A 138594-nucleotide genomic window follows, 5' to 3' on the forward strand; every position below is an offset into this window, starting at 1 on the left:
TGTCCTATACAGGGGACAGTGAGAGGACATTGTGAAGAGGGGGCCCAGTATGGAAAGGAGAGGGCAGTGTGGGGAGCATGTACCATAAGAGGCACAGTGTGTGGGTCATATTTTGTGCAGAGAATATAGTGAGGGGCAATTATTTATTCAGGGGCTCAGCATAGGACAGATATTTTTATTCAGGAGCTATATAATAAGGGCATTGTGTATGTGCTGCAGAAGACCTGAGAAGATGGAAGGCTGCCGAGACGAGCTGTGGATGAGAAAAGTCATCATGGCGTCTCGACAAAATTAAGAAGAAAAGGAAGAGGATGACTCCAGAGACGTCATCTATTAAGTACCTGGATGTAAAAGCTTTTTGTGACACCACGGCCACGTCCCCCATTTGATGCTCTCATTTTTTGGAACTGGTTTTTCTAAACACTACTCGTAAAGAGATGGCAGAAGAATAGATTTATTTGCAACACTACGAGAAAGCACACAGTGGTCCTGAAAAATTATTTCTATGGCCTATAAATGGCAACGAGCTGGCTAATGCCAATTATGTATTTCCCAGACAACTAGAAAACACACACACACAGACTTCAAAAAATTATTTATTTGGCCTTTGAATGATGAGATGGCTGATGCCAATTATTTATTTCCAAGACTACTAGAAAACACACAGCGGTCCTGAGAAATTATTTCTTGGGCCTAGAAATGGCAACAAGACAGCTGATGCCAATTGTTTATTTCCAAGACTGCTAGAAAACACAGTGACTTAAAAAGGCACAGTACTCTCACAGACGGGGGTGGGGGGGCAGAGTATACATGGCGGCTTAAAGGCACAGTACACACAGTGGCTAGTTTGCAGAGTGCACAGTCAGAATCTGTCCATCACTCCAGCTGCATCCTATCCCTACACTAATGAGGGCATAATTGCGACACTCGTAATGAGGCCATTATACAGGCCGGGTCACGTGCTGCGCTGGCCAATCACAGCCATGCTAATACTTTCAACAAGCTTTATTAGACTGGCGAACCCGAACAGGAAACTGGACGTATAGTAAAATGTCAGTGTTTGGGGCTCGGTACGGACCCCGAACTTTACCTTTCGGGTTCACTCATTCCAAATTGCGAGGTCACTTTTACTGTAAAATTAATATGGTAATAAACTCCAAAACAATTGTGGAATTGCACTTTTTTTGCAATTTCAACGCACTTGGAATTTTTTTCCCACTGCAATACCTCAGAACGTGACACTGATCACATTTAAAAAATGAGGCCAGGCCATTAACCTACAAAGTGGCTCGGTCCTTAAGGGGTTAATCTAGTGGACTCAATAGTTTTTCCCCTTTATTTATCCGGCACCGTTATAAACCTTCATCACAAACTTACTGTTTTAGAAAACTACATAACATTTTCGCCACTTTAACCATTTCAAATCTGTTGTCCCATCAGCCAAAATTGCACAAAAAATATGGCATCTTGTAGAGTATTAGTTACAGAAGAAATAAGTCTACATACCCCTGTTAAAATGCCTGGGCTTTGTCATGAAAAAAAAATTATACCAAGAAGAAATAATTAATTTCAGAACTTTTTCCAACTTTAATGTTGCCCATAATGTGCACAAATTCATTCAGAAACAAACTGAAATAATATTGAGGGCGAAATAAAACTAAATTAATGTGGTTGTATAAGTGTGAACACCCTCTTACAACTCGGGATGTGATTGTGTTAAAAATTAGCAAATCACATTTAAACTCATGTTAAATAGTAGTCCGTACATGGCTGACTATGTTTAGTCATTCTGATTAACCGCATATAATCTAGTAGGATTTTCCTGACATTTTCTTACTTGCATTTAACAGAAAAGGCCATGGTCTGTAAACCGCTTGCAAGACAGCAAAGGGATCTCATTGTTGAAAGTTACCAGTCAGAAGGTGGGTATAAAAATAAATAAATTCCAAGATATTAGAACCTTGATGAAGACAGTAATCAAGATGTGGCTTAAATTGTCACAACAGTTACATTACCTAGAACTGAACGTGCCTCAAATATTAATAAAAATACTAGAAGAAAATTGGTCTGGAACGCTGTCAAGAGGAGAACTGCAACATTAAAGGAGCTGCAAGAAATTTTGGAAAATACTGGTTGTCTACTGAATTATGACAACAATCTCCAGTATTCTTCATATGTCTGGCCTGTGGGAAAGGGTGGCAAGATGGAATCCTTTTCTTAGAAAGAAAAATCATTAAAGCCCAACTTGTTTTTCCAAAACCGATGCGCGGTTATGCTGTGATCAGTCAGTCAGATTGACTGACCGATCACAGCACCCTGAGTCCGGGAGCTGATGGCATAGGTCCCCGCACCTCTTCCCGTGCCACCCAGCCATCAGTGACAGCTGTCGGCACTGAACTGTCACTGCGTTTTTACATGCAGTGACTGTTTAAAGTCATGACGGACATAGCATGTCATGGTGCCAGAAGTGACACCCGCTCATGACGTGCTATGTCCATCATTAGGTGTAAAGGGCTTAAAGGGGTTGTCCAGTACTTTATTATTAGTGATCTATCCTTAGGATAGGTCATCAATATCAGATTGACCTGACACCTATCGATCAGTTTTGTGTGTCGGTGGCTGGAAGGGAATAGTTGCGAAGCAGAACAGCAGAGCTCCGCCAACCAAATAGTGATTGACTGCGACCGGATACTTCACATCCGCTGCTATTCAAATAAATAGAAGAAGGTTGGCAGCATCCCACTGTGTATGAAATGCAATGTTTCACTCCACACAATTATCACCTGTGGGGACAAGATGTAAACAGTTAATTGGTGGGGTGTCAAGCCCCTACCTATTTTATATTGATGACTTACCTATTGGATATTGGAGCTATTGGATATGTCATCAATATAAAGTTACCAGACAGTTCCTTTAAGAAAATAGTTTTCAGTTACTCAAAGAGCAATGTCAATTTATATAGACAAGAAAAGCACCAGTTGACTATTGTTCTTATTTTATTAAAATAGCATATTCAACCACCATAAACTGATAATACTTTATTTTCTTTATCCAAGAATACACTTAACAACACAATAGTGACTCAAAATATTCTTATTTATCAGAGCTGCTTTCAAATTGAAATGTACAGCTTTGTGAACATTGATGAGAACAAAGATAAGGTTTAAGTAACAAAAAAAGACAAAGCTTTCCCACATGTTTTCCCACTCTTCAGGAGTATATCTAAATTGGCAGTATGAAAGAGTGGACCCTTACAAGACTGCCCCAATGTAATGCATAGAGTACATACCATATTAATGGACCTACCATATTCTTTAAACATATATAAATAAATTGGCATTTTTATTTCCATGTCTGCTTCAGCTTCAAAAAGAAACTAGTAATTTAAACCCGTTGTATTCGGCAGAGTCTGAAAGGACTAAATGGTGATTCTTAGCTGGCCCCACCACCAGCAATAGGGCTGACCTGTCCTCAGACAGTTGTCAAAAACAGTCACGGCAAGATATATAAAATGTGGAGATTTCCATGTATTTCCTACTCTACTGTACATAGAAAGACATCTTTAAAAAGTGCAAGGCAATGTTTGCAGTTCTCAAACGTTATTAGGCACATCCATTCCTTTAAAGCAAGCTTCATAGGGAAATTCCAGTTTTATTCTTCATGATAGCCCCTCAGAAGTCTCTATTTTCTTGTAAAAGAAACAAGGGGAAAGGGAGAACAAAAATTACATCCTGTAAACCATCAAGATAGCCCCTCTTCTTCACGGAGTGTTCAGTTATGTCGCATTCTACCTTTTTTTATTCTCTCCGGTTTTGGCTTGGGTATATATTGGTTATTTGCTTGATATTCAAGTTCTTTACTAAAGTAGTGAATTGTTTTATTCAAGCCTTCCTCTAGTGGAACCTGAGAAGAGAGAATAGCAAGAAAAACCATGTTACCGTAGCTTTCTGAACTTACACCAAAGTCAACAAGAACAATCTAAAAAAAAAAAATAGATTAATAGTATATATGTGAAATGATATAATATATAACACATATATATATATTTTTACCTCTACTGAGGCAATGATGCTATGATTAAACTCCAGTATACATACCACAGGTTCCCATCCAAGTAGAAGCTTGGCTTTCCTGATATCTGGTTTTCGCCTTTGTGGATCATCTTGAGCTTCTGAAAGAAACTGTATTTCTCCACCACTCCCGATAATGGAAGAACATATGCTTAATAGTGGTTTGTGTTTTTTTTTCTTCTTTGAACCATTAAAAAAAAAAGCAAAAAAGATTGACTTTGGCGCTCCATGGCACCTTAACCAGCGCAGCACGATCTTCCTCGGCTGACACTCGAATGCCGGCATCTTGCGATTAGTGGACCCCAGCAATGTCATGAAGAGCATTTTACCATTATATGGCAGGGTCTATGTAATCGCAAGAAGTGCCCATTATGTTGGCATTCAAGTGATGGCCCAGGAAGTTTCCTCTTCCTTGGGATGGCAGCCGCAAAGTACAAAAAGTACACTGGACCAAGGTAGTGAAAATCTTTTTGCTCATCTTTATAAGTCATACAATGTTAAGTGCAGTATCGTAGTGTCCAATGTTTGCCATGGGTAAAAAATAAAAATATGCCTGGCCTATGATGTTCTCCTACCAAAGCCTCATTAAGACGCCAATTTAAAACACGAAAAACACTGATAGAACTTGTACATATTTTATAGTCTATGGCGCAGTTCACATGTTTGGGTAATTCTGCTGTACCTGGCTGGACACAAATATAGTGCGAAGCCCCACGTCAATTTTTTTAAAATTATTTCATGAATTTCATGAAATAATTTAAAAAAAAAATACGTGGGGCTTCGCCCTATTTTTGTGTCCAGCCAGGTACAACTAGGCAGTTGGGGGCTGGAATCTGCAGCGCAGGGAGGCCCAAGCTTTCTGGGCCCCACCCGCTGCAAATTGCAGTCCGCAGCCACCCCGGAAAATGGTGCGTTCATAGAAGCGCCGTCTTCTGGCGCTGTACCCAACTCATCCAGGGCCCTGGTGCGGTGGCTCACTGGGTAATAAAGGGGTTAAGGCCAGCTTGGCATTATCAGCTGGCCCTAAGCCCGAAATTCATGGGGTCACGTCAATATTATACATGACTGCCATGAATTTCTAGTGAAGTATTTAAAAAAAACCACAACACCCAGAATAAAGTCCTTTAATTGAAATAAAGACACAATTCTTTATTGTTCTAAATTAAACCATACTTACCATCACACCCATTCCAGCTGAAGCCAACGATCTCCTGCAATAAAAGTAAAATAATAAAGCAACATCATCCTTACCTTTCGATGGTTCCTAGGACAGCTCCAGCTCTGCTTCATCGAGATGACAGCCTGGATCGCAGCAGAAAGCTGCCATCCAGCCTGTCATCCCGCAGACACTGAGAAGCGCAGGCATGCTTGCGCTCCTCAGTGTCAGGCTGTGACGGCATCCCGATAAGCCGAGTCTCTCACGCTCACCGCATGCGCAGGAGAATTCTCCCACGCTGTCAGTGACGTGCATGAGGTGAGCTGAGTTCATTGTCGGCTCATCTGGATGTCGTCACAGCCAGACACTGAGCAGCGCAAGCATGCCTGCGCTTCTCAGTGTCCGCGGGATGACAGGCTGGATGGCAGCTTTCGGCTGCGATCCAGCCTGTTATCTCGATGTAGCAGAGCTGGAGCTGTCCTGGGAACCATCGAAAGATAAGGATGATGTTGCGTTATTATTTTTCTTTTATTGCAGGAGATCATTGGCTTCAGCTGGAATGGGCGTGATGGTAAGTATGGTTTAATTTAGAACAATAAAGAATTGTGTCTTTATTTCAATTAAAGGACTTTATTCTGGGTGTTTGTGTTTTTTTTTTAACTTTGACTATGGGGTTAGTAATGGGGGTGTCTTATAGACGCCTCTCCATTACTAACCTGGGCTTGATGTCAGCTGGCATTATAAGCTAACATCAACCCCAGCCCTATTACCTCACTGCCACCGCTACAGGGCAGTGGGAAGAGCGAGGCTAAGTGCCAGAATTGGCACATCCTATGGATGCGCCATTTCTGGGGCGGCTGACGGCTGGTGTTTCTAGCCAGGGAGGGGGCCAATATTCATGGCACCCTTCCTGGGCTATTAATATCAGCCCCCAGCTGTTTGCCTAGCCTTTGCTAGCTATTAAAATAGGGGGGACCCCACGTCATTTTTTGGGGGGGGGGTCCCCCATTTTAATAGCTAGTAAAGGCTAGGTATTCAGCTGGGGGCTGATATTAGTAGCCTGGGAAGCTCCATGGATATTACCCTCTTCCCAGGCTTCAAACATCTGCCCCAGCTGTCTGCTTAACCTCCGCTAGAGACTAAAATTACGGGGAACCCCACGCCAATTTTTTTTTTAATAAATCCTTTATTTTAACACTGACAAGTACAGTAACCAACACTGTCACTGTACTTCATATATATATGTGACTGACATGTTTCTATTTATCTAATCTATGTGTGATGCTCTATTCTTTCTGTTATAAATTGTCGGGTACCGCTGATGAATTGCCGGCCGGCTTTTTTAAAGAGACGGTGCATGAAAACACTAATATTTTTTTAAATAAATCCTTTACACTAAATGACAAGTACAGTAAGCAACACTGTCACTGTACTTCTTATATATGTGACTGACATGTTTCTATGTATCTAATCTATGTGTGATGCTCTATCTTTCTGTTCTAAATTATCGGGTGCTGCTGCTGAATTGCCGGCCGGCTTTTTTAAATAGACAGTGCTTGAAAACACTGTTATTTTTTTAAATAAATCCTTTACACTAAATGACAAGTACAGTAAGCAACACTGTCACTGTACTTCATATATATGTGACTGACATGTTTCTATCTATCTAATCTATGTGTGAAGCTCTATTCTTTCTGTTATAAATTGTCGGGTACCGGTGTATGCCGCTGCTGAATTGCCGGCTTTTCATGTTTCACTGTGAGCACTGTTCCCATCGATTTGGGCAACCACCTCCCCCAATACATTCTACATTATTGTTAGTTGTTTTCCTTCCTGTAGAATTAACCTACAAGGAAAGAAAGGGTTTATTTTCATTCTGATATTTGTGCCCCATTGACTTGCATTGGTTTCCTGTATCGGAATCGGCGATATCCGATACTTTTTGGGTTTCGGTCCGATCCAATCCGATCTGATATTTCCTGATATCGGAAGGTATCGCATCGCTCAACACTAGCAATAACACATGTAAGTATAATGCATGAGAAGGACAAGTCACAAATGAGGTCCAGCAGCAGCGTGGTCACAGTGAGGGCACCTGCTCTATTTTCCAGAGGCCAAATGGATATGGAAGAGCAGTTTCCATTTAAATATCAAGAATGGAGACTACTTTTTTTTACTTATTTATTTTTTACTGGAGAGACTATTTTTGCTGTAAAAGTTCGGAGTTGCAGCATAATCACAATATTTTTGTAAAAAAAAATACTCTGTTCATTATCAAAATTGTGTGATAAAAAGAGAAAAGAAAATACAGTGGTCCAGTGGGTGGAGTAACTCATTCATTGCCAGTATGTCTTGAATAATTAGACCGTGAAGGCCGTCAATCACGGATAAGACCAGCCCCCGTCCCTCTAATCCAAGAACAAGCAAGAATTTAAAGGGGTTTTCCCAAGAGCAAGTGTTCATTTTAATCATCTTGGAATAACAATTCAATGTATTAAAATAAAATGTTCCTGTGCGGAGATAATCTTATAAATTGTCCCTTGCTGTGTCTGACCTTGCAGGAGCATGGTCTGATCATACCGCAGCACCTGGCTGGGGGAAAAAAAAAGTATGTGGACATTACAACACGAGATTGCAAATGATTCTCTGAAGTAAAACATTGTTTAAAAACAGGCAGTGAAATGTTTTACCTCAGAGAAAGAGTCATCTGTGATCCCGTGCTGTAATGTCTGTATAATCTTGTGCTTCCTCCCCTGCCCAGGAGCCATTACACAGTACACAGCAGGGGCACATTTATAAGATCATCTCCACACAGGAACATTTTATTTAAATACATCCAATTGTGGAAATTATTATTCCAAAAACTCTTGATTAAAATGAACTTTTGTTCGAGGGAAAACCCCAATGGATTTACTTTATACTGTATCAAATGTCCAGTATACAGCAATCTGCTCAGATGTTCCTTGACCATAAGGCTGTGTGCCCACGTAGCGTTTTTCAAGCGTATATGCTGCGGAATTTCCGCAGCGTAAACGCTTGAAAAACGCATGTAGATCCGCACCCCATGGTCCCCAATGGCATTCCGCAATGTCAATGCCCATGCTGCGGATTTTTCCGCAGCGTATATGCTGCGGTCAAAAATCCGCAGCATGTTCATTAATTTTGCGGAAGCGCAGCGGAATCAATGTGCGGATGGTACCCAAGTCTGGATGAGAGGAGACTCTCATCCAGACCTGGGTACCAAAGAACCTGTAAAAAAAAGAATAAAATAAAGTTTATACTTATCTTCTGATGTTTTCCCTCCGTCGCGCTGTTGTCTGAAGGACCTGCCACGTCATTGAGTCATGTGACCCACCACATGACTCAATGACGTCACCGCAGGTCCTGCACACAACAGCGTGAGCCGCTCAAGCCTCCGGACGGGGCAGAGAATGCATCAGAAGGTGAGTATAAAGTTTATTTTTTTATTTTTTACCATTCTGAACAAGTTGTCAAGCACTTTTCCAAGTGATGCTTGGAGAAGTGCTTGATAACCCGCATGCGGAAATGCATGCAAAGATGCCTCACAAACGCTTCTACCTGGCGGGAAAACCGCATGTAATATCCGCATGCGATTTTCCCGCCAGGGAGAAGCGTAAAAAATATGCTTCAGGTCCGCAACGTGGGCACATAGCCTAACACAATGCCAATAGATTTCAGAGCATTTTCATGGGGACAGGTTCCCTTTCAATAGGAAGATACGAGCTGCAAGGACAAATAGTGACAATTGGAAGAATACATTTTCATTTAGACAGTGATGTAGCAGAACATGCCTAAAAAAATACCATTTACATGTTATGTCATTAGACATTTATAGACTGGGATAAGGCAATTTTACAAGCCAACATTAGTGCATGCCATTGGGTTAAGATATAAAATCAATAAAAAAAAAATTGGTATCAATACTAATCACAGACCTTTATCAGCAATTCACGCACAGTACACAATTATCCACCTTGTGATTACACATCTAATAAACTATTGGCAGGATTTCTCAGGGGGGCGAGAACTCACCAACAAGTTGCTTAATTAATCTGGCAAATTCCAGGATGGTGTGCTCTTCTGGGTTTCCAGAAGCATACAGTCTAGATCACGTGAAGTCATTATCGGTCTTTACTCCTCTTTGGTCAGACCTCATCTGGAATACTGTGTACAGTTTTGGGCACCACATTTTAAAAAAGACATAGACAAACTGGAGCAAGTTCAGAGAAGAGCAACCAGAATGGTGACTGGTCTGCAAACCATGTCCTATGAGGAACGGTTGCAGGATTTGGGAATGTTTAGCTTGCAAAAAAGAAGACTGAGAGGAGACTTAATAGCTGTCTACAAATATGTCAAGGGCTGTCACATTGTAGAAGGATCATCTTTATTCTCATTTGCACAAGGAAAGACTAGAAGCAATGGGATGAAACTAAATGGGAGGAGACACAGATTAGATATTAGAAAAAATTTTTTGACAGTTAGGGTGATTAATGAGTGGAACAGGCGGCCACGAGAGGTGGTGAGTTCCCCTTCAATGGACGTCTTCAAACAGAGGCTGGACAGACATCTGTCTGAGATGATCTAGTGAATCCTGCTTTGAGCAGGGGGTTGGACCAGATGACCCAGGAGGTCCCTTCCAACTCTACCATTCTATGATTCTATGATTCCCTGTGGAGAAGACAACAGCAGATTACAGCTTTAATTGCAAATTGTAATTAATAACCTCAATGCGGAGATGAATTTAGGATTGGCTTACGGTTCTTTAAACTCCAATTACTCATGTACAAAATAATGATATTGTAGAATAGTTTTACCCTTCAGCAAGTCACGTGCCATTCAATTCAATGTGTTGCCTCCCTATCATACCAATGTGGTTCCATGCTGCCCTGGCTTTAGGCTATGTTCACACTGTGCGTTTTTGCAGTGTTTTTCCCACTCAGAAATGGGCCAAAACGCTAGTGAATTCTTCTGCCAGCTAATGCAATGACAATCCTGAAGTGCTGTGAACATGATCAGGAATTTTCCTGTCAGGATTTGCATTGCACTTAAATCTGCAGCATTTCAATTATTTGTGGGTTTTTGCCGCTTTTTTCACCCATTGAGTTGAATTGAGTCAGTCAAATCTGCAGCAAAAATGCAGGTATAAAAATATTTGCGGATTTGCTGTGTATTTGATTGACTCCATTTAAGTCAATGGGTCAAAAAGATGGCTAAAGCACACAAAGAATTGACCGCGAGTCACATGCGTCAGCTGATGAGAGACTACTCCTCCCATCAGCCTACAAGAGAGCAGGCGCCACTGATGGGAGAAGTGGTCTCATCAGCAGACGCCTGTGCTCACAGTAAAAACAAAAAAAAAAAGATAAAATAAAATGGATATTAAAATAACATTATACTCACCTATTCGCCGTAATCTCGAGTGTCCCACGGCGATCGGATCACCCGGCAGCACTCTATACACTGACAGGAGCGTAATCGCTCCCGGCAGTGTTTAGCGCTGATCTGCCAGGACAGAGGTCACATGAGTTCATCAGCTGATGAGCTCCAGTGACCTTACTTACCGCACAGAATTTTCTCACACAGCAGTGGTGCAGTAAGTAAGATCACCGGAGCTCATCAGCTGATGAACTCATGTGACCTCTGTCCCGGCAGCTCAGCGCTATACACGAACACAGGAGTGATTACACTCCTGTATCAGTGTATAGCCTGCTGTCCTTTAGAACATTTGCATCAGTGATTGCCGATGTGACTGCTCTAGAACTGACCCAGACCTTCATGGGACACTCTGGATTATGTCATCACATCGGACAGGTGAGAGATATGATTGTAAAAAAAACAAAAATGAAAAACAGATGACAATGGCTTCAGCAGATTAGGCGTTAGGCGAGTATACTGTGTTTTTTATTCTTAAATAAATGATTAAAACAGTGTGGACTTTTATTTCAAATAAAGGATTTTTTTCAGGCCGTGTGTGTTTATTTAAAAACTTTTACTATGGGGTTAGTAATGGGGGTGTCTTTTAGACACCTCTCCATTACTAACCTTGGCTTCATGTCATGTTTTTTGTGTGACTTCCGCATATATACTTTGAGTGATGAAGTATTACAGCAGAATGTAAATATAAACCCAGAAAAGGAAACTTACCAGATTCACCGGACTGCTGACATTGCTGTTCATTAAACCCACAAGCCCATTAACCAGGTCACTAGTAGAGAGAAGAACCAGTACATTGTTAAGGTGTCTTAAAATCTGCCATTAGCTACTACGCTTTGGAACTAAGGTCTGTTGGTTTTGTCTTTCGTTAAGTGGTTGTCCGGTCTTCTCATGAAAGTCGGCAGTCCTCTATGTGACCTCAGACCAGACCTCTGAATCTTATCGGTGAGTGTATCACACGCTGTCAAGATTCTACTGCTGTGGTCAGTGACAGCAGGCAGTAATGTGACCGTAAGTAAGCGATTTGCATACTTCCGGCCACATTCTGACAAGACGTGCTCGGCCTCGCTCAATTAACATGTATTGGGGCCGAGCAGCTTTTACTAGCATATGACTGCATGTATGCAAAACTTATACTTTTAGTTATGTGACTGCCCGCTCTCGCCAGCGACACCAGAGAATCGAGATTGCAGACTTCTGAAATCTTACAGCGTGCGCTATCACATAGAATGACTGCAGCCTTTCATCAGAGGAGCAGACAAGTCCTATAACTAATACAAGTATATTGTATTGTCATAATGTGGCCTAGGCTGGTTATATTCAGCACTGCAGGCTGTGCACAAGGCATGACGGAGTCCGCCTCTGTCATCAATTTTATTACAAGTCTGCAGTAAGGGTGAGATCAGACAAAAGTGTGGACAAAACTCTTCCCAACAGCAGTGACCAATGGCTACAGGATTTGTTAAACTAAATTTTGTGGCCTTTGGCCGCTGAAGGTGTGTTTGGGTCGCACCGTATGCCAATTAATCGGTCCAAGAGGGAGATCAGAGATAAGCTGCCTAATTAACCCTTAGAAGGCAGTGAGACGACCGTATAAATCAGACTGCAATGCATGGAGTGGCCAGCTGGTCTCCCATATATTTCTATGAAGCGGTCACGCCTGGGTCAGGAGATCCTCCGGCCAGTCCATGCATTTCTGTCTGATCTTGGTCTGATTTATACAGTAGTCTGAATGCAGCCTTCAGGAAAGAAAGACCAAACACAGCAAGGTCTCACAAGTAAAGCAGACGGCAGGAAAGAAGAGTTTTGGTCATTCATTATTTAGGCTACATTCAGACAAAGAAAGATCAATAAATGGGTCCAACAGGTGTCACCTCAAAAAACATGAACGGGACCCTCTACATATCCCACAAAAGGAGAGCAGAAGGAACCAAGTGACAACTGAATGAATCATACAAGAAATAAACGTGACATTCAGACAAAGTGGATTTGTTACAGATTCAGTGGGTACAATAACTCACATGTAACAAACTAAAATTTAGCAGCATAAAATTACCTGGAGATTTCTGGCAAGATTGGTCTTAACTAATCCCTGGGGCGTGTTTATATAATCTTCCTGGCGATTTTGGATCAGAAAACGTCGGAAAAATAGTTTCTCAAAAATAGGAAAAGAAAAAAAAAAACACAAAACTATGTCACTCACCCCGTGACTAAAAAGTTATTACTTTATTACATCCGGGCGGAGGAGACAGAAAATAGAGCGACGTCCGTATCACAATGCCAAGCACTTCATGCAGGCTGAATTTAGCGCATGGAGCGTGAAACAGCCGCCGCTCTTTCCTGTCTCCTCCGCCCGGATGGAATCTAGGAATCATTTTGAAGCCATGGGGTGAGGGCCACAGTTCTTCAATCTTCCTATTTTTGATGTTGCCGGTCTCCTGTTCAGCACCACATGTGGCTATGTTATGACTGACTCAGGAATTAAAAAACGGTTACACTTTATACCAAGAATCAATAGTACACGTAAGAATAAGCATCTTTGTAATATTTCTTATCAGAGAGATTTGCTTCTTGCTCCGCCAAAATTGTTAAGTCTACCAAAATTCTGAATGTAGAAAGGAGGAGCTAGAGATAGAAGGAGAGGAGGAAGGAGGAGCTGTATTTCCATAGAAGCTTAGCAGCAGCACCTGCCATCTTCTCTCAGGAATGGAACACTCGCCCTCACTCAAGACACATTTTACCTCAGAATTGAGAATTTTGATAAGGACTGATCAATTTTGGCAGAGAAAGAAGCAGATTTCTCTGATAATACTTATTACAAAGTTGTTTATTTTCATGTGCACTATTGATTTATGAAACAAAATTAAAATGTCAGTTACGCTTTAACCCCTTCATGGCACTGGCCGTACATATACGGCGCTGCAGGAGGTGCGTTCCGACAAAGCGCAGTGTACGGCAGGACGATTGCATGGGCTCATACCGATGGCCGGCGCGGTCAAACGCGGGCGTCAGCTCTGTATGAGAGCCTACACCCTGCGGCAACGCCCACGATTGGTGCTAGCACCGATCAAGGGCGTTTAACCCCTCTAATGCTGCTTTCAATAGTGACAGCGACATCGATCGGCAAAGCAGAGAGCTCCCTCTGCTCAGATCTGCACAATGCCGCTGAACAAAACGCAATCAAAAAGTCGAACGTAAATAAAAATTCATCTTGTCCCGCAAAACACAAGCCGCCATACAGCTCCAGCAACGCAAAAATAAAAAAGCTATAGCTTTCAGAATACAGAGATGCAAAAAACAATTCTTTCTATAAAATAGTTTGTGTAAACACTGGAAAAAAAAAAGAAAAAGAAAATGTTGTATCGCTGTAATCGTACAGACCCGAAGAATAAAGTTATCTGATCACTCACCACACCGTGAATGGCAAAAAAAAAAATCCCAAGAAACAAATTTCTGTAATGCTGGTTTTTGTTTATTCTGCCTCCCAAAAATTGGAATAGAAAAACGATCAAAAAATGTTGTACCAAAAATGGTTTTAATGAAAACGTCAACTCGTCCCGCAAAAAACAAGCCCTCACATGACTGTCGGCCGAAATATGGAAAAATTATAGCTTTCAAAATATGGTGATGCAAAAACTTTTTTTTTTTTGCTAAAACTAAAGTCTTTTAGAGTGAGACGGCACCCAAACAAAACAAAAATATATAAATCTGGTATCGCTGTAATTGCACCGACCAGAAGAATAAAGTCGTCTAATCAATTATATCACACGAGGAATGGCATAAAAAATAGATACAACCAATTCTTCACCTGCTGTTGATTTGTTCATTTTGCCTCCCAAAGATCGCAGTAAGGCTCAGGTCACATTTATCCTTCACACTGCACTGAGCACTTACACCGGGATTTCTGTGTGAATATCTGAAATATGTGATTTAGGTGAAAACCCCCACAGAAGATTCCCTATAGTGAGGCAGATGGAGGCACTCTGGCCTATGATCCAGCAGTGCCAGTCTTTTTAAGCGCATACACATAAGCGTGGCCAACCACACAGTTTTGTGCACTTCTGAAAAGGACACCGCTGAACAGAGGCCAGACGGAGTACAGAGTAACTCTGCTGCCTCTTTATAGTGAACGGATCAGTCGGGGATTTCATCAGAATCACGTCATTCGGAGATTTAAATGGAGACCCCGATGCAAGTGCACAGAATAAATGTGATCCCAAATATTGTGTAAAATGTTCCCAACAAAAGCTTCAACTCAATCCACAAAAAAGCAAGTCTCCACTCAGGTAGTCATCTGTTAATGGAAACATAGGGAGCTTTCACGTTACTAGTAGCACAAACGCTCTGGAAAAGTGTTATGGCTCTCTCCACCCTTCAAAAGAAATCCAGCAAAATCTGTACTCCCAAATCCACATGCTGCCCCCTCCTTTCTCAGCCCCATAGTGTGCCTAAACTGTAGTTAGCATTCACATTTGGCATTTCTGTAGCGATGGGAGCCCGCCTAATTTACAGGGTACATGTCTCCAGAAGCCTGAGCTGGGCACAATGTGTGGGTACTGCAACGTACTGGGCACTACAACGGCAAATTTCACTCAGCAACATACACTGCTGCTCGTTTCTGGCAAACATTCATGGAGTCAAATTCGTGACTTCACCTGTAGATAAATTCCCAGAGGGGTGTAATTTCCACAATGGGGTCATTTGAGGGGGATTCTGCTCTTCTGGCACATAGGGACTTCTGTATATGGAGTCTGCAAACTATTATACAATATTTTGTTCTCCAAGAGTCAAATAGCGCTCCTTCCCTCCAGCGTCTCGTCATATGGCTAAGCCACATATGGGGCATTGCCCAAATTCAGCAGAAATTGTGTGACAAATTTTGGTGCCATTTTTACCAATTTCCCCATGTGAAAATGTAAAATCTGGAGCTAAAACAAAATTTTTGTGGTAAAAAAGTAATTATATTTTCTTTACTGCCCAATGGTATAAGGTTCTGTGACACACCTGTGGTGTCAATATGATTGATGCATGCCTAGATGAATTAATTGAGAGGTATAGCTTGTAAAATGAGGTCTATTATGGGGGTAGGGGGGTTTGTGGTTCTGGCACCTTGGGGGCTCTGCCAATGTGACATGGCACCCTCAAACCATTCCAGCTAAATGTTCACTACAATATGGTGCTCCTTCCCTTCTGAGCCTTGCACTGTGCCTCAAAAGTAGTTTTCGACCACATATGAGGTATTACCATACTCAGGAGAAATTACGCAACATTTAGTCGACCATTTTCTCCTATTATCCCTTGTGAAAATTGACTCATGCGATTCACAGAATCGTATAACATTGGACTGAGGGTTAGAAATGCTTACTACACCACTAGATGAATTCCTCAAGAGGGGTAGTTTCCAAAATGGAGTCATTTGTGGGGGGTTTCTGCTGTTTTGGCATGTCAAGGGGTCGTCAAATGTGACATGGCATTTGCAATCTGTTCCAGCCAAAAAAACAGAATTCAATTAGGGCTCCTTCCCTTCCCAAACAGTAGTTTTCCACCACATTTGGGGTTTTGGTGTACTCAGGACAAGATTTCACAACAGACTGAACTGTCCATTTTCTCCTGTTACCCTTGTGAAAATTAAAAATTTGGGGCTGAAGGAACATTTTTGTGGGAAAAATGTATATTTTCATTTTCATGGCTCAACGTTATAAAATTTGGTGAAGTACCAACGGGATTAAGGTGCTCACTACACATCTAGATAAAATCCTTGAGGGGTGTAGTTACCAACTTGGGGTCACTTATGGGGGGTTTCCACTGTTTAGACACATCAGCAGCTATGCAAATGCGACATGGCGTCCGCCATCTATTCCAGCCAATTTTGCGTTCCAAAAGTCAAATTGGCGCTCCTTCCTAACCAAGCCCCGCTCCCAAAACAGTTTTCACCACAAAATTTGGGGCTAAATTAACATTTTTGTGGGAAAATGTAAATTTTTTTCCTTCCACATTTCTTTAATTCTTGTGAAGCACCTAAAGGTTAATAAACTTCTTGAATGAGGTATTGAACACCTTGAGGGGTGCAGTTTTTAAAATGGAGTCACTTGTGTATTTTCTATCATATATGCCTCCCAAAGTCACTTCAAATATGATGTGGTCCCTGAAAAAACAAAACAACCCTCCCCCCCAAATGTTTCAATAATCATGCTGATTTAAAGTAAAGTAGACATGTGAAAAATGTTCCATATTAACAATTGTGTGTTTAAGGGCATAAAAATTAAAAGTTTGGAAATTGGGCAAAAAATGGGAAAATTTTGCAATTTCCGATATTTTCACAAATAGCGAACAAATTTTACCACCATCATGAAATACAAGGTCACGAAAAAACAAAACAAAAAACAATCTCACAATAACTGAGACCCGTTGAAGCGTTTTAGAGTTATTACCACATAAAGTGCCACTGGTCAGAATTGTAAAAACTGGCCTGGTCATGAAGGTGAAAACAGGCTGGGGAGGGGAGGGGTGTGAAGGGGTTAAAGGCTTAGTGCCCACGATGCAGAAATGAAGCAGAAATTTTCCTGACTATTTCTGCATCTCCTTGGCAGAAAAACGCATGCGTTTTTTACATGCATTTTTGACGCGCATTTGATGCGTATTTGACATGCGTTTTTCCAATGCATTGTATAGGAAAATCTGCATGCAGAAACGCACAAGAATTGGTCATGTCCATATTTTTTCTGCGAGTAAAATCTGCACAGAAAAAATACGTACCATGTGCACAGAACTTGCAGAATGTCATAGGAAGTCATGGGATAAGGTATGCAATGCATTTCTGGAGCGTTTACGCGCTGCAAATACGCACCAAAATACGCACCAAAAACGCATCGTGGGCACACAGCCAAACAATTATATTTATCTCCATGTGTTACTCCATTAATTTGATTACAATTACTAGAAAAGAGGATAGTTTGGCATTACATTAGTTTCTCAAAAATGCTCAAAAGAATAGAATTTTTATTTCATTTCTATATGTTAACCACTTCGCACCAGAGCCTGTTTTTGCCTTCGTGACCGGGCCAATTTTTTCAATTCTGACCACTGTCACTTTATGAGGTAATTACTCTGAAACGTTTCAACGGATCCCCCTGATTCTGAGATTGTTTTTTCGTGACATATTGTACTTCATGATAGTGGTAAAATTTCTTCGATATCACTTGCGTTTATTTGTGAAAAAATCGGAAATTTGGCGAAAATTTTGAAAATTTTGCAATTTTCAAACTTTGAATTTTCATGTCCATAAATCAGAGAGATATATCACACAAAATAGTTAATAAATAACATTTCCCACATGTCTACTTTACATCAGCACAATTTTGGAACCAACATTTTTTTTTGTTAGGGAGCTATAAGGGTTAAAAGTTGACCAGCGATTTCTCATTTTTCCAGCAAAATTTACAAAAACATTTTTTTAGGGACCACATCATATTTGAAGTCACTTTGAGGGGTCTTTATGACAGAAAATACCAAAAAGTGACACCATTCTAAAAACTGCACCCCTCAAGGTGCTCAAAACCACATTCAAGAACTTTATTAACCCTTCAGGTGCTTCACAAGAATTTTTGGAATGTGGAAGAAAAAAATTAACATTTAACTTTTTTCACAAAAATGTTATTTTAGACCCATTTTCACAGGGGTAACAGGAAAAAATGGACCCCAAATTTTTTGTGCAATTTCTCTTGAGCGCGCTGATACCCCATATGTGAGGGAAAACCACTGTTTGGGCGCACTGCAGGGATCGGAAGGGAAGGAGCGCCATTTAGACTTTTTGAATGTAAAATTTGTCTGAATAATTAGCAGACGCCATGTTGCGTTTGGAGAGCCCCTGATGTTCCTAAACAGTGGAAACCCCGCACAAGTGACACCATTTTGGAAACTAGACCCCTTAGGGAACTTATCTAGATGTGTGGTGAGCACTTTGCACCCCCAGGTGCTTCACAGAAGTTTATAATAATGAGCTGTAAAAATAAAATTTTCACATTTTTCCCACAAAAACGTTTTTCATCCCTTAATTTTGCATTATCATAAGGGTAATAGGATAAATTGCACCATGAAATTAGTTGTGCAGTTTCTCCTGAACACGCCGATACCCTATATGTGGAGGCAAACCACTGTTTGGGCGCACGGCAGGGTTTGAAAGGGAAGGAGCGCCATTTGACTTTTTGAATGTAAAATTTGTTTGAATAATTAGCGGACGCCATGTCGCATTTGGGGAGCCCCTGATGTGCCTAAACAGTGGAAACCCCCCACAAGTGACACCATTTTGGAAACTAGACCCCTTAGGGAACTTATCTAGATGTGTGGTGAGCACCTCGAACCCCAAGATGCTTCACAGAAGTTTATAATAATGAGCTGTAAAAATAAAATTTTCACATTTTTCCCACAAAAAATGTTTTTCATTCCCTAATTTTGCATTATCATAAGGGTAACAGGATAAATTGCACCATTAAATTTGTTGTGCAATTTCTCCTGAGTACGCCGATACCCCATATGTGGGGGGAAACCACTGCTTTGGTGTACGGCAGGGTTCGGAAGAGAAAGGAGCGCTATGTTGGCTGGGATAGGTTGCAGACACCATGTCACATTTGAAGAGTCGCTGACATGCCGAAACAGCAGAAACCCCCACAAGTGACCCCATTTTGTAAACTACACCTCTCAAGGAATTCATCTAGGGAAGTAGTGAGTATTTTTTAATTTATACCATTGGGCAGTGAAAAAAGCATAATTATATTTTTACCACAAAAAAATGTTTTACCCTCAGATTTTACATTTTCACACAGCGCAATGGGTAAAAATGGTACCGAAATGTGTCACACAATTTCTTCTAAAAGTGGCAATACCCCATATGTGGCTGTATCGTACCGCTCAGCCATACGGCGAAATCTGGGGGGGACGGAGCGCTATTTGACAATTGGAGAACAAATTATTGTAGAATAGGCATTTGGATTTGGGAGCACAAAATTTTCTGAATTTCTTTTGGGGGGCAAGGGCCATTTCGCTTTTCCAGAGACTTTCTGCTACCAGTAACTTGGAAGTCCCTTATATTTTTAACAGATGACAGACCTGAGTGGGGACGAGCTTTTTTTGAGGACTGAGTTGAAGCTTTTATTGGGAACATTTTACGTAACATTTATCCGGCGCTCTAGGCTGAGCACTTACATCGGGGTTTCCATCTAAATTTCCAAGTGATGTAATTCAGATGAAACCCCTGCGGGATCCATTCACTGTAATGAGGCAGCAGAGTTACTCTGGACTCCGTCTGGCCTCTGTTTAGCGGTGTCCTTTTTTTCAGAAGTGCACAAAACTGTGGCCAACCGCACTTTTATGCACGCCTAAAACAAATGACACCGTGGGATCACAGGCCAGACGGCATCCACAGTGGCCTATATCTGCCTCACTACAGGGATTCTTACGTCATGGGTTCCGGCTGAATCACATATTTCAGAGATTTACACGGAAACTCTGGTGTAAGCGCTCAGCGCAGAGCGCAGGATAAATGTGAGCAGAGCCTTACTGCGATCTTTGGGAGACATAATAAACAAATCAGTAGCAGGTGAAGAATTATTTTTTACGCCGTTCCTCATGTGATATAACTGATTAGATTACTTTATTCTTCGGGTCGGTGCGATTACAGAGATACCAGATTTATATCGGGTTTTTATGACTCACAGCTGTCACACACTAAGAGACGCTTTTTTTTGCAAAATCTAGTTTTGCATCGCCATATTTTCAGAGCTATAATTTTTCCATATTTCGGCCGACAGAGTCATGTGACAGCTTGTTTTTTGCGGGACGAGTTGACATTTTTATTGGTACCATTTTTGGGTACGTGACATTTTTTGATCGCTTTCTATTCCGTTTTTTGAGAGGTAAAATTAACAAAAACCAACAATTCAGGAATTGTTTTTTGTGGTTTTTTTTTTATGTCGTTCTGCGTGTGGTAAAAGTGATCAGGCAGCATTATTCTTCGGGTCAGTACGTTTACAGCGATACTACACTTACTGTATTTTTTTTATGTTTTGGCGCTTTTACACAATAAAACAATTTTATAGAAAAAATATTTTTTTTGCATTCTTTTATTCTGAGCGCTATAACTTTTTTATTTTTCGGCTGATGGAGCTGTATGGTGGCTTTTTTTTTGTGGAACAAGATGACGTTTTCAGCGGTACCATTTTTATTTCCATTTTGCTTTTTGATCCCATTTTTTTCCACTTTTTGTTTGGCGATATGATGAAAAGCATATTTTTTTGCTTCGTTTTTTATTTATTTTTGTTACGGTGGGCACAGAAGGAGTTAATTAGTGTGACAGTTTTATAGATCGGGTTGTTTCGGATGCGGCGATACCAAATATGTGTACTTTTTTTGGTTTTGCATAAATATACGGATTTATTGGTTTAATATTTTATTTATTTATTTTTATTTATTTTGTGATTTTTTTTAACAGTTTAAAAACATTTTTTTTACTTTTTTTTTACATTTTTACTTAGTCCCTGTATGGGACATTAATTTTTATTTTTCTGATCACTGATCTCATGTAATGTAATAGACATGTATTACATTACATGAGATCTTCGCTGACTGTTTCACAGTCAGAGTCTCCTGCCAGGCTTCAGCTGCAGGCTGAGCCAGGCAGGACACCATATATGGCAGATCTGGAGGCGGTCATGTGACCTCCAGCTGCCATAGCAACGCCAGGTCCTGGAAGGTATCAGGGGTCGTCGGAGAGGTAAGTAAGACGACCCCCTCTCCTCTGTCTATCTTCTATATGCCGCGATCACTATAGATCGCGGCATATAGAACATAGCAAAGAGTTAACATCACTGGGACCTGATCCAATCAGGTCCCGATGATGTCCCCTGTCAGAGCTAACGCTCTGCACCGGAATCGCAGTGCTTGCAGGACCCTGGGGGTCCTGAGCGCTGCGAGGCCACCCACCGTTTTTAAACGTCGGCGCTGCACAGAGCCCAGCAAGCGCCGACGTTTATCTACAGTGGGCAGTCGCGAACCGGTTAAGGCTTTTGAGGTTCTTAAAAATGCTCAATCTTTCAAAAACCGCTAGCAATTAGAAGTAGTAATATGTACATTCTTCTGGCATTTTCCACCAGAAAGACGCTGCATACTGTGGCGCACTGCTACGCATTGGTGCCACAGAACCCAGAAGGGTGCATGGATGGACTTCTCCACAAGAGGACCCCACACATTCACACACCTCCACCCTACCACCTCAGACCAGCAGAGGGAGCCCCTTAGGGATATATAAAGGGAGGGTGGAGCCAGGCAGCTCAGTTAGTGTGCAGTGAGTATTCAGAGACAGAGAGGAACACAGCTCAGAGTTGAGCAGAGAGCGTGCTGACGCTCAGACAGGAGCACGCTGGCTGCTATGCTTAGGCGAGCCAAGGCTTACAGCACGTGTGAAAGCCTAGTGAGGGCGTTGGGTCAGCCTAAGGCGAGAGGAGAAGGAAGAAGTAGTGAGGGGGCACAGGAGCATACCAGGCTCACCCCAATATATATACCGGACACCGCGTCCGCGCCTACAGCGACATTTATACTCACTAGGAACCACCGGAACCCCTGGAGGACTACAGGTCCCAGGATCACCAAATGCTGACTACAGTACCAGGGCTAGGAGTCACGGAGGCCCCAGCGTCCAGGGAGAGTGATCTCCAAAGCGAAGGCCCTACCACCAGGTCAGCAGGTGCAGAGAGAGACAGTAACCAAGCTAGGCCTAGCTCCAGGCAGGTCGGAAGCTTAGAGAGTAAAGCAACGGATCAGGAGGCCCTATACCCGCTCACTGGGGAGAGTCCAAAAGTGTGCGCTTCACCTGGAGTACCCTGGACCGTGCCTGCAGCATCACCAGTAAAGGTACTTAAGCTTACCCCCGTGTGAGTGTCTGTCTTTCCTCCGGGACCGTCCTGCCGTCTCTCCCTTGCACCAACTTCCATTACACCCCACGCTGCCCTGAGGCCCGCTCCACCTGTGGGGCGCCATTCCATCACAAGCTGCCCTACCATCTGCCTCAGAGGACTGCTCCGCAGGGGCGGCTCCCTCTAGCCGCAATCCACAGGTGGCGCCACGAACTTTCCAAATCCCCTATATATTCCACCTTTTACTGACCGCCCTGGGTCACGGACCGGGCCAGCCACCGTGATATCCCCCAGCTACCGGAGGCCCGGCTGCCGAGTATCCCACGGCCCCGGGGGTGCATCAATACCTTGCAATGCAAGTCGATCAGAAGGCTAAAAAGATGTCCGGGCAGAAGATCTGACAATTACCTGGTGCGGTGCTGGGAAAGGTTGACTGGTGGAGGTGTTTGACCAGTCACACACAGTCATCTAATCGCAATTGTAAAGCCAGGCTCAGATTCATGAGGTGTACAAAAACAAAAAACAAACCCGACGAACTTTATTTTTTTTAATCATTTCAGGGAACGTGAACCTACGATCGTTTGATTGCTTATATTATATACTACAATACTGTGGTAGCTCAGTCTCCATAGCAGACCATGAAATTCACTAATTACCAAAATACTGTGATATTGCAGAAATTAGTGAATATCATGGTCTCTCAAGGAGACAGAGCTTCATAGGAGTCCATATAACTCGGACGAGTATGTGTCTGTGAAAAGCATCAGACAGCACTCAGATGCCATCAGAGTGCGGTCAGATTTTCACAGACCAACTGAATGGAAGAGGTGGAGAAACTTTTTTTCTTCACCTCTGAGAAAATTGGATCACACTCTGATCAGAGTTTGATCAGCGGGCGATCAGAGTGTGAATAGCATAATTGAACAGATTTTCTCGGATGAGATAAAAACTGTCATGTGACCCTTGCCTTAGAATGCAGCACTAGTGGGCATGCTCAACTGCCACTTTATGCATTCCCCACCAGTCAGCCAGAGAAAGCAGAGTACAGTCCTCTAGGGAATGAATGGAGTGGCAGTGACTCGCCCCCTGGGCCGTGGGGTACCCGGAACCGGGCCTTCTAGTGTACGGTGCTGATGGGGGTAGTAGTGGCAACCCGGTCCTGTGGCTCAGGGTGGTCAGACCAATGCTGTGGCAGTCTATTTATAGATGTTTTGAATGTCTGACTACGCCACCCGTGGATTGCGGTCAGGGATAACCGCCGCTGCAAGCAGGTCGGCTCCAGGTTTTTGTGGGCCCCGGGCGAAAGAGTCTCAGTGGGCCCCTTTAGCACATACCACGATTCATGATGCACAGATACAGCGGAGAAATATAGGTATTCATCACAGGGCCCAGCCTGCCACCTCATCCTTCACATATGCAGACGTGCACACACACACAGTACGCAGACATGCACGTACACACAGTACGCAGACATGCACGTACACACAGTACGCAGACATGCACACACAGTACGAAGACATGCAAGCACACAGTACGCAGACACGCACACACACAATACGCAGACACGCACACACACAGTACGCACACACACACACAATACGCAGACACGCACACACACTACGCAGACACGCACACACACAGTACGCACGCACACACACAATATGCAGACACGCACACACACTACGCAGACACGCACACACACACACAATAAGCAGACACGCGCACACACACTACGCAGACACGCACACACACTACGCAGACACGCACACACACTACGCAGACACGCACACACAATACGCAGACACGCACACACACAATACGCAGACATGCAGACACACAATACGCAGACATGCAGACACACAATACGCAGACACACACACACAATACGCAGACACAATATACGCAGACACACACACACAATACGCAGACACGCGCACACACACCCACACAATACGCAGACACCCACACAATACTCAGACACCCACACAATACTCAGACACCCACACAATACTCAGACACCCACACAATACGCAGACACGCACACAATACGCAGACACGCACACACAGTGCACAGACATGCGCATGCACATGGTACGCAGGCATGCACACACATACACACGTGAACATGGTACACAGATGTACACACAATACGCAGACACGCACAGATACATACACATACATATTTGAACACATTCTTAAAAACACATATAAAACAGACATAAATATATATACACAGTCATACACACTATCATACACAGACATTCACATCATACATGCACGCACACATAAGAAATATTTTTTATATGGGGATTGGGGAAGCTCGCTCACCTACCCCCTGGCCTGTGTCCCGTCCAGCTCCTCAGTCATGTGGCAGTGCAGGGCCTCAGGCATGTCATCTGGCCCTGGACCATCAGGGGGGCCCACTTTCCGTCAGGGCCCGGGCCGCTTCCCTGGCATCTGTGCAGGACCGCCGGTGCTGTTCAAGTCCTGCTCTGTTACATGCGCTTTGCGGCTGTGTCTGTTAGTAATGACTCGGCAGTTGCGACACACAAGCACAATTAAAGGCGCAGTGTCGCCCCTGCGTGTCATTACTACCAGACACAGCCACACTGTGCACAGCGCGCGGCCATGTCTTGAAAGTGACAGCACTGGGCCTGATTGGTGGAGCAGCAGCACACTGACCGCACACTGCTGCTGCTGCATGAAGCAGAGCAGGGCTTGAACAGCACCGGCGGCCCTGCACAGATGCCGGGGAAGCGGCCCGGGCCCCGATAACGAGTGGGCCCCCCTGATGGTCCAGGGTACTTGCCCGGGTACGCCGGGTGCTGACGCCGGCCCTGGCTGCAAGGCAGACCGCTGAGGCTGGTGTTGGTGTGCAGCACAGGGATAGGATAACTCCCCACGGGAAAAGTGTAGCCTCAGGGCAATGTAGGTGGATGCTGGGGGTGATGGTGCAGGCGCAGCATAAATCACACAGAGTCCAATGGTGCAGTCCAGGGTCTTTTACTCACAGTTGATATCCAAGTCACTTCTGTCAGCAATGACTGCCCAAGCCGTGCTGCGTCCACCAGGTGAGGGGCTCGGTCAACCCCCAGGCAATTCAGGAGTATGGCACAGGACCCCCTTCTGTCCTTTCTCTGGCCTCTCGTGCCCCACCAGTGACCAAACTTCTGTCCAGCTACTGCGGACCGTGTTGGGTAAGCGTTGGCCTACACTTCCCGCTATCCTATATGGTGCCTTCCTAGCAGGTTTGGCGGGGGGTCGCACCAATAAATGATCACGACCTCCGGTTCTTGGCTGAGGAATGATTTACCTCCACCAACTTGGGAATCCGGTACCCTTCCACAGCCTGACCCTTAGTGCTCCGGTTGCTGTCCGTTCTGCTCTCCTAGGGTCCTTTCTGCCTTCTTGTTTCTGGAGCCCTTCCACTCCTCTGTCTCTTCTCCTTCCTTCCTTCTCCTTCACCTCTCTGGCCCCGGCCTTCTCTCTAGGCCTGCCTCGTGGAGCTGAGCTCAAGCTGAGCCACAGCTCCCTGCCAGCTCTCTCTGGCTGAACTACCTCTCTCTTTCTCCACTCCACTACTCAACTTCTACTCCTCACTTAAGATGGCTCCCACCTTTTATCTACTTCTCTGTGTCTGAGCTCAGGTGACTTGCACCCAATGAGCTCCTTCCTATGCTCCAGAAACCGTCCCCTTCTGCTCCTACACCACTGGGTTCTCTCCCCACTCCAGCCAGGGACATGGTCAGTTGTGCCTGCAATAAAATGGGAGCACCGTCGAGCTGTCCCCCGGAAATGGGGAGTGTGTATGTGTATATGCAGCTAACTGAGCCCTGGTCCACACTCCATCCTTACCTGGAAGTGGAATATCACACCTCTGGTTGAGGTGCAATACCCCTGTAGCAACCGTACCCTCGGGGCGCTACAGCAGTCACATGTGTACTCCATTCTAGGGAGGGTAAAAGTGCCCCGTTCTGATGATCAATGCCGGGATCAAACAGTTAGACCCCCAGTAAACTGTGGGTAGGTGACAAAAACCTCTTTAAAAAGGTCACGTTCAGTATTTAATTCATATTTTACCTCAGTGTTTGTAAGCCAAAACCAGGAGTGTGTGATAAATGCAGAAGTGGTGACGTGTTTCTATTATACTTTTCCTCTGATTGTTCCACTCCTGATTTTGGCTTACAAATACGGATATAAAATACTGACCAAATACTGAACGTGTCAGCATTTTTTGTTTTTATTCACCGCTGTAGTGGAGCTTTAAACGCAAGTCCTCCGGTCATGTATTCACCCTCCGGCTTCTTCACTGTTTTTTTTTTGGAAATTAAATACACACATACTTTTTTCCCACAAAAGTCTTGTAGCCCCATATTTTCTCATTTTCACAAGGATATCAGGAGAAAATGGCACCAAAATTTGTTGTGCAATTTCTCCTGAGTACACAGATTCCCCATATGTGGTTGAAAATGACTTTTGAGGCACAGTGCAATGCTCAGGAGGGAAGAAGCGCCATACTGGAGTTAAAATTTTGCTGGAATGGTTTGAGGGTGCCATGTCACATTGGCAGAGCCCCTGAGGTGCCAGAACAGCAGAAACCTCCCATAAGTAACGTCATTTTATAAAACTAGATCCCTCAATGAATTCATCTAGGGGTGCAGTGAGGATGTTGACACCACATGTGCCACAAAGAATTTTATACCAATGGGCGGTGAAGATTAATCGCTTTTTTTGCCACTAAAATGCTGTTTTAGTTCCAAATTTTTAATTTGTCTAAGGGCTAAAGGGAAAAAATGGATCTTTGTTTTTTGGGCAGATTTCACTGTTATGATTTGAAGGTGCCATGACCCACTGGGAGAGCCACTGAGGTGCCAGAACAGCAGAACCCCCACAAGTGACCCCATATTACAAAATTACACCTCTCAATGAATTAATCTAGGGGTGCGGTGATCATATTGACACCACAAGTGTGTCAGAATTTTACACCATTGGGCAGTGATGAAAAAAAATTAATTACATTTGTTTACCACAAATATTTTGCTTTTGCCCCAGATTTTACATTTTTATACAGGGAAAAGGGTAAAAATGGCACCAAAATTTGTCACAGTTTCTGCTGAATGTAAAAATATCCCATATGTGGCTGTACAGTACTGCATAGTGTACGGTGAGATTCGGGAGGTAAGGAACGCTATTTGCCTCCTGGAGCACAGATTTTCCTAGAATAGTTTGCAGACTCCAGATACAGAGCCCCTACGTGCTAGACGAGCAGAATACCCCCTCAAGTGACCCCATTTTGGAAATTATACCCCTCTGGGAATTTATCTGCAGGTGTAGTAACGATTTTGACTCCATTGGTGTTTTACATTAACAAGCAGCAGTGGATGTTGGAGTGAAACTTGCAAATCTACTAATGAAGTGCCCGGCACGTTCTACTGGAGACACGTACCCGTAAATTAAATGGGCTCTCATCGCTACAGAAATGCCAAACATGTGGACGTTAAATGTGGCTCAAGCACACTGTGGGGCTCAGAAGGGGGATCATCTGTATTTGGGAGTTCAGATTCGCTGAGTTTCTGTTTTTGGGGGGGGGGTGGCGAGGAGCCATAGTACTTTTCCAGAGCCTTTGTACTGCCAGTAACATGGAAGCCCCCCATATTTCGAATGAAGTAATGCAGATGACACAGCTGACTGGTCCACTCACTATAATGAGGCATAAGAGTTACTCTGAACTCAGTCTAGCCTCTGTTCAGCAGTGTCCTTTTCAGAAGTGTACAAACCTGTGGTCGACTGTGCTTTCATGCAAGCCTAAAAAGACGGACACCACCGGATCATAGGCCAGACGGCGTCCACAGTGTCTCCATCTGTCTCACTATATGTAATCTTCCCTCTAGGTTTCCGTCTGAGTCACGTATTTCAAAGATTTACATGGAAACCCCGGTGTAAGCGCTCAGCGTAGAGCACAGGATAAATGTGCGCTGAGCCTTACTGCGATCTTTGGGTGACAGAATGAACAAATCAACAGCTGGTGAAGATTTAGATTTATTTTTTACGCTGTTCCTTGAGCGGTATAAGTGATTAGACGACTATTCTTCAGGTTGGTGCGATTACAGCGATCACTGTATTCTGAGAGTTATAAATTATTTTGGCATTGATGGAGCTGTATGGTGGCTTGTTTTTTTGGGGGGGGGGTGCAAGATGATGTTTTCAGTGATACAATTTTTTATTTACATTCATATTTCTGATCGCGTTTTAGTCCACTTTTTGTTTGGTGGTACGATGAAAAAGTATTGTTTTTTGCCTCCTTTTGTATTAATTTTTTAAAGCTGTTCACTGAACGGGTTAATTAGTTTGACAGTTTTATAGGTCAGGTCATTCCGGACGCGACAATACCAAATGGGTGTACTTTTATTGTTGATTTTTTAAACAAATACTTCTTTATGGTTAATATATATTGTAATTACACTTTTATTTACTTAGTCCCTATATGGGACGTTCACCTTCAGTAGTCTGATCGCTGGTATAAAGCAATCAAATTTACCAGCACTACAATGCTTTACAACTGTTAGTGCTGCACTGACACAAGCCCCTTACACCATGCTCTGTGCACCCCTTAAACTCTAAGGGGATTGCCGTAACTTGGTGATCCAGATGTAGTCATGACAACCTCAGGTCACCATGGCAAAGATCGAGCTCTTATAATGACATCGCGGGGGCACCGATCGTAGGGGAGAGGGAGCTCCCTCCCTACCTTTTAAATGCTGCGATCAATTGAAGCATTTAGGGGGTTAAACTGCCGGGAGTGGTGAGGGCACCATTTCTGGCAGTGAGTCGGGCGTCAACTATGATGTTTGCTGAACACCCGGTGGCGATCGCGCACACACCACACACACACCACACACACACACACACACACACACACAGACACACACAGACACACACAGACACACACAGACACACACACCACACACACCACACACACATATACACACACACACACAGACACACACAGACACACACACACACACACACATACACACACACACACACACACATACATACACACACACACACACACACACACACACACACACATATACACACACACACACACACACACACACACACACACACATATACACACACACACACACACACACACACACACACACACACCGCTCCTGTGTGCGCGCGATCGCCTTGACGAATCTATACTCCATTGGTCGGGAAGTCTTTCCCTTCCATGAAGAGTATATACTGCAAATGTCGTGAAGGGGTTAAGCACCACTCCAGAGATTAAATGAAAAAAAATGCTGGAGTAGTGCTTTATCAGGTAAGAATGTGAAACTTGAATGAAATAATTAGAAAACCATGCATCATTCCCTTTATACGTCACAAATACTTGAAACTTTGTATTTTACGTGATATACTAAACACATTTAAGCTTGTGTGTAATATGAAGAAATGTGGAAAGTTCACGGGGCATACTTATACTTATTCAAAGGGCACTATATGGAAATATTATCTACACACACACACGATCAGTGAGTGAGCATGGAAGTCACACCATTGTGATGTCACCAGAATCCAAAGACAAGATGACAGGGAGAGTCAGAGGTGACATCACAAGTCAGAGGATTCTCAGCCAGGCAGCATGTGAGCAGTAGAGCAGCTCAGGCTACAGAAGGATTTGAGAATCCAGGTATTTAGTAAAGTTTCATCTATGGCAGTTCACTCACATGAGAGGAACATGTACAGTAGTGCCCAACCCCTTTAGGTTTTACTCTGGGTGCACAGACAGCTCTGGGGTCCATTTTAGGTCATCAGAGCGGAATGTACTAGTCTCCTGAAATCTGGTGACATCATGGAAAAAAGGGACCCTCCCTACAGTAATACAATGCAGTAAAGTTTTTTAAAAGGTCATAAATTATTATTTTTTTTTTCATCCAAAAAGTAAGGGCAGAGACAGTCGGCCATATAACTCGTGCGAGGATTGCATCATAAACCTTGTACTGGTTGTCTGCTCTCCTGACCTGAGCTTGACAACTGCACAGAAATCCATCAGGCTGTCATGCTCAGGTCAGGAGAGGCGCCAGGCCAGCCGGGCACTGTGATGTGATCATCGCACCAGTTATATGGCAGTTTGTCTCTGCCCTTACAAGAACTCTCAGACAGAAATGGGGCTTTTTACAGAATGTATAACACCCCACTCACTAGCACAGTACTATGATATATTGTCAAGTTTCTTTGCTCAAATCTGCAACAAGTAATACGCAAAAATGTGGTAAAATGGAACAAATTTTTTTTTTCTTAAAAGCCTGGTCAACCTATTTAGAGGATCAATTTTTTCCCCACCGATCCAGAGAGCTACAGAATTCCCTATACCAGAGATCCCCAACCTGTGACTCGCAGGCCCATGATGTGTGGATCGTGGTTGTCTGCCAGCTTGATGCATTAGCACCAGGTCCAGTAAAAAGCTATAAAGAGCAGGTCTCCAGACCTGTGACTAGCCCTGCACCGTAGCGCAAATCTGTAGGCACATATACCAGCCTTGTGGTTTTAGAGATTAATATATTTAATTTATCTGGAGGTAGGAACATCCTGCCAGTCACAGGAGATTCTTTCAGCTGGATGTGATAGTGTGGTGGGAGTGCTTGATGCGAGCATACTGAATCGGGGTAAGGTGACAACCACTGGATGCAAGCATACGGCCTCCGTTTAATTTCTATGGGAAAGTTTGGCTGCCATTATAATAGTAATTGGGGATTTGGGTGACGCTACTTTGGGGGAGAGCAGGAGCAGATGTCACTACCCCAAGGTGCATCTGGATGTGGCTCTCCAGATAAGAAAGGTTGAGGACCACTGCCCTATACAGTGTCTATAGCACTGCCATCTCCAGGAGTCCCAAAACAATAACTGGAGTAGTAGTATTCCCAGCGGTCGAACCCCAAAAGAGGAGAGCCGGATCACTTAGCAAGTTATCTATTCACAGGATAAGATGGAACCAAGTACCTAATTCTTACTGCTGCAGTTTATAAACTTTTACAAAAGGGGACAGTATGTACTTATTAAATGCAAGACTATTAATTCTGGGGGAAAAAAAAGAGACTTCAGGCTTTGTTACGCGATTACAATATGGACAAATTGTAGTTACTAAGATATTGTATATAAATACATAGATTGGTCACTAGAGGGCAATAAAACCTATATTTATACCCACACTTCACGCCATCCAGTATGAATGGACCCATAGATACATCATTTATAAGGCAGCAGTGATTGAACATTACGCTCTGCCACAACTCCCAAGGAATGCCACGCGGAGTGAAACTGAACAGCATGTATTATCTATAGATGACTTGGCACATTAATTTCCCACTTTACTAAATATCTTTCCAGCAATTTTCTCATTCATTCGTTGAAAACCTCCTTTACATGGAATCTGTCACCAGGTTTTTGCATCTGAATGCAGCATGACGTCATTTTGATAGAATCCCTGTTTTATCTGCTGCAGATCTACAGATTCTCAGAATGCAGAGCTCTACATAATCCCGCCCACACCAGTGTGCATAGGCAGAAAGCTGCCAATCAGTGATGGTGGTGAGAGCATCTACAGAGCGCATGAATATGGACGACTACATGACAGCAGTTTTACTACTTCCCCAAGGGTAATTTCATGCGCATAAAACATTCTGTCCTTAAATGGCAGGTCACCTGCCTCCTAATTTAAATATCGCACCTGCGCAGTCAGTATAGTGGTCTTTAAAAAAAATAAACAAAACAAAATGGCAATGGCGCTTTGCAGCCTGCAGTGGGGCGCAGACTGGCTTCCTAATGCGGCGGTTCGAGGAGTCTCCTTCGGCGGTTGCATTTTTGCCACTCTCCCCCGAATTGGGAGTCTGTTCTTCTCTGAGCCAGCTGTCAAGCTGACAGCCAGCTCACTGAAGGTGCAGCGCCGGCTCCCTGTGTTCAATTGTACGGGGGCAGTGAAACAGGATTTAAAGACAGTTTGCAGCCCAAATATTACATCTGCCCCCACCCCTAAACTGGGTCCTTAAATCCTTTTACATCTGCTCCGACCCCCAAAAGTTTGGATGGGGGAAGATGTAATAGGATTAAAGGACACAGTTTGGGGAACGAGGGATGGGTGCGGACACAATATGGGGAGGGGGAAACAGGAGAAATTTGAGGGGGCATGGATGCAGACTCAGTATGGGGATGTGTGCGGAGGCAGTATAAAGATATATTTTGTGCAGGGAATATAGTAAGGGGCAATTATTTATTCAGGGGCTCAGCTTAGAGCCGATATTTTTTATTCAGGAGCATTATAATGACACTGCTATTTTTAAGGGCATCGTGTGGAGTCTGGACAAGATGAAGAAAATAAAGAGAACGACTCCCAGAGACAACATCATCTTTCCGGTACCTGGATATAAATGTTTTTTTGTAATACTGACTAATTCTCATATTTTTATTTATGTTAGGAACATTAAAGGGGTTGTCCAAGTTTGTAATGAGTCTGCAGTCATTCTATGTGACGGCAGACTTCAGAATTCTCACAACGCGCACTGCACACTGTCAGGATTCTCTCATGCCAGCGATTTGCATACATGCAGTCACATGCCGACTAGACGTGTGGCCTTACTCGATGAAAATGAATTGAGCGAGGCCAGACACGTCTAGTCGGAATATGGCCAGAAGTATACAAATCACATACTTGCACTTACATGACCGTCCACTCTTGCCACCGGCAAGGGAGAATTTTAAAAAAGTGTGCAGTGCATGCGCTGTGATATTTCAGAAGCCTGAAGTCACAGAGTGACTGCAGACTTTCATCACAAACCGGACGAGTCCTTTAATTATAAACTGAAGCCCTGTGGCATGCCAGTCCAATCCAAATAGCATTTAATATACCGTCAGGATTCAGCTCTGCTCGCTGGCAGGTTTCATCAGTCATCTCATGGCCACTTCACTCATGTGATTTTCATACTTACGGTCATGCAACAACTAGTCTGTTTTTCACTGAGCTTTGAGAGAAATGGGGAGAGCAGCTAGTCAGCATGCGACTAAGTGCAAATCGCATATGTGCTAAAGAGGGGGGATCTAGAACGAACCAGACTGTAAATAACATGGTAAAGGCAGTTAGTGAAGATGTCGATAGGCGATACATTCATTGGTAGATACAGTGGGTATGTAAAGTATTCAGACCCCTTTAAAATTTTTGACTCTGTTTCATTGCAGACATTTGGTAAATTCTAAAAAGTTCATTTTTTTCTCATTAAAGTACACTCTGCACCCCATCTTGGCTGAAAAAAACAAAATGTAGAAATTTTTGCAAATTAAAAAAGAAAAACTGAAATATCACATGATCATAAGTATTCAGACCCTTTGCTCAGTATTGAGTAGCAGCACCCAAGTTTTTCACACCTGGATTTGGGGATCCTCTGCCATTCTTCCTTGCAGATCCTTCCCAGTTCCGTCAGGTTGGATGGTGAAAATTGGTGAACAGCCATTTTCCGGTCTCTCCAGAGATGCTCAATTGGGTTTAGTTCAGGGCTCTGGCTGGGCCAGTCAAGAATGGTCACAGAGTTGTTCTGAAGCCACTCCTTTGTTATTTTAGCTGTGTGCTTAGGGTCATTGTCTTGTTGGAAGGTGAACCTTTCCCCAAGTCTGAGGTCCAGAGCCCTCTGGAAGAGGTTTTCATCCAGGATATCTCTGTACTTGGCCGCATTCAGGTTTCCTTCAATTGCAACCAGTTGTCCTGTCCCTGCAGCTGAAAAACACCCCCATAGCATGATGCTGCCACCACCAGGTTTCACTATTGGGCAGAGGATGAGCAGTGTCTGGTTTTCTCCACACATACCGCTTAGAATTATCACCAAAAAGTTCTATCTTAGTCTCATCAGACCAGAGAATCTTATTTCTCATAGTCTGGGAGTGTGTTTTTGAGCAAATTCTATGCAGGTTTTCATATGTCTTGCATTAAGGCGATATAGTGGATTGAATAAAAAGCGGTCTATGGAGCGCTAAAATGATTAACACTGGAGATGACAGATTGGGGCTAAAAAATAAAATTTAATGAGCCCTTTCCACAACGCGTTTCGATAGCAAACTATCTTCCTCTGGTGCATTGAGGAGAGGCTTCGGTCGGTACACTCTGCCATAAAGGCCCAACTGGTGGAGGGCTGCAGTGATAGTTGACTTTTTGGAACTTTCTCCCATCTCCCTACTGCATCTCTGGAGGTCCGCCACAGTGATCTTGGGGTTCTTCTTTACCTCTCTCATCAAGGCTCTTCTCCCACGATTGCTCAGTTTGGCTGGACGGCCAGGTCTAGGAAGACTTTTGGTGGTCCCAAACTTGTTCCATTTAAGGATTATGGAAGCCACTGTGCTCTTAGGAACCTTGTGTAATGTAGAAATTCTTTTGTAACCTTGGCCAGATCTGTGTCTTGCGACAATTCTGTCTCTGAGCTCCTTGGGCAGTTCCTTTGAGCTCATGATTCTCATTTGGTCTGACAGACAGGTGTGTGCCTTTCCAAATCAAGTCCTATTAATTAAACACAGCTGGACTCCAATGAAGGAGTAGAACCATCCCAAGGAGGATCACAAGGAAATAGGAAATGGACAGCATGTGACTTAAATATGAGTGTCTGAGCAAAGGGTCTGAATACTTATGACCAGTTGATATTTCAGTTTTTCTTTAAAAAATCTCTATATTTCTGGATTTTTTCAGTCAAGATGGGGTGCAGCATGTACCTTAATGAGAAAAGAAAAAGAACTTTAGAATTTACCAAATGGCTGCAATGAAAGAGTGAAAAATTTAAAGGGGTCTGAATACTTTCCGTACCCACTGTATATTGATCAATACATTTTCTAGCCATACATTTATTGGATGGATAGATCAACCTAGTGAATATCTAACGATATATCAACCAATGTATCGCCTATCAAGCTTTTCATCATCATCAACCTCTAGAAAGATTTGCTATTTAATAAATAGATGCCTAGCTATATATCCTCACCAACTGCCTTTACCATGCTGTTTACAGTCTGATAAGTTCTGTATCACTATGTATATATATGCTCTATCCCACTAGGTAGGGAGACAGAAAATTTATATTTATATTTTATTTTGATACATTGGTGGCACCGTGGGGTTGAATTTATTTTAATACTAGTAATACCAAATATGTTGGGAGCAATCCTGTGTGCGCTGCGCTCCTATGTGCAGTGGTGATGACTGCCTCTTGTGCACGCTCCCGCATTGGTCCTCGGTACACAGTGGACGGCATTTTGTTGGTTTCATTTTTGAAGACCACTATATTGAATGCGCCGGCGCGATATTTAAAATCAAGAACCACAAAATTTAATTCTTCACTGCAAGTATCATTTTAATCTGTAACAGCGCCAACATGACAATGCCTGTAAAACCTGTCAGCAGAATTTTGCTAATTCTTTACTAAGTGAAATGACCCAACTATGGTGGCAGAAATGAAATTTTGTATAATAGAGATGTATGTATTCTCTCTCTCTCTCAGATTATATATATATACACACACACACACACTATTACACACTAACCTGACATATTGAAACGCCCTAGTCTGTGATCCTGATCCATATACCTACAGAATGAAAAACAAAAACCTTATTTACGGTAAAATGTAAGAAAAATGGCTTAATAGATGATAAAACTTTGTGATGCAGTTTGAACAACTCTTGCCTGTAAAAATGAACAACTCCAAAAACATTCAGAAGTTCATTAAATTACACATACTTTCAGAAAGAATTTCGCTAACACCTTGAAGGTGCAGAAATTTTTCCCTCCTTGCCTTTAAAGATCCACAATTTTATTAATTATTTTTCCAGTAACATAGCTATATGATGGTTTATTGCAGTTTTGAATGACAATTTCCGTTATCAAATAAAGTACACTGCATAACGAAAAAAATTCAGAGTTTGATAAAACAAAAACACACACAGTGGGGAAAATAAGTATTTGAAACACTGCCGATTTTTCAAGTTTTACCACCTACAAAGAATGGAGGGGTCTGTAATTGTTATCGTAGATACACCTCAGACACAGAATCTCAGAAAAAAAAAAAGCAAACAATCATATCGTATGATTTTTATATATTTCATGTAATAAAAATGCAAATTAAGTATTTGATACAACTTAAAACTTAAATATTTGGTACAGAAACCTTTGTTTACAATTACAGAGGTCAAACGTTTCCTGAAGGTCTTGACCAGGTTTGAAGACACTGCAGCAGGGATTTTAGCCCACTAATCCATACAGATCTCCAGATCTTTCAGGTTTCGGGGCAGTTGTTGGGCAACATTGAGTTTCAGCTCTCTCCAAAGATTTTCTATTGGGTTAAGATCTGGAGACTGGCTAGGCCACTCCAGGACTTTGAAATGCTTCTTAACCTTAGTTGCCCTGACTGTGTGTTTCAGATCATTGTCAAGCTGGAAGACCCAGCTACGACCCATCTTCAATGCTCTTACTGACAGAAGGAGGTTATTGGCCAAAATCTCGCGATACATTACTCCACATCCATTCTCCCTTTAATACGGTGCAGTCATCCTGTCCCCTTTGCAGAAAAGCACTCCCAAAGTATGCTTCCCCCACCATGCTTCACGGGTGGGACTGTGTTCTTGGGGGTTGTACTCAACATTCTTCTTCCTCCAAATATGGCTGTGGATACCAAAAAGATCTATTTCGGACTCCTCTAACCACATGACCTTCTCTGGATCATCCAGTTGGACATTCGTGAACTTCAAACGGACTTGGACATGTCCTGGCATGAGCAGGTGGACCTTGCGTGCTCTGCAGGATTTTAATCCATGACAGTGTAGTGTTACAAATGGTAATGTTTGAGACTGTAGTCCCAGCTCTCTTAAGGTAATTGACCAGGTCCTCCCGTATAGTTCTGGGCCAATTCCTGACCTTTCTCAGAATTATCCTTACCCCACGAGGCGAGATCTTGCATGGAGCCCCAGACCAAGGAAGATTGCCAGCCATTTTGCTTCTTCCATTCTCTGATAACTGTGCCAACAGTTGTTGCCTTCTCACGAAGCTGCTTGCCTATTGCCCTGTAGCCAATCCCAGCCTTATGCAGGTCTACAATTTTGTCCCAATTTTGGACCATGGTGCAGAAGCTGGAGTGTTAATAATGGAGTATGTGGACAGGTGTCTTTTATACAAGTAACGAGTATAAACAGAAACAATTAATACAGAAACTAAGGGCTGAGTAGGAGGGCTTCTAAAGAAAAATCTAACAGGGCTGTGAGCCAGAATTCTTGATGGTTGATAGATGATCAATTACTTTAACATCATACAACGTGATTTCCATTTATTTCCTTAACTATTCTGTCGCTCACAGTTGAAGTGTTGTAACAATAAAAAATTACAGACCTCTATTCTTTGTAGGTAGGAAAACATGCAAAATCGGCAGTGTATCAAATACTTATTTTACCCATTGTACAAACAGAGAAGACGCGGGCCAAAAGGGAAGGAGGACGTGGGCCAAAAGGACGAGGTATGAAGGACGCGGGCCAGAAAAGGACGCGGGCCAAAAAGGACCAGGTATGGAGGACGCGGGCCAGAGGACGAGGATGCGGGCCAAAGGACGAGGTATGGAGGACGCAGGCAAAAAGGACGAGTTATGGAGGACGCGGGACAGGGGACCAGGTATGGAGGACGCGGGCCAAATAACGAGGTAAGGAAGACGCGGGCCAGAGGACGAGGTTGCGGGCCAGAGAACGAGGTATGGAGGACGCGGGCCAAAAGGACGCGGGCTAGGGGACCAGGTATGGAGGACGCGGGCCAGGGGACCAGGTATGGAGGACGTGGGCCAAAAGAACGAGGTAAGGAGGACGCGGGCCAGAGGACGAGGACGCGGGCCAGAGGACCAGATATGGAGGACGCGGGCCAAAAGGACCAGGTATGGGGGACGTGGGCTAAAAGGACCTGGTATGGAGGACACGGGCCAAAGGACCAGGTATGGAGAACGTGGGCCAAAGTACCAGGATGCGGGCCAGAGGATGAGGTCGAGGGCCACAAAGGACGAGGTATGAAGGACTCGGGCCAGAAAAGGACTCGGGCCAGAAAAGGACGCGGGCCAAAAAGGATCTGGTATGGAGGACGCGGGCCAAAAAGGACGAGGTATGGAAGACGCGGGCCAGAGGACGAGGAATGGAGGACGCGGGCCAAAAGGACGAGGTATGAAGGACGCGGGACAGGGGACTAGGTATGGAGGACACGGGCCAAAAAGGACCAGGTATGGAGGACGCGGGCCAAAACAACGAGGTAAGGAGGATGCGGGCCAGAGGACTAGGTATGGAGGACGCGGGACAAAAGCGACGAGGTATGGAGGACGCGGGCCAAGGTACGAGGACGTGGGCAAGAGGACGAGTACGAGGGCCACAAAGGACGAGGTATGAAGGACGCGGGCTAGAAAGGACGCGGGCCAGAAAAGGACGAGGGCCAAAAAGTAACAGGTATGGAGGACGCGGGCCAAAATGACCAGGTATGGAGGACGCGGGCCAGAGGACGAGGAATGGAGGACGCGGGCCAAAAGGACGAGGGATGAAGGACGCGGGACAGGGGACTTGGTATGGAGGATACGGTCCAAAAAGGACCAGGTATGGAGGACGCGGGCCGAAAAGGACCAGGTAAGGAGGACGCGGGCCAAAAAGGACCAGGTATGGAGGACGCGGGCCAAAAAGGACGAGGTATGGAGGACGCGGGCCAAAAAGGACGAGGTATGGAGGACATGGGCCAAAAAGGACGAGGTATGGAGGACTCGGGCCAAAAAGGACCAGGTATGGAGGACGCGGGCCAAAAAGGACCAGGTATAGAGGACGCGGGCCAAAAAAAAACAGCTATGGAGGACGCGGGCCAAAAATGACCAGGTATGGAGGACGCGGGTCGAAAAGGACCAGGTAAGGAGGACGCGGGCCAAAAAGGACCAGGTATGGAGGACGCGGGCCAAAAAGGACAAGGTATGGAGGACGCGGGCCAAAAAGGACGAGGTATGGAGGACGTGGGCCAAAAAGGACGAGGTATGGAGGACTCGGGCCAAAAAGGACCAGGTATGGAGGACGCGGGCCAAAAAGGACCAGGTATGGAGGACGCGGGCCAAAAAAAAACAGCTATGGAGGACGCGGGCCAAAAATGACCAGATATGGAGGACTAGGGCCAAAAAGGACCAGGTATGGAGGACGCGGGCCAAAAAGGACCAGGTATGGAGGACGTGGGCCAAAAATGACCAGGTATGGAGGACTCGTGCCACAAAGGACCAGGTATGGAGGACGCGGGCCAGAGGACAAGGACGCGGGTCAGAGTACGAGGACGCGGGCCAGAGGACGAGGTACGGAGGACTCGGGCCAAAAGGAAGAGGTATGGAGGACGTGGGCCAGGTCTGGAAGACACGGGCTAAAAGAACGAGGTAAGGAGGACGCGAGCCAGAGGACAAGGACACGGGCCAGAGGACGAGGTATGGAGGACGCGGGCCAGAGGACGAGGACGCGGGCCAAAAGGGACGAGGTGTGGAGGACACGGGCCAAAAGGACGAGGTGTAGAGGATGCAGGCCAAAATGACCAGGTATGGAGGACACAGGCCAAAATGACCAGGTATGGAGGACACAGGCCAGAGGACCAGGTATGGAGGACGCGGGCCAAAAGGACCAGGTATGGAGGACGCGGGCCAAAAGGACCAGGTATGGAGGACGCGGGCCAAAAGGACCAGGTATGGAGGACGCGGGCCAAAAGGACCAGGTATGGGGGACGTGGGCTAAAAGGACCAGGCATGGAGGACGCGGGCCAAAGTATGAGGACGCGGGCCAGAGGACGAGGTCGCGGGCCACAAAGGACAAGGTATGAAGGACGAGGGCCAGAAAAGGACGAGGGCCAGAAAAGGACGCGCGCCAAAAAGGAACAGGTATGGAGGATGCGGGCCAAAAAGGACGAGGTATGGAAGACGCGGGCCAGAGGACAAGCAATGGAGGACGCGAGCTAAAAGGACGAGGTATGAAGGACGCGGGATAGGGGACTAGGTATGGAGGATGCGGGCCAAAAAGGACCAGGTATGGAAGACGAGAGCCAAAAGAACGAGGTAAGGAGGATGCGGGCCAGAGGACGAGGACGCGGGCCAGAGGACGAGGTATGAAGGACGCGGGCCAAAAGCGACGAGGTATGGAGGACGCGGGCCAAAAGGACGAGGACGCAGGCCAGAGGACGAGGTATGGAGGACGCGGGCCAAAAGGACGAGGACGCAGTCCAGAGGACGAGGTATGGAGGACGCGGCCTAAGGACGAGGACCAAAAGGGACAAGGTGTGGAGGATGCTGGCCAAAAGGACAAGGTGTGGAGGACGCGGCCAAAAGGTCAAGGTATGGAGGACGTGGGCCAAACGACCAGGTATGGAGGACGCGGGCCAAAAGGACCAGGTATGGAGGACGCGGGCCAAAAGTACCAGGTATGGAGGACGCGGGCCAAAAGGACCAGGTATGGGGGACTTGGGCTAAAAGGATCAGGTATGGGGGACACGGGCCAAAGGACCAGGTATGGAGGACGCGGGCCAAAGTATGAGGACGCGGGCCAGAGGACGAGGTCGCGGGCCACAAAGGACGAGGTATGAAGGACTCGGGCCAGAAAAGGACCAGGTATGGGGGACGTGGGCTAAAAGGACCAGGTATGGGGGACACGGGCCAAAGGACCAGGTATGGAGGACGCGGGACAAAGTATGAGGACGCGGGCCACAGGACGAGGTCGCGGGCCACAAAGGACGAGGTATGAAGGACTCGGGCCAGAAAAGGACCAGGTATGGGGGACGTGGGCTAAAAGGACCAGGTATGGGGGACACGGGCCAAAGGACCAGGTATGGAGGACGCGGGACAAAGTATGAGGACGCGGGCCACAGGACGAGGTCGCGGGCCACAAAGGACGAGGTATGAAGGACTTGGGCCAGAAAAGGACTCGGGCCAGAAAAGGACGCGGGCCAGAAAGGATCAGGTATGGAGGATGCGGGCCAAAAAGGACGAGGTATGGAAGACGCGGGCCAGAGGACGAGCAATGGAGGACGCGGGCCAAAAGGACGAGGTATGAAGGACGCGGGATAGGGGACTAAGTATGGAGGACGTGGGCCAAAAAGGACCAGGTATGGAGGATGCGGGCCAAAAGAACGAAGTATGGAGGACGCGGGCCAAAAGGACGAGGACGCAGGCCAGAGGATGAGGTATGGAGGATGCGGGCCAAAAGGACGAGGACGCAGTCAAGAGGACGAGGTATGGAGGATGCGGGCCAGAGGACGAGGACCAAAAGGGACGAGGTGTGGAGGACGCGGGCCAAAAGGACAAGGTGTGGAGGACGCGGGCCAAAAGGTCCAGGTATGGAGGACGTGGGCCAAACGAGCAGGTATGGAGGACGCGGGCCATAAGGACCAGGTATAGAGGACGCGGGCCAAAAGGACCAGGTATGGGGGACGCGGGCCAAAAGGACCAGGTATGGAGGACGCGGGCCAAAGGACCAGGTATGAAGGACGCGGGCCAGAAAAGGACATGGGCCAAAAAGGACCAGGTATGGAGGACGCGGGCCAAAAAGGACCAGGTATGGAGGACGCAGGCCAGAGGACGAGGAATGGAGGACGCGGGCCAAAAGGACCCAGGTATGGAGGACGCGGGCCGAAAAGGACCAGGTAAGGAGGACGCGGGCCAAGACGCGGGCCAAAAAGCACCAGGCATCGAGGACGCGGGGCAAAAATGGCCAGGTATGGAGGACGACGCGGGGCAAAACGGATGAGGTATGGAGGACGCGGGCCAAAAAGGACGAGGTATGGAGGACTCGGGCCAAAAAGGACCAGGTATGGAGGACGCGGGTCAAAAGGGACAAGGTATGGAGGACGCGGGCCAAAAAAAAAATAGGTATGGAGGACGAGGGCCAAAAAGAACCAGGTATGGAGGACGCAGACCAAAAAAGGACCAGGTATGGAGGACGCGGGCCAAAAAGGACCAGGTATGGAGGACGCGGGCCAAAAATGACCAGGTATGGAGGACTCGGGCCAAAAATGACCAAGTATGGAGGACGCGGGCCAAAAAGGACCAGGTATGGAGGACACGGGCCAAAAAGGACCAGGTATGGAGAACGCGGGTCAGAGTACAAGGACGCGGGCCAGAGGACAAGGACGCGGGCCAGAGGACGAGGTATGGAGGATGCGGGCCAGAGGACGAGGACGCGGGCCAAAAGGGACGAGGTGTGGGGGACGCAGCCCAAAAGGACCAGGTATGGAGGACGCGGGCCAGAGGACCAGGTATGGAGGACGCGGGCCAAAAGGACCAGGTATGGAGGACGCGGGCCAAAAAGGACCAGGTATGGAGGACGCGGGCCAAAAGGACCAGGTATGGGGGACGCGGGCCAAAAGGACCAGGTATGGAGGACGCGGGCCAAAGGACCAGGTATGAAGGACGCGGGCCAGAAAAGGTCATGGGCCAAAAAGGACCAGGTATGGAGGACGCGGGCCAAAAAGGACCAGGTATGGAGGACGCAGGCCAGAGGACGAGGAATGGAGGACGCGGGCCAAAAGGACCAGGTATGGAGGACGCGGGCCGAAAAGGACCAGGTAAGGAGGACGCGTGCCAAAAAGCACCAGGCATCGAGGACGCGGGGCAAAAATGGCCAGGTATGGAGGACGCGGGGCAAAACGGACGAGGTATAGAGGACGCGGGCCAAAAAGGACGAGGTATGGAGGACTCGGGCCAAAAAGGACCAGGTATGGAGGACGCGGGTCAAAAGGGACAAGGTATGGAGGACGCGGGCCAAAAAAAAAATAGGTATGGAGGACGCGGGCCAAAAAGAACCAGGTATGGAGGACGCAGACCAAAAAAGGACCAGGTATGGAGGACGCGGGCCAAAAAGGACCAGGTATGGAGGACGCGGGCCAAAAATGACCAGGTATGGAGGACTCGGGCCAAAAATGACCAAGTATGGAGGACGCGGGCCAAAAAGGACCAGGTATGGAGGACGCGGGCCAAAAAGGACCAGGTATGGAGGACGCGGGTCAGAGTACAAGGACGCGGGCCAGAGGACGAGGACGCGGGCCAGAGGACGAGGTATGGAGGATGCGGGCCAGAGGACGAGGACGCGGGCCAAAAGGGACGAGGTGTGGGGGAGGCAGCCCAAAAGGACCAGGTATGGAGGACGCGGGCCAGAGGACCAGGTATGGAGGACGCGGGCCAAAAGGACCAGGTATGGAGGACGCGGGCCAAAAAGGACCAGGTATGGAGGACGCGGGCCAAAAATAACCAGGTATGGAGGACGAGGGCCAGAGGTCAAGGATGCGGGCCAGAGGACGAGGTATGGAGGACGCGGGCCAAAAGGACGAGGTATGAAGGACGCGGGACAGGGGACTAGGTATGGAGGACACGGGCCAAAAAGGACCAGGTATGGAGGACGCGGGCCAAAAGAACGAGGTAAGGAGGACGCGGGCCAGAGGACGCGGGCCAGAGAACGAGGTATGGAGGACGCGGGACAAAAGCGACGAGGTATGGAGGACGCGGGCCAAGGTACGAGGACGCGGGCAAGAGGACGAGTACGAGGGCCACAAAGGACGAGGTATGAAGGACGCGGGCCAGAAAGGACGCGGGCCAGAAAAGGACGAGGGCCAAAAAGTAACAGGTATGGAGGACGCGGGCCAAAATGACCAGGTATGGAGGACGCGGGCCAGAGGACGAGGAATGGAGGACGCGGGCCAAAAGGACGAGGGATGAAGGACGCGGGACAGGGGACTTGGTATGGAGGATACGGTCCAAAAAAGGACCAGGTATAGAGGACGCAGGCCGAAAAGGACCAGGTAAGGAGGACGCGGGCCAAAAAGGACCAGGTATGGAGGACGCGGGCCAAAAAGGACGAGAAATGAAGGACGCGGGCCAAAAAGGACGAGGTATGGAGGACGTGGGCCAAAAAGGACGAGGTATGGAGGACTCGGGCCAAAAAGGACCAAGTATGGAGGACGCGGGCCAAAAAGGACCAGGTATGGAGGACGCGGCCCAAAAAAAACCAGCTATGGAGGACGCGGGCCAAAAATGACCAGGTATGGAGGACGCGGGCCGAAAAGGACCAGGTAAGGAGGACGCGGGCCAAAAAGGACCAGGTATGGAGGACGCGGGCCAAAAAAAACCAGCTATGGAGGACGCGGGCCAAAAATGACCAAATATGGAGGACTCGGGCCAAAAAGGACCAGGTATGGAGGACGCGGGCCAAAAAGGACCAGGTATGGAGGACGCGGGCCAAAAATGACCAGGTATGGAGGACGCGGGCCAGAGGACAAGGACGCGGGTCAGAGTACGAGGACGCGGGCCAGAGGACGAGGTACGGAGGACTCGGGCCAAAAGGAAGAAGTATGGAGGACGTGGGCCAGGGGACCAGGTCTGGAAGACACGGGCTAAAAGAACGAGGTAAGGAGGACGCGAGCCAGAGGACAAGGACACGGGCCAGAGGACGAGGTATGGAGGACGCGGGCCAGAGGACGAGGACGCGGGCCAAAAGGGACGAGGTGTGGAGGACACGGGCCAAAAGGACGAGGTGTGGAGGACGCAGGCCAAAATGACCAGGTATGGAGGACACAGGCCAAAATGACCAGGTATGGAGGACACAGGCCAGAGGACCAGGTATGGAGGACGCGGGCCAAAAGGACCAGGTATGGAGGACGCGGGTCAAAAGGACCAGGTATGGAGGACGCGGGCCAAAAGGACCAGGTATGGGGGACGTGGGCTAAAAGGACCAGGTATGGAGGACACGGGCCAAAGGACCAGGCATGGAGGACGCGGGCCAAAGTATGAGGACGCGGGCCAGAGGACGAAGGCCACAAAGGACAAGGTATGAAGGACGAGGGCCAGAAAAGGACGAGGGCCAGAAAAGGACGCGCGCCAAAAAGGAACAGGTATGGAGGATGCGGGCCAAAAAGGACGAGGTATGGAAGACGCGGGCCAGAGGACGAGCAATGGAGGACGCGGGCTAAAAGGACGAGGTATGAAGGACGCGGGATAGGGGACTAGGTATGGAGGACGCGGGCCAAAAAGGACCAGGTATGGAGGACGCGGGCCAAAAGAACGAGGTAAGGAGGACGCGGGCCAGAGGACGAGGACGCGGGCCAGAGGACGAGGTATGAAGGACGCGGGCCAAAAGCGACGAGATATGGAGGACGCGGGCCAAAAGGACGAGGACGCAGGCCAGAGGACGAGGTATGGAGGACGCGGGCCAAAAGGACGAGGACGCAGTCCAGAGGACGAGGTATGGAGGACGCGGGCCAGAGGACGAGGACCAAAAGGGACGAGGTGTGGAGGATGCGGGCCAAACGACCAGGTATGGAGGACGCGGGCCAAAAGGACCAGGTATGGAGGACGCGGGCCAAAAGGTCAAGGTATGGAGGATGTGGGCCAAACGACCAGGTATGGAGGACGCGGGCCAAAAGGACCAGATATGGAGGACGCGGGCCAAAAGTACCAGGTATGGAGGACGCGGGCCAAAAGGACCAGGTATGGGGGACGTGGGCTAAAAGGACCAGGTATGGAGGACACGGGCCAAAGGACCAGGTATGGAGGACGCGGGCCAAAGTATGAGGACGCGGGCCAGAGGACGAGGTCGCGGGCCACAAAGGACGAGGTATGAAGGACTCGGGCCAGAAAAGGACGCGGGCCAGAAAGGATCAGGTATGGAGGATGCGGGCCAAAAAGGACGAGGTATGGAAGACGCGGGCCAGAGGACGAGCAATGGAGGACGCGGGCCAAAAGGACGAGGTATGAAGGACGCGGGATAGGGGACAAAGTATGGAGGACGCGGGCCAAAAAGGACCAGGTATGGAGGATGCGGGCCAAAAGAACGAAGTATGGAGGACGCGGGCCAAAAGGACGAGGACGCAGGCCAGAGGATGAGGTATGGAGGACGCGGGCCAAAAGGACGAGGACGCAGTCCAGAGGACGAGGTATGGAGGATGCGGGCCAGAGGACAAGGACCAAAAGGGACGAGGTGTGGAGGACGCGGGCCAAAAGGACAAGGTGTGGAGCACGCGGGCCAAACGGTCCAGGTATGGAGGACGTGGGCCAAACGACCAGGTATGGAGGACGCGGGCCAAAAGGACCAGGTATAGAGGACGCGGGCCAAAAGGACCAGGTATGGGGGACGCGGGCCAAAAGGACCAGGTATGGAGGACGCGGGCCAAAGGACCAGGTATGAAGGACGCGGGCCAGAAAAGGACATGGGCCAAAAAGGACCAGGTATGGAGGACGCGGGCCAAAAAGGACCAGGTATGGAGGACGCAGGCCACAGGACGAGGAATGGAGGACGCGGGCCAAAAGGACCAGGTATGGAGGACGCGGGCCGAAAAGGACCAGGTAAGGAGGACGCGGGCCAAAAAGGACCAGGCATCGAGGACGCGGGGCAAAAATGGCCAGGTATGGAGGACGCGGGGCAAAACGGATGAGGTATGGAGGACGCGGGCCAAAAAGGACGAGGTATGGAGGACTCGGGCCAAAAAGGACCAGGTATGGATGACGCGGGTCAAAAGGGACAAGGTATGGAGGACGCGGGCCAAAAAAAAAATAGGTATGGAGGACGCGGGCCAAAAAGAACCAGGTATGGAGGACGCAGGCCAAAAAAGGACCAGGTATGGAGGACGCGGGCCAAAAAGGACCAGGTATGGAGGACACGGGACAAAAATGACCAGGTATGGAGAACTCGGGCCAAAAATAACCAAGTATGGAGGACGCGGGCCAAAAAGGACCAGGTATGGAGGACGCGGGCCAAAAAGGACCAGGTATGGAGGACGCGGGCCAAAAAGGACCAGGTATGGAGGACGCGGGCCAAAAAGGACCAGGTATGGAGGACGCAGGTCAGAGTACAAGGACGCGGGCCAGAGGACGAGGACGCGGGCCAGAGGACGAGGTATGGAGGATGCGGGCCAGAGGACGAGGACGCGGGCCAAAAGGGACGAGGTGTGGGGGACGCAGCCCAAAAGGACCAGGTATGGAGGACGCGGGCCAGAGGACCAGGTATGGAGGACGCGGGCCAAAAGGACCAGGTATGGAGGACGCGGGCCAAAAAGGACCAGGTATGGAGGACGCGGGCCAAAAATAACCAGGTATGGAGGACGAGGGCCAGAGGTCGAGGATGCGGGCCAGAGGACGAGGTATGGAGGACGCAGGCCAAAAAGACGAGGTATGGAGGACGCAGGCCAAAGGACCAGGTATGGAGGACGCGGGCCAAAAGGACGAGGTATGGAGGACGCGGGCCAGAGGACCAGGTATGGAAGACGCGGGCCAGAAGACAAGGTATGGAGGATGCTGGCCAGAGGACCAGGTATGGAGGACGTGGGCCAAAAAGGACCAGGTATGGAGGACGTGGGCCAAAAAGGACTAGGTATGGAGGACGTGGGCCAAAAAGGACTAGGTATGGAGGACGCGGACCAAAAAAAGACCAGGTATGGAGGACGCGGGACAGAGGACGAGGACGCGGGCCAGATGATGAGGTATGGAGGATGCGGGCCAAAAGGACGAGGTATGGAGGACGCGGGCCAAGGGACCAGGTATGGAGGACGCGGGCCTAAAAGGACCAGGTATGAAGGACGCGGGCCAAAAATGACCAGGTATGGAGGACTCGGGCCAAAAAGGACCACGTATGGAGGACGCGGGCCAAAAAGGACCAGGTATGGAGGACGCGGGCCAAAAAGGACCAGGTATGGAGGACGCGGGCCAAAAAGGACCAGGTATGGAGGACGCGGGCCAGAGGACGAGGATGCGGGTCAGAGGACGAGGACGCGGGCCAGAGGACCAGGTATGGAGGACGCGGGCCAGAGGACGAGGACGTGGGCCAAAAGGGACGAGGTGTGGAGGACGCAGGCCAAAAGGACCAGGTATGGAGGACGCGGGCCAGAGGACCAGGTATGGAGGACACGGGCCAAAAGGACCAGGTATGGAGGAAGCGGGCCAAAAGGACCAGGTATGGAGGACGCGGGCCAAAAAGGACCAGGTATGGAGGACGCTGGCCAAAAAGGACCAGGTATGGAGGACGCGGGCCAGAGGACAAGGTATGGAGGACGCGGGCCAAAGGACGCGGGTTAGGGGACCAGATATGGAGGACGCGGGCCAGGGGACCAGGTATGGAGAACGCGGGCCAAAAAGGACCAGGTATGGAGGACGTGGGCCAAAAAGGACCAGGTATGGAGGACGCGGCCCAAAAGAACGAGGACGCGGGCCAGAGGACGAGAACGCGGGCCAAAAGGACGAGGTATGGAGGACGCGGGCCAGAGGACAAGGTATGGAGCACGCAGGCCAGAGGACCAGGTATGGAGGACGCTGGCCAGAGGACCAGGTATGGAGGACACGGGCCAGTGGACGAGGACGCGGGCCAGAGGACGAGGACGCGGGCCAGAGGACGAGGACGCAGGCCAGAAGACCAGGTATGGAGGATGCTGGCCAGAGGAACAGGTATGGAGGACACGGGCCAGAGGACGCGGGCTAGGGGACCAGGTATGGAGGACGCGGGCCAGGGGACCAGGTATGGAGAACGCGGGCCAAAAAGGACCAGGTATGGAGGACGTGGGCCAAAAAGGCCCAGGTATGGAGGACGCGGCCCAAAAGAACGAGGACGCGGGCCAGAGGACGAGGACGCGGGCCAAAAGGACGAGGTATGGAGGACGCGGGCCAGAGGACAAGGTATGGAGGACGCGGGCCAGAAGACCAGGTATGGAGGATGCTGGCCAGAGGAACAGCTATGGAGGACACGGGCCAGAGGACGAGGACGCAGGCCAGAGGACGAGGACGCGGGCCAGAAGACGAGGATGCGGGCCAGAGGACCAGGTATGGAGGACGCCGGCCAAAAGGACCAGGTATGGAGGACATGGGCCAAAAGGACCAGGTATGGAGAATGCGGACCAAAAGGACCAGGTATTGAGGACGCGGGCCAAAAAGGACCAGGTATGGAGGAGGTGGGTCAAAAAGGACTAGGTATGGAGGATGCGGACCAAAAAGGACCATGTACGGAGGACGCGGGCCAGAGAACGAGGACGCGGGCCAGAGGATGAGGTATGGAGGATGCGGGCCAAAAGGACGAGGTATGGAGGACGCGGGCCAGGGGACCAGGTATGGAGGACGCGGACCAAAAGAGGAGGAAGCGGGCTAGAGGACGAGGACACGGGCCAGAGGACGATAACGCGGACCCAAAAGGACGAGGTATGGAGGACGTGGGCCAGAGGACAAGGACCCAAAAGGACGAGGTATGGAGGACGAGGGCCCAAAAGGACGAGGTATGGAGAACGCGGGCCCAAAAGGACGAGGTATGGAGGACGCGGGCCAAAAAGGACGAAGTATGCAGGACGCGGGCCAAAAAGGACGAGGTATGGAGGACGCGGGCCAAAAAGGACGAGGTATGGAGGACGCGGGCCAAAAAGGACGAGGTATGGAGGACGCGGGCCAAAAAGAACTAGGTATGGAGGACGCGGGCCAAAAAGTACCAGATATGGAGGACGCGGGCCAAAAAGGACCAGGTATGGAGGACGTGGGCCAAAAAGGACGAGGTATGGAGTACGCGGGCCAAAAAGGACCAGGTATGGAGGACGCGGACCGAAAAGGACCAGGTATGGAGGACGCGGGCCAAAAAGGACCAGGTATGTAGGACGCGGGCCAAAAAGCACCAGGTATGGAGGACGCGGGCCAGAAAGGACCATGTAAGGAAGACTCGGGCCAAAAAGGACCAGGTATGGAGGACGCGACCGAAAAGGACCAGGTATGGAGGACGCGGGCCAAAAAGGACCAGGTATGGAAGACGCGGGCCAAAAAGCTCCAGGTATGGAGGACGCGGGCCAAAAAGGACCATGTAAGGAGGACTCGGGCCAAAAAGGACCAGGTATGGAGGACGAGGCCCAAAAAGGACCAGGTATGGAGGACGCGGGCCAAAAAGGATAAAGTATGGAGGACGCGGGCCAAAAATGACGAGTTATGGAGGACTCGGGCCAAAAAGGACGAGGTATCGAGGACGCGGTCCAAAAAGGACCAGATACGGAGAACGCGGACCAGATGACGAGGCCGCGGGCCAAAGGACGAGGTATGGAGGAAGTGCGCAAAAAGGACGAGGTATGGAGGACGCGGGACAGGGGACCAGGTATGGAGGACGCGGGCCAAAAGAACGAGGTAAAGAGGACGCGGGCCAGAGGACGAGGACGCATGCCAGAGGAAGAGGTATGGAGGATGCGCGCCAAAAGGGACGAGGTATGGATGACGCGGGTCAAAAGGACGAGGACGCAGGCCAGAGGACGAGGTATGGAGGACGCGGGCCAGAGGACGAGGACCAAAAGGGACGAGGTGTGGAGGACGCGGGCCAAAAGGACAAGGTGTGGAGGACGCAGGCCAAAAGGACCAGGTATGGAGGACGCGGGCCAAAGGACCAGGTATGGAGGACGCAGGCCAAAAGACCAGGTATGGAGGACGCGGGCCAAAAGGACCAGGTATGGGGGACGCGGGCCAAAAGGACCAGGTATGGAGGACACGGACCAAAGGACCAGGTATGGAGGACGCGGGCCAAAGTACGAGGACGCGGGCCAGAGGACGAGGTATAGAGGAAGCGGGCCGAAAACACGAGGTATGGAGGAAGCGGGCCGAAAGCACGAGGTATGTAGGACGCGGGCCAGGGGACCAGGTATGGAGGACGCGGGCCAAAAGAACGAGGTAAGGAGGACGCGGGCCAGAGGACGAGGACACCGGTCAGAGAACGAGGTATTGAGGACGCGGGACAAAAGCACGCGGGCCAGGGGACCAGGTATGGAGGACGCGGGCCAGGAGACCAGGTATGGAGAACGCGGGCCAAAAAGGACGAGGTATGGAGGATGCGGGCCAAAAACGACCAGGTATGGAGGACGCGGGCCAAAAAGTACCAGGTAAGGAGGACGCGGGCCAAAAAGGACCAGGTATGGAGGACGCGGGCCAAAAAGGACTAGGTATGGAGGACGCGGGCCAAAAGGATCAGGTATGGAGGACGCGAGCCAGAAAACCAGGTATGGAGGATGCGGACCAAAGAACGAGGACGCGGGTCAGATGACGAGGACGCGGGCCCAAAAGGACGAGGTATGAAGGGCGCGGGCCAGAAAAGGACGCGGGCCAAAAAAGACCAGGTATGGAGGACGCGGGCCAAAAAGGACCAGGTATGGAGGACGCGGTCCAGAGGACGAGGAATGGAGGACGCGGGCCAAAAGGACGAGGTATGAAGGACGCGGGATAGGGGACTAGGTCTGGAGGACGCGGGCCAAAAAGGACAAGGTATGGAGGACGAGGGCCAAAAAGGACGAGGTATGGAGCACGCGGGCCAAAAAGGACGAGGTATGGAGGACTCGGGCATAAAAGGACCAGGTATGGAGGACGTGGGCCAAAAAAGGACCAGGTATGGAGGACGTGGGCCAGAAAACCAGGTATGGGGGACGCGGGCCAAAGCAAGAGGACTCGGGCCAGAGGACGAGGACGCGGGCCCAAAAGGACGAGGTATGAAGGACGTGGGCCAGAAAAGGACGCGAGCCAGAAAAGGACGCTGGCCAAAAAGGACCAGGTATGGAGGACGCAGGCCAAAAAGGACCAGGTATGGAGGATGCAGGCCAGAGGACGAGGACGCTGGCCAGAGGACGAGGACGCGGGCCAAAGGACGAGGTATGGAGGACATGGGACAGGGGACCAGGTATGGAGGACGCGGGGCAAAAGAATGAGGTAAGGAGGAAGCGGGCCAGAGGACGAGGTTGCGAACCAGAGAAAGAGGTATGGAGGACGTGTGCCAAAAGGACGTGGGCTATGGGACCAGGTATGGAGGACGCGGGCCAGAGGACGAGGACGCGGGCCAGAGGACGAGGTTGCGGGCCAGAGAACGAGCTATGGAGGACGCGAGCCAAAAGGACGCGGGCTAGGGGACCAGGTATGGAGGACGCGGGCAAGGGGACCAGGTATGGAGGACACGGGCCAAAAGAACGAGGTAAGGAGGACGAAGGCCAGAGGACAAGGACGCGGGCCAGAGGACGAGGACGCGAGCCAGAGGACGAGGTATGGAGGACGCGGGCCAAAAGGTACGAGGTATGGAGGACGCAGGCCAAAAGAACGAGGACGCGGGCCAGAGGACGAGGACCAAAAGGGACCAGGTATGGAGGACGCTGGCCAAAAAGGACCAGGTATGAAGGAAACGGGCCAAAAAGGTCCAGGTGTGGAGGACGCGGGCCAAAAAGGACCAGGTATGGAGGACGCTGGCCAAAAAGGACCAGGTATGGAGGACGCTGGCCAAAAAGGACCAGGTATGGAGGACGCTGGCCAAAAAGGACCAGGTATGGAGGACGCTGGCCAAAAAGGACCAGGTATGGAGGACGCTGGCCAAAAAGGACCAGGTATGGAGGACGCGGGCCAAAAAGGACCAGGTATGGAGGACGAGGGCCAAAAAGGACCAGGTATGGAGGACGCGGGCCAAAAAGGATGAAGTATGGAGGACGCGGGCCAAAAAGGACGAGTTATGGAGGACTCGGGCCAAAAAGGACGAGGTATGGAGGACGCGGGCCAAAAAGGACCAGATACGGAGAACGCGGACCAGATGACGAGGCCGCGGGCCAAAGGACGAGGTATGGAGGACGAGCGCAAAAAGGACAAGGTATGGAGGACGCGGGACAGGGGACCAGGTATGGAGGACGCGGGCCAAAAGAACGAGGTAAAGACGCGGGCCAGAGGACGAGGACGCATGCCAGAGGAAGAGGTATGGAGGATGCGAGCCAAAAGGGACGAGGTATGGATGACGTGGGTCAAAAGGACGAGGACGCAGGCCAGAGGACGAGGTATGGAGGACGCCGGCCAGAGGACGAGGACCAAAAGGGACGAGGTATGGAGGACGCGGGCCGAAAGGACAAGGTGTGGAGGACGCGGGCCAAAAGGACCAGGTATGGAGTACGCGGGCCAAAGGACCAGGTATGGAGGACGCGGGCCAAAAGACCAGGTATGGAGGACGCGGGCCAAAAGTGACCAGGTATGGAGGACGCGGGCCAAAAAGGACCAGGTATGGAGGACGCGGGCCAAAAAAAAAAACAGGTATGGAGGACGCGGGCCAAAAAGGACCAGGTATGGAGGACGCGGGCCAAAAAAGGACCAGGTATGGAGGACGTGGGCCAAAAAGGACAAGGTATGGAAGACGCGGGCCAGAGGGTGAGTACGTGGGCCAGAGGATGAGGACGTGGGCCAAAGGACGAGGTATGGAGGACGCGGGCAAAACAGACGAGGTATGGAGGACGCGGGACAGGGGACCAGGTATGGAGGACGTGGGCCAAAAAGGACCAGGTATGAAGGACGCGGGCCAAAAAGGACCAGGTATGGAGGACGCGGGCCAAAAGGACCAGGTATGGAGGACGCGGACCTAAAGGACCAGGTATGGAGGACGAGGGCTAGAAAACCAGGTATGGAGGACGCGGGCCAAAGAACGAGGACGCGGACCAGAAAGACGAGGTATGATGGACGCGGGCCAGAAAAGGACCAGGTATGGAAGACGCGGTCCAAAAAGGACAAGGTATGGAGGACGCAGGCCAGAGGATGAGTACGCGGGCCAGAGGACGAGGACGCGGGCCAAAGGACGAGGTATGGAGGACGCGGGCAAAACGGACGAGGTATGGAGGACGCGGGACAGGGGACCAAGTATGGAGGACGCGGGCCAAAAGAACTAGGTAAGGAGGACGCTGGCCAGAGGACGAGGTTGCGGGCCAGAGAACGAGGTATGGAGGACACAGGCCAAAAGGATTCGGGCTAGGGGACCAGGTATGGAGGACGCGGGCCAGGGGACCAGGTATGGAGGACGCGGGCCAAAAGAACAAGGTAAGGAGGACGCAGGCCAGAGGACGCGGGCCAGAGGTCGAGGTATGGAGGACGCGGGCCAAAAGGGACGAGGTATGGAGGACGCGGGCCAAAAGGGACGAGGTATGGAGGACGCGGGCCAAAAAGGACCAGGTATGGAGGACGCGGGCCAAAAAAAAAACAGGTATGGAGGACACGGGCCAAGAAGGACCAGGTATGGAGGACGCGGGCCAAAAAAGGACCAGGTATGGAGGACGCGGGCCAAAAAGGAGCAGGTATGGAGGACGCGGACCAAAAAGGACCAGGTATGGAGGACGTGGGCCAAAAAGGACCAGGTATGAAGGACGCGGGCCGAAAAGGACCAGGTATGGAGGACACGGGCCAAAAGGACCAGTTATGGAGGACACGGACCTAAAGGACCAGGTATGGAGGACGAGGGCTAGAAAACTAGGTATGGAGGACGCGGACCAAAGAACGAGGACGCGGACCAGAGGACGAGGACACGGGCCCAAAAGGACGAGGTATGATGGACGCGGGCCAGAAAAGGACGCGGGCCATAAAGGACCAGGTATGGAGGACGCGGGCCAAAAAGGACCAGGTATGGAGGACGTGGGCCACAAAGGACGAGGTATGGAGTACGCGGGCCAAAGAGGACCAGGTATGGAGGGCGTGGACCGAAAAGGACCTGGTATGGAGAACGCGGGCCAAAAAGGACCAGGTATGGAGGACGCAGGCCAAAAAGGACCAGGTATGTAGGACGCGGGCCAAAAAGGACCATGTAAGGAGGACTCGGGCTAAAAAGGACCAGGTATGGAGGACGTGGGCCAAAAAGGATCAGGTATGGAGGACGCGGGCCAAAAAGGACCAGGTATGGAGGAAGAGGGCCAAAAAGGACCAGGTATGGAGGACGCGGGCCAAAAAGGACCAGGTATGGAGGACGCGGTCCAGAAAGGACGAGGTATGGAGGACTCAGGCTAAAAAGGACGAGGTATGGAGGACGCGGGCCAAAAAGGACGAGGTATGGAGAACGCAGGCCAAAAAGGACGAGGTATGGAGGACGCGGGCCAAAAAGGACCAGGTATGGAGGACGCGGGCCAAAAAGGAACAGATATGGAGAATGCGGACCAGAGGACGAGGCCGCGGGTCAAAGGACGAGGTATGGAGGACGCGCGCAAAAATGACGAGGTATGGAGGACGCGCGACAGGGGACCAGGTATGAAGGACGCGGGCCAAAAGAACGAGGTAAAGAGGACGCGGGCCAGAGGACGAGGACGTGGGCCTGAGGACGACGTATGGAGGACGCGCGCCAAAACGGACGAGGTATGGATGACGCAGGTCAAAAGGACGAGGACGCAGGCCAGAGGACGAGGTATGGAGGACGCGGGCCAGAGGACGAGGACCAAAAGGGACGAGGTGTGGAGGACGCGGGCCTAAAGGGATGAGGTGTGGAGGACGCGGGCCAAAAGGACAAGGTGTGGAGGACGCGGGCCAAAAGGACCAGGTATGGAGGACGCGGGCCAAAGGACCAGGTATGGAGGACGCGGGCCAAAAGGACCAGGTATGGAGGACGCGGGCCAAAGGAGCAGGTATGGGGGACACGGGCCAAAAAGGAGCAGGTATGGAGGACGTAGGCCAAAAAGGACCAGGTATGGAGGATGCTGGCCAAAATGGACCAGGTATGGAGGACGCGGGCCAAAATGGACCAGGTATGGAGGACGCGGGCCAAAGAGGAACATGTAAGGAGGACTCGGGCCAAAAAGGCCCAGATATGTAGGACGTGGGCCAAAAACTACCAGGTATGGAGGACGCGGGCCAAAAAGGACCAGGTATGGAGGACGCGGGCCAAAAAAGACCAGGTATGGAGGACGTGGGCCAAAAAGGACGAGGTATGGAGTACACGGGCCAAAAAGGACCAGGTATGGAGGACGCGGGCCAAAAAGGACCATGTAAGGAGGACTCGGGCCAAAAAGGACCAGGTATGGAGGACGCGGACCGAAAAGGGCCAGGTATGGAGGACGCGGGCCGAAAAGGACCAGGTATGTAGGACGCGGGCCAAAAAGCACCAGGTATGGAGGACGCGGGCCAAAGAGGACCATGTAAGGAGGACTCGGGCCAAAAAGCACCAGGTATGGAGGACGCGGGCCAAAAAGGACCATGTAAGGAGGACTCGGGCCACAAAGGACCAGGTATTGAGGACGAGGGCCAAAAAGGACCAGGTATGGAGGACGCGGGCCAAAAAGGACCAGGTATGGAGGACGAGGGCCAAAAAGGACCAGGTATGGAGGACGCGGGCCAAAAAGGATGAGGTATGGAGGACGCGGGCCAAAAAGGACGAGGTATGGAGGACACGGGCCAAAAAGGACCAGGTATGGAGGACACGGGCCAAAAAGGACCAGATATGGAGAACGCGGACCAGAGGACGAGGCCACGGGCCAAAGGACGAGGTATGGAGGATGCGGGACAGGGGACCAGGTAAGGAGGACGCGGGCCAAAAGAACGAGGTTAAGAGGACACGGGCCAGAGGACGAGGACGTAGGCCAGAAGACGAGGACGCAGGCCAGAGGACGAGGTATGGAGGACGTGGGTCAAAAAGGACCAGGTATTGAGGACGCGGGCCAAAAAGGACCAGGTATGGAGGACGCGGGCCAAAAAAAAAACAGGTATGCAGGACGCGGGCCAAAAAGGACCAGGTATGGAGGACGCGGGCCAAAAAAGGACCAGGTATGGAGGACGCGGGCCAAAAAGGACCAGGTATGGAGGGCGCGGGCCAAAAGGACCAGGTATGGACGACGCGGACCTAAAGGACCAGGTATGGAGGACGCGGGCTAGAAAACCAGGTATGGAGGACGCCGGCCAAAGTACGAGGACGCGGACCAGAGGACGAGGACGCGGGCCCAAAAGGATGAGGTATGATGGACGCGGGCCAGAAAAGGACGCGGGCCATAAAGGACCAGGTATGGAGGACGCGGGCCAAAAAGGACCAGGTATGGACGACGCGGGCCAGAGGATGAGGAAGCGGGCCAGAGGACGAGGACGCGGGCCAGAGGTCGAGGTATGGAGGACGCGGGCCAAAAGGGACGAGGTATGGACGACGCGGGCCAAAAGGACGAGGACGCAGGCCAGAGGACGAGGTATGGAGGACGCGGGCCATAAAGGATCAGGTATGGAGGATGCGGGCCAAAAAGGACCAGGTATGGAGGACGCGGGCCAGAGCATGAGGACGCGGGTCAGAGGACGAGGACGCGGGCCAAAGGACGAGGTATGGAGGACGCGGGCAAAAAGGACGAGGTATGGAGTATGCGAGACAGGGGACCTGGTATGGAGGACGCGGGCCAAAAGAACGAGGTAAGAAGGACGCGGGCCAGAGGACGAGGTTGCGGGCCAGAGAACGAGGTATGGAGGACGCGGGCCAGAGTACGAGGTTGCGGGCCAGAGAACGAGGTATGGAGGACACGGGCCAAAAGGACGCGGGCTAGGGGACCAGATATGGAGGACGCGGACCAGGGGACCAGGTATGGAGGACGGAGGCCAAAAGAACGAGGTAAGGAGGACGCGGGCCAGAGGACGAGGACGCGGGCCAGAGGTCGAGGTATGGAGGACGAGGGCCAAAAGGGACGAGGTATGGAGGAAGCGAGCCAAAAGGACGAGGACGCAGGCCAGAGGATGAGGTATGGAGGACGCAGGCCAAAAAGGACCAGGTATGGAGGACGAGGGCCAAAAAGGACCAGGTATGGAGGACGCGGGCCAAAAAAGGACCAGTTATGGAGGACGCGGGCCAAAGAACGAGGACGCGGACCAGAGGACGAGGAGGCGGGCCTAAAAGGACGAGGTATGATGGACGCGGGCCAGAAAAGGACGTGGGCCATAAAGGACCAGGTATGGAGGACTTGGGCCAAAAAGGACCAGGTATGGAGGACGCGGGCCAGAGGATGAGGACGCGGGCCAAAGGACGAGGTATGGAGGACGCCGGCAAAAAGGACGAGGTATGGAGGACGCAAGACAGGGGACCAGGTATGGAGGACGCGGGCCAAAAGAACGAGGTAAGGAGCACGCGGGCCAGAGGATGAGGTTGCGGGACAGAGAACAAGGTATGGAGGACGCGGGCCAGAGAACGAGGTATGGAGGACACGGGCCAAAAGGACGCGGGCTAGGGGACCAGGTATGGAGGACGTGGGCCAGGGGTCCAGGTATGGAGGACGCGGGCCAAAAGGACGAGGACGCAGACCAGAGGACGAGGTATGGTGGACACGGGCTAAAAAGGACGAGGTATGGAGGACTCGTTTCAAAAAGGACCAGGTATGGAGGACGCGGGCCAAAAAGGACCAGGTATGGAGGACGCGGGCCAAAAAAAAACAGGTATGGAGGACGCAGGCCAAAAAGGACCAGGTATGGAGGACGCAGGCCAAAAAAGGACCAGGTATGGAGGACGCGGGCCAAAGAACGAGGACGCGGACCAGAGGACGAGGAGGCGGGCCTAAAAGGACGAGGTATGATGGACGCGGGCCAGAAAAGGATGTGGGCCATAAAGGACCAGGTATGGAGGACGTGGGCCAAAAAGGACCAGGTATGGAGGACGTGGGCCAAAAAGGACCAGGTATGGAGGACGCGGTCCAGAGGATGAGGACGCGGGCCAGAGGACGAGGACGCGGGCCAAAGGACGAGGTATGGAGGACGCGGGCCAAAAGAACGAGGTAAGAAGGACGCGGGCTAGAGGACGAGGTTGCGGGCCAGAGAACGAGGTATGGAGAACGCAGGCCAGAGTAAGAGGTTGCGGGCCAGAGAACGAGGTATGGAGGACAAGGGCCAAAAGGGACGAGGTATGGAGGACGCGGGCCAAAAGGACGAGGACGTAGGCCAGAGGACGAGGTATGGAAGACGCGGGCTAAAAAGGACGAGGTATGGAGGACTCGTTTCAAAAAGGACCAGGTATGGAGGACGCGGGCCAAAAAGGACCAGGTATGGAGGACGCGGGCCAAAAAAAAACAGGTATGGAGGAAGCGGGCCAAAAAGGACCAGGTATGGAGGAAGCGGGCCAAAAAAGGACCAGGTATGGAGGACGCGGGCCAAAGAACGAGGACGCGGACCAGAGGACGAGGAGGCGGGCCTAAAAGGACGAGGTATGATGGACGCGGGCCAGAAAAGGACGTGGGCCATAAAGGACCAGGTATGGAGGACGTGGGCCAAAAAGGACCAGGTATGGAGGACGCGGGCCAGAGGATGAGGATGCGGGCCAGAGGACGAGGACGCGGGCCAAAGGACGAGGTATGAAGGACGCGGGCAAAAAGGACGAGGTATGGAGGACGCGAGAAAGGGGACCAGGTATGGAGGACGCGGGCCAAAAGAACGAGGTAAGGAGGACGCGGGCGAGAGGACGAGGTTGCGGGCCAGAGAACGAGGTATGGAGGACGCGGGCCAGAGTACGAGGTTGCGTGCCAGAGAACGAGGTATGGAGGACACGGGCCAAAAGGACGCGGGCTAGGGGACCAGGTATGGAGGACGTGGGCCAGGGGACCAGGTATGGAGGACGCGGGCCAAAAGAAAGAGGTAAGGAGGACGCGGGCCAGAAGACGAGGTATGGAGGACACGGGCCAAAGGGACGAGGTATGGAGGACGCGGGCCAAAAGAACGAGGTAAGGAGGACGCGGGCGAGAGGACGAGGTTGCGGGCCAGAGAACGAGGTATGGAGGACGCGGCCCAGAGTACGAGGTTGCGTGCCAGAGAACGAGGTATGGAGGACACGGGCCAAAAGGACGCGGGCTAGGGGACCAGGTATGGAGGACGTGGGCCAGGGGACCAGGTATGGAGGACGCGGGCCAAAAGAAAGAGGTAAGGAGGACGCGGGCCAGAAGACGAGGTATGGAGGACGCGGGCCAAAAGGACGAGGACGCAGGCCAGAGGACGAGGTATGGAGGACGCGGGCCAAAAAGGAGGAGGTATGGAGGACTCGTTTCAAAAAGGACCAGGTATGGAGGACGCGGGCCAAAAAGGACCAGGTATGGAGGACGCGGCCAAAAAAAAAACAGGTATGGAGGACGCGGGCCAAAATGGACCAGGTATGGAGGACGCGGGCCAAAAAAAAAAACAGGTATGGAGGACGCGGGCCAAAGAAAAAAACAGGTATGGAGGACGCGGGCCAAAAAGGACCAGGCATGGAGGAGGCGGGCCAAAAAGGACCAGGTATGAAGGACACGGGCCAAAAAGGACCAGGTATGGGGGACGCGGGCCAAAAGGACCAGGTATGGAGGACGCGGACCTAAAGGACCAGGTATGGAGGATGCGGGCTAGAAAACCAGGTATGGAGGACGCGGACCAGAGGACGAGGATGCGGGCCCAAAAGGACGAGGTATGATGGACGCGGGCCAGAAAAGGACGCGGGCCATATAGGACCAGGAATGGAGGACGCGGGCCAAAAAGGACCAGGTATGGAGGACGCGGGCCAGAGGATGAGGACGCGGGCCAGAGGACGAGGACGCGGGCCAAAGGACGAGGTATGGAGGACACGGGCCGAAAAGGACCAGGTAAGGAGGACGCAGTCCAAAAAGGACCAGGTATGGAGGACGCGGGCCAAAAAGAACCAGGTATGGAGGACGTGGGCCTAAAAGGACGAGGTATGGAGGACACGGGCCAAAAAGGACGAGGTATGGAGGACTCGGGCCAAAAAGGAACAGGTATGGAAGACGCTGGCCAAAAAAAAACAGGTATGGAGGACGCGGTCCAAAAAGGACCAGGTATGGAGGACGTGGGCCAAAAAAGGACCAGGTATGGGGGACGCGAGCCAAAGAACGAGGACGCGGTCCACAGGATGAGGACGCGGGCCAAAGGACGAGGTAAGGAGGACGCGGGCCAGAGGACGAGGTTGCGGGCCAGAGAACGAGGTATGGAGGACGCGGGCTAAAAGGACGCGGGCCAGGGGAACAGGTATGGAGGACGCGGGCTAGGAGACCAGGGATGGAGGACGCGGGCCAAAAGAATGAGGTATGGAGGACGCGGGCCAGAGGACGAGGACGCGGGCCAGAGGACGAGGTATGGAGTACGCGGGCCAAAAGAACGAGGTAAGGAGGACGCGGGCCAGAGGACGAGGTTGCCGGCCAGAGAACGAGGTATGGAGGACGCGGGCCAAAAGGACATGGGCTAGGGGACCAGGTATGGAGGACGCGTGCTACGGGACCAGATATGGAGGATGCGGGCCAAAGTACGAGGACGTGGACCAGAGGACGAGTATGCGGGCCACAAAAGACGAGGTATGAAGGACGCGGGGCAGAAAAGGACGCGGGGCAGAAAAGGACGCGGGCCAAAAAGGACCAGGTATGGAGGACGCGGGACAAAAAGGAACAGGTATGGAGGGCGCGGGCCAAAAAGGATGAGGTATGGAGGATGCGGTCGAAAAAGGAAGAGGTATGGAGGACGTGGGCCAGGGGACCAGATCTGGAGGACCCGGGCTAAAAGAACGAGGTTATGAGGACGCTGGCCAGAGGACGAGGTATGGAGGACGTGGGCCAAAAGGACCAGGTATGGAGGACGCGGGCCAAAAGGACCAGGTATGGAGGACGCAGGCCAGAAAACCAGGTATGGAGGACGCGGGCCAAAGAACGAGGACGCGGGCCCAAAAGGACAAGGTATGAAGGACGCGGGCCAGAAAAGGACGCGGGCCAAAAAGGACCAGGTATGGAGGACGCGGGCCAAAAAGGACCAGGTATGGAGGACGCGGGCCAGAGGACGAGGACGCGGGCCAAAAAGGACCAGGTATGGAAGACTCGGGCAAAAAGGACGAGGTATGGAGGACGCGGGACAGGGGACCAGGTATGAAGGACGCGGGCTAAAAGAACGACGTAAGGAGGATGCGGGCCAGAGGACGAGGTTGCGGGACAGAGAACGAGGTATGGAGGATGCGGGCCAAAAGGACGCGGGCTAGGGGACCAGGTATGGAGGACGTGGGCCAGGGGACCAGGTATGGAGGACGCGAGCCAAAAGAAAGAGGTAAGGAGGACGCGGGCCAGAAGACGAGGTATGGAGGACACGGGCCAAAGGGACGAGGTATGGAGGACACGGGCCAAAAGGACGAGGACGCAGGCCAGAGGACGAGGTATGGAGGACGCGGGCCAAAAAGGAGGAGGTATGGAGGACTTGTTTCAAAAAGGACCAGGTATGGAGGACGCGGGCCAAAAAGGACCAGGTATGGAGGACGCGGCCAAAAAAAAAACAGGTATGGAGGACGCGGGCCAAAATGGACCAGGTATGGAGGACGCGGGCCAAAAAAAAAAACAGGTATGGAGGACGCGGGCCAAAGAAAAAAACAGGTATGGAGGACGCGGGCCAAAAAGGACCAGGTATGGAGGAGGCGGGCCAAAAAGGACCAGGTATGAAGGACACGGGCCAAAAAGGACCAGGTATGGGGGACGCGGGCCAAAAGGACCAGGTATGGAGGACGCGGACCTAAAGGACCAGGTATGGAGGATGCGGGCTAGAAAACCAGGTATGGAGGACGCGGACCAGAGGACGAGGATGCGGGCCCAAAAGGACGAGGTATGATGGACGCGGGCCAGAAAAGGACGCGGGCCATATAGGACCAGGAATGGAGGACGCGGGCCAAAAAGGACCAGGTATGGAGGACGCGGGCCAGAGGATGAGGACGCGGGCCAGAGGACGAGGACGCGGGCCAAAGGACGAGGTATGGAGGACACGGGCCGAAAAGGACCAGGTAAGGAGGACGCAGTCCAAAAAGGACCAGGTATGGAGGACGCGGGCCAAAAAGAACCAGGTATGGAGGACGTGGGCCTAAAAGGACGAGGTATGGAGGACACGGGCCAAAAAGGACGAGGTATGGAGGACTCGGGCCAAAAAGGAACAGGTATGGAAGACGCTGGCCAAAAAAAAACAGGTATGGAGGACGCGGTCCAAAAAGGACCAGGTATGGAGGACGTGGGCCAAAAAAGGACCAGGTATGGGGGACGCGAGCCAAAGAACGAGGACGCGGTCCACAGGATGAGGACGCGGGCCAAAGGACGAGGTAAGGAGGACGCGGGCCAGAGGACGAGGTTGCGGGCCAGAGAACGAGGTATGGAGGACGCGGGCTAAAAGGACGCGGGCCAGGGGAACAGGTATGGAGGACGCGGGCTAGGAGACCAGGGATGGAGGACGCGGGCCAAAAGAATGAGGTATGGAGGACGCGGGCCAGAGGACGAGGTATGGAGTACGCGGGCCAAAAGAACGAGGTAAGGAGGACGCGGGCCAGAGGACGAGGTTGCCGGCCAGAGAACGAGGTATGGAGGACGCGGGCCAAAAGGACATGGGCTAGGGGACCAGGTATGGAGGACGCGCGCTACGGGACCAGATATGGAGGATGCGGGCCAAAGTACGAGGACGTGGACCAGAGGACGAGTATGCGGGCCACAAAAGACGAGGTATGAAGGACGCGGGGCAGAAAAGGACGCGGGGCAGAAAAGGACGCGGGCCAAAAAGGACCAGGTATGGAGGACGCGGGCCAAAAAGGAACAGGTATGGAGGGCGCGGGCCAAAAAGGATGAGGTATGGAGGATGCGGTCGAAAAAGGAAGAGGTATGGAGGACGTGGGCCAGGGGACCAGATCTGGAGGACCCGGGCTAAAAGAACGAGGTTATGAGGACGCTGGCCAGAGGACGAGGTATGGAGGACGTGGGCCAAAAGGACCAGGTATGGAGGACGCGGGCCAAAAGGACCAGGTATGGAGGACGCAGGCCAGAAAACCAGGTATGGAGGACGCGGGCCAAAGAACGAGGACGCGGGCCCAAAAGGACAAGGTATGAAGGACGCGGGCCAGAAAAGGACGCGGGCCAAAAAGGACCAGGTATGGAGGACGCGGGCCAAAAAGGACCAGGTATGGAGGACGCGGGCCAGAGGACGAGGACGCGGGCCAAAAAGGACCAGGTATGGAAGACTCGGGCAAAAAGGACGAGGTATGGAGGACGCGGGACAGGGGACCAGGTATGAAGGACGCGGGCTAAAAGAACGACGTAAGGAGGACGCGGGCCAGAGGACGAGGTTGCGGGACAGAGAACGAGGTATGGAGGATGCGGGCCAAAAGGACGCGGGCTAGGGGACCAGGTATGGAGGACGCGGGCCAGGGGACCAGGTATGGAGGACGCGGGCAAAAGAACGAGGTAAGGAGCACTCGGTCCAGAGGACGAGGACGCGGGCCAGAGGACGAGGTATGAAAAGACGCGGTTCAAAAGAGACGAGGTATGGAAGACGCGGGCCAAAAAGGACCAGGTATGGAGGACGCGGGCCAAAAAGGACCAGGTATGGAGGACACGGGCCAAAAAGTACCAGGTATGGGGGATGCGGGCCAAAAAGGACCAGGTATGAAGGACGCAGGCCAAAAAGGACCAGGAATGGAGGACGCGGGCCAGAGGACGAGGACGCGGGCCAGAGGACGAGGAAGCGGGTCAGAGTACGAGGACTCGGGCCAGAGGACAAGGTATGGAGGACGCGGGCCAAAAGGAAGAGGTATGGAGGACGTGGGCCAGGGGACCAGGTATGGAGGACCCGGGCTAAAAGAACGAGGTAAGGAGGACGCGGGCCAGAGGACGAGGTATGGAGGACGCGGGCCAGATGACGAGGACGCGGGCCAAAAGGGACGAGGTGTTTAGGACACAGGCCAAAAGGACCAGGTATGGAGGACGCGGGCCAAAAAGAACCAGGTATGGAGGACGCGGGCCTAAAAGGACCAGGTAAGGAGGACGCAGTCCAAAAAGGACCAGGTATGGAGGACGCGGGCCAAAAAGAACCAGGTATGGAGGACGCGGGCCTAAAAGGACGAGGTATGGAGGACACGGGCCAAAAAGGACGAGGTATGGAGGACTCGGGCCAAAAAGGACCAGGTATGGAAGACGTGGGCCAAAAAAAAACAGGTTTGGAGGACGCGGTCCAAAAAGGACCAGGTATGGAGGACGTGGGCCAAAAAAGGACCAGGTATGGGGGACGCGAGCCAAAGAACGAGGACGCGGTCCACAGGATGAGGACGCGGGCCAAAGGACGAGGTAAGGAGGACACGGGCCAGAGGACGAGATTGCGGGCCAGAGAACGAGGTATGGATGACGCGGGCTAAAAGGACGCGGGCTAGGGGAACAGGTATGAAGGACGCGGGCTAGGAGACCAGGTATGGAGGACGCGGGCCAAAAGAATGAGGTAAGGAGGACGCGGGCCAGAGGACGAGGATGCGGGCCAGAGGACGAGGTATGGAGTACGCGGGCCAAAAGAACGAGGTAAGGAGGACGAGGGCCAGAGGACGAGGTTGCCGGCCAGAGAACGAGGTATGGAGGACACGGGCCAAAAGGACACGGGCTAGGGGACCAGGTATGGATGACACGGGCTAGGGGACCAGGTATGGAGGATGCGGGCCAAAGTACGAAGACGCAGACCAGAGGACGAGTATGCGGGCCACAAAAGACGAGGTATGAAGGACGCGGGGCAGAAAAGGACGCGGGCCAAAAAGGACCAGGTATGGAGGACGCGGGCCAAAAAGGACCAGGTATGGAGGACGCGGGCCAAAAAGGATGAGGTACGGAGGACGCAGGCCAAAAAGGACGAGGTACGGAGGACTTGGGCTAAAAAGGACCAGGTATGGAGGACGCGGGCCAAAAAGGACCAGGTATGGAGGACGCGGGCCAAAAAGGACCAGGTATGGAGGATGCGGGCCAAAAAGGACCAGGTATGGAGGACTCGGGCCAAAAAGGACCAGGTATGGAGGATGCGGTCGAAAAAGGACCAGGTATGGAGGACGCGGGCCAAAAAAAAACAGGTATGGAGGACGCGGTCCAAAAAGGACCAGGTATGGAGGACGTGGGCCAAAAAAGGACCAAGTATGGAGGATGCGGGCCAAAAAAGGACCAGGTATGGAGGACGCGGGCCAAAAGGACCAGGTATGAGGACGCGGGCCAGAAAACCAGGTATGGGGGACGCGGGCCAAAGAACGATGACGCGGGTCAGAGGATGAGGACGCGGGCCAAAAAGGATGAGGGATGAGGACGCGGGCCAAAAAGGATGAGGTATGAAGTACGCGGGCCAGAAAATGCCGCGGGCCAAAACGGACAAGGTATAGAGGACGCGAGCCAAAAAGGACCAGGTATGGAGGACGCGGGCCAGAGGACGAGGACACGGGCCAAAGGACGAGGTATGGAGGACGCGGGCAAAAAGGACGAGGTATGGAGGACGCGGGACAGGGGACCAGGTATTGAGGACGCAGGCCAAAAGAACGAGGTAAGGAGGACACGGGCTAGAGGACGACATTGCGGGCCAGAGAACGAGGTATGGAGGACGCGGGCCAAAAGGACGCGGGCTAGGGGACCAGGCATGGAGGACTCGGGCTAGGGGACCAGATATGGACGACGCGGGCCCAAAGAATGAGGTAAGGAGGACGCGGGCCAGAGGACGAGGATGCGGGCCAGAGGACGAGGTATGGAGGACGCGGGCCAGAGGACGAGGACGCGGGCCAGAGGACGAGGTATTGAGGACGCGGGCCAAAAGGGAAAAGATATGGAGGACGCGGGCCAAAAGAACAAGGTAAGGAGGACGCGGGCCAGAGGACGAGGACACGGGCCAGAGGACGAGGTATGGAGGACGCGGGCCGAAAGGGACGAGGTATGGAGGACGCGGGCCAAAAGGAAGAGGACGCAGGCCAGAGGACGAGGTATGGAGGACGCGGGCCAAAAGGGACGAGGTGTGGAGGACGCGGGCCAAAAGGACAAGGTGTGGAGGACGCGGGCCAAAAGGACAAGGTATGGAGGACGCGGGCCAAAGGACCAGGTATGGAGGACGCGGGCCAAAAGGACCAGGTATGGAGGACGCGGGCCAAAAGGACCAGATATGGGGGACGCGGGCCAAAAGGACCAGGTATGGAGGACGCAGGCCAAAGGACCAGGTATGGAGGACGTGGGCCAAAGTACGAGGACGCGGGCCAGAGGACGAGTACGCGGGCCACAAAGGACGAGGTATGAAGGACGCGGGGCAGAAAAGGACGCGGGCCAGAAAGGACCAGGTATGGAGGACGCGGGCCTAAAAGGACCAGGTATGGAGGACGCGGGCCGAAAAGGACCAGGTTAGGAGGACGTGGGCCATAAAGGACCAGGTTAGGAGGACGCGGGCTAAAAAGGACCAGGTATGGAGGACGCGGGCCAAAAAGGATGAGGTATGGAGGACGCAGGCCAAAAAGGACGAGGTATGGAGGACTCGGGCCAAAAAGGAGCAGGTATGGAGGACGCGGGCCTAAAAGGACCAGGTATGGAGAACGCGGGCCAAAAAAAAACAGGTATGGAGGACGCGGGCCAAAAAAGACCAGGTATTGAGGACGCGGGCCAAAAAGAACCAGGTATGGAGGACGCGGGCCAAAAAGGACCAGGTATGGAGGGCGCGGGCCAAAAAGGACCAGGTATGGAGGACGCGGGCCAAAAAGGACCAGGTATGGAGGACGTGGGCCAAAAAGGACCAGGTATGGAGGACAAGGGCCAAAAAGGACTAGGTATGGAGGATGCGGGCCAAAAAGGACCAGGTATGGAGGACGCGGGCCAAAAAGGACCAGGAATGGAGGACGCGGGCCAGAGGACGAGGACGCGGGTCAGAGTACGAGGACTCGGGCCAGAGGACAAGGTATGGAGGACGCGGGCCAAAAGGAAGAGGTATGGAGGACGTGGGCCAGGGGACCAGGTCTGGAGGACCCGGGCTAAAAGAACGAGGTAAGGAGGACGCCGGCCAGAGGACAAGGTATGGAGGACGCGGGCCAGACGACGAGGACGCGGGCCAAAAAGGACGTGGTGTGGAGGACACAGGCCAAAAGGACCAGGTATGGAGGACGCGGGCCAAAAAGAACCAGGTATGGAGGATGCGGGCCAAAAAGGACCAGGTATGGAGGACGCGGGCAAAAAAAGACCAGGTATTGAGGACGCGGGCCAAAAACGACCAGGTATGGAGGACGCGGGCCAAAAAGGACCAGGTATGTAGGACGCGGGCCAAAAATGACTAGGTATGGAGGACGCGGGCCAAAAAGGACCAGGTATGGAGGACGCGGGCCAAAAAGGACCAGGTATGGAGAACGCGGGCCAAAAAGAACCATGTATGGAGGACGCGGGCCAAAAAGGACCAGGTATGGAGGACGCGGGTCAGAGGACGAGGAAGCGGGTCAGAGTACGAGGACGAGGGCCAGAGGACAAGGTATGGAGGACGCGGGCCAAAAGGAAGACGTATGGAGGACGTGGGCCAGGGGACCAGGTCTGGAGGACCCGGGCTAAAAGAACGAGGTTATGAGGACGCGGGCCAGAGGACGAGGTATGGAGGACGTTGGCCAGACGACGAGGACGCGGGCCAAAAGGGACGAGGTGTGGAGGACACGGGCCAAAAGGATGAGGTGTGGAGGACGCGGGCCAAAAGGACCAGGTATGGATGACGCGGGCCAGAGGACCAGGTATGGAGGACGCGGGCAAAAAGGACCAGGTATGGAGGACGTGGGCCAAAAGGACCAGGTATGGAGGACGCGGGCCAAAAGGACCAGGTATGGAGGACGCGGGCCAAAAGGACCAGGTATGGAGGACGCGGGCCAGAAAACCAGGTATGGAGGACGCGGGCCGAATAACGAGGACGCGGGCCCAAAAGGACAAGGTAAGAAGGACGCGGGCCAGAAAAGGACGCGGGCCAAAAAGGACCAGGTATGGAGGACGCGGGCCAAAAAGGACCAGGTATGGAGGACGCGGGCCAGAGGACGAGGACGCGGGCCAAAAAGGACCAGGTATGGAGGACTCGGGCAAAAAGGACGAGGTATGGAGGATGCGGGACAGGGGACCAGGTATGAAGGACGCGGGCTAAAAGAACGAGGTAAGGAGGACGCGGGCCAGAGGACGAGGTTGCGGGACAGAGAACGAGGTATGGAGGATGCGGGCCAAAAGGACGCAGGCTAGGGGACCAGGTATGGAGGACGCGGGCCAGGGGACCAGGTATGGAGGACGCGGGCAAAAGAACGAGGTAAGGAGGACACGGTCCAGAGGACGAGGACGCGGGCCAGAGGACGAGGTATGAAGGACGCGGTTCAAAAGAGACGAGGTATGGAGGACGCGGGCCAAAAAGGACCAGGTATGGAGGACGCGGGCCAAAAAGGACCAGGTATGGAGGACGCGGGCCAAAAAGGACCAGGTATGGAGGATGCGGGCCAAAAAGGACCAGGTATGAAGGACGCGGGCCAAAAAGGACCAGGAATGGAGGACGCGGGCCAGAGGACGAGGACGCGAGTCAGAGTACGAGGACTCGGGCCAGAGGACAAGGTATGGAGGAGGCGGGCCAAAAGGAAGAGGTATGGAGGACGTGGGCCAGGGGACCAGGTCTGGAGGACCCGAGCTAAAAGAACGAGGTAAGGAGGACGCGGGCCAGAGGACGAGGTATGGAGGACGCGGGCCAGACGACGAGGACGCGGGCCAAAAGGGACGAGGTGTGGAGGACACAGGCCAAAAGGACCAGGTATGGAGGACGCGGGCCAAAAAGAACCAGGTATGGAGGATGCGGGCCAAAAAAGACCAGGTATTGAGGACGCGGGCCAAAAAGGACGAGGTGTGGAGGACACAGGCCAAAAGGACCAGGTATGGAGGACGCGGGCCAAAAAGAACCAGGTATGGAGGATGCGGGCCAAAAAGGACCAGGTATGGAGGACGCGGGCCAAAAATGACTAGGTATGGAGGACGCGGGCCAAAAAGGACCAGGTATGGAGGACGCGGGCCAAAAAGGACCAGGTATGGAGAACGCGGGCCAAAAAGAACCATGTATGGAGGACGCGGGCCAAAAAGGACCAGGTATGGAGGACGCGGGTCAGAGGACGAGGAAGCGGGTCAGAGTACGAGGACGAGGGCCAGAGGACAAGGTATGGAGGACGCGGGCCAAAAGGAAGACGTATGGAGGACGTGGGCCAGGGGACCAGGTCTGGAGGACCCGGGCTAAAAGAACGAGGTTATGAGGACGCGGGCCAGAGGACGAGGTATGGAGGACGTTGGCCAGACGACGAGGACGCGGGCCAAAAGGGACGAGGTGTGGAGGACACGGGCCAAAAGGATGAGGTGTGGAGGACGCGGGCCAAAAGGACCAGGTATGGATGACGCGGGCCAGAGGACCAGGTATGGAGGACGCGGGCAAAAAGGACCAGGTATGGAGGACGTGGGCCAAAAGGACCAGGTATGGAGGACGCGGGCCAAAAGGACCAGGTATGGAGGACGCGGGCCAAAAGGACCAGGTATGGAGGACGCGGGCCAGAAAACCAGGTATGGAGGACGCGGGCCGAATAACGAGGACGCGGGCCCAAAAGGACAAGGTAAGAAGGACGCGGGCCAGAAAAGGACGCGGGCCAAAAAGGACCAGGTATGGAGGACGCGGGCCAAAAAGGACCAGGTATGGAGGACGCGGGCCAGAGGACGAGGACGCGGGCCAAAAAGGACCAGGTATGGAGGACTCGGGCAAAAAGGACGAGGTATGGAGGATGCGGGACAGGGGACCAGGTATGAAGGACGCGGGCTAAAAGAACGAGGTAAGGAGGACGCGGGCCAGAGGACGAGGTTGCGGGACAGAGAACGAGGTATGGAGGATGCGGGCCAAAAGGACGCAGGCTAGGGGACCAGGTATGGAGGACGCGGGCCAGGGGACCAGGTATGGAGGACGCGGGCAAAAGAACGAGGTAAGGAGGACACGGTCCAGAGGACGAGGACGCGGGCCAGAGGACGAGGTATGAAGGACGCGGTTCAAAAGAGACGAGGTATGGAGGACGCGGGCCAAAAAGGACCAGGTATGGAGGACGCGGGCCAAAAAGGACCAGGTATGGAGGACGCGGGCCAAAAAGGACCAGGTATGGAGGATGCGGGCCAAAAAGGACCAGGTATGAAGGACGCGGGCCAAAAAGGACCAGGAATGGAGGACGCGGGCCAGAGGACGAGGACGCGAGTCAGAGTACGAGGACTCGGGCCAGAGGACAAGGTATGGAGGACGCGGGCCAAAAGGAAGAGGTATGGAGGACGTGGGCCAGGGGACTAGGTCTGGAGGACCCGGGCTAAAAGAACGAGGTAAGGAGGACGCGGGCCAGAGGACGAGGTATGGAGGACGCGGGCCAGACGACGAGGACGCGGGCCAAAAGGGACGAGGTGTGGAGGACACAGGCCAAAAGGACCAGGTATGGAGGACGCGGGCCAAAAAGAACCAGGTATGGAGGATGCGGGCCAAAAAAGACCAGGTATTGAGGACGCGGGCCAAAAAGGACAAGGTGTGGAGGACACAGGCCAAAAGGACCAGGTATGGAGGACGCGGGCCAAAAAGAACCAGGTATGGAGGATGCGGGCCAAAAAGGACCAGGTATGGAGGACGCGGGCCAAAAAAGACCAGGTATTGAGGACGCGGGCCAAAAACGACCAGGTATGGAGGACGCGGGCCAAAAAGGACCAGGTATGGAGGACGCGGGCCAAAAAGGACCAGGTATGGAGGACGCGGGCCAAAAAGGACCAGGTATGGAGGACGCGGGCCAAAAAGAACCATGTATGGAGGACGCGGGCCAAAAAGGACCAGTTATGGAGGACGCGGGTCAGAGACGAGGAAGTGGGTCAGAGTACGAGGACGAGGGCCAGAGGACAAGGATTGGAGGACGCGGGCCAAAAGGAAGAGGTATGGAGGACGTGGGCCAGGGGACTAGGTCTGGAGGACCCGGGCTAAAAGAACGAGGTAAGGAGGACGCGGGCCAGAGGACGAGGTATGGAGGACGCGGGCCAGACGACGAGGACGCGGGCCAAAAGGGACGAGGTGTGGAGGACACAGGCCAAAAGGACCAGGTATGGAGGACGCGGGCCAAAAAGAACCAGGTATGGAGGATGCGGGCCAAAAAAGACCAGGTATTGAGGACGCGGGCCAAAAAGGACAAGGTGTGGAGGACACAGGCCAAAAGGACCAGGTATGGAGGACGCGGGCCAAAAAGAACCAGGTATGGAGGATGCGGGCCAAAAAGGACCAGGTATGGAGGACGCGGGCCAAAAAACACCAGGTATTGAGGACGCGGGCCAAAAACGACCAGGTATGGAGGACGCGGGCCAAAAAGGACCAGGTATGGAGGACGCGGGCCAAAAAGGACCAGGTATGGAGGACGCGGGCCAAAAAGGACCAGGTATGGAGGACGCGGGCCAAAAAGAACCATGTATGGAGGACGCGGGCCAAAAAGGACCAGTTATGGAGGACGCGGGTCAGAGACGAGGAAGTGGGTCAGAGTACGAGGACGAGGGCCAGAGGACAAGGATTGGAGGACGCGGGCCAAAAGGAAGAGGTATGGAGGACGTGGGCCAGGGGACCAGGTCTGGAGGACCCGGGCTAAAAGAACGAGGTTATGAGGACGCGGGCCAGAGGACGAGGTATGGAGGACGTTGGCCAGACGACGAGGACGCGGGCCAAAAGGGAAGAGGTGTGGAGGACGCGGGCCAAAAGGACCAGGTATGGAGGACGCGGGCCAGAGGACCAGGTTTGGAGGACGCGGGCAAAAAGGACCAGGTATGGAGGACGTGGGCCAAAAGGACCAGGTATGGAGGATGCGGGCCAAAAGGACCAGGTATGGAGGACGCGGGCCAAAAGGACCAGGTATGGGGGACGCGGGCCAAAGAACGATGACGCGGGTCAGAGGATGAGGACGCGGGCCAAAAAGGATGAGGTATGAAGTACGCGGGCCAGAAAATGCCGCGGGCCAAAACGGACAAGGTATGGAGGACGCGAGCCAAAAAGGACCAGGTATGGAGGACACGGGCCAAAGGACGAGGTATGGAGGACGCGGGCAAAAAGGACGAGGTATGGAGGACGCGGGACAGGGGACCAGGTATGGAGGACGCAGGCCAAAAGAACGAGGTAAGGAGGACGCGGGCTAGAGGACGACATTGCGGGCCAGAGAACGAGGTATGGAGGACGCGGGCCAAAAGGACGCGGGCTAGGGGACCAGGCATGGAGGACTCGGGCTAGGGGACCAGATATGGATGACGCGGGCCCAAAGAATGAGGTAAGGAGGACGCGGGCCAGAGGACGAGGACGCGGGCCAGAGGACGAGGTATGGAGGACGCGGGCCAAAAGGGACAAGGAAAGGAGGACGCGGGCCAGAGGACGAGGACGCGGGCCAGAGGACGAGGTATTGAGGACGCGGGCCAAAAGGGAAAAGATATGGAGGACGCGGGCCAAAAGAACAAGGTAAGGAGGACGCGGGCCAGAGGACGAGGACACGGGCCAGAGGACGAGGTATGGAGGACGCGGGCCGAAAGGGACGAGGTATGGAGGACGCGGGCCAAAAGGAAGAGGACGCAGGCCAGAGGACGAGGTAAGGAGGACGCGGGCCAAAAGGGATGAGGTGTGGAGGACGTGGGCCAAAAGGACAAGGTGTGGAGGACGCGGGCCAAAAGGACAAGGTATGGAGGACGCGGGCCAAAGGACCAGGTATGGAGGACGCGGGCCAAAAGGACCAGGTATGGAGGACGCGGGCTAAAAGGACCAGATATGGGGGACGCGGGCCAAAAGGACCAGGTATGGAGGACGCAGGCCAAAGGACCAGGTATGGAGGACGTGGGCCAAAGTACGAGGACGCGGGCCAGAGGACGAGTACGCGGGCCACAAAGGACGAGGTATGAAGGACGCGGGGCAGAAAAGGACGCGGGCCAGAAAAGGATGCGGGCCAGAAAGGACCAGGTATGGAGGACGCGGGCCTAAAAGGACCAGGTATGGAGGACGCGGGCCGAAAAGGACCAGGTTAGGAGGACGTGGGCCATAAAGGACCAGGTTAGGAGGACGCGGGCTAAAAAGGACCAGGTATGGAGGACGCGGGCCAAAAAGGATGAGGTATGGAGGACGCAGGCCAAAAAGGAAGAGGTATGGAGGACTCGGGCCAAAAAGGAGCAGGTATGGAGGACGCGGGCCTAAAAGGACCAGGTATGGAGAACGCGGGCCAAAAAAAAACAGGTATGGAGGACGCGGGCCAAAAAAGACCAGGTATTGAGGACGCGGGCCAAAAAGAACCAGGTATGGAGGACGCGGGCCAAAAAGGACCAGGTATGGAGGGCGCGGGCCAAAAAGGACCAGGTATGGAGGACGCGGGCCAAAAAGGACCAGGTATGGAGGACGTGGGCCAAAAAGGACCAGGTATGGAGGACAAGGGCCAAAAAGGACCAGGTATGGAGGATGCGGGCCAAAAAGGACCAGGTATGGAGGACGCGGGCCAAAAAGAACCAGGTATGGAGGACGCGGGTCAGAGGACGAGGAAGCGGGTCAGAGTACGAGGACGAGGGCCAGAGGACAAGGTATGGAGGACGCGGGCCAAAAGGAAGACGTATGGAGGACGTGGGCCAGGGGACCAGGTCTGGAGGACCCGGGCTAAAAGAACGAGGTTATGAGGACGCGGGCCAGAGGACGAGGTATGGAGGACGTTGGCCAGACGACGAGGACGCGGGCCAAAAGGGACGAGGTGTGGAGGACACGGGCCAAAAGGATGAGGTGTGGAGGATGTGGGCCAAAAGGACCAGGTATGGAGGACGCGGGCCAGAGGACCAGGTATGGAGGACGCGGGCAAAAAGGACCAGGTATGGAGGACGTGGGCCAAAAGGACCAGGTATGGAGGACGCGGGCCAAAAGGACCAGGTATGGAGGACGCGGGCCAAAAGGACCAGGTATGGAGGACGCGGGTCAGAAAACCAGGTATGGAGGACGCGGGCCGAATAACGAGGACGCGGGCCCAAAAGGACAAGGTATGAAGGACGCGGGCCAGAAAAGGACGCGGGCCAAAAAGGACCAGGTATGGAGGACGCGGGCCAAAAAGGACCAGGTATGGAGGACGCGGGCCAGAGGACGAGGACGCGGGCCAAAAAGGACCAGGTATGGAGGACTCGGGCAAAAAGGACGAGGTATGGAGGATGCGGGACAGGGGACCAGGTATGAAGGACGCGGGCTAAAAGAACGAGGTAAGGAGGACGCGGGCCAGAGGACGAGGTTGCGGGACAGAGAACGAGGTATGGAGGATGCGGGCCAAAAGGACGCAGGCTAGGGGACCAGGTATGGAGGACGCGGGCCAGGGGACCAGGTATGGAGGACGCGGGCAAAAGAACGAGGTAAGGAGGACACGGTCCAGAGGACGAGGACGCGGGCCAGAGGACGAGGTATGAAGGACGCGGTTCAAAAGAGACGAGGTATGGAGGACGCGGGCCAAAAAGGACCAGGTATGGAGGACGCGGGCCAAAAAGGACCAGGTATGGAGGACGCGGGCCAAAAAGGACCAGGTATGGAGGATGCGGGCCAAAAAGGACCAGGTATGAAGGACGCGGGCCAAAAAGGACCAGGAATGGAGGACGCGGGCCAGAGGACGAGGACGCGAGTCAGAGTACGAGGACTCGGGCCAGAGGACAAGGTATGGAGGAGGCGGGCCAAAAGGAAGAGGTATGGAGGACGTGGGCCAGGGGACCAGGTCTGGAGGACCCGGGCTAAAAGAACGAGGTAAGGAGGACGCGGGCCAGAGGACGAGGTATGGAGGACGCGGGCCAGACGACGAGGACGCGGGCCAAAAGGGACGAGGTGTGGAGGACACAGGCCAAAAGGACCAGGTATGGAGGACGCGGGCCAAAAAGAACCAGGTATGGAGGATGCGGGCCAAAAAAGACCAGGTATTGAGGACGCGGGCCAAAAAGGACGAGGTGTGGAGGACACAGGCCAAAAGGACCAGGTATGGAGGACGCGGGCCAAAAAGAACCAGGTATGGAGGATGCGGGCCAAAAAGGACCAGGTATGGAGGACGCGGGACAAAAAAGACCAGGTATTGAGGACGCGGGCCAAAAACGACCAGGTATGGAGGACGCGGGCCAAAAAGGACCAGGTATGGAGGACGCGGGCCAAAAAGGACCAGGTATGGAGGACGCGGGCCAAAAAGGACCAGGTATGGAGGACGCGGGCCAAAAAGGACCAGGTATGGAGGACGCGGGCCAAAAAGAACCATGTATGGAGGACGCGGGCCAAAAAGGACCAGTTATGGAGGACGCGGGTCAGAGGACGAGGAAGCGGGTCAGAGTACGAGGACGAGGGCCAGAGGACAAGGTATGGAGGACGCGGGCCAAAAGGAAGAGGTATGGAGGACGTGGGCCAGGGGACCAGGTCTGGAGGACCCGGGCTAAAAGAACGAGGTTATGAGGACGCGGGCCAGAGGACGAGGTATGGAGGACGTTGGCCAGACGACGAGGACGCGGGCCAAAAGGGACGAGGTGTGGAGGACGCGGGACAGGGGACCAGGTATGGAGGACGCAGGCCAAAAGAACGAGGTAAGGAGGACGCGGGCTAGAGGACGACATTGCGGGCCAGAGAACGAGGTATGGAGGACGCGGGCCAAAAGGACGCGGGCTAGGGGACCAGGCATGGAGGACTCGGGCTAAGGGACCAGATATGGACGACGCGGGCCCAAAGAATGAGGTAAGGAGGACGCGGGCCAGAGGACGAGGACGCGGGCCAGAGGACGAGGTATGGAGGACGCGGGCCAAAAGGGACGAGGAAAGGAGGACGCGGGCCAGAGGACGAGGACGCGGGCCAGAGGACGAGGTATTGAGGACGCGGGCCAAAAGGGAAAAGATATGGAGGACGCGGGCCAAAAGAACAAGGTAAGGAGGATGTGGGCCAGAGGACGAGGACACGGGCCAGAGGACGAGGTATGGAGGACGCGGGCCGAAAGGGACGAGGTATGGAGGACGCGGGCCAAAAGGAAGAGGACGCAGGCCAGAGGACGAGGTATGGAGGACGCGGGCCAAAAGGGACGAGGTGTGGAGGACGTGGGCCAAAAGGACAAGGTGTGGAGAACGCGGGCCAAAAGGACAAGGTATGGAGGACGCGGGCCAAAGGACCAGATATGGGGGACGCGGGCCAAAAGGACCAGGTATGGAGGACGCAGGCCAAAGGACCAGGTATGGAGGACGTGGGCCAAAGTACGAGGACGCGGGCCAGAGGACGAGTACGCGGGCCACAAAGGACGAGGTATGAAGGACGCGGGGCAGAAAAGGACGCGGGCCAGAAAAGGATGCGGGCCAGAAAGGACCAGGTATGGAGGACGCGGGCCTAAAAGGACCAGGTATGGAGGACGCGGGCCGAAAAGGACCAGGTTAGGAGCACGTGGGCCATAAAGGACCAGGTTAGGAGGACGCGGGCTAAAAAGGACCAGGTATGGAGGACGCGGGCCAAAAAGGATGAGGTATGGAGGACGCAGGCCAAAAAGGACGAGGTATGGAGGACTCAGGCCAAAAAGGAGCAGGTATGGAGGACGCGGGCCTAAAAGGACCAGGTATGGAGAACGCGGGCCAAAAAAAAACAGGTATGGAGGACGCGGGCCAAAAAAGACCAGGTATTGAGGACGCGGGCCAAAAAGAACCAGGTATGGAGGACGCGGGCCAAAAAGGACCAGGTATGGAGGGCGCGGGCCAAAAAGGACCAGGTATGGAGGACGCGGGCCAAAAAGGACCAGGTATGGAGGACGTGGGCCAAAAAGGACCAGGTATGGAGGACAAGGGCCAAAAAGGACCAGGTATGGAGGATGCGGGCCAAAAAGGACCAGGTATGGAGGACGCGGGTCAAAAAGGACCAGGAATGGAGGACGCGGGCCAGAGGACGCGGGTCAGAGTACGAGGACTCGGGCCAGAGGACAAGGTATGGAGGACGCGGGCCAAAAGGAAGAGGTATGGAGGACGTGGGCCAGGGGACCAGGTCTGGAGGACCCGGGCTAAAAGAACGAGGTAAGGAGGACGCCGGCCAGAGGACAAGGTATGGAGGACGCTGGCCAGACGACGAGGACGTGGGCCAAAAAGGACGTGGTGTGGAGGACACAGGCCAAAAGGACCAGGTATGGAGGACGCGGGCCAAAAAGAACCAGGTATGGAGGATGCGGGCCAAAAAGGACCAGGTATGGAGGACGCGGGCCAAAAAAGACCAGGTATTGAGGACGCGGGCCAAAAACGACCAGGTATGGAGGACGCGGGCCAAAAAGGACCAGGTATGTAGGACGCGGGCCAAAAATGACCAGGTATGGAGGACGCGGGCCAAAAAGGACCAGGTATGGAGGACGCGGGCCAAAAAGGACCAGGTATGGAGGACGCGGGCCAAAAAGAACCATGTATGGAGGACGCGGGCCAAAAAGGACCAGGTATGGAGGACGCGGGTCAGAGGACGAGGAAGCGGGTCAGAGTACGAGGATGAGGGCCAGAGGACAAGGTATGGAGGACGCGGGCCAAAAGGAAGACGTATGGAGGACGTGGGCCAGGGGACCAGGTCTGGAGGACCCGGGCTAAAAGAACAAGGTTATGAGGACGCGGGCCAGAGGACGAGGTATGGAGGACGTTGGCCAGACGACGAGGACGCGGGCCAAAAGGGACGAGGTGTGGAGGACACGGGCCAAAAGGATGAGGTGTGGAGGACGCGGGCCAAAAGGACCAGGTATGGAGGACGCGGGCCAGAGGACCAGGTATGGAGGACGCGGGCAAAAAGGACCAGGTATGGAGGACGTGGGCCAAAAGGACCAGGTATGGAGGACGCGGGCCAAAAGGACCAGGTATGGAGGACGCGAGCCAAAAGGACCAGGTATGGAGGACGCGGGCCAGAAAACCAGGTATGGAGGACGCGGGTCGAATAACGAGGACGCGGGCTCAAAAGGACAAGGTATGAAGGACGCGGGCCAGAAAAGGACGCGGGCCAAAAAGGACCAGGTATGGAGGACGCGGGCCAAAAAGGACCAGGTATGGAGGACGCGGGCCAGAGGACGAGGACGCGGGCCAAAAAGGACCAGGTATGGAGGACTCGGGCAAAAAGGACGAGGTATGGAGGATGCGGGACAGGGGACCAGGTATGAAGGACGCGGGCTAAAAGAACGAGGTAAGGAGTACGCGGGCCAGAGGACGAGGTTGCGGGACAGAGAACGAGGTATGGAGGATGCGGGCCAAAAGGACGCAGGCTAGGGGACCAGGTATGGAGGACGCGGGCCAGGGGACCAGGTATGGAGGACGCGGGCAAAAGAACGAGGTAAGGAGGACACGGTCCAGAGGACGAGGACGCGGGCCAGAGGACGCGGTTCAAAAGAGACGAGGTATGGAGGACGCGGGCCAAAAAGGACCAGGTATGGAGGACGCGGGCCAAAAAGGACCAGGTATGGAGGACGCGGGCCAAAAAGGACCAGGTATGGAGGATGCGGGCCAAAAAGGACCAGGTATGAAGGACGCGGGCCAAAAAGGACCAGGAATGGAGGACGCGGGCCAGAGGACGAGGATGCGAGTCAGAGTACGAGGACTCGGGTCAGAGGACAAGGTATGGAGGACGCGGGCCAAAAGGAAGAGGTATGGAGGACGTGGGCCAGGGGACCAGGTCTGGAGGACCCGGGCTAAAAGAACGAGGTAAGGAGGACGCGGGCCAGAGGACGAGGTATGGAGGACGCCGGCCAGACGACGAGGACGCGGGCCAAAAGGGACGAGGTGTGGAGGACACAGGCCAAAAGGACCAGGTATGGAGGACGCGGGCCAAAAAGAACCAGGTATGGAGGATGCGGGCCAAAAAAGACCAGGTATTGAGGACGCGGGCCAAAAAGGACCAGGTATGGAGGACGCAGGCCAAAAAGGACCAGGTATGGAGGACGCGGGCAAAAGAACGAGGTAAGGAGGACACGGTCCAGAGGACGAGGACGCGGGCCAGAGGACGCGGTTCAAAAGAGACGAGGTATGGAGGACGCGGGCCAAAAAGGACCAGGTATGGAGGACGCGGGCCAAAAAGGACCAGGTATGGAGGACGCGGGCCAAAAAGGACCAGGTATGGAGGATGCGGGCCAAAAAGGACCAGGTATGAAGGACGCGGGCCAAAAAGGACCAGGAATGGAGGACGCGGGCCAGAGGACGAGGATGCGAGTCAGAGTACGAGGACTCGGGTCAGAGGACAAGGTATGGAGGACGCGGGCCAAAAGGAAGAGGTATGGAGGACGTGGGCCAGGGGACCAGGTCTGGAGGACCCGGGCTAAAAGAACGAGGTAAGGAGGACGCGGGCCAGAGGACGAGGTATGGAGGACGCCGGCCAGACGACGAGGACGCGGGCCAAAAGGGACGAGGTGTGGAGGACACAGGCCAAAAGGACCAGGTATGGAGGACGCGGGCCAAAAAGAACCAGGTATGGAGGATGCGGGCCAAAAAAGACCAGGTATTGAGGACGCGGGCCAAAAAGGACCAGGTATGGAGGACGCAGGCCAAAAAGGACCAGGTATGTAGGACGCGGGCCAAAAAGGACCAGGTATGGAGGACGCGGGCCAAAAAGGACCAGGTATGGAGGACGCGGGCCAAAAAGGACCAGGTATGGAGGACGCGGGCCAGAGGACGAGGAATGGAGGACGCGGGCCAAAAGGACGAGGTATGAAGGACGCGGGACATGGGACCTGGTTTGGAGGACGTGGGCCAAAAGAACGAGGTAAGGAGGATGCTGGCCAGAGGATGAGGATGCGGGCCAGAGAACGAGGTATGGAGGACGCGGGCCAAAAGGACGCTGTCCTGGGGACCAGGTATGGAGGACGCGTGCCAGGAGACCAGGTATGGAGGACGCGGGCCAAAAGAATGAGGTAAGGAGGACGCTGGCCAGAGGACGAGGACGTGGGCCAGAGGATGAGGTATGGAGGACGCGGGCCAAAAGGACGAGGACGCGGGCCAGAGTACGAGGTATGGAGGACGCAGGCCAGAGGACGAGGACCAAAAGCGACGAGGTGTGGAGGACGCGGGCCAAAAGGACGAGGTGTGGAGGACGCGTGCCAAAAGGACCAGGTATGGAGGACGCGGGCCAGAGGACCAGGTATGGCGGACGCGGGCCAAAAGGACCAGGTATGGAGGACGCGAGCCAAAAGGACCAGGTATGGAGGACGCGGGCCAGAGGACGAGGACGCGGGAAAAAAAGGACAAGGTATGAAGGACGCGGGCCTGTAAAAGGCGCTGGCCAGAAAAGGACGCGGGCCCGGAGGACGAGGACCAAAAGGGACGAGGTATGGAGGACGCGGGCCAGAGGACGAGGTATGGAGGACGCGGGCCAGAGGACGAGGTATGGAGGACGCGGGCAAAAAAGGACGAGGACGCGGGCCAGAAAAGGACGCGGGCCAGAAAAGGACGCGGGCCAAAAAGGACCAGGTATGGAGGACGTGGGCCAGAGGACAAGGACGCGGGCCAGAGGACGAGGACACGGGCCAAAGGACGAGGTATGGAGGACGCGGGTAAAAGGACGAGGTATGGAGGACGCGGGACAGGGGACCAGGTATGGAGGACGCTTGCCAAAAGAACGAGGTAAGGAGGACGCGGGGCAGAGGACGAGGTTGCGGGCCAGAGAACGAGGTATGGAGGATGCGGGCCAAAAGGACGCCGGCTAGGGGACCAGGTATGGAGGACGCGGGCCAGGGGACCAGGTATGGAGGACGCAGGCCAAAAGAACGAGGTAAGGAGGACACGGGCCAGAGGACGAGGTATGGAGGACGTGGGCCAGAGGACAAGGACGCGGGCCAGAGGACGAGGACGCGGGCCAAAGGACGAGGTATGGAGGACGCGGGTAAAAGGACGAGGTATGGATTACGCGGGACAGGGGACCAGGTATGGAGGACGCTTGCCAAAAGAACGAGGTAAGGAGGACGCGGGGCAGAGGACGAGGTTGCGGGCCAGAGAACGAGGTATGGAGGATGCGGGCCAAAAGGACGCCGGCTAGGGGACCAGGTATGGAGGACGCGGGCCAGGGGACCAGGTATGGAGGACGCGGGCCAAAAGAACGAGGTAAGGAGGACACGGGCCAGAGGACGAGGACGCGGGCCAGAGGACGAGGTATGAAGGACGCGGTCCAAAAGGGACAAGGTATGGAGGACGCGGGCCAAAAGGACAAGGTGTGGAGGACGCGGGCCAAAAGGACCAGGTATGGAGGACGCGGGCCAAAGGACCAGGTATGGAGGATGCGGGCCAAAAGGACCAGGTACGGGGGACATGGGCCAAAAGGACCGGGTATGGAGGACACGGGCCAAAGGACCAGGTATGGAGGACGCGGGACAAGGTACGAGGATGCGGGCCAGAGTACGAGGACGCGGACCAAAAAGGACGAGGTATGAAGTACGCGGGCCAGAAAAGAACGCGGGCCAAAAAGGACCAGGTATGGAGGACGCGGGCCAAAGAGGACCAGGTATGGAGGACGCGGGCCAAAAGGACCAGGTATGGAGGACGCGGGCCAAAAGGACCAGGTATGGAGGATGCGAGCCAAAAGGACCAGGTATGGAGGACGCGGGCCAAAAGGACCAGGTATGGAGGACGCGGGCCAGAGGACCAGGTATGGAGGACGCGGGCCAGAGGACGAGGACGCGGGCCCAAAAGGACAAGGTATGAAGGACGCGGGCCTGTAAAGGGCGCTGGCCAGAAAAGGACGCGGGCCCGGAGGACGAGGACCAAAAGGGACGAGGTATGGAGGACGCGGGCCAGAGGACGAGTTATGGAGGACGCGGGCCAGAGGACGAGCTATGGAGGACGCGGGCAAAAAAGGACGAGGACGCGGGCCAGAAAAAGACGCGGGCCAGAAAAGGACGCGGGCCAAAAAGGACCAGGTATGGAGGACGCGGGCCAGAGGATGAGGAATGGAGGACGCGGGCCAAAAGGACGAGGTATGAAGAACGCAGGACATGGGACCTGGTTTGGAGGACGTGGGCCAAAAGAACGAGGTAAGGAGGATGCTGGCCAGAGGATGAGGATGCGGGCCAGAGAACGAGGTATGGAGGACGCGGGCCAAAAGGACGCTGTTCTGGGGACCAGGTATGGAGGACGCGTGCCAGGAGACCAGGTATGGAGGACGCGGGCCAAAAGAATGAGGTAAGGAGGACGCTGGCCAGAGGACGAGGACGTGGGCCAGAGGATGAGGTATGGAGGACGCAGGCCAAAAGGACGAGGACGCGGGCCAGAGTACGATGTATGGAGGACGCAGGCCAGAGGACGAGGACCAAAAGCGACGAGGTGTGGAGGACGCGGGCCAAAAGGACGAGGTGTGGAGGACGCGTGCCAAAAGGACCAGGTATGGAGGACGCGGGCCAGAGGACCAGGTATGGCGGACGCGGGCCAAAAGGACCAGGTATGGAGGACGCGAGCCAAAAGGACCAGGTATGGAGGACGCGGGCCAGAGGACGAGGACGCGGGCCAAAAAGGACAAGGTATGAAGGACGCGGGCCTGTAAAGGGCGCTGGCCAGAAAAGGACGCGGGCCCGGAGGACGAGGACCAAAAGGGACGAGGTATGGAGGACGCGGGCCAGAGGACGAGGTATGGAGGACGCGGGCCAGAGGACGAGGTATGGAGGACGCGGGCAAAAAAGGACGAGGACGCGGGCCAGAAAAGGACGCGGGCCAGAAAAGGACGCGGGCCAAAAAGGACCAGATATGGAGGACGTGGGCCAGAGGACAAGGACGCGGGCCAGAGGACGAGGACGCGGGCCAAAGGACGAGGTATGGAGGACGCGGGTAAAAGGACGAGGTATGGAGGACGCGGGACAGGGGACCAGGTATGGAGGACGCTTGCCAAAAGAACGAGGTAAGGAGGACGCGGGGCAGAGGACGAGGTTGCGGGCCAGAGAACGAGGTATGGAGGATGCGGGCCAAAAGGACGCCGGCTAGGGGACCAGGTATGGAGGACGCGGGCCATGGGACCAGGTATGGAGGACGCGGGCCAAAAGAACGAGGTAAGGAGGACACGGGCCAGAGGACGAGGTATGAAGGACGCGGTCCAAAAGGGACGAGGTATGGAGGACGCGGGCCAAAAGGACAAGGTGTGGAGGACGCGGGCCAAAAGGACCAGGTATGGAGGACGCGGGCCAAAGGACCAGGTATGGAGGACGCGGGCCAAAAGGACCAGGTACGGGGGACATGGGCCAAAAGGACCAGGTATGGAGGACACAGGCCAAAGGACCAGGTATGGAGGACGCGGGCCAGAGTACGAGGATGCGGGCCAGAGTACGAGGATGCGGACTAAAAAGGACGAGGTATGAAGTACGCGGGCCAGAAAAGAACGCGGGCCAAAAAGGACCAGGTATGGAGGACGCGGGCCAAAGAGGACCAGGTATGGAGGACGCAGGCCAGAGGACGAGGAATGGAGGACGCGGGCCAAAAGGACGAGGTATGAAGGACCCGGGACAGGGGACCTGGTATAGAGGACGCGGGCCAAAAGAACGAGGTAAGGAGGACGCTGGCCAGAGGACTAGGATGCGGGCCAGAGAACGAGGTATGGAGGATGCGGGCCAAAAGGACGCCGTCCAGGGGACCAGGTATGGAGGACGCGGGCCAGGAGACCAGGTATGGAGTGGAAGACGCGGGCCAAAAGAACGAGGTAAGGAGGACGCCAGCCAGAGGACGAGGACGTGGGCCAGAGGACCAGGTATGGAGGACGCGGGCCAAAAGGGACGAGGTATGGAGGACGCGGTCCAAAAGGACGAGGTATGGAGGACGCGGGCCAGATGACGAGGACGCGGGCCAAAAGGACAAGGTATGGAGGACGCAGGTGAAAAAGGACGAGGACGCAGGCCAAAAAGGACGAGGAAGCGGGCCATAAAGGACGAGGACGTGGGCCAATAAGGACGAGGACGCGGGCCAAAAAGGACGAGGGCGCGGGTCAAAGAGGACGAGGGTTCAAGAAGGACGAGGACGCGGGCCAAAAAGGACGAGGACGCGGGCCAAAAAGGACGAGGACGCGGGCCAAAAAGGACGAGGACGCGGGCCAAAAAGGACGAGGACGCAAGCCAAAAAGGACGAGGACGCGGGCCAGAGAGGACGCGGGCCAGAGAGGACGAGGACGCAGGCCAGAGAGGACGCGGGCCAGAGAGGACGAGGACGGAGGCCAGAGAGGACGCGGGCCAGAGAGGACGTGGGCCAAAGAGGACGCGGGCCAGAGAGGACGAGGACGCGGTCCAAAAAGGACGACGACGCGGGCCAAAAAGGAAGAGGATGCGGGCCAAAAAGGACGAGGACGCGGGCGAGGGCCAGAGAGGACGAGGACGCAGGCCAGAGAGGACGCAGGCCAGAGAGGACGCGGGCCAGAGAGGACGCGGGCCAGAGAGGACGCGCGCCAGAGAGGACGCGGGCCAAATAGGACGCGGGCCAGAGAGGACGAGGACGCGGGCCAAAAAGGACGAGGATGCGGCCCAAAAAGGACGAGGACGCAGGCCAGAGAGGACGAGGACGCAGGCCAGAGAGGACGAGGACCAGAGAGGATGCGGGCCAGAGAGGACGCGGGCCAGAGAGGACGCAGGCAAGAGAGGACGAGGACGCGGGCCAAAGAGGACGAGGACGCGGGCCAAAAGGACAAGGTATGGAGGACGCAGGCGAAAGAGGACGAGGACGCGGGCCAAAAAGGACAAGGAAGCGGGCCAAAAAGGACGAGGACACGGGCCAAAAAGGACGAGGACGCGGGCCAAAAAGGACGAGGACGCGGGCCAAAAAGGACGAGGGCGCGGGCCAAAAAGGACGAGGACACGGGCCAAAAAGGACGAGGACGCGGGCCAAAAAGGACGAGGACGCGGGCCAAAAAGGATGAGGACGCAAGCCAAAAAGGACGAGGACGCGGGCCAGAGAGGACGCGGGCCAGAGAGGACGAGGAAGCAGGCCAGAGAGGAGGCGGGCCAGAGAGGACGAGGACGGAGGCCAGAGAGGACGCACGCCAGAGAGGACGTGGGCCAAAGAGGACGCGGGCCAGAGAGGACGAGGACGCGGGCCAAAAAGGACGAGGACGCGGGCCAAAAAGGACGAGGACGCAGGCCAGAGAGGACGAGGACGCAGGCCAGAGAGGATGCGGGCCAAAGAGGATGCGGGCCAGAGAGGACGCGGGCCAGAGAGGACGCAGGCAAGAGAGGACGAGGACGCGGGTCAGAAAGGACGAGGACGCGGGCCAGAGAGGACGAGGACGCGGGCCAGAGAGGACGAGGACGCGGGCCAGAGAGGATGAGGGCCAGAGAGGACGAGAACGTGGGCCAGAGAGGACGAGGACGCGGGCCAGAGAGGATGAGGGCCAGAGAGGACGAGAACGTGGGCCAGAGAGGACAAGGCCGCGGGCCAGAAAAGGACGAGGCCGCGGGCCAGAAAAGGAGGAGGCCCGGAGGCCGCGGGCCAGAAAAGGATGAAGCCTGGAGGACACAAGGACTCCCTCAAGGGCGGACTAGGAGGGCAACAACGATGTCGAGGAGGACTAGGATGGATGAGGAGGAGGTTAAGGATTGACGAGGACGACTCATAATAGGTGTACAATCATGATGCAAATATCATTAGAAAACCGCTATGTCATACTTCTGGACCCAAAACAATGAGTAGAGAAATCGTAATGCCTAAAAGTTTCAGATTCCTTCCATAAAACATGGCATGAAAACCTTGGCCAATTTTATTTGCTAGTGATGCAACTTCACTTAACTTTATGAAAGAACTTTTTAATAAGCTGATTCATTTTTCATTCATTCTATCATGTACGGTATAGAGACCAATTTCCTTTTAATCCAACTAAAAGATTTGGTGCAGAAAACAGCATGCGCGGAGGTGAGGAACAGGCAGGATGTTTATACCATCCTTCAATTAGAAGAAACCTATTAGAGGGTATTTAGACCAGAACGGTTTGCCATTTCGTACTTACAGTTAAAGGCTCTCCTTGTAGTGCTTGTAGTACAAAGTTACTGACAACTCTTCCATCATTCATGTGCATACGTGGCCCAAATGTATTAAATGTCCGAGCCACTCTGACCTCCACACCTTCCTGCCAACAAGAAAAGCAGTTTAGAGACCACATTTTCTTCCAGTAAAAATTAGACTTTTGTTTGTAAAAACATTCTACACAAATAAGCATGTATTTTTCTACCATAGCTTGTATCGCTTTACAAGGTTGTTTTCATTACGAGTTTTGGAAGGTACCACTAACCAGCCTACTGGCTTCTTACTTGCCAGGGGGCGTTCCTGAATGAACGACGAAACTGACCAGCAACATGGCCGCACAGTTGGCCCAAACTGTCCACTGTTGACAGCAGAGCCAGCTTTGCCTCTGCAGCATTGTGTAAGTGCAGGGACAATGAACCTGGCTGGATCCAGCCATCTGGCTAGCTTCAGAGCAGCGCTTGCAAGCTCTATAGCATAAAGCATACAAGAGCTGCACTACTTGCCCAGGAACCTAGCCACCTCTGATAGAATACTGCCCTTTGTTAGTTTGCAGAGGTAGCCGGTAGCCTATGGAATTAAGAAGTCCTCTGTTCTTATGAATGTTGACGAGTTGCTTGCTTCTATGTGCAGTTTGAAATTGTACCCATTTATAAAAAGAAAACCCATGTAAATGTTTCCAATAAGTTGTGATTAGCTTTCCTTGAGAGGGCACAGCATGTATTATATGACATAATGTTATCAATGCAGCATTTCCTATAGCAAGGACACACATTCACAAAACCATTTGTTGAAGACCTCAGGTCTATAATGAATTGCTCTGGCATGGTTAATTGATTCTGTAATTTGTGACTCGTATAAACACATTCTATTTTACATAATGAAACACCCTTTGAAATTTTTGGTTGGAAATAAAACATAATTAGCAATAATATAACAACTTCAAGCCCACTGCTGTGAAGATCAAGCCATTATTATATCAAGATGAGGCTGGCAGCAGAAGAGTGGACTGGCCACCCCAGAACTCATTGTCATTTAAAGTTATGGCAGAAACCCAACTTCAAAGACTGAACTTTGTGGTTTTCACAAAAAGATAGCAGAATTAAGTCACAGCCTCGTAGGAAAAAAAGCAGATGAGTAGTAGATGCTAAGAAGTCACAGCACCACTAGAAGGCTATCTGAGTGGTTCCCTACGTTGACCCAGTCTATATAGAACACCTATAACATAGTAACTGAAACATTTCCCACTTTTTTAGGCAATTACCGAGTGAAGCAACCTTGAGCAATCAGCTTTAAAACTTAGGGGAGGGAGGGGGTAATTGCAGTGTGTATGTTCATTTCAACTGTAGCACCCAAATGAAGGATTGCAGCTTTTATTGCCCTCTGTCTTGCCAGGTCTTGCATAGGGCCCTAGCGGCTTAGCTGATCGTTATCAAGATGGGACCCTCATTTAATTCTCCAACGGTGTATTTTGGGGTTTTGTTTTGTTTTTACCATTTCTACCATTCTTAATGTACAGAACATTTATATTGCTTGTGTGCCACAGACATTTTAATATTGTAAGACTAAATTGACCCATTTCAGATGGAGCATGCTGTAAAGATAGTAGATTTAATACAAAAAAGCACTCTATTACATGGGTAGTGGAAAAATCAATTACTCCATCACATACAAGATTAGCTACTTATCAAGGGACTTAAAACTGCGCAAATTACACAACGTGCAATAGTTTTGAAACTTGGGCAAATCACACCATCAGCAAAAAAAAACAATCCCTCAGCAAATAAAGTCTCCCTAATGTAATTAGAGCACAGGAAATACATAGGGCTTAAAGATATAGAGGTCAGAATAAGGGCGTCTGCAAGGCCTCATTAAGAGTTTTTGTCAGACCCCATTATTCGGACCATGATATCCTCCAGTTTTATATATTTGCTTGGGAGACAAACGATTTTTTTTTTAGACATTACTGTATAACCGACTAATGCTATCCATAATTTCCACGGACCCACAGACTTGTATGAGCGATTTTGATTCATGACATGGGTCAAAAATTTGGGGTGGGGGGGAGGGGTGTTATTGTAGGTTGTAAGACGTCTTCCAGGTTACACTAAATATTAGTAACACGACCAACCTGTTTCATATAAGCATAGCACATGGTCTCTGCTACTCGCTTTCCCTCATCATAACAAGCTCGGGGCCAATAGGATTCACATGTCCCCAGTAGTCTTCATTTTGAGGGTGTACTTCTGGATCTGATGATTAACATAGGAGGAGATTGAGGAAAAAGCATAAAGTGAATGTAATAAAAAAATAAGTAGAATACAGACTATGGGCTTTACAAGGAACCATTATATCAAAACAACAAACAATAAAAAGGCCAAAGATTACAAGAGCCGACATGACATCATTTATCACAGTCTGGACTTTTTATCTTTTGCTCTGCAGCTTGACACCTGAGATAATGGTGGTAAAGATAATGAGACGCAGGAACAATGTTGAAAGCGATTTCAAGTGTAAAGGCCCCGTCACACATAACGAGATCGCTAGCGAGATCGTTGATACATCACGGTTTTTGTGACACAATAGCGATCTTGCTAGCGATCTCGTTATGTCTGACAGGTAGCAACGATCAGGCCCCTGCTGTGAGATCGCTGATCGTTACAAAGCTTCCTGGACCATCCCTGGGTCGTCGCGCTCCCGCTGGGCAGTGTGCATCGCTGTATTTGACACCTTATCAACGACCTCGTTAGCGATTCAGAACTGAGACACGTAGGCGTGCATAAATTGGACTTTTCCGTGCCCCTGAAGTGGAGGAACCCCAAAACAGTAAGCGTGAAAATAAAAAAAATAAAGTGGTTTAATGCGTAATTCCAGCGGGGATAATGGGTTCCTATGGGAGAAAGTGCAGCCGCAGGTGTGTAAAGAATTGACATGTTGATTCTTTTTACGCCCGCGCTTTCTCCCATAAAAGTGCAGCGTATATTTACGCAGTGTTTGTACGGCAAAGTGAATTTCACATTCACTTTGCCGGCAGACACAGGGGCACATGGAGCATTTTTAAAAAGCGTGCGCAAAAAAGTGGTCAAAAATGCACGTAATTTTACGAAAAGTAATTTTATGCACGTCTTTGTGACACAATACAGTCCCTATCAAGGTGTGGATCGTTGAAATAGCTGCTGTGTGAAAGCGTCCCAACGACCGCCGACATCGTTAGTTAGATCGCTGGGGCGGCCGAAATCGTTGGGAAGTTCTGCATGTTTGACATCTCCCCAGCGATCACGAAACGACTCTCCAGCGATCCCAAAACCGTGACGTAATAACGATCTCGCTAGCGATCTCGTTATGTGTGACGGGGCCTTTACCCTCTTTAGCAATATTCTAAAATACACAAATGTAATGTCACAATTACCTCCATAGACCTCTGAAGTAGATGCCAGTAGTAGCCGAGCTCCAACACGCTTCGCTAATCCTGAAAAGACATGAATAAACTCCATGAAATTACCGGTATATATAGATAGATTGGCCTCATCCTCTGATTCACTGGAAACAATCTGCGCTAAAGCCGTATTTAGACGGAGAGAATTCTGCTCAAATCGAGCACGAATAGATAAAACAAGTTCAATGGCCTGTGGAAATCAGCCTTTTACAGAACAAGAACATCAATCTAAACTGCGTGAGGAAGAACGATTGTTCATGTGCACACTATATGGGGACAGAACGATCACATTGTTAGCGCACAACCCCCATTTAGATCACAGATATGAACCCTCTAGGATTACTATTTTGTGAATATTTTTTGCGGCATTACTCAATGAACAAGAGTTTTGCAATATATAAAATACATTTATTTAATTTATTTTAATATTACATTATGTTATATAATATATATTTTACATACACATACTTTTTATCTGTATGTTTTTGCTCTAATCATTGGACTTTGGGTCAGGCTACTCCCTCACATGAGAGACACCTGTTTTTCATGTATCTTTGTCTTATTTTTATTCTTATCAATAAAATATCTATTTTATAAAGGTATTCCTACTGTGACATGGTCCTTTCCACCCTCCTGCATTAGGATATTTGGAAGGCTATTCTTTTATCTCTATTTGTTTCAGTGACGTGGCATTCTTGGTAACCAAACTATTGATGGATTCAAAGTAAACTTGCCAGATTACAGACAACATTCAGTGTTATTCACTGTTTTAGGTAACTCTAATCCCTAAATATTCCCGCAGCAGCCTATACCACTCCCATGTGTCTTACTGTCTATATATATTTTTGCCTGAAATTCACTTACTATAATTTATAATAGTAATTTGTAAGCGTTGATGAACGATATTAAGGTGATTAAAACTATGGATGAGTGAATCCCTGTGTAACAGACAGCTGTCCAGCCAACACCTGAAGTGAATGGAGCGGAGGGCAAGCATGCGAATCGGCAGGTGTTGGCCAGGTTTTATTTCCTGCTCTGTACACAATCGCAACCAACATGTACCAGTGCTACTGTCACAGCCAACAAAGTACTTTGGTTCTGGGTAAAAGCAAAAATCTCAACAAGGCAAAAATATCACGTGATCAGTAAGGTGAAGGGTCTTTTTGGTCAATAGAAGAGTCAAGAAGGATGCTAAACAGATAACCAAAACACAAGAACCCAAGGAGAAGGAATTTGTTAAGACACTTGATGCCGCTCACGCTGATGCCATGAAACTTAAGGAAGAATGTGACTTCTTGCTTCCTCAAAGAGAAAAAGGTAGTTGTGGAAGCATGGGAACATTAGACAAAAAGCTGGCCAAGGTCGAGGAAAGAAGATTTAGGAGAGAATTATAGGCAGAGAAATGAAGAAAAATGGAAACTGAGCAAGTTCAGCAGTCAACAGCATCGGCTGAACTTTGCTGTAGTAGTAGCAACTGCAGAGACAACGGCGACAACATAAATATGCATGAATCTATTACAGTAAAAGGTAATTGAAAAATACCGCCATCTCAGGACAAAGGTAATCGGTATCACTATTAGTTGAAGTATGATAATCATAATAGAATTCTAAAACACACAAGGTGTTAGTCTCCAGAACCATTACACTCTACAAATCAGCTAAGGTAATCTAGAGGTGTTAAGGATCCAAACTGAGCTATTATAAAGTTGGCAACACATGCAAATATAATCTGGACCTGAAATATGGGAAAAAAAACTCTGCGAATATAGATAATGTATAATCATTTTTATGCCATATACCCTTAAAAGGATATCATGGAAATGTTTATAAGTATATTGAAGGATTTACATCAGTGATGTCAAACTCAAACACCGGGCCAAAATAAAAAAAACTTGGAGAATGTTGCCGGCCAACCAGTACAGTATAATGGGCCCCACAGTCCTCCATACGGTATAATGACATAGGGGTGGTGGTTCTGGTGTAGCGGGACAAATATAAAATCACCCTGCAAGCCAGATTTGGCCCACAGGCCAGAGTTTGACACGTATGATTTACGTAAACACAGAAGAATACAATTTGAGATCAAATAAATAAGAGGACGAAGTCCAAATAAGCCCAGTTGGGGTAGTGACGTGTTGTGTGACAAAAACATGACGGAGGACAAGATCCCGGAAACTTCCTCCAGATAATCTCGAAAGATGATTCAGAGTGAAGAAAAAGAAAGGACTTCAACCACCTTTACTGCAATCTCCTTAAGTCCTCACACGTCACTACCCCAACTGGGCTTATTTGGACTTCGTCCTCTTATTTATTTGATCTCAAATTGTATTCTTCTGTGTGTTTATGTAAATCATACGTGTCAAACTCTGGCCTGTGGGCCAAATCTGGCTTGCAGGGTGACTATACATGGCCCGTGACACCAGAACCACCACCCCTGTGGGGCCATTATACTGTATGGATGATTGTGTGGGGCCCATTATACTGTATACTGGCTGGCCTGCAACTTTCGCCAAGTATTTTTTATTTTGGCCCTGTGTTTGAGTTTGACATCACTGATGTAAATCATTCAATATACTTATAAACATTAGACTGATATCCTTTTAAGGGTATATGGTATAAAAATGATTATACATTATCTATATTGGCATAAGTATTTTCCTATATTTAGGTCCAGATTATATTTGCATGGGTTGCTAACTTTATAATACATCAGTTTGGATCCTTGATACCTATATTATCTTATCTAATTTGGGGAGTGTAATTGGAATTGGTTCTGGAGATGGTAACACTCAGCTCGTGGGTTTTAGAATTCTATTGTGATTGGCATGCTTCATCTAATAGGGACACTGATTACCATTGTCCTGAGATAGTGATATTTTTCAATTATCTATAATTGCCTTCTTCAATTACCTTTACTGTAATATTTATGCATTTAGGGACTCAAATATTTTGCCTTGTGTTCTTGCAAGCACATTTTTATTCTAACCATTGCTTACAATTTTTTTTCTGGTTACTTGCATAGAAATATAACGCATCTTGTAACATATTGAGATCTGATGGTCTTTTGGGTAAATCTGGTATTGCGCCATCTTTTCAAACAAAAATGTACAAAAAAATGCGATGTGTATAACTAGATTAAAGTTGCGCATCCGTACGCTCCCCTTCTGGGTGCGATGCACAAGATCAGACTGTTCGCTCTACTTTGTGTGCGCGGTACGCGCCTCTAACAAGATGCACCATATAAATTGATGCCATTTACCTCACGCGCATGCGTGAATGTCAATAAGTGACTGGAACGCAAATTGGTCAATGTGCACATGTGCGGTAGCACATTTCCTTTTGATATGTGAATATGTTGCGGTCTGGAGCATGCGCAATTGTATCCCCAATATGGTTGCTCTCGGTAAAGTCGAACAGCCATTTATCTTTCTTTGATGGTCTGTTCATTTAAACAAATTCATTCAGCTGATACAGACCCGTGAGGAAGCCACAGTTTGTTTGGCGACACGCGTTGGGCATCTCTGCCCTGCAGCTCTCTTCCAACCATTTTCTAATCGAGGATCTTGCTATATCATGGCATTCAAAGGTTTGCGATATTTTCCTTTTGACACAATTATGTGTCTTGCATTTATCTCCAACAGTTCTGTTAGTTCTTTTGTGGCACTTATTTGATGCTTACAGTGCATGTCATTTTTATCATCGCTTTACTAATTGGCAGAGTAGGTATTATTTTAGTTCATCTATTACTTTGACAAGTTTAGGCGGCCAATTTATTTCTGTTGGTACTTTTGTCAACATATACTATCCACAATTTGTATGGATAGTCTATAATTAATCATACTATGTTCTAAATGTTTACACCTTGACCATCGAGTCTTTCATATATTTCTAGGCATAGATTGTTGACAACACATGAAAATGTCCTCAGTGCTGTACTGTTCTACTATTATCAATCTTTTAGACTCTTTATGGTTGGCGGTTTGAGATGCATGGGCTATTTAGGCTTATTTTAAGTTAACAGTGTTTTCATGTAATTTTTGACTAAGTGTTTTTAATTGTTTGCTGAATGGTTCAATAAAATATTTTCTATTTTTGGTGATCCCTGTATCCATAGCATGTTTCTTTCTGGTTTCTGGTAAATTGGCAATTCATCACATGCTGCAGGCTCATCCCGAGTACTAGGTGGTGCCTTCTTTAAAATGTGTTTCACATGTTTGTTAAATTGTGTCTGGTGTCAACAGGTCCAAATATAAAGTTATAAAGTTGCCTGGAATCAACTGGATAAAACAAAGGTTTTCGGCTTGAATGGAGTTTCAACTGAGCTAGGACCACTTAAAAAGGAGTGTCTAGTTGAATTTTACACCAACCAGCTGGCACAATGCCATCCAAGAGATGATTACAAGGAATTGTTAACACTGGCACTCCTGTTCCTTGGTTCACTGGCAAACCCAGACATACACATCAACACTCCAGGCGCCTACCATCATGCTTGATGGATGGCCAAAGTGATATTCAGAGCGTATATCTTCATGATTCGTCACCAATTTCATTTAATTTTGACAGAGTTAAAAAGTCTCCGTCAATTTTGCAATTTTACTGCCTGCTTATACTTGAAGGCTGGTACCGCTGTCAGATCCCAGCCACATCTCCGTGAAATGACTTGACATTACTCCAAGAACTTGTAGCATACAAAGGAATCAACCAACCTGTTGCTGAGGCAGCAATAAAAACTTTCCACAGATACCTGTGGCACCTCACTGAGATTATGGTGGGTCTGGCTTTTTCTAACCGTTAGGTTCTAACTGCAGAAAAGGTTGAGATGGTTCTGGCGGTATAGCTATTGGGCTTAATTATGATTATTAATGAGTTGGGGGCGCCACTGGCGTAGGATGGTAGGGTGCCAACCTCCACGTAGGTAGGGATTAAGTTAGTTAGGGACAAAAAGAGGGATATTGCCCATTGGTCCTTTTTCCTTCTTTCCTCCTGTTTGTATGTGCTCAGGTCCTTTATGTCTCGCACTACCAAAAGGAACTGGCTACTCAATTATTATTGGGTTATGTGTTTAATATATTTTCCCCTTCTTCCTCTTTCATCTCATGTTCTTGTGGTGACATTAAAATACCAGTGACTATCACCTCTCTTCATTTAATGGATTTATTGTCTAATCAGAGGTATTGCTTCTGCTAGTTCGGTCAAGCATAAAAACAAGATTAATGTAATTTTTGACTCTGTACATGCTGAGAAAGGGCATGTGGAGCTCCTTTATAGAGTTTACATAAAGGTTCCACAAGATGCCCCGCATAGGCTACGGGGGAATGCATATGTCCGCAGGGACTGCCTATCTCCCTGGCAATAGGGGTTGTTCTAGAGCTATGGACCTGAGCGCTTTTGTTTGGGCCCATTGCCGCACACCTGGGTGTGACAAGCACTCTTTGGAGCACATTCCATTTAGATTCCCTTTCTCTTTCCCAGGTCTATTTAAACTGGGGATATGTGGTATAGGGTTAGAAATTAAGCGAGTCCTGTCCCTGGCCCTTGGTGTATGTGTACAATTTAAGTATCATAACCATGAAAGAGGGTTATTTATTTTGGGAAGACTCTAACACTACAAATTGCTGCTTTATGGGTTAAATAAATATGTTACCTTTATATTTTCTCCTATCCAACAAGCATCTTTCAACATATCTTTTACATTGATCCTTATCTAGTTAGTATTAAAATAAGATGGTCACTGAAGTGTACCATTAGATGCTGTTCGTTGCATGACCATTATTGTATCTGAGCAGGACCTTTCTGGGTAAATTTTCCTGCTTTGAGTATAGGTGGGGTAACCAGTTATACATGTGAAAGGTCATGTGAACACCTGATGTTGTTGGGTGTGATAACTGGAGTAAAGGAGTGTATGAGTGGATCACTCTTTTATTGTGTATATGTTAGTCTGTGAGCACTTGCACCTTATTTTATAAGTCTTTGATTAAAAGTTAAATTTTAATTGATACACAGCTATTTCAGTGAGATGGTTCTGGCTCTGCAGAAGGAAGACAACGATGTCTGCTCAACTCGCGTGCAGCCTGCCGAAGACCTTGTGTCACACAAGAAGCTTCAACACTTCATGTCGTCCAACACAAAAAACACTGTTTGTTGCACTGGAAATAAACCAAGATTTTCTTCATCAAGATCCTTGTCTATGGCACACTAATGCAAGTTACAATGATGCATCCTCAAGTCGCTGGATGGAAAATCATGAATGATGCCACTGAAAGCTCCATTCCCAGGGGCGTACATAGGAATCATGGGGCCCCATAGCAGAAGCTCTGATTGGAACCCCCCCCAAAAAAAAAAAATAAAAAAATAATTGTCGGGGTCACCAAAGATCAGATCTCACAACTTTCCATCCTTTACATAGTAATTTTCCTCCTGCTCGAGTCCTAGATCTCTTTCATTGCCCCATAAAGTGTGATGCCAATAAAAGGGCCCCCCAAACACAGTATGATACCCCCATGGTGAATTCCTCCACATGCACAGCATAATGACCCTACTGTACCCCACCTCAACTTCCAGGGAAAAGTATGCTGACCCTAACACAGTATGATCATCCCCCAACTGTGAGCCCCTACAGCTAAAGATGATGGTACATAATAAGGGAGGGTGTTAAACATAATAAAAGAGGAAACTATATAACTAAGGATGGCGCTATACATAATAAGTGAGTACACTATATACTAAGGAACTGTGCTATACATAATAATTCTACATTCCTGTATCCGTGTGCAGTGTCGGTGTGCTGCCCTGTTTTACCGACGCATTAAGCATGTCCTATTCTAATCCTCAATATCGGATCAGAACAGGACATTCCCTGACCCTCACAGATCTCATTCTCAGATCCGTGATTTTCATGGATGTGTGAATGGATCTATAAAACTGTACGAGTCAGTGGACCATCCGATAAAAAAATCTGGCAGCACACGGACATTTCACACAAATGTGAGAATGCAGCCTAAAGCCCCCATCTCACATAGCGAGATCGCTAGCGAGATCGCCGCTGTGTCACGGTTTTGGTGACGCAACAGCGACCTCACTAGCGATGTCGCTATGTGTGACACTTTGCAGTGATCAGGCCCCTGCTGTGAGGTCGCTGATCGCTGCAAAGTGTCCTGGACCATTTTTCTGTGTGTGACCAGCGGGAGCAGCGATCAGGCTGGTAACCATGATAAACATCGGGTTACTAGGGGCACACGCGTTCCAGCGCCACCATATTGCTCTGTCCCAGCGCCACCCTATTGCTCTGTCCCAGCGCCTCCATATTGCTCTGTCCCAGCGCCTCCATATTGCTCTGTCCCAGCGCCACCATATTGCTCTGTCCCAGCGCCTCCATATTGCTCTGTCCCTGCGCCACCATATTGCTCTGTCCCTGCGCCACCATATTGCTCTGTCCCAGCGCCTCCATATTGCTCTGTCCCAGCGCCTCCATATTGCTCTGTCCCAGCGCCTCCATATTGCTCTGTCCCAGCGCCTCCATATTGCTCTGTCCCAGCGCCTCCATATTGCTCTGTCCCAGCGCCTCCATATTGCTCTGTCCCTGCGCCACCATATTGCTCTGTCCCTGCGCCACCATATTGCTCTGTCCCAGCGCCTCCATATTGCTCTGTCCCAGCGCCTCCATATTGCTCTGTCCCAGCGCCTCCATATTGCTCTGTGCCTGCGCCACCATATTGCTCTGTCCCAGCGCCTCCATATTGCTCTGTCCCAGCGCCTCCATATTGCTCTGTCCCAGCGCCTCCATATTGCTCTGTCCCAGCGCCTCCATATTGCTCTGTCCCAGCGCCTCCATATTGCTCTGTCCCAGCGCCTCCATATTGCTCTGTCCCTGCGCCACCATATTGCTCTGTCCCAGCGCCTCCATATTGCTCTGTCCCAGCGCCTCCATATTGCTCTGTCCCAGCGCCTCCATATTGCTCTGTCCCAGCGCCTCCCCTCCCCAGTGTTTCAGTAAAAAAAAAAAAAAAAAATACTTACCTCAGCAGTTCAGCTCGCTCCCCTGCAGCATTCTCCTGGCTGCCGGCAGCTTTCTTCCTGACCCAGGCACGCGCTGGATGATGACGTCATGAAGCTGCACGCGCCTGGGTCAGGAAGGAAGCAGAGGACGATCCCTGCAACTCCGCTGCTATTCTTCTCCTGACAGCAGCGGAGCTGCAGGGATCGCTCCCTGCGCGCCGCATGCAGGGAGCAGCTGCACCTTGCGGGCCCCTTGGTGCAGCTCCATGGTGGGGACCCAGCACAGCTGCACCGGCGGCGGTATGTCTGCCCCTGGACTGCTATGGGGCCCTCTAGGCTCACGGGCCCCCTGGGCTCACGGGCCCCCTGGGCTCACGGGCCCCATAGCAGTCGCGTGGTCTGCCGCCATTGGCGGTACGCCACTGTCCATTGCACTCATGAGCACATTCAATTCATCACTGAGCACTCAAGAAGACTAGAAATAGTTTATTATCCAGTGTGTGGAAAAGCATCACCATGACATGACTATCCTGAAGCAAATAAAGGGTGTTTCGTTAAAAAAAAAAAGTGAAACTACTGTAAAGTTGTACATTTACTTTGCTGCAAGACATTACAAATAATTGCAACATTGTTTACTGGTAACTCAATCATCACAAAACTAACAATGTTACGAAATTTTGTGTATGTTACAATCACACCAAAATGGAATTATACCCAGGGGTGAGACCTAAAAATTGGCACAAAAATTGACTGGTGCCTGTACTCAGCTACTTGCATTTCTCCACATTGCAAGGACATTTTTTATTGAATAGACAAAGCATTTCGAAAGCACAGTTCCCTTTTCAAAAGGGAACCTGTCAAGTAGAAAATGCTGTCTGATCTGGTGATTTTTATAGAAATGTAGCGGAGCCAATTGATATATACTATATAAAAAAATATTTCCTTACTTTATATAACTTAATATATTGCTCTGAACCCCTGTTCTTTCTATGCATACAAGTCCAGTGAAAGGCTCAATTAGAGCCGGCCCTAGAGCGGTGCAGACAGATAGTGGTCATTCAGTAAGTAGGACCGTCCCCACTGGACTCCTAAACCTCTGCTCTTTCTATGCTTAGAGCAATATATTAAGAGTTATACTGAATAATTACCCACAAAATCACATAATCCGCTCTTCTCCTATTGATACAATACTGCCTGTTGATCATACAACTTTCTAAAAATGATGCATTTCACTTAGACATGGAAAAAAACGCCCCAACATTCTGGACAGCAGTTACATAAATGTGCATGCTATATAGCAACTCACCCAACATGTTCAGGGTTCCTATTGTGTTGGTTTTTAACGTCTTGATTGGATTATACATGTAATTAGGAGGAGAAGCAGGAGAGGCTAAATGGTAAATTTGGGCCACTGTGAAGAAAAAGAAAAACCACCACCACATGTAACAGTGAACTTTAATTGCAATTTATTTCTAAAATGACTTATTCCTGAAAAATGTACAATTATTACCTATCCAATTAATATCAGTTTCAATTGTTCCTCATGTAACTTAAGGGAATGTGTCAGTAGATTTTTGCCATCCATTTAATCTGACAGCAGCATAATGTAGAGGCAGAGATCCCAATTCCAGTGATGTGTCACTTACTGGCTAATGCTGGTTGTTTCAATAGTAAAAAAAAAAATAAATTCAACGGTTTATCAGCTGGAGATCATTACTAGATGACTAGGCGTCTCACGCCACGTGGTTCATTTGCGCTGTGTAATCCAACCACTGGTTGGCAGCTTTCTGCCTATGCACAATGTACACAAAAGCTGCCAATCAATGGTGTGGGTGGAGTCATATAGACTCAGCATTCAGGCAACTGCTAGACCGGCAGCAAAGAAAACTACACCAAGCAGACCACTAAGTGACATCACTGGAATCAGGATCTCTGCTCCTACATCATGCTGCACTACAAAAACATAGCAAACACCTGCTGAAAGACTCCCTTTAATAATTGATTTTCCACAGAATATTTGCCCTGGAACCTGAACATGGTCTCTAATGAAGCAGTTTTGTGTGATGAAATGCAAGGATATCCCAAATCAAGGCGTGGGCTGAGGCAGTGCAACAGTACCGACCCCCGAGCTGCATCTTCTACCAACATCAAATGTTGTAATATTTAAAACTCAGATGACATATGGAGGTGGGCTTAGTGTAATAGAAGTTGAAAGGGTTATGCCATTTAGATCTGTTTAGGGACCCAATTCATCAACATTCACAATAGGTAGTACAAAATTATTATATTAAGAAACTCTTATAAAGAAATGCTTCTGCACATACCCTATGTGTAAGGAATCTGCAGCCAGTAAAAAACTCCAGGGGGCCGATTCATAACTGTTTGCACCAAAACGCTACAATAAAAATGTTGCAAGATTTTTCACAGCTCAAAAATCGCACCAAAAGGTCATGCCTCTTGGCATTTTTCAGCCATTTCCCCCCAACAGCTGGATGGGGCGAGGGCAAGCGCCACTGAAGTGACTTAAAGGGGTACTCCGGAGATAAATAAAATAAATAAGTTGTACTGTCCCTGCCCTCTATAAAGATGAGATGCCCTGCGCACTTCTGTTATCATTAGAGCACTTGTAATTCAGTGTGACAGCAGCTGCTCCCCTCTGGGACAATACATCACAGCAGTGTGAAGCTCTCCGCTGTAAGAAACAGCCAGTCCGAGAAGAAGGAGCATGTCAAGGGAGTGGCCTGCTCTTGGCTTTTAATAGCAACAGATGTTGTGGGCGATATGCCCTTTTCCAAGATGGCGCCAGTATACCTGGTCTTCTAGTGCACAGATGCGGAAGTCCTTACCTCCTGTTCTGACATGCGTGGTATTAGCTACAGGAACGCCGAGATTTTGGCGCTATATGCAAATGCAAATTGGGGTGAGCCATGTTTCCCTATTTGTATACACAGCTGCTGCATATGATCAATTATGTATTGATATGAGTGTTATGGCTGTAAGCCTGTTTACATTGTTGTTTTGCACTAAGTCATTTACACTGATTATGCACCATCATGTCTTGTAATATTATTTATCTGAAAGATTATGTATATTATGCACTTTTCATGTAATTGCTGCTGATTACTATTGTAATTAGATCGCCTTAAACACTCTGCACTTGCACCTTACCTATGCTTGAGAAAGGGCCACAATTTTGGACTGAAACGTTGCCATAAGGGCTATTAAACATGTATGTATGTATATATGTATGCATGTATATACACACACACATATACAGGGTGGTCCAAAAGTAGGTGGCCAGAAAATAATAACATTTATTTTGATTTATATATAAAATGATATTTACTAACACAAGCATAACATTGACAATTAAATTTTATTCTGAACAATAATACAAAAGCCCTTAAATTTTATCAACGCAGGTGCGGAAACTGTTTTCCATTACAATTTGCACAGCTTTGAAGTCGCCTCTTAAGTTTCAACAAACTTTTTTGCACAAGTCTCTTTGGGTATTAATTTCTTGAAATGCATCTCATGTAATTTTCAAATCACTGACACTTTTTGGTTTTCGACTATAAACTTTGTCCATGAGTACTCCCCAAAAGAAAAAATCCATTGGGGTCAAGTCTGGTGAAAGTGCCGGCCAATCAAATGGGCCTCTTCAGCCAATCCATTTATTAGGAAATGTTTCATCAAGATACTCGCGGACCACTCTTGAATAATGTGGAGGGGCCCCATCTTGTTGGAAATAAAGGTCATTTGAATTAGGCTGTTGCTGTAACTGGGGAACAACTTGATTCATAAGAATTTCGAAACACTTATCTCCTGTGACTGTTCCATAACCTTCATAACCTTATGTCCACCTACTTTTGGACATGTATGTACATACACACACACACACACACACACACACACACACACACACGCGCGCACACACACACACATATACGTACACTGGTGTGAAAAAGTGTTTGCCCCTTTCCTTGCATATTTGTCACACTTAAATGTTTCAGATCACAAAACAAATTTAAATATTAGACAAAGATAACACAAGGAAACACTTAATGCAGCTTTTAAAAGGAAGGTTTTTATTATTAAGGGAAAAGGAAATCCAAACCTACAGGGCCCTGAGTGAAAAAGTGATCCCCCTCCCTCCTTAAAACATAAATTAACTGTGGTTTGGTGAACTTTCCTAGGCGTGGCCGGCTGATCAAAATTAACCCAAGAGCGCAGCAAAGACTCATTCAAGAGGTCACAAAAGACCCCACAACAACATCCAGAGAACTGCAGGTCTCACTTGCCTCAGTTAAGGTCAGTGTTCATGACTCCACCATAAGAAAGAGACTGGGCAAAAATGACACGCATAGCAGAGTTCCAAGACGAAAACCACTGCTGAGCAATGAGAACATAAAGGCTCATCTCAGTTTTGGCAGAAAAAATCTTGATGATCAACAAGACTTTGGGGAGAATACTCTGTGGATTGACAAGACAAAAGTTGAACTTTTTGGAAGGTGTATGTCCCATTACATCTGGCGTAGAAGTATCACTGCATTTCAAAAAAGGAACATCATACCAACAGTAAAATATGGTGGCGGTATTGTGATGGTCTGGGACTGTTTTGCTGCTTCAGGACCTGGAAGACTTGCTGTGGTAAATGGAACCATAAATTCTGCTGGTTAAACAAAAAATCCTGAAAGAGAATGTCCGGCCATCTGTTCATGACCTCAAGCTGAAGTGCACTTGGGTTATGCAGCAGGACAATGATCCAAAACACAGCAGTAAGTCCACCTCTGAATGGCTTAAGGAAAACAAAATTAAGACTTTGCAGTGGCTTAGGCTTAGTACCCACGATGCAGAAATGAAGCAGAAATTTTCCTGAGTATTTGCATGCGTATTTGCCATGCGTTTTTCCAATGCATTGTATAGGCAAATACGCATGCAGAAACGCACAAGAATTGGTCATGTCCGTATTTTTTCTGCGAGTAAAATCTGCGCAGAAAAAATAGGGACCATGTGCACAGAACTTGCAGAATGTCATAGGAAGTCATGGGATAAGGTATGCAATGCGTTTCTGGAGCGTTTACGCGCTGCAAATATGAACCAAAATACGCACCAAAAACGCATCGTGGGCACACAGCCTTAGTCAAAGTCCTGACCTTAAGAAAGCGGTTCATGCTCAGAAACCCTCCAATGTGGCTAAATTACAACAATTTTGCAAAGATGAGTGGGCAAAGATTCCTCCAGAGTGTTGTAAAAGACTCATTGCCAATTATCCCAAACACTTGATTGTAGTTGTTGTTGCTGAGGGTGCTTCAACCAGTTATTAGGTTTAGAGGGCAATCACTTTTTCACACAGGGCCCTGTAGGTTTGGATTTCTTTTTCCCTTAATAATTAGGATCTTCATTTAAAAACTGCATTTTGTGTTTACTTGTGTTATCTTTGTCTAATATTAAAATTAGTTTTGAGATCTGAAATATTTAAGTGTGACAAACATGCAAAAGAATGAGAAATCAGGAAGGGGCAAACAACTTTTCACACATACACATATACATATATATATATTCATCCCACAATGTCACATTCACCGCAGGAGAGAGGGATTGGTAAGATGGAACAACCATTACAAACCAGCCACCTGATCAGACGTTATTGAACACCTTTCCAGAAGCTTTAATCAATCTTATCTACTGTTATTTTCTGAAGAGAGGAAACAAATGTCCTAAAAATATAAAAATGAAAGTTAAAAAAAATAAAATAATAATAATAATAGGCTCACCTCCACTATGAGCATTTTTTGCTCTTCTAATAATCCAAGCTTTCCTAATTGTTCTTCTATTTGCTCCTGCGTCTTCATATTCCTCTCCAGCACAAATGATGCATGCTGGGGCTGTAAGAGCTGTAATAGAGGCCTAGAAGAACCATCAGAGGTCAGGCCGATCTGGTTACAGAAAGAACACAGATACACGCTGTATAAGACAATGGGATGGAAACAAGATTTTAAAAGGAGTTATCAAACACTTTTATACTCCACTGGATAGGTCATTAATATAAGATAGGTGGGGGTCCAACCATCGGCCCCCCGATGATCAGCCGCCATCACCTCTGGCAAGATGCAGGCAATGTTCAAAGTGGAACAAAACCGCTCCGTACACTGTGGCCGCTGCCGGGTGCAGACCAGCTATTGAGGAGTACCGGAGGTGATCTGCAGCACCAGGCAGTGGCCACTGGGGAGCGCTCTGTGCACAAGTTACATCCGGCCGTTGCCAGAGCTATAAACAACTTATTGGTGGGGAGCCAAGAGTCGGACCTACAACCATCTGATATAGACGACCTATTTTATGCATAAATCATCTACATTAAAGTATTAGAGAACGTCTTTAAGAGCCCTGCATTTTCAGAGCCAAACTTCAGTCAACATCTAATAACCAATTACAATGTCTTTCTTAGGACTCGTTCACACGAATGTATTTTCAGTAGGAAAGTTGTCTGTGGAACAAATGGACAGCACTCAGACCAATGCTATTCAATGGGAAAGTGCAGAGGAGTCTTTTTTTTTTTTGTCACTGATCGAATCTGTGTGTGAGCAAAAAATAAAGAAAGAAAATGGCAGCATGTCCTCGTTTCATCCGTCAGACAAGATTCACCCATTCAAGTCTATGGGTACAGAAAAAAAATCTGCTTTTTACAGATACATTGCAATCCTGTAGCCCTGGAAACTGTAAATGGTTAAAAAGCCAGATTAGATCTGGACTGCACATGGACGACAAGTGAGAAAAGAATTCTCCCACTTTTCTGGATGAAACTCTGAATGATATTTTATCTGCTTGTGTGAACAGGCCCTTAGAGGTCTCGACAAGACGGAGGAGCTGATCCAGAGTGTCCAGGTAAAGCTAGCAGTCCAGGTAATGGCGGATACGGAGGCAACCATCCACATCGTGCTCCATGCCCTTCTCATCTGACGTCCGTGACAGTGATGCTCAGTGTAAAGCCTGAGCTCAGGAGATGTGGGCTCGGACCCTGTTCAGACACACTGGAACTGATCAATCTCCATTCAACATTATGAACATAAAACTGGAGCACTGGCCCCACTCAAATATATTGTATTATGGTCAAATCATTCCCTTTAGGAACTGAGTGATGTGTAATAGAGGAGGATAAGGCCCCCCGTATACAGCAATCTATTCTCTGATAGGCGAGAGGGAAGAGACGTCATCTCCTCCTTTCTGATAATGTCCCCTGTATCCTGGTGACAGTGATTGTGCCATCCCAGCAGGTGACACTAGAGCCGCTCCCCGCTCTTAGGCTATGTGCCCATGAAAACGCTTGTAAAACCGTCTGCCATGCAAAGCAATGTGAATTCGGATGTGCTGTGCACATGATGCGCTAATTAGCGCGCCAAATTCACATTGCGTTGCAAAACGCAGCATGACCATTTCTACCGCGATTACGCCGCAAATTCGCGGCCATTGAAAAGCAGCAACCCCGCAGGTATATGTGGATTTGCTGCGTTTCAATTAAATTCAATGGCCGAGAATTTGCAGCGTAATCGGGGTGCGTGTGGTACCCAGGATGAAGAAGAGACTACAACTCCTCTTCATCCCGGCTACCAAGCGGTGAAAAAAAGAAATAAATAAAAATAAAAAACCCCTGTATACTCACCTCTCCGGTCTGCTCCCGGCGGCGTCCTCTCTCCTCGCCGTCCAGCGGTGTACTGGCAGGACCTGCGGTGACGTCATCTAGTCAGCTGATGGTCACGCGACCGCTGACGTCAGGTGATGGTCGCGTGACCATCAGCTGACTAAATGACGTCACCGCAGATCCTGCCAGTATACCGCGGGACGCTGAAGAGAGAGAACGCCGCCGGGAGGAGACTGGAGAGGTGAGTATACAGGTTTTTTTTTACTTTTAACTCTTTAATTCTTTTTTTTTTTTACTATAGATGCAGCATTTAAAGCATCTAAGTTGGTCACACAATATAAATCCATGCCGGTTTCATGGATTTATATTGTGTGACCAACTTGTCAAGCACTTTTCCAAGTTATGCTCAAAATCACTTGGAAAAGTGCTTGAAAAAACGCATGCGAAAACGCTGAAAAAATGCTGAAAAAACACTTCTCTCTGGCAGAAAAAATGCATGTAAATCTGCATGTAAATCTGCATGTAAATCTGCATGTAAATCTGCATGCGTTTTCTTCTGCCAGAGAGAGGCAAAAACGCTCTGCATCAAATCTGCTACGTGGGCACATAGCCTTAGCGTGTATGTGCTGTACTTATCATTCAGGACTGTGCAAAGACCTGCCTGTGACCAAAAGAACAACAAGTTTGTGTGCACACGCTGCAGATTTGGTGCGTTTTTCAATGGAACAGACTGCCACGAGAGGTGGTGAATTCTCCTTCAATGGAAGTCTTCAAACAGAGGCTGGACAGACATTTGTCTGAGATGGTTTAGTGAATCCTGCATTGAGCAGGGGTTGGACACTAGGACCCTGGAGGTTCCTCCAATTCTAATGTTCTAGGATTCTATTTATAAACACCAGCTGCAATCTTCCATGGAGAAGTAACTGTGGTTTCAGGAGAACTTGCAGCAGAAGGTCTGTGCCTTCCGCTAGCTCCTCCCCCTTCCGCTAGCTCCTCCCCTTCCTTCTGTAAAGAGTATTAATAGCACTAACTGTCATCTATCTCACTAATAGGAAAGTTTGTCTTCACTGAATACAGATTTTACAGATGTTACCGCGAATTGAGACTGAAAGATCAATCCAGCAGGAAAAAGAAGACTTCTCTGATAAGATTATAAAATTACTTATTTTCATGTGTAATATTAATTTACAAAACAAAAATTAAAACAACGGTTATTCTTTAACTAATAAAGCACTTAGGACACGGATTCATTAAGACTGGCCATATTCAAGCTGCTCTTGATGAGGGAGCGTGCTGGAGTCAGACGGTCCAGATTCATTAAGTGGCGCATGAATTATGCACTTCTGACAAGTGGTGCGTGCACCTTGCCACAAATCTTACTCCAGTCACGGACTGGAGTAAGATTTCGGGTGTAAGGGAAGCCACAGTTCACCATGAATTAGACAAGCTGTGGTGCCACACTTCCATCTTGCCCCAACTCTGAGGGCTTATTTTTTGCGTGTCGAGCTGATCGCCCGTTATTTCATTTTATTTCAATGTTGTGACGACCAAAAAACATAATTCTGGCGTCTAGAATTTTCTCGTTATGCCGTTTACCGATCGGATTAATTCTTTTTTTTATATTAATAGAATGGGCGATTCTGAACGCAGCAATACCAAATATGTGTTTTTTCTTTACTATTATTTTATTTTGAATGGGGCGAAAGGGGGCGATTTAAACTTTTATATATTGTTTTACCTTTTTCATATTTTTAAAAACATTTTTTTCCACTTTCTGCCTCTTCAATAGTCTCCACAGGAGACCAGAAGCTGCAGATACCTGATCGGCTCGGCTTCAGAAAGGCGATGAGCAGATTGCCTCTATGTAGCAGAAATGCTCATGTGCTATGAGCGCCAACCACTAGGTGGCGCTCATAGCAAGCAAGACATGACAACCACAGGGGTCTCCTGCAGACCCCGGGTTGCCATGCCCACGCATCGGTAACCCGCGATCACGTGACAGGTCACCGATGGGCGGGGCTAATGCCGCTGGCCAGTAAGGGGTTAAAGACCACTCCGAGTTGGCTAAAAAGACTACTTTACACAAGGCGTAAAGTGCCATATTTTAGAAACGAAGGGGCACAGGAAAGAAAAACAAAATGACGCAGATTCATGAGAACGGAAAAAATTACACATTTATGTCAAGTGACAGCTTCTCTACAAAGGAAGTTGTTCAACAGAAAAAGTTGTCTTAATGTACTTAAAATAAAAACTGATGAAACTTCCTGTAACACGGCTGGGTGGGGACCCACTGCTCCTGGGGCCGGGCTGACCCTGGAGTGGCGTGACTAAGCAACTAACTGGTTTTCACTAGAGCCTCTGGTGGCGAGGATAGTCTTGGCCGCAGGTAGTCGCCAGGTACCACTCCTGATCTCTGCAGGACAAAGCAGGGTTAAATTCCTGCAGAGACCGGCCACGCCCCCTAAGGCCAAATGGAAAACACCATGCTGTTGCAGCTGTGCAGAGGAGAGCTGCAAGAGGCAAACCTCAGCGAGCCGCCCTGATGGGAGGAGACGCCGAACGCTGACGATGGAGAGTAGGACGACGCTGAGGAGGCACGTGAGTTACTGCTGTGACAGCACCCCCTGACGCCCCACTGTTCTTTAGGCCAACCCGACGGAGAAACTGCTCAAAAATCACAGGGGGGAAGAGGGGGGAGAACGATGTTGTCAGCAGGCTCCCAAGACCTTTCCTCAGGACCGAAACCCCTCCAATCAACTAGACAGGCAGGTGTGGAGAAATGAGGGTTAGTAATAGAGGCGCTAATAGGCTACTTACTATCAGAGGCAGCGAATTTTTAGGACAGGAAACCACTAAATGTCCATAGTAGATGTACTAAATAAAATAAAATAACCTATGGTTTAAAATTCGCGCTAATGGTAGTAGAAGAAGGATACGGGAGAAGGAATGGCTAAAAAGTATTTTTATTGATACAGTTATTTAAAAACAAAAAGAGGGTTAAAATAGACGATATGAGAGGTAGATAAAAAATTAATAAATAAATAAATATGGTTCTGAGTTAAAGGATAAAACAGCTTTCCATAAAGTCTTGGGGTAGTCGATGCTGGGGTAGTAAAAAGGTGGACCTAATAAAAGAGGAATCGTATTACAATATGGTAATATGGTGTGGTGTCGTTGTACTAAAATATCGGTTCTAAATAAATATGGTATAAGTGTAAGTTACCTGTTAGGATTAGACTGGGTGTCCTTGTAGTAGCCCTGAGGCCCTTTAGGCGGCGGACTCTAGTGTCAGTAGGAAGCTTCACATATTCTGGATACCTGGGGTGCAAGAGAAGTGCATAAGAACTTGAGAGTAATAGACTAGACGTTATTAGTGGAAGTGGTATTTTACCTGCTGTTGGTGAACAACAAGGACAGAGGCGTGCGGTGTTTGTATTTCTTGGACCGAGGTCTGTAGGGAGCCACCTCTGGTGGTGGACTAGTCCGGGATGGATATGATCCTAAGATCGTAGAAGATATAGGTCGGATACTGCAGGCACTAGGTTCTCAGTAAATACGACAAGATTAGGACTTACCCTAAGGTAGATGTGTTTTATGTGAAGTTGAGTAGTCGTAGTAGTCCTTATAGGAGATGCGACAGGTGGGTCTGGTTATATCCCTGTCTTGGTGAGAAAGGTGCAGCAAGGTGCCACTGGTGGTACTGACGATGTGGCGTCTATGTAGTACCCCTTATCCTGTTTGGGAAATTAATGAAGGGTTAATGTTGGAGGTATAATGGAATTAGTCTGCAATTATGTTGTATACCTTATATCATGTATTGCAGACATAGGAGGACAGGTGCGTCGAGTATTCCAGTGGTACGGAGGGTGCAGCAGGTAGCTCTGGATGAATTTCTGCAGCAATGGTTCTATGGTAGCAGGCTCTGGTCCTGGATACCAAATAGGTGCGGTAGGGGGTTCTGACTGGGGGATCAGACAGTCAGGCAGTGGTCAGGAGGTGCTGTCACGATGTAGCAGAAGGCTGTGGTAGCAGGATAAATATAGGGCAGACCGTGTGGTCTATGGGTCTGCCTAGGATATAATGCCGAAAGTTAGGGTATCTATTCCTGTCAGTAGTATGATGACAGGCGGTGGGGGCCGAGGCCCGAGGTTACTTACAGTCTGCAGTCCCGCGGTTATCGATAGGCAATGGAGCCCGGGGCGAGAGCGGAGTCCCGGCCGGTGACCGCCGCAGCTCGCGTGCTTCCGGGTAGGTAGAGCGGGAGAGAGAGAGGGGGGGAGAGAGAGGGAGGAGGCGCGCTTTCGTTGAAAGTGCGCGAGAAGGGCAGAGTGACGCGCTGTCACGTGATCAGCAGCGTGCACTCAGTACGGAGGCCTGAGGGGGCCTGATCAGCTGGGTCAGAGACTTTTCCAACGCGTTTCGACAGCTGCGGCTGTCTTCATCAGGGATAGTCTGGCCCAGTGGGAGGTGTACTTTATATACCTGAGAGTGCTGACGTCATAGTCGCTGTCAATCATTAAAAGCAAACAATTCTATTTCACTGTTGAGTCCCCGTGGTCTTAACGTGTTTAATTTAAAAATCCATTCACTTTCTTTTTTTGACATACTTTTTATAAAGTCACCTTGTCTCCAGTGTTTATGAACTATTTCTATGCCCACCACTTGGATTCCTTGGGTGGATCCTTTGTGTTTTTCTAAAAAGTGCTTGGAGAGAGGGTGGCCTGTGAATTTGTTCTTAATATTCCTTAGATGTTCATTGATTCTGGTGCTCATGGCTCTCTTGGTTCTACCTATGTACATTTTATCGCATGGGCATACTAGTCCATAAATGACTCCCGTGGTGGTACATGTGATGAAATCTGTGATGGGGTATGACTCCTTGTAGTGACTAACTGTTTGTTGTTTAGATGGTTTCAAGGTTTTACATATTTTACATTTTTTACAAGGAAAAAAACCTGTTATTTTTTGTTTAAATGGGGTAACTGTTTGTTTATTGGCAATATTGTGTTTTATGGTGGGAGCTATGATTGACCCCAGGTTCCGTGCTTTTCTGAATATGAATCTTGGTCTGTTAGGCATCTGGTCACCAATTATTTTATCGTCTTTAAGTGTATACCAATGTTTTTGTACGATTCTCCTAAAGATATGGGTGTTAGCGGAGTAGGGAGTGATAATGGGAATGATCATATTGTGATTGGTTGGTCCTGGTTTCTCAGTGTTTTTCTCGGTTAGGAGATTTTGTCTAGGTATTACGGCTATTTTTTCTTTTGTATTTTTTAGGAAATCTGCATTGTATCCTTTTTCCAGGAATTTATTAGTGAGTAATTTTGCTTCATTATTAAAATCTTGATATTCAGAGCAATTTCTGTGGAGGCGCAGATATTGGCTGCGGGGGACATTAAGCAGCCAATTAGGAAGATGACAGCTATCTAGTGGAATATAGCTATTAGCATCAGTGGGTTTATGGTGTGTACGAGTCCGTATAGAGTTATTTTCCACAAAGATATTGAGGTCTAGGAAATTGATAGTAGTGGTGCTAGTGGTTGAAGTGAATTTCAAAAAGAATTCATTATTGTTGAGTTCTTGTATGAATAGATCAAGAGATGCTTGGTCTCCTGACCAGATAAACAATATATCATCTATAAATCTCCGCCATAGGACCAGGTTCGCATGGGGGAGACCTCCCGGGTGGATGGCTAGGGATTCCCACCAGCCAACATAGAGGTTGGCATAGCTGGGTGCGAACCTGGTTCCCATGGCGGTGCCCCACTGCTGGGAGTAGTAGTCCCCCTGATAGAGAAAGTAATTGTGTGTTAGGATGAAAAGCATACAGTCTATAATGAATTGGCTTTGTTCTGGGGGCATCTTTTGGTTGAGAAAGTGGGAAGAGGCTTCGCATCCTTTGGTATGTTGGATGTTCGTATATAATGACGTTATATCCAATGTTCCTAAAATGTAGTGGCTTTCCCATGGAGTATTATTCAGTATACGAATAGCATGTGTGCTGTCTTTTAGATGTGATGGAAGGGTTGGGACTAAGTCCTGTAGGTGATGGTCCACCAGTCTGGAGAGGTTGGATGTCAGGCACTGGATGCCAGAGATGATAGGCCTTCCTGGTGGGTTTATATTATCCTTGTGAATTTTTGGTAGATGATAAAAGGCAGCTAGTCTTGGATGTTGGATGTTCACATATTCAAATTCATTTTTATTTAGGTAACCTTCCCGAAGTCCTTTTATAGTTAGATCTCGTAGTTCTTTTTGGTACTTGCTAGTTGGGTCGGAGGGGAGTATTTGATAGGTTCTATGGTCTCCTAGGAGTCTTAGTGATTCCTTGTGGTAATAGTCTTGGTCAAGAATGACTATGCCCCCACCTTTATCGGCTGGTCTGATTACTATCTCATAGTTTTTTTGTAGTTGTTTCATAGCACGGATCTCTGGTTTAAAAAGTAGAAGTGTCTATTTTTATCAATTAACAAAATACAAAGTGAATGAACACAATACATCATCAAAGCATCAATTCTTCTGGATGCACTTACACAGTTTTGAAGGAACTCGACAGGGAGATTGTTCCGAACATCTTGGAGATCTAACCACAGATCCTATGTAGGCTTTCACAAAACCTTCTGTCTCTTCATGTAATCCCAGACAAACTTGATGTTGAGATCAGGGCTCTGTGGGGACATATCATCACTTCCAGAACTCCTTTTTCTTCTTTTTGCCATTTACAGTTCTTAATGACATTGGCTGTATATTTGTGGTCGTTTTGCTGCTGCAGAATAATGTTGGAGGCAATCAGACGCCTCCCTGATGGAATTGTATGATGGAGTCCTTAATGCTGAAAAATACAGGCAGATAATTAGCCATCAATCCTGACTAAATCCCTAACTCCATTTGCTAAATTGCATGGACCATCCACTGTGCTTCACTTGGCAATCAACCTCTGCCTTAACGAGACACGCGTTCCCACAGTGCAGAGCAAATTCACACCACCTCCATACTGCGCAGCACAGCAACCAGGCAGTCTTCAAATTAATATGCCTTGAAGATCGCAGTCATACAGCTGAAGAGTTGTGGACAGCTCTCCAGGCTCAGTTTCAGCAATAGCTGTCTCCGCTGAACCTGGAGCCAGGGAAGGCCATGTACGATAACGGTGCGAACCTGTTTGCGGCTCTACGCCAAGGCGAACCCACACACGTGCTTTGCATGGCTCACGTCCTCAACCTGGTGGTACAGTGATTTCTCCGCCACTATCCCGGCCTGGATGAGCTGCTTCAGAAAGTCCGGAAGCTGTGTGCTCACTTCTGCCGTTCGCACCCCTCATGTCATCGACTTGCATTGATACAGAGGTCTTTCTCCATGACAGTTAACAGGTTGATAGTGATGTGCCAACGCGGTGGAATTCCACTCTGCACATGTTGCAGCGACTGTGGCAGCAGCAACGAGCCCTGACGCAGTATGTCATGTCGTATAGCCTGTGCCAACGCAGTACGGACGTGGGGCGTATCACATTTACGGAGTGGGAACAGATTAAGGACCTCTGCACCCTTCTGCACAGTTTTGAAATGGCTATTATTAACCCCTTTACCCCCGAGGGTGGTTTGCACGTTAATGACCAGGCCAATGTTTACAATTCTGACCACTGTCACTTTAGGAGGTAATTACTCTGAAACGCTTCAACGGATCCCGCTGATTATGAGAGACTGTTTTTTCGTGACATATTGTACTTCATGATAGTGGTAACATTTCTTCAATATCACTTGCGTTTATTTGTGAAAAAATTGGAAATTGGGCGAAAATTTTGGAAATTTCACAATTTTCAAAATTTGAATTTTTATTCCGTTAAATCAGAGAGATATGTTACACAAAATAGTTAATAAATAACATTTCCCACATGTCTACTTTACATCAGCATAATTTTGGAACCAAATTTTTTTTTTTATTAGTGCGCTATAAGGGTTAAAAGTTGATTAGCGATTTCTCAGTTTTCCAACAAAATTTACAAAACCATTTTTTTTTTAGGGACCACATCACATTTGAAGTGACTTTGAGGGGCCTTTATGACAGAAAATACCCAAAAATGACACCATTCTAAAAACTGCACCCCTCAAGGTGCTCAAAACCACATTCAAAAAGTTTATTAACCCTTCACATGCTTCACAGGAATTCTTGGAATGGGGAAGAAAAAAATGAACATTTAACTTTTTTCACAAAAATGTTACTTTAGACCCCAATTTTTTAGGGGTAACAGGAAAAAATGGACCCCAAAATTTGTTGTGCAATTTCCCCTGAGTACGCCGATACCCCATACGTTGGGAAAAAACACTGGGCGCACAGCAGGGCTCAGAAGGGAAGGAGCGCCATTTGACTTTTTGAACGTAAAATTTGCTTGAATAATTAGCGGACGCCATGTTGCATTTGGAGAGCCCCTGATGTGCCTAAACAGTTGAAACCCCCCATAGGTGATACCATTTTGGAAACTAGACCCCTCAGGGAACTTATCTAGATGTGTGGTGAGCATCTTGAACCCCCAGGTGCTTCACAGAAGTTTATAACATGGAGCAATGAAAATAACATTTTCACATTTTTCCCACGAAAATGTTTTTCAGCCCCCAGTTTTGCATTTTCATAAGGGTAACAGGAGAAATTGCACCATCTAACTTGTTGTGCATTCTCTCCTGAGTAAGCCGATACCCCATATGTGTGGGAAAACCACTGTTTGGGCGCACGGCAGGGTTCGGAAGGGAAGGAGCGCCATTTGACTTTTTGAATGTAAAATTTGCTTGAATAATTAGCGGATGTGCCCATGATGTGCCTAAACAGTGGAAAACCCCCACAAGTGACACCATTTTGGAAACTAGACCCCTGAGGGAACTAGATCTAGATGTGTGGTGAGCACCCTTAACCCCCAGGTGCTTCACAGAAGTTTAGAACATGAAGCCGTGAAAATAAAAAAAATCTAACTTTTTCCACAAAAATGATCTTTTTGCCCCAATTTTTTTAGTTCCACAAGGGTAAGAGGAGAAAATGGAACCTAAAAACTGTTGTGTAATTTCTCCTGAGTGCGCCAATACAAAATACACTGTTTGGGCGCACGTCAGGGTTCAGAAGGGAAGGAGCACTGTGTGACTTTTTGAACGCAAAATTGCCTGGAATCAAGAGCGGACGCCATGTCGCATTTCGGGAGCCCCTGATGTGCCGAAATAGTGGAAACCCCCCACAAGTGACCCCATTTTGGAAACTAGACCCCTCAAGAATTTTATCAAGGGGTATAGTGTACATTTTGAACCCAAAGGTACGACAGAATTTGATAAGATTAGGTCAACATATTAAATAAGTTGTCATTAGTCTCGAGCGCAAGTGCTCGCTACTTGAGTTTGCATCGGGTACTCGGGTATGCACCAAGTATCGCGGGTTCTCGAATGACATGCTCGAGTCCCCGCCCCGCATGTTTCACGGTTATTAGACACCCAAAAAAAACATGCGGGGATCGCTCGTGCATGGCAGGCGACCCCAGCAACGTTTTTTTTTGGCCGCAAAGCATATGGGGCGGAGACTCGAGCATGTCACTCGAGCACCCGCGATACTCAGTGTATACCCAAGTACCCGATGCAAACTCAAGTAGCGAGCACTTGCGCTCAACACTGGTCGCCATATTATCTTTTTTTTTTTTCTTTACTTTTGAAAAAAAGCCAACCCTAGCCCCAACCCTAATACAACCCCAACCCTAACCCTAGCACATCCGTAACCCTAGAGTTTATTTTTTTACACCATTCCTCGCGTGGTATAAGTGATTAGACTACTTTATTCTTCGGGTTGGTGCGATTACAGCAATACCAGATTCATATCGGGCTTTTATGACTGACAGCGGTCACACACTAAAAGACGCTTTTTTTGCAAAGACTAGTGTTTGCATCACCATATTTTGAGAGCTATAATTTTTCCATATTTTGGCCGACAGAGTCATGTGATGGCTTGTTTTTTGCAGGACAAGTTGAGTTTTTTTATTGGTACCATTTTCGGGCACGTGACATTTTTTTTCTATTCTGATTTTTGAGAGGCAGAATAAACAAAAAGCAACAATTCAGGAATTGTTTTTTTGCGTTTTTTTTATGCCATTCCGCGTGTGGTAAAATTGATAATGCAGCGTTATTCTTTGGGTCAGTGCATTTTTTATATAGTTTTTTTATGTTTTGCCGCTTTTCCACAATAAAAACGATTTTCTATAAAAAATATTTTTTAGTGTCGCTTTATTCTGAGAGCTATAACTTTTTTTTTTTTTGGACAATGTTGCTGTGTGGTGGCTTGTTTTTTTGCGGGACAAGATGACGTTTTTAGCGGTACCATTTTTATTTACATTCGTCTTTTTGATCGCGTGTTATTCCATTTTTTGTTTGGCGGTATGATGATAAAGCATTGTTTTTTGCTTCGTTTTTTTTTTTTTTTTTTTACTGTGTTCACTAAAGGGGTTAACTAGTGGGACAGTTTTATAGGTCAGGTTGTTCCGGACGCGGCGATGCCAAATATGTGTACTTTTATTGGTTTATTTTATTTTTTCATAATAAATAAATATTATGGGTTCAATATATTTTTATTTTTTGGGGATTATTTTTTTCTTTTTTTTTTTTTTATATTTTTACAATTTTTTTAAAATTTTTTCTTTTCACTTTTCTACTTTTTTTTTAACTTTTACACATTGTCCCACTATGGGACTTTCACTTTTTGCAGCCTGATCGGCTGCATGGCATAGAGAGCAGCAGCTCTCTTTGTCATGCAGCCTGTCAGCGCTGCACACCGGGGAGACATTACTTTGGTCGCACACTGCGCATGACCAAAGGAATGTCCTGCCTCCTGGTGACCCGGATGTTGTCATGATGACATCGGATCGTCATGGCAACATCCGGAAGCCGCCGCAGACATCGCTGGACGCCGGCAGGAGAGGCGAGTATACCGATCACCTCCCCCCTTGCCACCGCAATGTGCCGGGTGTCAGCTGTGCACATAGCACCGGGTGTCAGCTGTGACAATCTGCTGACACCCGGCGGCGATCGCCCCGCTTGTGTGCGGGCGCGATCACAGCGCACGTAATAATACGTAGCTCGTCCATAAGTCCCAGGGCACAGCTACGTACTATTACTGACAAGGTCGGAAAGGGGTTAAAATAGTTAGCGCTGACGATGCCATCTTCAGCATCACTATTCCGGTCATACACATGCTGGAGCAGAATTTGAATAGTGCGCAGCACGAGGTGGTTGTCCCAGAAGAAGAGGAGGATGCGGAAGGGATAAGAATGTCTCAAAGTTCCAGACTATCGTCACACAGGCGGATGCCAAGTGACGGTGGATTCCGGCGATCGAGGGGTTTGGTGACACCAGACATACTGTTAGTGAAGGTGCAAGAGCCGAGGAACAAATGGAGGAGGGGAAGGAAGAGGTGATGGGCGAGTAGCTGTCAGAGGATGAAGAGGATAATCATCCCCTCTCTGTTGAAAGTGGTTTGCAGGAGGGGACGGAGGAAAAAAGCATCAGTGTTACGCAGCCAGCAACAGAGCCTGGCTTTGGACCACCTGGAAGAGCCTGACATACAAGTGCCTTCTTGATGCACTATATGCAACATGATTCCCGTATAGTTAGGATTCGAAATAATGCTGACTACTGGGTTGCCACTCTTGTTAGATCCACGTTATAAGACTAAATTTTGCCAGATGCTTCCCGCCCTGGAAAGGGACCTGCTAATGTTGGAGTTTCGAAACAAGCTTTTAAGCAACCTTAATAGAGCTTTTCCCCAAGATAGGAGTGAGGCACACAGTGTGCGTCGCAGCTGTAGTCTTTCAACCTCCAGCACGTCAGTTTGTCAACGCCAAAACATTAGCAGCAGCAGCGTAAGTGGCAGAGGCAATTTCTGAGTCCTTTCACACATTTTTAGACCAGCTCATGCACCAGCACAACAGAGTACAAGTTTGACACATGGTAAACGACTGGAGAGGATGGTGGAGGAGTATCTAGAGCTCAATATGAATACCATCAGGGAGGATTTTAACCCTTTTACATTTTGGTCTTCAAAAATGGATCAATGGCCTGAGCTCGCCTGTCACGCCTTGGAGGTTTTATCATGCCCGACAGCCAGCATTCCCTCAGAACGTGTCTTCAGCGCTGCTGGTCGTGTCCCGACGGATAAGTGCAGCCGGCTGTCCTATGAAAGTGTTGACCGCCTAACTTTCATCAAGATGAACAAGTCATGGATCTCCAAGGACTTTTGCACCATAACTGCAGACTGTACAGAGTAGGCGATGTTGTAGTTTTTAATGTGCTGCATTGATCTCGCGGAATTGCGTCTGTGATGTGGGTTGTGTGCCTGCTCTTGCTGCTGCTGCAGGTTTTAGGTCCTAATTTTTGGAAATGTGGGGAATCCTGATTAGATCTCCATCTACTGGGTTGGCTGTAGGGGAAGAGGTGTCCTTCCTAATTCTACAATTTCTACTGTAGTGAAATTGATGCCACTTCGGTGGTTTTAGGCCCTAATTTAGGGAAATGTGAACACTCCTGATTGGATCTCGATGTGCTGGGTTGGCTGTATTCGAAGAGGTTTTGGTCTCCTTTACAATAGTTATACTCTAGTGAAATACATTTTTTGGTGCAGATATTTTTCTCCACAAGAGGGGTACACAGACCTGATAAACTCAAAATTGGCATATAAAGCAGGCTACATCTCCGCTTAAAATTGTTTGGGACAGATATTGTTCTCCATATAGCGGGGGAGTTGAGTAAGAGTAGTTCCGTGACCCTCGACTGTACCGTGCGGTCGGGGCAAGAAGAGGAGGAGGGTGACTCTGAAGGTGAGGAATAGGATAGCACATGGGATGATGAGGTTGTCCATCCAACTTGGTGTGAACCCAGAGGCACGCAGCTGAGTAGCTCATCTGAGGAGGTGGAGGAGCAAGACGAGAAGGTTACGTTGCGTCCTATGGCGCAGACACAAAGTAATGCAAACAAGAGGAGCACTGCATCCTTCGCAACAACCGTGGCAGTGACCGGCAGCGGTCGCTGCTCTGCAGCTCGCAGAGGCGACAAAGGTTGCCTAGTCTGGGTTTTTTTTTGAGACCGCAAAGGATGAGCCAGATCGCGTTATCTGCAAAGTTTGCGATAAAAAACTCAGTAGAGGGAAAAAGTGCTAATAATTTCACTACTACATGCATCAACCTTCACATGCGCACACAACATGTGTTACGCTGGTAATCTTACCGCGCTAAAATGCGGACCTCAACAACCATCAGCTGCCCCATCAACCGCATCAGCTGCTTCTTCCTTCTCCTCTATTACCGTGCCAAGTATTGTCACGCAGGTCTCCCACCGCAGAACTTCTAGTTCTGTACCCGCTCCAGTCAGGCTGAAAGAGAGCCTGTCAGCTGTATCAGAAGCAGACATGCCTGCTGTGTTTGTTTCACTGAGCACACCATGTTTCTCAATCCACCGTTACATCTGTGCTTGCACCTCACTCACGGTCCAGCAGTTTGTCCGTTTCACCATACTCCGCCCTCTATCAGCACCACAGCCAGCCCTCAGTCACGCATTTGTGGTCACGTAAAAGATTGTTTCCTCCCACACATGACAAAGATAAGAGGTCGAACTCCACCATCTCCAAACTGTTGGCCACGCAAATGGTGGTGTCAGTCCCTAACTTTTTGAACTGTGAACACTGCTGTATGGCTGCTTTTTTACTGAGGAGGTAACTGGAGAACCTGAAGGAAACCCCCACAAATACGGGGAGAACATTCAAACTACTTGCAGATGTTGTCGTCTATCATCATGGAGTTAGCTCGTTGTGTAGGAGACCGACCACCACTGCTGTCTACCTTGTGACCATTGTGTTGAAGCTTGCAAGGTGTTATGGGTTTACCGTCACAGAGAGGAGCCAGAAGCGTCTGATTCCTCCCACTCCTGCAGTCATTAGAAGCCTTTCGCCTTCATATTAATCGGTGCAGTGGTTTATCTGCTCAGTTGTGAGCTCTTGGAAACTTACCGTGATTTAGGCTCTCACCAGATTTGTTCCATGCATCTCCCCTACTGTGATAACGCTGTACCCCAACACATCAGACTGTCGCCTACCATGGAAACCTTGAAAAGGAAGCTGAAGATCCACTTCTTCTGACAAGCGTACAATATGTGGTAACCCTCACTCCAGCGTACTTTTGCACAACCAGCTGTACCCTGACCTACTGTATCCTCAACCATCCCTTGCAGATTGTTTGTGCACCCTCGCAGGCAGGGTCCACTCTCCTCTTGTACCAGTCGGTGACCCCTTTTCACATGCAAAGCACCACGGAATAAATGTCGCTGCAACAGTAATAATAAATATAGTATTTATACTCTGGCATCAATTGACCCACTTTCCTGGTGTCTACACCCTTAATTTGATGTGTTCTGACAGCTTTTGGGCCAGAGTGAAGGTGTTGCATATGCTTTTTTTTTTGTCCCCCACCCCATTGAGCAGTATGGTATTCGGAAATGTTCGGCGAATGTCTAAATATTCTATGAACATTTCCAAACCGAACATTGAAATGTTCGCTCATCTCTACTTGTTAGCTAATTAAAAAAAAAAAAAAAAAAAAAAAGATTGCTCTCAGTAGGAAAAAACAAGATAATCTTGTAGTTATGATATCTTTTAATGGCTAACAAAAATAATAAAATAAATGATGTTGCAAAGCAAGCTTTCAGGACTTCTTAGGTCTCTTCCTCAGGCAAAATATCTGAAGAAACACAAATATATGCACACAAAAAAGACAGAGGTATGGCATAATAAATGGAGATTTAACTAAACAAACAAATGGAGCTTACGGCTGATGACACTGCTGGACATATTCCAACACTGAAGGGAAGTAATCCTGATATATCTTTCATCTGCTGCACTACGTTTCCTTGGTTGACCATTGCATCTACAGCACTTAACGTTGCCCATTTCTTCGTGTCCTCGATGTTGAGAAATACAGGCAGATTCTTATCCACCATTCAGTACCATTACGGAGGTGTCTGACTGGTGCCAAAATCATTCTGCAGCCGGACAACAACGATCCAGGCAATGTCATTAAGAAAATACAGAATGAAGTACATACTACAGTACAACAAAAGAACAAGTGTAGCGCCGGCGTCCCTGCCCTCTGCTGGGCAGGGACGCTGTTCCCCTCACCTCCCTGCTCCGTGCCCGGCGTCCTCCTCCCGCTCTGCTGGCAGCGCGCGCTCCTTCCCGTCCACTGTGCTTAGGGCGCGCGCGCGCGCTCTCCCTCCCTCTTAAAGGGGCCGCGCGCGCCGTCCTAAGGAGTCCCCGGCCAATGGCCGGAGGACTTCACCATATATAAGGCACCTCCTCCAAAATGGAGGTGCCCGAGCAATGTTGTTGCACTGTTTACTACTCTGCTTCAGCCCTCAGGTCCCGTTGCCAGTTACCTGCCAGATTCCTGCCAGATTATCCGCTACCTGCCTGCTAGTCTGAGGTCCGACGGTCTGCCTTACTACTCCTGTCAGTCTGTCTAAGGACCAGTCTGCCCGCTCACCTGGGAGCGCACATTAGCCACCTGCCTGCTTGCCCGAGGTCCGACGGTCTGCCTTCCAACTCCTGTCAGTCTGTCTATGGACCAGCTTGCCCGCTCACCTGGGAGCACACACCTGCTACCTGCCTGCTAGTCTACCTGGAGGCTCCGCCGTCACGTGCTGTGACCACCTGCCTGTCCAGTGACTCCTGCTCGCTCACCTGGGAGCGCTCATCTGCTGCCTGTCTGCTAGCCTACCTGGAGGCTCTGCCGTCACGTGATGTGACCACCCGCCTGTCCAGAGACTTCTGCCCGCTCACCTGGGAGCGCTCATCTGCCGCCTGTCTGTTGGTCTTCCTGGAGGCTCCGCCGTCACGTGCTGTGACCACCCGTTCATCCAGAGACTCTCGCCTGCTCACCTGGGAGCTCACGTCTATCATCAGCCGCCACAGGTCGTACCAACCCTTTACCTAGAGACTGCCCCGGTCACTTGCCGTGACCATCTGCCCGTTCATCCAGAGACTGCCCCGGTCACTTGCCGTGACCATCTGCCCGTTCATTCAGAGACTGCCCCGGTCACTTGCCGTGACCATCAGCCCGTTCATCCAGAGACTGCCCCGGTCACTTGTCGTGACCTCCAGCCCGTTCACTCAGAGACTGTCCCGGTCACCTGCTGTGACCTCCTGCCCGTCTTCCCTGGTCGCCACCCGCTCCCTTACAAGGACTGCCCCCTTGTATAGTAGCTCAGAGGTTCCGCCTCCCAGACCCGTTACAGTTTGCTCGGGCCATGGAACCCGGTGGCACCCAAGCTCCCTCGCTCTCGGACCTGTGTCATGAACTGTCCCGTCAAAGGTCCCAACAGGAGTCCATCCTGGGTCACCTGCGGAATGTCAATACTCGCCTGGACACTCTGACTGCTCCACCAGCAACCTCCGCCAGTGCCATGTCTCGTAATCCGGCAGCTCTGCTGCCCACTAATACCATGGTATCCTACCCCGGCTTTCTGCACCTCCTCGCTTCGGAGGAGACTCCGCCCAGGCTCGGGGCTTCATAAATCAGTGCACCCTGCACTTTGAACTATTGTCCCACCAGTTTAACTCCGACCGGGCCAAAATTGCATTCATCATGTCCCATCTCACCGGGGAGGCCCTGGCCTGGCTAAATCCTCTATGGGAGAGAGGAGACCCCCTGGTGTCCAACTTGCCTGCTTTTCTCACGGCTTTCCGGAAAGTCTTCGACGAACCCGGACGGAAGACCTCATCCGCATCATCACTGCTTCGCCTCCGTCAGGGAAGTCTCACCGTGGGCCAATATGCCATACGGTTCCGTACCCTTGCCTCGGAGCTGGCCTGGGATAACGACGCTCTGGTATCCGTCTTCTGGGAGGGTCTGTCCGGCCGTATTAAAGATGAACTTGCCGGTCGGGACATTCCTACCACTCTCGATGACCTAATAACTCTTGCCACCCGGATTGACCTACGGTTCCAGGAGCGTGCCAAAGAGGTCACCCGTGAGAGGAGGTTACCATGTCTAGCTCCTACTTTTCAGAAACCCGTCACTCCCTCCGTCTCTACCCAGGTACACTCTCCTGAGTCTATGCAGGTCGACCAGACCAAGATGGTCAAAACCCGTCAGGACTTACGCCGTGCCGAGGGGAGCTGCTTCTACTGTGGCAGTAAGGAGCACCGGATCCGTGCCTGCCCGGAGAGGTCGGGAAACGCCTGTGTCTAGGTTCGCTCAGAGAGGTCAACCTAGACAAGAATAAATCCTCTCCATCTCTGCTGCTGTCAGTCTCAATCGTCTGCGGGGAGAACCGTTATTTCGAACTAGCCCAACTTGACTCTGGAGCAGCCGGGAATCTTATTTCACAGTCCCTGGTAGAGAAATACCGCATCCCCACCAAACCTCTGGCTGTACCCTTGTCTGTTGCTGCCGTGGATGGGGGCCTCTTACCACGCCCCATCCAACTCATCACCGAATCCATTACTCTGCAGGTGGGAATGCTGCATTCTGAGAGTATCTCCTTTCATGTTCTGCCTGGACTCTCTCACGCCCTCTTGCTAGGCCTACCTTGGCTCCAGAGACATGCACCCGTGCTTGACTGGCAGACCGGAGAAGTCCTTCGCTGGGGACAGGACTGCCATAAGACCTGTCTGGTTCCCGTCCATCCCGTCCGTCCTTCTCCTACCCCAGCTAATCTACCTGGACTTCCGATTCCTTATTGGTCTTATGCTGATGTCTTTAATAAAAAGGAAGCAGAGACACTACCTCCTCATAGACCATACGACTGCCCTATCGACCTGTTACCTGGTACTACTCCTCCCCGTGGGCGTATTTATCCTTTATCCGCTGCTGAGACCCGGTCGATGTCCGAATATATTGAGGAGAATCTGGCCAGGGGATTCATCCGGAAATCTACCTCCCCGGCGGGAGCAGGCTTCTTTTTCGTCAAAAAGAAGGACGGCTCTCTCCGTCCCTGTATAGACTATAGAGGCCTTAACCAGATCACGGTGAAGAATAAGTACCCCCTTCCGCTCATTCCGGAGTTATTTGATCGTCTGAGGGGGGCTAGAATCTTCACCAAACTGGACCTCCGTGGGGCGTACAACCTGGTTCGTATCCGTCAGGGGGATGAATGGAAGACGGCATTCAACACCCGGGACGGCCACTATGAATATCTGGTAATGCCCTTTGGTCTCTGTAACGCTCCTGCCGTCTTTCAAGAGTTGGTCAATGACATCTTCCGGGACCTTCTCTACTCCTGCGTAGTGGTGTACCTGGACGACATCTTGGTCTTCTCTCCGGATCTCCAGACTCACCGGAGGGACGTTCGTCAGGTCCTGCTCAGGCTCAGGCAGAATCACCTCTTCGCTAAATACGAGAAGTGCCTCTTTGAGCAGTCCTCGCTTCCGTTTTTGGGCTACATTATTTCTCAGACCGGCCTACGAATGGATCCAGAGAAACTGTCTGCCATCGAGAAATGGCCTCGACCGGAGGGGTTGAAGGCCATTCAGCGATTCCTGGGCTTCGCCAACTACTACCGCCTCTTCATACCACACTTCTCTTCCCGGACTGCCCCAATTTCCGCACTCACCCGTAAGGGTACTAATCCTAAAGAGTGGCCGCCCGAAGCAGAGGAGGCCTTTCTTTCCCTAAAACAGGCCTTCTCTTCTGCCCCGGTGCTGCATCGCCCGGACGGCAACAAGCAGTTCTTCCTGGAAGTTGACGCCTCCGCCTCTGGAGCCGGAGCGGTACTTACTCAAAAATCATCTTCCGGGAGGATGGTAACTTGTGGCTTCTTCTCCAAACTCTTCTCCTCTTCTGAGCGCAACTATTCCATAGGAGACCGAGAGTTATTGGCCATCAAACTGGCATTGGAGGAGTGGCGTTACCTACTCGAGGGGGCTCTTCACCCGGTAATAATTTACACTGACCACAAGAACTTGGCTTACCTCCAGCATGCCCAGAGACTTAACCCGCGCCAAGCCCGGTGGTCCTTGTTTTTTGCTCGCTTTGATTTTGTTCTTCATTTTCGCCCGGCTGACAAAAACGTCAAAGCAGATGCCTTGTCCCGATCCTTTCTGGTGTCCGATCTCGAGGAAGAACCTAAACATATCATCGATCCCGCCAGAGTAATGCAGGTGGCTCCCGTGAGCCTAAATCGTCTCCCTCCCGGTAAGACGTTCGTATCAGTACCTGATCGGGAGAAGATCCTACACTGGGGTCACTCGTCTAAACTAGCTGGCCACGCCGGTCAGAAAAAGACCCTCCAGCTTATTGCCCGGCACTACTGGTGGCCTACCCTGCACAAGGACGTAATAGACTTTGTTTCTGCCTGTGTGTCCTGCGCCCGCAACAAAGTCCCGAGACACCTGCCAGCCGGACGCCTTCTTCCGCTTCCTGTGCCTGCTGCCCCCTGGCAGCATATTGCTATGGACTTCATAACTGATCTCCCCGTCTCTGCCGGTTGTACGGTCATTTGGGTGGTCGCTGACCGCTTTTCCAAGATGGCTCACTTTATTTCCCTGCCTGGCCTTCCGTCTGCACCCGAGCTGGCTAAAGACTTTATCCGCCACATCTTCCGTCTTCATGGCCTCCCCCTCCACATTGTGTCGGATCGTGGGGTACAGTTCACCTCACGTTTCTGGAGAGCCACTTGTAAACTGCTAGACGTCACCCTGGACTTCTCTTCCGCTTACCACCCACAGTCCAATGGTCAAGTGGAGCGGATCAATCAGAACCTGACCAGTTACCTCCGGCACTTCGTTAATGCCCATCATTCTGACTGGGTGGATCTCCTACCATGGGCCGAGTTCTCCTATAACAATCACGAGAGCGAATCCTCCTCCAAATCCCCGTTTTTTGTAGTCTTCGGTCAGCATCCTCGGATTCCTTTTCCTGTCTCCACCTCTGTGGACAACCCGGCTGCGGAATCTCTCGTTAGCAAATTTTCCTCCATTTGGGAGAGTACCCGATCCGCACTCCTCCAGTCGTCCGAACGGATGAAAAGACACGCTGACAAAAAACGCCTGGATCCTCCACAATTTCGTCCTGGAGATAAAGTCTGGCTCTCGTCTAAATATGTCCGACTCAAGATACCTTCTTACAAGTTAGGGCCGCGGTTCATCGGTCCTCTGGAGATCATCAGTCAGATCAACCCGGTGGCCTATAAATTAAAACTCCCGGCCAACTTACGGATCCCTAACTCCTTCCATGTATCTCTCCTCAAACCTGTGGTACTTAACTCTTTTTCCAAGTCTACAGGTACGCCTCCTGCTCCGGTTTCTGCTGAGGACGAGTTTGAGGTAGAGAACATTCTTGCCACCAAAAGGGTAAGAGGAAAGACCTTTTTTCTAGTAGATTGGAGGGGGTTTGGTCCTGAGGAGAGAACGTGGGAGCCCCGGGAGAACATCCATGCCCCTCTTATCCTAGCTAAATTTCTGTCTGGCCTAAAAAAGGGGGGGCCTAAAGGGGGGGTACTGTAGCGCCGGCGTCCCTGCCCTCTGCTAGGCAGGGACGCTGTTCCCCTCACCTCCCTGCTCCGTGCCCGGCGTCCTCCTCCCGCTCTGCTGGCAGCGCGCGCTCCTTCCCGTCCACTGTGCTTAGGGCGCGCGCGCGCTCTCCCTCCCTCTTAAAGGGGCCGCGCGCGCCGTCCTAAGGAGTCCCCGGCCAATGGCCGGAGGACTTCACCATATATAAGGCACCTCCTCCAAAATGGAGGTGCCCGAGCAATGTTGTTGCACTGTTTACTACTCTGCTTCAGCCCTCAGGTCCCGTTGCCAGTTACCTGCCAGATTCCTGCCAGATTATCCGCTACCTGCCTGCTAGTCTGAGGTCCGACGGTCTGCCTTACTACTCCTGTCAGTCTGTCTAAGGACCAGTCTGCCCGCTCACCTGGGAGCGCACATCAGCCACCTGCCTGCTTGCCCGAGGTCCGACGGTCTGCCTTCCAACTCCTGTCAGTCTGTCTATGGACCAGCTTGCCCGCTCACCTGGGAGCACACACCTGCTACCTGCCTGCTAGTCTACCTGGAGGCTCCGCCGTCACGTGCTGTGACCACCTGCCTGTCCAGTGACTCCTGCTCGCTCACCTGGGAGCGCTCATCTGCTGCCTGTCTGCTAGCCTACCTGGAGGCTCTGCCGTCACGTGCTGTGACCACCCGCCTGTCCAGAGACTTCTGCCCGCTCACCTGGGAGCGCTCATCTGCCGCCTGTCTGTTGGTCTTCCTGGAGGCTCCGCCGTCACGTGCTGTGACCACCCGTTCATCCAGAGACTCTCGCCTGCTCACCTGGGAGCTCACGTCTATCATCAGCCGCCACAGGTCGTACCAACCCTTTACCTAGAGACTGCCCCGGTCACTTGCCGTGACCATCTGCCCGTTCATCCAGAGACTGCCCCGGTCACTTGCCGTGACCATCTGCCCGTTCATTCAGAGACTGCCCCGGTCACTTGCCGTGACCATCAGCCCGTTCATCCAGAGACTGCCCCGGTCACTTGCCGTGACCTCCAGCCCGTTCACTCAGAGACTGTCCCGGTCACCTGCTGTGACCTCCTGCCCGTCTTCCCTGGTCGCCACCCGCTCCCTTACAAGGACTGCCCCCTTGTATAGTAGCTCAGAGGTTCCGCCTCCCAGACCCGTTACAACAAGTCAACCGAACATGCAGTGTACAACTAGGAGGGACCGATGTGCAAAGAAAATATCACGTATACCAAGTGCACTGCCATGAGATTGTACATTATGAAGGCCTGGGATCAAACAATTTTAATAATAAAATAATAAAAATAAACTGCTCCCATTGGGGGCCCAGAAACAGAGAATGGGCCGGGGGTGAGACCCAGGAACAGTAAGAAGGAAAAAAATGATGAACACTCCACCATACCACAAACTCTGCCACCAGATATGAGGATCGACGCTCTCACCCTTCCACCAGCCCCAAAAGAGTGCAGGCAGTTAGGAGTGACCCGGGCACTCCTCAAGGTCAAGAACCAAAAGGCAGGTTACAGGGTCCTCTGCGACAGGCTTCTCCATACTGTCATGTAGGAATCTAACCAACTTGGCCAGTAAGCCCAAATCTCTGGACAGTGTCACAGAAGGTGGAGGAACGTCCCCCGGCCCTTGCGGCACATGAGGCATACATCCAGGAACTGGGGCAGGACCCTACTCATCCTGGCTGTGGTGTAATATGTGCAATGTAGGATACAGAGTTGAGCAGCTCTCTCGGAATAGCTAGGAATTAGTTTGTGTAAGCTGTAGGAAATGGAAGGGTAAAGAAGATTTCACTTCAGAACATGAAATGGGTCACCAGCCACATAGACCTGACCCAGGTAAACCGAGCCTGCCCTTTCCCATAAAGGCCCTCACTCCAAATCTAATAATTCAATAAGAGTGCTGCTATGCCAGAGAGGGGTATGATTGTGAGAAAAAGGAGCACAGAAAAGTTTCCATACCATGGTCTAGATTGATATAGCCTGCATGAAAATCAGTTATGTATTGAAGGGGCCCTCTAGAACAGCGATGTCAAACTCAAACACACAGAGGGCCAAAATGAAAAACTTGGACAAAGTCGTGAGCCAATCAGTATACAGTATAATGTGCCCCACATAGTCCTCCATACAGGGTAATGGGCCCCAGATAGGTGTGGCGGTTCTGGTGCCGCAAGCCAAATATAAATCACCCTGCGGGCCAGAGCTTTCCATGTATGCTCTTGGAGGAGCAAAAAAGTATGTGCAAAGGGTGTTTAATCTCTGGGTCATAGGGTCAAACAATGGCCACAAGGGATCTCAGGAAGTCATCCCTGTTCCACCTACATATACAGGAAAGCTGAACAAACCAATAATGCTCAAAAGGACAATAATACGCCCAATAATACAGTCTAGGGTCCGATAAAGCCACCCCCTCACCTCATCAAGTGAGACCATAACGTGTCCTCCTTAGAGAAAAATAAATAAAAACGCTGGAGGTTGAGGGTTGTCGACTTTCCTGGCACAATGTCAGTTTGGTCACAATGAATAATTTGCCGAATATATGAACGCAGAGGAATTTCCAATACTTTATCTAGAATTTTTACATCAAACTGAAGTAATAAACAGGCCTGTATGAGGAATAAAGATTGGTAAAAATTATCAAACTCTGACAGAACATGTTTAGGGTCCCCTCTAGTTCTCCTCTCCTCGCCCCTAAGTGCCCTGATTACCATGGGGTCACAGTAACGATTTGCCATATAGGTAAGTAGTTTACCACATTTGTCCCCATTTAGTATTCCTGTCATACATAAAAGGACCATGTTGCTCATCATCTCTAAGCAGAGGGAGTGTAACAAGTAAGGCTGCCGGCCACTGGGACTTATGCTCCACAGGTACTGGAGCTCCTGTGTGATACCTCAGTCATCTCCACATCCCTCACAGCAGGAGCCAGGATATCATGAGCAAATGCTTCAAAAGTTTCCCATACCTGTTGTATTATACGGTCCTCATTGTTATTTTAAAATAAAAAAAAAAGGAGAAGGAGAGAGACACAAGATGGATTTATATGTCACAGTGGCCTTGGAAATGGACCCTCCCAAGAGGGGAACAGGGAGAGGAGTAAGATCTGGGATGGAGTGACAGAGGTAATAATAGAAAATGACTGCAGCCAAGGCAGAGTCCGGCACCAGGACAAGATCTATGTGGGAGAGGCAAGAAAACAAAAACCTGACCAGAACCTCTGTAGCATCGGCGTCTCTGCCCCCTGATAGGCAGAGACGCCGTCCCCCTTACCGGCCCGGCACCTTCCGGCTCTCCTGCTGCTGCTGCCGGTGCGTGCAGCTTCCCGGGCACTGTGCTTAGGGCGCGTGCTCCCTCCCTCTTAAAGGGGCCGCACGCGCTGTCCTAAGGAGTCCCCGGCCAATGGCTGGAGGTCTTATCATATAAAAGGAACCTCCTCCAAAATGGAGGTGCCTGTGCAAGGTTGTAGCTCTGTGTTCTAAACTCTGCTTCAGCCCTCAGGTCCCGCTGCTAGCCTGACTACCAGTCCAGTCCGCCAGCCTGACTACCAGTCCAGTCCGCCAGCCTGACTACCAGTCCAGTCCGCCAGCCTGACTACCAGTTCAGTCCGCCAGCCTGACTACCAGTCCAGTCCGCCAGCCTGACGTCCAGTCCGCCAGCCAAGTAAACTCTAAAGCCCGACGGTCTGCCTACGGTCCAAACCCTCCAGTCTGTCTATGGGCCAGGCTTGCCTGCCTACCCGGAGAACGTACCAGTTACCTGCTGTGCCTACCAGCCAGCCTACCCAGAGGCTCCTGCCAGTTACCTGTGGTGTCCTCCAGTCCGTCTACCCGGATCACCCGTCAGTCTGCCTGCCGTGCTTATCTGCTGTACCGGTCAGTCCCTGCCTTCTGACCCATGGGAGTCACCTGCTCTCATACAAGGACTGGCCCAGAGTAGCACCTGGTCCCTCTGCTCGGTCCTTCCCTGGTTCACGGAGTCGATTGAGCAACCGTGCGACCTTGGTCAGTCCGAGTTGATACCTAGTTACGCCCCTCTGGTCCCTCCTTGCACCACAGCACAGAGGTTCCACCACCCGGATCCGTAACAGTTTGCACGGGCCATGGAACCCAGTGACCCCCAGGCTCCTTCGCTTGCTGACCTGTACCAGGAGGTTTCTTGTCAGAGATCCCAACAGGAAACCATCCTGACCTACCTGCGGTCTGTCAACTCTCGCCTGGACACGCTGTCCGTCCCACCTGTGTCCGCCTCGAGCCAAGCGACACCCGCTCCGGTGGCGCCTCTGCCTACCAGTGCCATGGCATCCAGCTCTGGACCCCGGCTCTCTGCGCCTCCTCGTTTTGGGGGTGACCCCATCTTATGACGGGGTTTTCTGAACCAGTGCACATCAGTTTCCCTCCGACCGGGCCAAGGTGGCGTTCATTATGTCTCACCTCACCGGGGAAGCATTGGCATGGCTAAACCCTATATGGGAGAGAGGGAATCCTCTGGTGTCCGATCTTCCGGCTTTCCTCACTGCCTTCCGGAGGGTCTTCGATGAGCCCGGACGAAGAACTTCTACTGCCTCCTCATTGTTCCGTCTCCGCCAAGGGAGTCTCACCGTGGGCCAGTATGCCATACAGTTCCGTACCCTCGCTTCTGAGCTTGCCTGGAACAACGAGGCCCTAGTGTCCACCTTCTGGGAGGGTCTTTCCGGACGGATCAAGGACGAGCTGGCCGGCCGGGACATTCCTACCACCTTGGTTGACCTGGTGTCACTAGCTACCCGGATTGACATCCGTATCCTGGAACGTGCTAAGGAGACTACCCGGGAGAGAAGATTTTCTCGTCTTGCTCCTGTTTTCCAGAAACCTGATTCCCAACCAGCAATTCCCCGGGCACGCTCGCCTGAACCCATGCAGATCGACCAGACCAAGATGGTCAAGTCTCGCCAAGAAACACGCTGAGCCGAGGGGAGCTGTTTCTACTGTGGTAGTAAGGAGCATTTGATCCGTTCCTGTCAGGTGAAGCCAGGAAACTACAGTGTCTAGGACCGCTCGGAGAGGTCGTCCTAGGCAAAAGTAAATCCTCTCCGTTCTTGACTTTATCCATTTCTATTTCCTATGGAGAGAACCGCTTCTTTGAAACCGCCCACCTGGATTCCGGAGCCGCTGGGAATCTCATTTCTCAGTCCCTTGTAGAGAAGTATCAGATTCCTACCAAACCTCTGGCTGAACCATTGGCAGTCACTTCCGTGGATGGAAGACTCATTCCGGTGACCATCTTGCTCGTCACAGAGCCTGTAACCCTTCAGGTGGGAATGCTGCACTCGGAGAGGATCTCCTTCCATGTGCTATCCAGACTCTCTCACTCCCTTTTGCTAGGTCTGCCCTGGCTACAGAGACAAGAACCCGTTCTGAATTGGCAATCCGGTGAGGTGCTCCGTTGGAGGCAGGATTGCCATGAGACCTGCCTGGTTCCGATTCGCCCGGCTCGACCTCCGTCTACTCCGGCTAATTTACCTGGTCTACCGGCACTTTACTGGTCCTATGCAGATGTCTTCGACAAGAAGGAGGCAGAGACCCTGCCACCTCATAGGCCATATGATTGCCCTATCGACCTGGTACCCGGTGCCACTCCACCCCGTGGGCGTATATACCCCTTGTCGTTGGCCGAAACCTGGGCCATGTCGGAGTACATCAAAGAAAATCTGGCTAGGGGATTCATCCAGAAATATACCTCCCCGGCTGGAGCTGGATTCTTCTTCGTAAAAAAAGAAAGACGGTTCACTACGCCCCTGTATCGATTATAGAGGACTCAACCAGATTACTATAAAAAATAAATACCCCCTGCCGCTCATCTCTGAGCTGTCCGACCGCCTTAAAGCGCGAAGATCTTCACCAAGCTCGATCTTCGTGGGGCGTATAACTTGGTCCGGATCCCCCAAGGAGACAAGTGGAAGATAGCATTCAATACCTGGGACGGCCACTATGAATGCCATGTGATGCCTTTCGGCCTCTGTAATGCTCCAGCCGTCTTCCAAGAACTTGTTAACGACATCTTCCGTGACCTCTTATATTCATGCGTGGTGGTGTACCTGGACGACATCTTGGTTTTCTCTCCGGATCTTCCCACACACCGGAGGAATGTTCGTCAGGTCCTGCTTAGGCTCAAGCAGAATCACCTATACGCAAAATTTGAGAAATGCCTCTTCAAGCAGACCTCCCTTCCGTTCCTGGGCTATATTATCTCTAAGACTGGTCTACGGATGGACCCCAAGAAGGTCTCTGCCGTCTTAAAGTGGCCCCAACCGGAGGGGTTGAAGGCGATTCAGCGATTGCTGAGCTTCGCTAACTATTAAAGCCTCTTCATCCCACATTTCTCTTCCCGGACAGCACCCATCTCTGCGCTCACCCGTAAGGGAGCAAATCCTAAGGAGTGGACGTCAGAAGCGGAGGAGGCCTTCCTCTCCTTAAAATAAGCCTTCTCCTCTGCCCCGATGCTGCACCGTCCGGATAGCAACAAACAGTTCTTTCTGGAGGTTGATGCTTCCTTTTCCGGAGCGGTGCTCACCCAGGAATCTCCGTCCGGGAGAATGGTAACCTGCGGCTTCTTCTCCAAGCTCTTCTCCTCGTCCGAGCGCAACTATTCCATTGGAGATCGAGAACTGCTAGCCATCAAATTGGCGCTGGAGGAGTGGTGTTACCTGCTAGAGGGGGCTCTGCACCCGGTGGTCATCTACACTGACCACAAAAACCTGGCATATCTATAAAATGCCCAAAGACTCAATCCGCGTCAGGCCCGGTGGTCTTTGTTCTTTTTAACTTTACCCTACATTACCGCCCTGCGGACAAGAACGTTACAGCCGACGCTTTGTCGAGATCCTTCCTGTCTTCCGATCAAGAGGAGGAGCCTATGCATATCATTGATCCCTCCAAAGTGATGAATGAGGTCCAAGGGAGCCAGTCTCGTCTCCCACCCGGTAAGACATTTGTAGCAGTTCCGGATCGTAAGAAGGTTCTTCACTGGGGTCATTCATCTAAACTAGCCGGCCATGCTGGCCAGAGGAAGATCTTCCTGCTCATTACCTGGCATTACATGTGGCCTTCCCTGCGCAAGGATGTTGTAGACTTCGTCACGGCCTGTTCATCCTGTGCCCGCAAAAAGGTCCCCATACGTCTTCTAGCTGGCCGTCTCCTGCCTCTTCCCGTACCTGCTGCCCCGTGGCAACACATTGCTATGGACTTTATTACTGATCTCCCTGTTTCTGCCGGTTGTACTCTCATTTGGGTGGTCGCTGACCGCTTTTCTAAAATGGCCCACTTTATCCCTCTGTCTGGTCTCCCGTCTGCATCTGTGCTGGCTAAGGACTTCATCCATCACATCTTTCGTCTCCACGGCCTACCCCTCCACATCGTGTCTCATCGCGGGGTCCAGTTTACTTTGCGCTTCTGGAGAGCTACGTGTAAGCAGCTGGATGTCTCCCTGTATTTCTCCTCTGCTTATCATCCACAGTCCAATGGCCAAGTGGAACGTATCAACCAGATCCTTACCAGCTTCCTCCGGCACTTAGTCAACGCTCACCATACCGATTGGGTAGAGCTCCTACCATGGGCCGAGTTCTCCTATAACAACCATGACAGCGAATCTTCTTCCAAGTCCCCTTTCTTTGTGGTCTACGGTCAACATTCCCGGATTCCGTTTCCCGTCTCCGCTTCAGTGGACAACCCTGCCGCAGATTCTCTGGTCAGCGAATTTTCCACCATTTTGGAGGACACTAGATCCGCACTTCTTCAATCCTACAAGCGGATGAAGAGACATGCCGACAAGAGACGTCTGGATCCGCCTCAATTGCGCCCGGGAGACAAGGTTTGGCTCTCCTCCAAACATGTTCGTCTCGAAATACCCTCCTATAAGTTGGGTCCACGGTTCATCAGTCCATTTGAAGTCCTCAAGCAAATCAATCCAGTGGCCTACAAAGTTAAAACTTCCGGCCCCCTTCGGGTTCCCAACTCCTTCCACATATCTCTCCTCAAACCAGTTGTTCTTAATTCTTTTTCCGACAATCCAGGTACCTCCCCAGCTCCGGTCTTCGCTGAGGATGTCTATGAGGTAGAGAACATTCTGGCCACCAAGAGGGTAAGAGTAAAAACCTTTTTTCTGGTGGATTGGAAGGGGTTTGGCCCAGAGGAGAGAACTTGGGAACCCAGGGAGAACATCCAAGCCCCGCTTCTCCTTAAAAAATTTCTTTCAGGCTTAAAAAAGAGGGGGCATAAAGGGGGGGTACTGTAGCATCGGCGTCTCTGCCCCCTGACAGGCAGAGATGCCATCCCTCTTACCGCCGTGCTCCCGGCGTCTTCTAGCTCTCCTGCTGCTGCTGGCACGCGCAGCATCCCGGGCACTGTGCTTAGGGCGCGTGCTCCCTCCCTCTTAAAGGGGCCGCGCGCGCCGTCCTAAAGAGTCCCTGGCCAGTGGCCAGAGGACTTCTTATATAAAAGGCACCTCCTCCAAAATGGAGGTGCCCGTGCAAGGTTGTAGCTCTGTGTTCTAAACTCTGCTTCAGCCCTCAGGTCCCGCTGCCAGCCTGACTACCAGTCCAGTCCGCCAGCCTGACTACCAGTCCAGTCCGCCAGCCTGACTACCAGTCCAGTCCGCCAGCCTGACTACCTGTCCAGTCCGCCAGCCAGACTACCTGTCCAGTCCGCCAGCCAAGTACACTCTCCAGCCCGACGGTCTGCCTACGGTCCAAACCCGCCAGTCTGTCTATGGGCCAGGCTTGCCTGCCTACCCGGAGAACGTACCAGTTACCTGCCGTGCCTACCATCCAGCCTACCTGTGGTGTCCGCCAGTCCGTCTACCCGGATCACCCGTCAGTCTGCCTGCCGTGCTCATCTGCTGTACCGGTCAGTCCCTGCCTTCTGACCCGTGGGAGTCACCTGCTCTCATACAAGGACTGGCCCAGAGTAGCACCTGGTCCCTCTGCTCGGTCCTTCCCTGGTTCACGGAGTCGATTGAGCCGCCGTGCGACCTTGGTCAGTCCGAGTTGATACCTAGTTACACCCCCTCTGGTACCTCCTTGCACCGCAGCACAGAGGTTCCACCACCCGGCTCCCTAACAACCTCCATATAGTGTGAACAGGTGCACGCTGCAATGACTGCATAACATAAAATAAGAAAGAACAGCAGCACTCTGTAAGGGCCAAGAGGTGGAGGTCAGGTTTTTTGTTCTCTTGCAGTTTACCATGGAGGTTTTGACTGCCTCCTTTTCTGACTCTGCACTCCACCCATCAACCCAAGGGTGCTTTTAATTAGTGTTGCTTTCTAACTGCCCACTTAAAATTGTAGGCTTATAGCCCAAGAGAGGCATGTTTAGGAAAATAGTTACCCATCATGTAGAGGTCACCTTGCCGTGGTTGATGGGCACACATGAATTGGCCAATTTAGGAGCTAAGAACCTTGATTTTTTCTAAGTACATTTTATTTAGCAATAGTGCAGTTTAGATCTTATTTTCTTAGTGTTTGCATATGTCTTGGCCCTTATAGAGTGCTGCTGTGCTTTCTTATTCTATGTGGGAGAGGCAGTCATGAGTGAAAGGATAACAGGAGTGTGTCCTAGACGAGGAGATGGAAGAGCACCAGACCCAGTCCCCATACACTGCAATATTACAGAGGAGTCCACATCAGTGTCAGGGCTCAACAGCCGGGACCGCTCCCTATTTATACCACAAGTACAGTCAAATACTGGAGCCAGATTACTAGTGGGGAACTATATAGTAGCATGAAAGCAACAGCTTTGTGCATGACGACTGGTATAAATGGAGGGGGTATATAAATATCCAGATGGGTAATAGGACACCCAAGTTCCGTACAGTACAAGAATACACACATACCTTCTTTATATAAATGTCAATGTTGTAAAGGGTACAATTTAGGGTGCGCATGACTAGGATAGAAACTCCCCGGGCATATGTGCAAAAGACTGAATAGTAAGCCCACCTGAAGACAGATAACGTGAAAACGCCTCCAGTGGGATTTCAAAGAAGTCAGACTGGTTGTCAGCAATGACCTTCAGGCGAGACAGAGAGAACATGGAGTATATAAGGTTGAGTTCCTTCAGGAATTTGACAGAACTGAGCGAGTATTCTCAAACTACATATGGTCTTTTCAAGACAAGTAAAGAAGAAAGTCTCTGTCCCTACAGTTGAAGAATTTTGCAATGAAGGTGTAAGGTGCAGACCCAAGGGGCAAGGGATGGAGGGATGTGATATGCCCTCTGCAATGTACATAGCCGAGAAACTATCCCGGCCATAGGTGGAGATCAGTACATTCCCTAAAAAGAGCCGTGGATACTTGGAAATATGTCTGAAATACCCCCACAAAACAAGGTCCAGGAGTATGCGCCAAAGGGGCCATAGACTGCAATGATGCAAACTGAGCGAACGTCCAGTATACGCCTCCCGGAGACAGACACCCAGACCCAGTCTACTATGTCCAGTCAGTGAATACGCCTGGACCCTGTTTTTTGGGGAACTTCGGAAGTATGCCCCGATGGGGACACAGAATGCAAGGTGAAAGCACCCTAACAAGTTGCAGCTTATCTGCTGTTCTGTTGTGAGATGAAGCCCATTTTGGTGGAGTCCGTATAAAATGGATCAACTCAGACTCCTAAAATATATAATAAATTGGGTACAGTAGTTTGTGGGGAATATTTTTTTCACAAGAATTTGGTAAAGTTATGAAATGTCCTATAAATGTCTGTCCTATTCCTGATCTAAGGGTCTAGACTTTTAGCTGAGATGAATCTGTGCTACAGTAAATTTATCACTTACACATGAGCCGTGTATGAGGGAGCCGGAGGCCTGGAAATGGAGGAGTCGGAGGTTTGGCTTACTGACTCCACAGCCCGGGTTAGCAATAGCCGGATGCAGGTGAAGCCGAGCAAAGGACGGACGCTACATCTCCCCTTCTAATGAGCCGTGTAGTAGGTGGTCTCTGTCACAGAATAAGGTAAGGGTCCGGTGTGCTACCGGGGGTGTACAACCCCAAGAGGGGCAGGAAGAGAAGGATAGAATCCAACGGAAAAGGAGATCGCACAGTTTCCCAAGGAGACCGGATCACTAATGATCTACTCCAGACACACAAACAAGAGGATCTGATGGGGGAGGGGTGACAGACAAATTCATAGAGAACTGGATTCATGTAGCCAAAGTAGAATTAGCAAATGAGCTATAATGAGCCTGAAAAGGACGGACCCCACAAAGCCAGAGTTAATGCTGCAGATGTCACCGGCATCAGACAATGAGAGCGGGGGGCTTTGCACAGCTTAAGATACTGAGAGAGTTCAGTATATAAATTGTAAGCTTGCGAGCAGGGCCCTCACTCCTCCTGTAACGGATAAAATGTGTTACATTGTATTGTTTTTATTGTCTGTACAGGTCCTTACTTAATTGGAAAGCGCTGCAGAATATGTTGGTGCTATGATACAATAATCATTTTTATTTATATGTGCAGAGATGTTTCAGTTTTCACATTCACCACATGAGGGCAGCAGAGTACTATGCTCAGAATAAGGTCAGACATAACAGTACCTGCATATTACATGTGCTGACTAATGAGAGATACTGCCACTTGCACTGGTATGGCTGACATCAGACTGTAAGTGCACCCGATAATGTCTGTGAGGGCGTATCTGTGCCCTGTTCCTCAGTCTCCTCTCGCTCTCCCTCTGAGCGCTGGTAAATAGGTGATGGTATCAGGGGGAACAATGTCTACCTACAACTGCACCCTTGGTCTGGGCCAACTACGCCATCTTGTGGTAAGGGACAGTACCAATTAGTGAAGCGCTGCTAAGGGGCCATGTGTTTCTGAGTCGGGTCTCACAGTCTGGGGCCCATTGGTAACAGGACAATGGCAGACAAGGTCCTCTGGTCTCCCACCTCAGCTCAAGT

The 138594-nt window shown here is 50.4% G+C and overlaps 1 pseudogene; it reads right to left on the bottom strand.

The window, feature by feature from the left end:
- Nucleotides 1–3166: 3166 nt before the first annotated feature.
- On the bottom strand, nucleotides 3167–100905 carry LOC141203872 (UDP-glucuronic acid decarboxylase 1-like; annotated as a pseudogene).
- Between the last annotated feature and the right edge of the window lie 37689 nt (nucleotides 100906–138594).

This window comes from Phyllobates terribilis, unplaced genomic scaffold (assembly GCF_046119375.1).
Source record: "Phyllobates terribilis strain yellow unplaced genomic scaffold, ASM4611937v1 Scaffold_125__1_contigs__length_5108534, whole genome shotgun sequence".
NCBI classification, from domain to species: Eukaryota; Metazoa; Chordata; class Amphibia; order Anura; family Dendrobatidae; genus Phyllobates; species Phyllobates terribilis.